This window comes from Typopeltis vanoorti, chromosome 3 (assembly GCF_054136105.1).
Source record: "Typopeltis vanoorti isolate ZY-2024b chromosome 3, IOZ_Tvanoo_1.0, whole genome shotgun sequence".
Classification (NCBI taxonomy): Eukaryota; Metazoa; Arthropoda; class Arachnida; order Uropygi; family Thelyphonidae; genus Typopeltis; species Typopeltis vanoorti.
In genome coordinates this window covers 15,621,523-15,752,390 of record NC_143551.1, presented here as the reverse complement: position 1 = coordinate 15,752,390, position 130,868 = coordinate 15,621,523, and the positions used below count along the sequence as shown (strand labels likewise).

Below are 130,868 nucleotides of genomic sequence, written 5' to 3'. Positions count from 1 at the left end.
ACCTGAGTTTCTGGGAGGAAAAACCTGCTTGCCCATGCAAGAGATCGACTAACTCGGGAACCGGTCGAAAAAAGGCTTAGAAAAATTTCCTCTAGTCGCCGACTAGACTCGAAACCAAGTCTTCCTTCGTGCGGCCAAGAGCGGTGGTATGCAAACCACATCCACTGAGCTACACAGGCGTAACATTTGAAATATCCTGATTAAAATATAAGCAAGTTAATCATGAATATTTTCATGTTCTATGGGTTCTCCATTGAGAATGCTGCTGAAGTTTTCTATCTTCCTGCTTATTTTCATAGTTTTATTCTTTTCATTGCTGATTTTCATACCTAATTCGTTACAGCTATTCAATTTATTTAGCGAATCCTGGAGATTAGCACTAGATGCATTTAGGAGTACATCATCTGCATAAAGCAAAGCTATCCTGATTTTACTTTATTTCATAGTGTGCATACTTGTCTTACACCTGACTTTATATCAAACCATCTTTCTGTATTTCCTTCAATTCTAACTGCTGACTTACATATAGACTATGTATAATGTTCCATTTATCCCATATCCTTTCTATCATGCTTAACATTGTGATCAGATTACATTATGGAAACAACGTGTTAGAGCAAAACTTTAGTTTAATATAAACCAATGAACACTCGATGTTTCGACCTTCATATCAAGATCGTCATCTGGAGCATACACATATGTACAGAGAAATAAGCTGCACTACAATCTACATGGTTTGCTAATGTTACTGACCAACCACTACAACAATTATTGGCCTGACCTCTGGTGAAAAAAAAAAAAAAAAAAAAAAAAAAAAACCTTTACTACATTAAAGGTAGAGTCCTATTATTATTATCTATTAGGTTACAAAATTAAATTGGGCTGGAGAGAAACATATATATATATATAGAGATAAATTAATTAAAAATAATAAAAAAAAAGCTGATTATACATATAAATTTTAACCAGTTGGTATGGAATAGTTTCCAATAAAAGCTGAAAATTGCTTAAACTCCTAAAGTATTTAGATACTAATTAGGCTGAATATGTGCCATCCAAATTCTTGGAATTTTTATGCCACCATTATTGTTGATATTAGGGTGGTTAATCAGAATTTCACTGGCTTTTTTTTTTTTTCATACCAGGTTTTTGTATGATGTAAAGAGCAGGTACTTTTCCAATCAATTTGGTGTAAGGTTAATTAAATATAACAATTCACCAAAATTGTTATATTTAATGTGTGTCTTTTGTGTTCTTTTTGACATATAGAGATTGTGCATCCAGTTTCATCAATATAAGGTAAGTTACAGGTGCAGTAGATGCAATAAACTCCAGGATGTGCCAATGAGAGGAGAGGATCCTTAGAGGAGTTGAATATGTTTTTTAATTTTATAGGTGGTTGAAAAGTGGCATTGAGATTATAATGATGTAGGATTCTATTGATTTTTTCTGATGCCTTAATGTATGGGATGGCTATGGTTTTACTGTAAACTATATTCTTTTTTGACGAAGTTTTATGAAGAATTTTATTAATAGTATTTTTGTTATAGCCATTATTTATAAATGTGTTGCTATTAATCTTTATCTAAAGATTATTACCAGGTTTTTGTAAATTATAAATAATGGCTATAACAAAAATACTATTAACCACCTTAACGGCCATTATGGATCAAATACGCATCCCCATATTCTTCGTATCCATCATATATTTCATTGTAATATCAGTGGTATTACAGTTTTAATATGCACTTTGCATCCATGATAACTTGGACATATATATATGTCTTGGCCGGTAGCATGGTTAATAAAGTTCTTCATAAAGATTATTAGCAACACATTTATAAATGGTGGCTATAACAAAAATACTATTAATAAAGTTCTTCATAAAACTTCATCAAAAAAGAATATAGATTACAGTAAAACCATAGCCATCCCATACATTAAAGGGTTATCAGAAAAAAATCAATAGAATCCTACATCATAATCTCAATGCCACTTTTAAACCACCTATAAAATTAAAAAACATATTCAACTCCTCTAAGGATCCTCTCCTCCCATTGGCACATCCTGGAGTTTATTGCATCTACTGCACCTGTAACTTACCTTATATTAGTGAAACTGGACATACAATCCCTATACATCAAAAAGACACATTAAATATAACAATTTTGGTGAAACAGGCCTCTCAGATCATGCTCTCAACACCTTACACCAAATTGATTGGAAAAGTACCTGCTCTTTACATCATACAAAAACCTGGTATGAAAAAAAAAAAAAAAAAAAAAGAAGCCTGTGAAATTCTGTTTAACCACCCTAATCTCAACAATAATGGTGGCATAAAAATTCCAAGAATTTGGATGGCACATATTCAGCCTACTTAGTAACCAGCAGACTTTAAGCAATTTTCAGCTTTTATTGGAAACTATTCCATACCAATTGGTTGAAATTTATATGTCTAATAATTTTTTTAAAATTATTTTTAATATTTTTTATTTATCAGGGGCGAATATTCCGGGTGTGCAGTGCTCATCCACAAAATATCAGTATCACCGATATTATATTTTTGCATTTATTCCCATTAAAGACTCCCAATTATGTGCAGACTTTGCGCAATTCCTAAAATTGAACACAATATTCTAATGCTTCATTGTCCTCTTCAGGAGGGTAATAAAGCATTAGTGCTAAATGAAGAGGGCACTTTTCGATGCGTAAACATTGCGTTACATTCGCGTTAATAGCCTGGGTGTGCTTTCAAAATGCATACACCTTTGGGCCCTTTGAAAAGATGTAAACAGGGTGGAGTGGGTCAAATTCTTAGCATTTTAGTATTTTTAGCTCACCTAGCAGCTGTGATTGGTTAGTGTGTCAACCAATTCAATTGAATGTTGTCACTTGTCATGAGTTGAGTGCTTTCTATATTACAAACAGTGTTACACATGTTTTCTGGAACTGAAAATTTGAAAGTGGGTATTAGGAAAAAAATGCTAATTGATTTTTCTTTTATGGTATAGAGAGATTTTTATTCTAGTCTTTGGAAACAGACAGTAAAAAAATATCTATTCCTGAATAAAAAATGAATATTCTGTGTATTATAAGATGTTGTTTACAACAAAATACCAGCATGTGTGAGATTGATAAGACAGAACCACTGATATTAAAAAAAAAAAAACTAATGAATGTAGAATTCCCAAAAGTGTGGATAATTCTGATAATGATTGGATGTTATGTATGCTGAGTCTCAGTAAACAAAATAAAATTATTGGAAAACGGTGCGAAATATACACAAACCAGAGACATACACATAACATATGCAATAAGTTTTAGCGAGATGATTTGCTGCTCCAAACCATGTTTATTCCTGCAATACTCTCTTCATAAAGTTTTTTTTTTTAATTATGCCATCATAAATTCACTTATTCATGTTTAGACTTGATAGGATCTACTCGCTCTACCCAGCAACTTACAGGACACACATATCACAAATGATAATTATTAATAATTCGTTTACCATTAATGAAAGTGTTTCTACTCACACCTATTCCTTCCTATTCTTACATATCTTATAAATGATGGTTCACATATTTTCATCTTTATTTCAAATATACCAACCAAATGTAGCATTCAACTTCATTGTTTTCTAATAAATCCTGAAACAAACGGATTGTTCCCCCACTCTGCAGTATTCAAAGTTATCCTGCAATTAATTACATTGGACCAATTAAGATGAGTGCTGATGCGCTATGCACTCAAAACTTTCATACATCGATAAAAATGCAATCACAAGGTCATGGGCATCCGCAGAGGGAGGGGGAGAGGGCAAACGGGCCACTTCTCCCTGGGATCGAGAAAAAAATTCCACAAATTATAATCATAAAAGTGATTGAGATATGTAATCTTACATCCTCGAACCTGTGATGCTTTGTCTTAAAATTTTATTATGGGTTGGCCTGTTTCGGTCCACGGCGGGGTAGCCATAGAACACATTTTATTGCTGCAATAAAACGTGTTCCTGTTTCTGGTTAATCTTTTTCTCTGATTTATGAAAAAAACTGTTCATTACTATTGTGAACAGAGACCAGTTTGTTTGCCCTCTGTGTCTAGTGAGTCACTGAGTGAAATGTGAATTGTAAATTTATAGTGAAACAAATTTAAATTTAAACAGAAAAATACATTTTTAAAAGGTAAGTGTATGCAATTTAATATTATTTTACTTGTTAGTTTTATATTTTTGCTTTTAAACTGAAAAAATTTATTTCAGGATTAATTAGCTGATTTTTAATAAAATATAATGGTGAATTTTTTTTTATATATGAAATTGTGCTAAAAACTGTATTAATTCTGAATACTTTTTTCCCCAAGAATTAAAGATCATTAAAATCGATGTATTGATAGTTTACATCGACAAATAATTACATCAAAAAATGCTAAGACTTATTTAAATTATTATAGACAATAATTATTGATGTAATTATTTGTCTCCAAGCTTTGCCCCCACCCGTGGAAAATTTTCTGCAGAGCACGGCAATGCATATGGTCAAATTGACGTGAAATTTTTAGCACGGGTTGCATAACCCACACCCAACCAAAATGGGCAAACGATGCCACTGATATGATATATATATATATATATATATATATTGCTCTCCAGCCCAATTTAATTTTGTAACCTAATAGATAATAAGACTAGCTTTGATGTAGTAAAGGTGTTTTTTTTTTTTTTCACCAGAGGTCAGGCCAATAATTGTTGTAACAGGGTTGGTCAGTAACTTTGGCAAACCATGTTGATTGTAGTGTAGTGATATAAAGGGCGAAACATCGAGTGTTCATTTTGGTTCGTATTAAACTAAAGTTTTCCTCTAACAGTAGTTGTCTCCATTATTTTCCATAATGTATTTTTCCCATATAATTGTAGTGTTTTGAAAAACTTTTTCCTGGGCACCATGTCATAATCCTTTTCCAGATCTGCAAAATTTAAGTACAGATCCTCATCATATTCGCATGATTTCTCAACTGTGTCATAAAGTGAAAATTTGATCCTGACAACTTCTACTTTGCTGTGAATTCAGCTTGTTCTGAAAGTTTGTCTTGTCCACAATTTTTCTCAGCTTCTTTTCCAATATGCTTGTCAAAATCTTACCAGGAAGACTCAGTAGAGAAATTCCTTTATTTTCATATACAGCTTTATTCCCATTTTTTACAGATGGGAACTATGAGAGCTCCAACTCGTCACCTGGAAACTTTCACCTCCACATTTGAGCATTTCTGTTCAAATATCATCTATACCAGCTAACTTTCCACATTTCAAGTTCTACCTCAAGTATCCATATGTATTCCTGTTTGCATTCCTCTTGAAAATTTTCTATTACTTGTTTTATTTTACAGTATTTGAAAATAATTACTCCAGACATCTAGAATATCCTTACCTTCAGTTTTCATATCTTGGATTCCCTTTAAGTACTTCCTCCGTTTCTGAGCTTTTTCAATAGACTCCAGAACATTTCTCTATTCTTTTAGGGCATCTGCCAACTTATTTGCTAGGAACTTTTGGTATGCTTTCTTCTTTTCCACTACTGCTTCCTAACTTCTTGCATTCACCATGGTGTGCTTATTTTTCTATCCTTGCACTTCACCACATGCTTCCCTTGCTGAATCAATGTCTTCTTTAGAGATTGCGCCTGAAACTTCAAGATTTGGTTCTTGTTTTCAAAATGTTGCATTTTGAAATTTTGTTTACAGTTTACCTGTAAAAGCTGCTCAGCTTTAATTATTTTTATAACTTTCTTACATACTGTTCTTATCAATGTGATATTTATTATTATTTGACACCTCTAGGGAGTCAACTCATCGAGGGAGGGCACCTACTCTACAACTCTCCGTCTCCACCACCACTCAAGCTCATCCACCAACTACATCATCTACTGTCCACCACCACTACTAGCATTTTCACATCCATGCCCATGGCAGGATTCGAAACTCGCAGCCTTTTAGATGGAGAGCAGATACGCTAACCATGCGGCCAACCAGGCCGGCAATTATTCTACTTAACACTAAGTGATGGTCACTTCCAATTTCAAATCCTCTGTACACTATTGTATCCTGAACTAGCATGAAGATATCCCTTATCCACAACAACAACATAGTCAATGAGACTTTTCTTATTTCTTGTCTTCTTCCCCCACTTGAATTTGTAGACATCTTTATGTTGAAACATGTTATTAATAATGACTAGTCTGTATCCTGAGCAGAAATCTAGCAGATACCACTGGGAAAATTAGTCTTGCCCTTTTCTCCAACTTTTCCTAAAACTTGTATATGGCTGGTGAGTATCATTTCCTACTCTGCTGTTCAGATCTCTCCATTTCCTTTGTCAGCTTTCTCTAATGACTCAAAAATTTGCTCCACTTCTTCTTTAGGAGAACCTTTTGTGGAATCACAGCACAAATAAAAACACATTTCCTAGGAAATGTGTTTTTACATTATGGAAAATACCAAGAATAGCAATCAGAACTTTTCCACCTTTGCTGCGAGTTGCCCGGTATTGTACTACGTACTAGGACTACTTGCATTAGCTCACGCTAGTAATCGGTTTTAAAACAATGTGGGATTTAATATCCTCTTAATTTAAATAATTATATGCTATTTTAAGAAAATAAAATAAGATTTACAAAAAGTAGTTCACCACACACCAATAATAAACATTTCATCTCACAGAAATAAGGTGCGTAAGGATACTAAAAATACACTGCCATTTGAGCAGTTAGTTAGGAATGACATAACATGCAATGACAAGAGCAAACAAATATCGGCATTAGATCAAAGTGCATTTGTTTCGTAATCTAAAGCGTTAATCAAACAATTCCAATTATTAACTATTCAATGTCAAAACTTAAGCTGTAACCTTTAACATGTTGTACTGCATTTATATAATGTTGTAAGTATTATTATTTATAAACACAAACAAAATTTAATTTTTTCATTTTTTCCTTGGGGGTGCTGCAGTGTCGCAGTGCTTATGTACGGGCCGCCACTGCTTGTAGAGGTCATCTTTCATACTGTAGGCACAATCTTTCTTAAATACATCATAATTTTACCTTAATTTACGAACGATTCACTTTGTGAATAGCAGGGTGGAAACCTAACCTTCATAAAATGAGGACTTCCTGTACTTAGTTAAAGACTATGATAGCAAATGATTCAATATGTAGAAGAAATGGATGTGTGGAGTGAATTTGATGGTAGAAAAGACTTGTATAAGAGTGATGGCCTGCACTTAATGGATTTGCCATCAAGAGCCTGGAAAAATGAATTGGTCAAGACCTAATGTAGAGTCAGGGAAACTAAATCATGATGGGAGGAATGGTTAGTAAGAATAAGTTCAACTTTAGTATGCAGTGTGATAATGATATATCATTGAGCATGGTTATGTATCTGGCAAAGGGAAGTTGATATGTACACTTTGGGATTGGACTTTTTGAGTGTATCTGGGGAGGGAAAAGAGAAAGTTCCACAGCTGGGCTGAGCAGACTGTAGATGTTAAGTATTCACAAATGCCAGGGTCATCAAGAACAGAGACGGAGGTCACTGCTTTGGTGAATCTGACGTAACCTAAGATTGTTGGCATTAGTAAAACCTGACTATCAGTCAGATATTGTAACTGGGATTGAATCTACAGGGTATAGTATTTTTAAGGACAGGACAGAGAAGAGGGAGAATATTACTAATATGTTATAATTGGAGTCCAGTTAGGATAGAAGTACATGAAAGTAATAGTAATAATGTCCTATATAGAAGTGAGATTGATGCTATTGGTGTGAAGTCAAGGCTAACAGGATGAAATATATGGTTTGACTACTGGGAATGATGAAATGGATTGCCAAATTACCTTGATGAAGTAAGTGATAATTATGGGTGACATAAATTATCCAAACATTCATTGAATAGAAAAATGTAATAAGAATGAAGAATTTATTGAACTCTCCTTCAATAAAAAGGAACTCAAGATCAGTGTTAGATTTGATTATAGTTTCAGAAGGGATCTCAGTTAAGAATGACTATTTTACCACCAATTGGTGACAGTGATCATGCTGGACTACAAATCTGGAAATTATGACCAACTCAGGAAATACTATCTTTGATCCCATGTTATCGGTTACCAAATGAGAAAGATTTCAGCAATGCATGAGCTTTGAAAAGGTGCTTAAATGAAGCAATAACCTGGAGTTCGAAGAACAAATATGATGGGAGTGAAATGGATGTACTATCCTTATTAGACAAGAAATCCATAAATGTGTGAAGGAATAGTGTGAGATGACATATGAAATAAAGTGCAAGCCAAAATACGTTTATGCAGAAAGCTAAATTAGAGTATAAAAAGAAACTGGCTATGGCATCATTATGCCACAATCAAAAAAAGAAATAATATGGAAGAAAAATTTTACTGAATGCAGGTTATAAGGTGAAAACCCTTGTAACATGGTGCACAGTGCTGCTACATAACCTAGATAAGAATTTGGCAAGACAATGGGAATAGCCAAATTTTCTAGGCCCTTCACTCATATAACTTGAGTCTCAGCTTGGAAAGATATTGCAAGAATGGTAAATCTATTATACTTCTGTTGTGCAAGAGTGGTGCAAAAAAGCCAGTGTGTCTAACTACTGATCTATCCAGTATCTCTGGAGTGGTGGTGAAGAAGAGAATTAATACACTATCATACTGTTGGACTTTGCTAGAATACAAGATGAAAAGCTGTTGCATAAACTGAAGAATATGGGAGTGGATCAGTCCTTGGACCATTGTTCAAATATTTGCTGATGATGCATCCTTGATTGAGTCCTTGATTTCCTGGAGGTCTCAGATAATAAAAAAAAAATTGTATTCCAAACATGCCCTAATGGAGATTAGGACTTTTAGGGATTTGGTTAACTGTGAAGTTGAGAGGATATTTGCTGATGATGCACCCTCGATTGAGTTCTTGATTTCCTGGAGGTCTCAGATAATAAAAAAAAAAATTGTATTCCAAACATGCCCTAATGGAGATTAGGACTTTTAGGGATTTGGTTAACTGTGAAGTTGAGAGGATATATAGAAGTGACTAAAATAACTCAGGATTGCCTGATTATTGAAGAACACTGACAAGCATGTTAGAAGGCTTTGATGCTGCTCCAATTGGATTACCATGCACAGATGTGGTCATCTGAGTTTCTTGAGAATGAAGAAGAGGTTAAGATCAAGGGACAAATGACCAACACAGTGACAAGCCCATGCAATGCTTCCTGTGAGGATATGTAGATTAAAGAAATTGGTTGATGCACTGAAAAAGGGAGGGTATGATAGAAACAAAGTTAAAGGATTGATGTAGAGAAAATTTTTACAGTAAATGACTAATGGAAAGAAAACTGATCTTTCCTACAAATTGAATAAGTATATGGTAGCAAGGTTGTGAGGACTAAATTTTTTGGAGTGGGATGGGTTAGCAGTCAGGTGTGAGAGCTGTGTTATGAATGAGTTGAAAGTTAAGGTATAAGTATTGTAAAATGGTGTTTAGTGGGCCTCCTGCGATGAGTATAAACTCCATGCTGTGCAATAATACTGCAGCCGCCAGGAAACATTGGGTCAGGTTAAGAGGAAGCAGGCATGAATTTAATGTGAAATCTTAGAATGTGAGGTATGTAATATTTGGTTTTAGACTTTCTCTTTATGACTCCCACCCATAAAATGTAAACCTATAGTACATTTTTATTGCAGCTAAGGATTTTTTTCCCAAGATTTTGTTAAGTTTATATATTTTTATTTTATTTTACATAAATCTTGCTCTAGAGACTAAACTTTTTTCAAGCCACTTAAGCCTCCAATAAGCTGGGCAATGGTATTCATCTTCCACCTAAAGACCAATCACAAACATCCATGCCCACTGAGATTCAAACCCTCAACTTGGAGAGAATATGAAATCACTTGGGTAGCATGCTGAGTGGTACTCTCCTGTTTTGTTTTAGTACTTGCCAGAACTTAGATACAAGCAGAAGACTGCTTGTTTATGTTCCAGTCATACTCACATAACATTGCAAAAGTTGAAACTTAGTTCATGTCAATTATGTAAATACTTATGAACTTAGCAAAGGACATAATTTTGCTATTCTAGAATGAATCCCATGAAACAAATTCCAATTTAAATTATTGAAATATCTACCATTTTTTGTTTTCTCAGTTAAGTGACCTATAGTTCACCCACAGTTTGTAGATACAATTGTTATACAAGCAACATAGTTAACTACAATGATCACAAAAGAGAAGTTAATTTTCCTGACGTGTAATAATAAACAACTCATCCCACAATACGGACTGATTACCCTATTATCGGAATGGATTCTCCTCCTGTTGACATGCACAAAAGTGTCAAAGGGTCTCGAATCTGTGGGCGTACTATACCTGTTCACAAGATTATAGTATTCCCTGTTAATTGCATCACATGCAGTGGCATAACTAGAATGCTGCCAAAGTGAAGGTGAGAAGAGAGCTCAGCTCTGCATTTTCTATAGTTGATATCACTAATTTTTGAACAATTACTTCAAGTAAAATGGTCATTCGTTGTTCTTGTCCCCCTCCCCATCTTTAGCAATTTGAAAAGCACATGCTTGATTAAATTTCAAACTGCAAACTTTATTAAATCTTGATAAATGGTAGATATAGATGCAGACAGAAATGAGGAAAATATCTTCACATATACACAGCCCTTTTGTATTTTAAGATACATCATGCTACAGGTACCAAGTTACTCAATAGTAATTTTTTTTTTGTTTAATAAACATGCTTAATTAGGAATGATTGTAAATTAGATTTCTTTATTTATATATATATGTGTGTGTGTGTGTGTGTGTTTTTTTTTTTTTTTTTTGAATAAGTTGCTTTAGTACTTTCAGATTTCTATATATGCTTTTGTAGTTATTGAGGATGCAAGCCCCACCTTATAATCTTATAAAATGAGATTACTTAAACTTGGATGACACCATTTGTGCAGCTGCACCATCTTGCATGGAACACTTACATGATCTTTTAACTTAATCCAAATAATTATTTGGATTATGTTAAATATAAAAAACTAGCAAATAATTTTTAAAATCCAGTCTTCTTTGGGCATAAATACATCATAAGATGCCTCCTCAAATGGGGGGAAATGTGGAGAATTGCAGGTTAGGCAACAAGTATGCAAATTTTAAAACCTGGGTTTTAAAGGTGGGCTGAGAATTTTTTGGGAAGAAGTTAAAATAGAAAATTTTTTGGGGAAAGGAGGACAGAATATGATGGAACAAGATTAGGGGTGGGTTTAATGGAGTGCGAGCTGTTTCAACAGTGTGTCATCTTTGGAGCTCGTGGGAAGTCTTGAAATGACTTTTCCCATGAATTTTAAAACCAGGGTTTTAAAATTTGCATACCTCTTGCCTCACCCACAATTCTCCCTGATCTCCACATTTCCAACCCCCCCCTTCCTTTCAGTCATACTTCAGCAATAGTACAAATGTATATCGCCAAACACACCGGATGCCACTGAATAAGAAGACAACCAGGAACATCCTATGTCCAAAATTATTCTTCCCATATATTCTTCATGTATCTGTATTTAAAACATTAGTAATGCCCTAAAAATTTGAGTAAAAAGTCAATGACATTATAAAACAGGGTACTCCTAAACAAAAAAATAGTCAAAAAACTAATATTTATTTAGAGGAGTAATATGGAAACTTTTCCAGAAATAATATCTATATTAATAATGTGGAACAACAATGGATTTCAAAATAACATTTAAAATTAATAAGGTTCAGACATTCCCAAATATTTTAAATAAGAAAATACTGATTTTAATTAAGATGATGTAATATAGCACTTGGAGTCTTTGAATAAGCCTCTTTGGTAGGAGAAGCGTCTTCTGGTATACCGAATGTGAAAATTCATGGATAGATGGTAGTACTAATGACAAGTTGCATCAAAATAGTTGCCTTCTAAGTAGTTGAATCCAAATAATTAGGAGTGTAATAATCAAGATTCATGTAACTGTAAGTCAGCCATAAATTCAGATTTAACAAGTACTTGCATTGTTAAATCTGAATTTATTGACAGCGATCCTGTGATATGAAAGTTAGGGAAGATTTTTGAAAAGTTAATCCCAAGAATGTCACTGAAATATGCTTACCTGGAGCTAGAATAAGCGATCTAAATAAAGTTGTGTAGGGAAAAGGACAAAATTTCTGAGGTATCTAAACCTAGATTTTTTTTTTAGAACTAGACAATACATGCATTTAGACCAGAAATGCATTCATTTCTGTAATGTAATGGATGGAATGACATTGGGCTGTTTCTATTAATGTATTGTGGTAACCTCCCTCAAAATCCTTGCACTGTGTAGAGCTACAACACATTTCCCCTTAAGTGCTTTTGATTCAGCTGAAGGTTCTTGAGTGTTTTAAGTAATTTTGGAATGGTTTTTCAATTTAAATATCCTGGATTTATGTAATTAAATTAATGCATTAAAATTACAAGAACCAAGGTGATGGGAAAAAGGCTAATTCTTATGAGGTATGTCTGTGAAGGCCTAGGACTTATCATATGACACCCTACAAAATATTCTGCCTGTTAACTGAATGATCTTTAGTTTGGCCAGTTTGTCAGTAAAAAGAAATCTTCCTGCTACTTCATCTCAATGAGACTAGCAGTATCATTAAGCTAAAAAGGTCTATGCAAGATTCTTGTATAATAGAGCTATTATTCATTTTAATTTAACTTTTATTTTTTGTGAAACATAATGGGGTACATAGTTTAAAATGCTAAAAAGGATTCTTAATAAAATATTTTATTTTGCAATAAATATGAAATGCTGAATCTGAAACATTGTACTCTTTAAAATTGTCTTAGGTTGCATAGCTTGAACCAGATCATTAAAATAAGACTAAAATTAGACCAAATTTTAGACCTAAACAATATAGCAGGTATAGAATAAAAGCCAAAAGGCTATTTTCCTGGCAATCATAATAATAATGAAGGGGATATAAATCCTTTGATGTTTATCTACCAGTAAGCAAAACTCTAAGAACTAGGACTAAGATCTATGAGTTTCATACCGAAAAACTATTGGCAAATCCAAGCGTAAGTAACCACTTGGTACTACAACACCAAGGCAACTCATATCAAAGGTGGAGCAAGCTCCCTCACTATCCTTGATATTTTCTCATAATGTAAAAACACAGCCCCTAGGGGATGTAATGTAGCCTTTTGGCTTTTATTCTATGTTATAATATATACAGGCACACCTTTATGGCATTCGTATAGTGAAGGTATGCAAGTTCTTTTCACCTAAACCTTGTTATCTTCCAGGTCTACCTACTCACTGATGAGACCTCAAAAAAGGTCGAAACCGGTCTGGGTAGCGACCTCTCCTCATAATGTAATTACAGTATTACATCCCCTAGGGGCTTTGTTTTTACATTATGAGAAAATATCAAGGATAGTAAGGGAGCTTGCTCCACCTTTGATACGAGTTGCCTTGATGTTGTACTACCAAGTGGTTACTTACGCTTGGATTTGCCGATAGTTTTTCGGTATGAAACTCATAGATCTTATTCCTAGTTCTTAGAGTTTTGCTTACTGGCAGATAAACATCAAAGGATTTGTATCCCCTTCAATAATATAGCAGGTATGTTCAACTTGTTCCATACAAGAAGGAACATGCCATTGTTGCTTCTAACCAGTACAAAAATATGGCACATGTAAGAAAAAATAAATAAAATAGAATCACACTGGAAAATCAACTACAAGAAATGAGTGCTAATAAAATTCCTATAAGTGATAGGAACTTTCTTGCTCAAAACGTCTTATTTGGACACACATTTCTACACATCATGTTATAGTGGTTAGTCATTACAAATGGCATGTACATTCAAATTCTGAAATTCGGTGTGTAATACTACCATTTTTGATATATATTAATGTTTTCACACAACCCCAGATGCAACAGTCTGAAAGAGGTGGATCTAGCTGGCCAAGGATGACCTTGACCAATAAATAGAAACCTGTCAGAAAATGCAATAGCTGCAGTGTAAAAATCTGCCCTCCTCCAAAATGTAGGGGGATTTTGTAAAAAAAATTAAAGGTTTTCTGATTAAATATATATGGTCACATTAATTGGTTTCCACATGAATTTACCAAACTGGCAGTAGAAATTCTTTTCAGCTGTTTCAATACAATGTTTTTTATGCATATCTGTTCATTCCTTTTGAGTAAACTATATCTGCATATACACTCTCCAAATGAGTCATGCAGACTACAGAGGTGAGTATATAAAAAAGGGTTGGAGGTAACATATATTGGAACAAAAATTCCTGATGCATCAGTAACAGAGAGGTACTGTACGCTCACAGATATGAGACCCTTCGACACTTCTGCACATGTCAGAGGGAGAATCCATTCAGATAATAGGATAATCAATCCATCTTGTGGGATGAGTTGTTTATTGTTACATGTCAGAAAATTAACTTTTCTTTTATGAACATTGTAGTTTTTAAAGTGGTAACTATTTTGCTTGTATAATAGTTGGAAAATTTTACGTATAAATTCAAACAGTAGTTTGTTGCTTTGGTAAATATGTCGTGACTTCAGATTGTAGGCATTAGCAGGATCTGGCTTTCAGAGGAATACTAACTGGAATCAGGTGTAAAGGATACAGCATTTATAGGAGAGAAAGGGTGTGCTACCAATGACATGAGTCCAGTTAGGGTAGAAAGCTGTGAGTGCCATATTAGTAGCAATTTTCCATATAGCAATAAGTTTGAAGCTATCAGGTGTGAAGTGGAGTTTAACAAGATTAAATATAGTGGGGTGTAATGATGGTGGATGTTGAAGGTGACAAAATGCTTTGCCAAGTCGACTGGATTACTAAATGAATATCACAGGTGAATGAATGAAGGAACTTGGATATATAAGCAGGTAGCAGAGCTGTTGCATAAGAATTTGGCAAGGTGAGACCGATGGAATAACATGGATGCTAAAAGTGTGTTCAGCTAAAATGGCTGTATAATCTGAGCAGAGGGAAGACAATGGCTTAAAATACACTGCATGGTTTAAGCCAATATAGTACTATCATAATATCCTGTATGCTACTTGAGTACATCAGGAATTTGATGACTACTGACTTAAATAAGCAGGCTGATAATGGACAGAAAATGGTACATGTTAAAGTGAATTTGTCAAGTTTAAGTTACCAGTGGAGTACCACAGGGATCAGTCCTTAGGCTATTGTTCAATCTCTACATTACTGATATTGGAAAGGACTTGTTCAACTGATTGCCATGCCTATCTTTGATAGGCATGGCAATCAGTAATGCTACTGATATACAGCACTTAGAGCAAATGAAATGAAATCTAGAAATGCAGACACTGATAAACAGAAGAGGTGGTGATAAGATAAAGGCCTATAAACTTCTGAAATGGTGTTTTAAGGATGGTGGTGAGAGGACAAGGCATATTCACAAAAGTTCTCTTGCAGAGCAGTCAGTGAGAGGAACAGTTTGCTTGCTGAAGTGGTGAGCACATCTAATGCGAGTTTAAAAGTAATGAAACAGTTGGTGTGGGTGATGTTTTGCCTTACTCAACGAGTCCTTGACTCTCTGGATGTCTGATGATTGCCATAAGCCCTAGTCCACTGTTATTCAATCATCTTTATATGAATGATACAACGAAAAATCTGACAGCAGACACAGCTGTTTGCTGATGGTGCAAAGGTAAGCAGAAAAATAAGGAATGCCAATGCACCATGCCGAATTATTTGAACAGGCTTGAACTGTTGGCATATAGTAGGGTGTAATGATGGTGGATCGTGAAAATTGCCGTGAATTCCATGTTAATAAAGTTATGCACTTTGCCATGATGAATATCTAATGGTGTATTTTAAAATATCAGGATTATGCTAGAAGAAACTAATGGTTGCCTTTGAGTTTTAGGTTAGGAAGTTGAACTTCAGGGCCACAGCAAAGATGGCAAATACAACTCAGAGGATAACTGCAATGCTGAAACATACATTGATATGTAATAAGGAAGTCATTTTGCCAAGGCCTCACTTGGACTGTTATAGGCATAGCAAATCTGGTCCACAGTTTCCAAGGTGATACAGTGAAGAGGATGCAAAGGAGTGTTAAGATGATATTGAGGCTGTGGAATATAAATTTTGAAGATGGATTGAGAATTTGTGGACTGCAGACATTAGCAAACAAGGAAAAATATCAGGTCTACAAACTTTTGAAACAGTCTTACAGGATTTCATTTTATGGAAGGCGGGGAGAAGGCATCATGGAAGATAAGAATGTATGCAATCAAGAGGGGAATAAAAGCCATTTTTTTTCCTCATAAGGCAGTGCATGATTGGAATTGCTTGCCTTTGGAGGTGATGGAGAAGAAGGAAGTGTGAATGAATTTAAGAAAAGGTCTGACAACTGATGTGGTCATATAAAGGTCAATAAATACACTCACCCATGCCAAGTAGATGCAGACCAAAAAAAAAAATCTCTAACTTAAGAAAACACAAAAGACTGTGCAGGCCCCTTGACACTTCTGCACATGGCAGAAGGCAAATTCATTCCGATAATAGGGTCAATCAATACATTTAGTAAAATGAGTGTTTATGATTATAAGTCGGAAATTAGTTTTTCCTTTATGAAAATTCTAGTTTTTAAACTATTTTCGCTTCTACACCAGCTGGAAAATTTTACCTACAAAGCACGTGATTTCTCATGTTGGTGAAGAATTCGTACATCGCTTTATCCCTTTCTCCCCTTCAACAAGAACAGACTCTTCTTGGCAATCTGCCAGCAATGGCTCTCACTTTTGTGGTCACACAGTAAAGGGCGATTCTATTTTAAAAATATGTAAGAAATTATATTTTCCAATGTTGTTTTCTTCTTATTCCATAATGATTTCTTCTTAGAATCATTTCTCATACACAGGAAATATTCTCCAAATGACAGCACAGAACAAATAATTGCTTTATGGAACTCCTATAGAGTTATTGGGATATATCATTAAAAAATGGGAAGTCTTGTGTGAGTAGATTTTTTTCGCAATAGGTAGGATCTTGCATAATTTGTCAAGAGCTGGTCATGTTACCTCCGAGTCCCAGACTCCTTGGAGGTCCAGCAAACCACTTCAATATGATGTCATCATCAAATTCCTGGTATATACCCTCTAGGCATGTATAGGATATGATAATACTACATGAAACATTTACATCATTACTAACTTCCTATCTACAATTTTCCTCCAAATCAGTTTGTTATCTGTCAAGACTTCAGTATTATCAGATCTTAAATTTCTGTCTTCTAAAGCACTTTTTACTGTATCAATCCACATATATCTTGCTCTTTTTCCTGCCAACCTGGCAGAAAACACTTGTTTTGCTAATCTTTCCTCTCCCATTCTGTTTAAGTGACCATACCACCTGAGATTAGCTCTGCTAACGCATTCCTGGATACTGACAATGTCAAGTTCTTTCCTAATATCCCCATTTTTAATGTTATTGTCACTGATGCCATCTGTTCCTGCCCCTAATCTTTCTCAGGCCTCTCATATCTGCAGTCTCTAGTCTTTGGTCAAGTGTTTTACTTCTAACCCAGCTCTCAGATCCATAAGTTAAAACTGGTTTGAACACTGTCATATATACAGTTAATTTAGTGCTTTGGCTAATTTCTCTCTTATTCTGTTGACTTCCTATCATACCAGCTTTGTTGATCCTGTTGTCTATTTCCATATTTAATTTACAGTCTTCACTAAAAATCGTGCCTAGTTAGCTGAAATGTTTTACTTGTTCTATAGGTTCTCCATTCACAATGCAGTTGACATTTTTAATGTTTCTGCCTATTTTCATTGTCTTTGTCTTTTTTGCTGACCTTCATACCATTCAATGTGATGTACTTCATGTAAATGCCCATATGTAAGCTATTTAGTCACTACTCTCCTGAATGTTTTTGGAACTTCAAGGTACAGAATTCAACAAATGTGTTCCAAGACTGCACCATAAACATGAGCAGTGGTAAGTTATAAGGTAAGGGGCTCGCCCGAGCCCTTTGTTACATTTTCCTCAAATTTGAGAGCCCCTTGTTCTTCTTGTTTACTTTATTTAAAAAAAAAAAAAAAAAAAAATTCAAATATATTAAGCGACACTTGTATGGTAACCTAACAAAGTGATTTTATTAAATAAATATTACAGTTACTACCATTTTACAAATAAGAAATCACTTTTAGTAATCGCATATAAATAAATAGGACTATAAAATAATACCCTTGATTATCACTTGAAGTATAAAAACAAAGAAATATAACGTACTTCAATATTACTGTTTAGATAATATTTATTTATTATTTATAAAAAAAATGCAGACTGTTTCATATCTGCTACTTCATATAAAAGATTTTATTCTTATTATATTTTGATAGTAAAAAAATGTTTTTCGTATGTAAGATAAATTAACACAGATGATTGTGTGCAAATATAATTATTATATTATATTTGATGTTTAGATCATGAAATATTGGTTTAAAAATGATAGCTTTTACAGGTTGTCCCTTCATACTTTTTGATTGGCATTTGTACACTAGTTGTATTAATAAAAGTTTTTGTGTGCAATACGGCTTTTTTTTTTTTTTTGCTTGACGATGCGAGCCCTTTGTTAAAATTTCCGTAGCTCACTACTGAACATGAGGATGTTATTTTGAACTCGGTGATTAACACTACCTTACTTTATCAAATGATCTGTCTGCCTGCAAACACCACTGATAATAATCTGCTTCACGCATTAGATGTATCTGTTGTGACCAAGACTTCATCTTCTTTAATAGTATTGTTTAATCTTTTTCTAGGTCTTCCTGTTCTTCACTTATTCTTTTGTTTCCAACTATAGACTTGTTTTATTATTCTATCTTCACTTCTTCTTTCCACGTGTTCAATCCATTTAATTCTTCAGGTTGCTACCCAATTGTTTATTGCTTGTATTTCACACTGTTTTCTTATATCTGTATTTTTTTTTTTTTTATCTAATCTAGTTTTATTTACTATTTTTCTTAATATATTCATTTCACCTGCATCATCTGTATAACATATAGTTCTTATCATTCTGTTTATTTTCACTCCTGCATTTTGTATTTTATTAACTTTTTGTATTATTTCATCCATTATTATATTGAATATTGTTGGACTTAAAGCATCACCTTGTCTAATGCTATTACTAATCTGTATCTCTTTACTTATTTTTCTTTGTGTTGTTATTATACCAAGACAAACCACTGATAATACTGTTGGAAAATACTGCTCGCAGTATTCAATAACAGTTTTTGTCATAATGTTACAAAAAACTTTGAAAACTAAGCAACAGCTAAGTTTAAAGGCTTAGCCAGCATATTTTCCATAAAAGCACAATTAAGCACATTCAATCCAATGAACAATACGATTGGCAAGTTTCAAGAACGGAATCAAGCAGCAGAATCAGAAATGACATCTCTTAACTTTCAGAGAATCAACCTTTTCTTTCAAAGAAAAAGATGGCTTTCTTTCAAAACCATCTTTTTCTGTTTTTTGTGAACTCCAATTCACAAATAGAAATCATACCTCGGTAATCTTTAAAAATTTTGGAATGAAAAATGAACCAACTTATCCCCTCCACACAAAGCACTGCAGAGTTTTATTTGAAAACCAATTCCATTTTTTAAAGTAGGGATAGTTTGGGATCATGATCCACTTTAAAAAAATTAGCTAATTTCTTCAATCAATTTCAACTGCTGTTACATTACCAACAGCAGATAAACAATCTGAATTAACTTTAGTGAAAGAATTCTAAATGTGGCTCTAAGATGTGCCGCGTGTAATATTTATAATTAAAAAAAAAAAAAAAAGGCCTAGGATCATTAACTTTAAAAAGATGTGTAGCATAAACAAAAATCAAAACTCTCTTGTAATAACTACAGCTTTTTTTGTAAGACACCATCTTGGAAATCAGAGGAATATTTGAAGGAACTGTTATGTTTTTTTTTAAACTTTAAAAATATTATATTTGTATTATTTAGCTTCTACACAATGCACATTTTTTTAAAAAAAATTTCCAGAACCAGAGTCTACCATTTGCACTTTGATGTTTTGCCAGTCAGAGCAAATTCGTCACTGACTGCATGTGAAGCACGGGTGAACAGTGGCTTTAAGTATATAATTCACAAACAGAACAACCTTAACTCTCAAATATTTATTTCTTTTTCAGTTAAACAGCTTCTCAAAATTAGAAGATAACAAAAGTTAATCTTCATCTTCTTCTTCATGAGCTGCACCACCTTGTGCCTTGCGCATGTTTTTCCTCTTGACACGACCAGGACGTCCACCTCCAAATGGTGAACTAAGGGAGAAATCTATGTGCTTTTCTGAATCCAGTCGAACAATGAATGATGGAATATTAACTACCTGTTTACGAACTCTATATGAAAAGCAGAAACATTAAATTTTACAACAGAAATTATTATAATGCTGTAATATTTAAAAGCATAACAGCATGAATTTAGAAATCTAAAGTAAAGTCAGCACAACCTATATATACAGGTAACCCTCGTATAACGCAGTACTTATACAATGCAGTTTTGATATAACAGTCTACAAATTGTAGTAACTACTTATATTTTCATATATTTTTTACCGCGCGACTTAAAAATCAAATTTTATGTTCATTAAATTTGTCTGCCCGTATCACGTATGTAGTTATAAGTATTGAATTTAAATTAGGGAAATACCCTTTAGCACGCATGTATTCAACTGTTTACCGTATAGCGTTTATGGTTGAAAATTGCCTTTGTTTTTTTTTACTAGGACAGCACATTAAAAATCATAAGTGTGCTAATCTCAAGTTGAGCACTTTATTTTCTGGTGAGTTATATACAATATGTAATGCTTTTTTTTTTATGTAAAAATTTATTATTATAGTAATGACCACTTAAGAGGGCTTTTGCGATATGGTTGAAAACGAAATTAGTGAATTAATTGATGGGGAAAAGATTTAAATTAGGAGGAACTAGGACAATTAATAGATGATGTTGAATCAAATGGTGGGGAAAGTTCTGCCAAAGATTCTGATTGTGATGAATCTGCTAAAGAATTCAGTTTAAAGAAATCAGCAGAAGGATGGACTTGGCAAGAAAGTTAGGAAGTTATTTTACAGATAATGATCCCTCAAATGGAGTGCTCCAGAAAATTCATGAGACAATTGGATATTTGTTTAGCTCCATATTATGAACTTATTAAAAAATTGCAGCATAGTGGTAAGCAAGGTCTTATTACTGACTTCTTGATAACTAAACCATATATTTTTGTGGGATATGTCAATGTTGTTTATATAATTATATATATATATATAAAAAAAAAACGATTTCTGAACATAACCCTACTTTTTCTATGTGACCTGAGTCTCGCATAAAGCGATTTATATAAAGCGGCATTTCTATGGAACCTAACATCCACGTTATATGAGGGTTACCTGTATAAACCTTTACATAAAACTGATCATAATTAACATGCAAGTTATAAGAACTTTCTTTAGAAATCAAAATGATATCATACAAGACTAATTTCTGACACTGCTAAATACATCTCCAACTGTAAAATAAATGACACTATTTTCCTGTCTGCAGTTTTTCATTCCAAATAGAAAGTATTATACATGAAAACTTCTGAATTTTTTTGCATGTTGCATATGTATAGAATGGTGAAGCCACTTCAATGGGAAACTCAATTTTAATGTATACTATAAAATAGGCCAAAAATGTATACATACTCAGAGAAAATTCAGAAATAAGCAATGGGGCCTAAAAAGACAATCGAATGGAATTAATTTAGCATACTAGCATATCTTAGGGACCACAGGAATAGTTTATAATAGTTGATAGTTTGCTATAATGAACTCTGGCATAGCATTATGCCTATTTGACTACCCTAAGAATGGAACCAAACTACATATATTTGGACGTAGAAAGTTCTGAGAAGGTTTTTCCAAGTCGCGAAGAATTTCATCCACACTTCTGCACACTGTGGCCTTGATGATGACCTTCAAACCCTACATAATACTATTTCAACTACCTCTGGATACACTTGGCAGAATAGTGGTAAAGCTGCAAAATCATTTTCTGGTACTTCAAAGGATGTATCAGATATTATGATAATACAAGAGAATACTTCATGACTAGTTCTCAATCAACAAATTTACTTCCTAATAGGCCTATTATGTGTAAAAGATAGGAGCTGATTTGATCAGCTCCTATCTCCTATCTTTTGATCTTTTAACCAAGCTACCAGCCAAGAACGTCTATAGACGTCATGGTTATCATGGATGCGAAGTGCATATTAAAATTGTAATACCATTGATATTACATTGAAATATATGATGGATACGAAGTGTATGAGGATGCGTATTTGATCCATAATGGCCAGTAAGGTGGTTAAAGCACTCTTACCTATATTTTAGTCTTCCTCTAAGTTTTTGCCTCTGCTGTTTCAAACACTTGTTTTGCCTTTCTCTCAAATTCTGTTTAACATCACATCATCTTGGATTAATTCTGATCACATATTATTAGCAATCCGATTTTCCTCAAAACTTCCGTATATGTGTGGTCCCCAGTATATGACCCTACCCTAGCTCCTCAATTCATCCAATTTGGAAAGTCTTGTACTGCTGGTTTGATCTTTTGGCTGTTCCATAAAAATTTATGCAACTGCCTTCCCCCATCAGCCTTACTTATTCTCTTATCCAATTCCATATTTCGCTAAAAATTGTGCCGTAATGATATCGGATGATGCTTCACAAGCAAAAAACACTAGCATTTTCTAGAAGATGCTAGAAGTTTTGGTCCACCTAAACAAGTTTTGGTGGACCAAAACTTGTTTAGGAATGGAGAAGAATTGAGCCACCTAAACAAGTTTTGGTCCACCAGAAATCACCTAAAAACACAAAATTAGCAGCATGTAACAGCTGATCACAGGGAAAATAGATCACATATACAAGAATTCTTAGTAAAATTAAAGAGCTAATAGATGGCTTCATCTTCAGCTCTTTACTATATACAGATATTATACTCCTAAATAAATCCGTGACAAGTCTGCAGGATTTAAAAAAAAAATAAAAAAATTCACATTTGACGTCTATGGTCACTCCCATACCTCACTGGTTTTGGTTGTGAAGAAATCTGCTAGAAAAAGTGATAGGATCACAGATGCCCTTTTCACAATCAATCAACGTGTAATTACATTGAGGATCCCCTTCTTTAAGCAAAAAAATAATAAAAAAGAAAAATTATTGGATATTTTAATATCAATTCCTGACACCTACCTCCAAGAGATGTCTTGTATAATTAAGTTAAAATAAAATTATACTTAATGTAAATTATAATTTACATCACAAGCATTCCATCAACAATTTTCTTTCAAAATTAATCTTTTACTCATTTGTCAGATATTCTATACTGTCTAAGGTGGTCAGCCCCACGTCCCAGTGTATCCTATGTCCATAGTGTTGAGTTCTCGAGGCCAGTTTGCCTGCTTTGCAAGATGAAAAAACCCAGGAAAAACTGGGGAAAAAACCCTACTGTCCACACCCAAGACCAGTTAACTTGGCTATGGAAGATCTTTCAGCTCCTCATGTCTCCAACAGGAATCGAACCTAGGACACTTCTTCCCCAGGCATATGGTTGCGAAGCGCACAGCCACTAGGCCTAACTGCACGGACATTACTGTCAGATCATACGTCTCAGTCTTCAGAGATATTACTAAATACTAACGTACCTAGACTTTGGTTCTTTTTCATGGCATCCTGTCATTAAACAAATACTAGCTTTGCTAACTTTTTCACCCCCATTCAGTTTAACTCAAGTCTTAAATTCTGCAATAAAGTATTCTTCAAACATCTTTCCTCATTAATGATTTTTCTACTGATGATGTCTTTCATCAAATGTTTTGTTTCTAATTAAACCTTTAAACCCAAAGTTAAAATAGGTATGAACATTCCTGTGCAGTTAGTTTGGTATTTTAGTTAAAAGTTTATGGTTTCCCACGTTATACCATTTTTGCTTATTCTATTATCAATTTCTATATATAATTGCTATGTCATCTTTATTAAACAGTGTGCCTAAACAGCTGAACTGTTTTACTAAGAGATTCTCTACAGGAAAACATCAATTGTATTCTTATGTTCCTGCCTATTCATACCAAATTTTTAACAATTATTTGCACAAGTCCTGATGACTTAGAATAGGATTTATTCAAGAGCATAGTTACAAAAAAATTACAGATGGAAGACTTAAGTGGATAAATATTTCATCATCATCAAATTCGTGACATGTACCCTCAAGGGGTGTACAGGATATGATATTGAAAGTTTATTTTTCACTTGGTCAGACTATAATAAATTTAGTTTAATCCTTTATCCAAGTGTGTGCAAACAAAGTTTGCGCCTGAAAGTATCTTCAGGACTGGGGTAAAGTAGCACAGCACCGGGCAACTCCTTGCAAAGGTGGAGCAAGCTACGAACACTCATATCTCAGTATCTCCCAAAATGAAAAACACATCTCCTTGTGGATATGTATAATGTTATGCATTAAGGGAAGGGCCACTACCCAGACTAGTTTCGAACTTTATTGAGGTCTCTTCGGTGGGAGCCAGGCCCAAGTGGAGATACCAAGGCAGAAGCATTAGCAAGGTCATCTCCTCCTATAGGAGCTACCAAACGGTGTGCCATCTTTTGAGATAGGAGTGTTGGTATCTTGCTCCACTTTGCAAGGAGTAGCCTGGTGTTGTATCACTTTACCCCAGTCCTGAAGATACTTTCAGGTGCAAACTTTGTTTGCACACACTTGGATAAAGGATTAAACTAAATTTATTATAGGATATGATAGTACTACATGAAAAATGTACATCATTACTAACTTCCAATCTACAATTTTCCTCCAAATCAGTCTGTTACTTGCCAAGACTCCAATATCATTATCAGATATTATATTTATAATGTCTAAGGCACTTTGTGCCATATCCATCCGCCTATATCTTGGTCTACCTCTGGGTCGTTTTGCTGCCAACCTGGCAGAGAACACTTGTTTTGCTAATCTTTCCTCGCCCATTCTGTTTAAGTGACCATACCACCTGAGATTAGCTCTGCTAACGCATTCCTGGATGCTGACAATGTCAAGTTCTTTCCTAATATCCTCGTTTTTAATATGATATTGCCATTGATATCATCTGTTCATGCCTCTAATCTTTCTCAGGACTCTCATATCTGCAGTTCTAGTCTTTGGTGAAGTGTTTTACTTCTGACCCAGCTCTCAGATCCATAAGTTAAAATTCGCTTGAATACGGTCTTGTATACAGCGAATTTATGATCCAACTAATTTCTCTCTTCTTCCATATGAATTTATTCAATTGACTTCCTATCATACCAGCTTTGTTGATTCTGTTGCCTATTTCCATATTTAATTTAACATCTCACTAAAAATCGTACCTAAGTAGCTGAAATGTTTTACTTGTTCCACGGGTTCCCCGTTCACAACCCAGTTGACATTTCCAACAATTCGACCTATTTTCATGTCTTTTTATTGCTGACCTTCATACCATATCTATTACAACAGTTATTCAATTTAGTAAGGGAATCTTGCAGACTTGTAGCAGATTTATTTAGAAGTATAACATCATCTGCATAAAGCAAAGAGCTGGATTAACATCTCCAATTTTGATATCAGGTTTAATACTACTCTCCTTCATAATGCGATCCATATAGATAATGAATAACAGAAGGGATAATATACACCCTTGTCTCACACCAGATTTAACATTAAACCATCTTCATGTACTTCTTTAAATTCTAACTGCTGACTTACAACTCAAATAAAGACTAAGTATTGCTTGATATAATGCCCCATTGACACCATATAACTGCAAAGTATTGAATAGCTTCTCTCTTGGCACCTTATCATATGCCTTTTCCAAATCGAGAAAGCTTAAATACAGATCTTTGTTATATTCCCATACTTTCTCAACTATTTGTTGTAAAGTGAAGATAAGATCCTGACAGCCTCTATTTGGCCTGAATCCAGCTTGTTCTTCACCAAGCTTTTCTTCCACAATTCTTCTCAACTGTTTCTCAAGTATACTTGCATAGATCTTGCTAGGAACACTCAGTAGGGAAATATCACTGTAACTCTCACATTTAGTTTTATTTCCCTTTTTATATATGGGTACTATGAGAGCTCTACTCCAATCATGGGGAATTCGTCCCTCTGTCCAGGCTTTCTGAACTATGCAGTGCAGCCACTTAAGACTTATACCACCATACTTCAGCATTTCTGGTCGAATATCATCTGCTCCTGCTGCCTTTCCACATTTCAAGCCTTTGATAGCTTTTTCTACTTCAAGTATGGATATGTATTCCTGACTTTTTACCACTATGTTCTCACTGGTTGTTTCATTTAGCAATTTTTCGAAGTAATTACTCCATACTTCAAGGATACCCTTTTCTCCTGTTTTCATGTCACCTTTATCATCTCTAACTCCTTTTACAGCACTCTTTCCTCCATTTCTAAGTTTCTTCAACAACCTCCAGAATATTTTGCCACCTTCTTGATATTTATTTTCTATGTTCTTGCCAAAGTCCTTCCATGACTTTTGTTTAGCTAGTTTTACACACTGTTTAGCTTTCTTACATTTGTCTCTGTATTCTCTAAGAGCAAAAAGTGACTTATTTGCCAGGAACTTTTGATATGCTTTCCTCTTTTCCTTCACTACCTCTTTAACTTCCTGTGTCCACCATGGAGTTCTGATTTTTATATCCTTGCAGACAACCTCACCACATGCCTCTCTGGGTGAATCAATCAGGGTTTTCTTCAAGGCTTGTCATTGAATCTCCAGAGTTTGGCTCCTGTTCTCAAACGCTTTCATTTTTTCTTCAATAATCTTTGTGTATTTTAGTCTACATTTCACATCTGAGAGCTGCTCAACTTTTATTCGCTTTAAAACTTTCTTATACGTTATTCTTATCAATATGATATTCAATTTTATCCTGCTTAATACTAAATAGTGATCGCTTCCAATTTCAAATCCTCTGTACACTCTGGTGTCCTGCACCAGGGAGAAAACATCACTATCAAAATAACATACTCATTGAGACTTTTCTTATTCCTTGCCTCTTCTCTCCATGTGAATTTGTGCACATTTTTTATGTTGGAACATGGTGTTAGTGATAACCAATCCATGTCCTGAGCAGAAATCCAACAGGTATTTGCCATTATTATTAGCTTTGCTCTTTTCTCCAAATTTTCCCAAAATATTTTTGTATGTCTGACAATCATTTCCTACTCTGCTATTTAGATCCCCAACAAGGACCAACTTTTCCTTTTTCATTGTGTCAGTTGCTTTTTCTAAAGCTTCAAAAAATTTCTCCACTTCTAACTTTGTAGAACCTTCTGGTACCATAGGCACAAATAAGTCTCATTGTTCAGTTCCCCATTCTCATATTTGCCCACATCACTCTACTTGAGACTGACTGTCATTCAAGAAGATTAGCCTCGTATTTGGTGTTGAACACTATGGCAACTCCTTCTTTTCCTTGATTGTCATTGCCTGAATATAACATTTTGTATTTATTACTCATAAAGATCTCACCAGTTTTCGTCTTTTTTGTTTCAGTCACCCTTATTATGTCGATCTGGTACTTATCTCAGCCAGCTGCATTTCTTTGCCATTGAGGCTTCTTATGTTGATAGTACCGATCTTTAACTCTGGTGATGCTGAGTTGGGGTGTGTTTTCAGATTTGTTCCAGTAGCTGACTTTTCACTGTTCGCCCTGGTGAAAACAACAGGGTCTTGTTTAACGGGCGATGCCCCTGCCGGCATGAAATCTTGTCATGTTGTACCATCATTTTTTTTATTTTGGTTTAACCAATAAGAATACAATTTAGTCGGCTAAATCCCAAATTGCCAGCCCATCCTCGTTCGTTCAGTATCCAGGTAGATACCCAACAGGGTGCACCACGAGAAGGTGAGGATTGGATATTAGGTCAGAAGCCGTGGTAAGTTTTCTGCATTCCTTTAAAGGCTATGTGGAGGTCTCCTCTCAGTTATACAGCTTTGATCCTTAAGCATCCCCTTGCTTACAATAAGTAACTCTGATTTACTTTAAGTAGCTCTGACTTACAACAGAGTTGTAAGTCAGCAGTTAGAATTGAAGGAAGTACTGGAAGATGGTTTAATGTTAAATCTGGTGTGAGACAAGAATGTACATCATTCCCCCTGTTATTCATTATCTATATGGATCACATTATGAAGGAAAGTGGTATTAAACATGATATCAGAATTGGAGATGTTAATGTCAGCTCTTTGCTTTATGCAGACGATGTTATACTTCTAAATAAATCCGCTACAAGTTTGCAAGATTCCCTGACTAAATTGAATAACTGTTGTAATAGATATGGTATGAAGGTCAGCAATCAAAAGACAATGAAAATAAGTAGAATCGATTAAAATGTCAACTGCATTATGAACGGAGATCCTGTGGAACAAGTAAAACATTTCAGCTACTTATGCACGATTTTTAGTGAAGATGGTAAATTAAATATGGAAATAGACAACAGAATCAAAAAGCTGGTATGGTACGAAGTCAACTGAATAAATTAATACAGAATAAGAGAGAAATTAGTCAGAACACTAAATTACCTGTATAGAAGACAGTGTTCAAACCAGTTTTAACTTATGGATCTGAGAGCTGGGTCAGAAGTAAAACACTTGACCAAAGACTAGAGACCACAGATATGAGTGTCCTGAGAAAGATTAGTGGCATGAACAGATGGCATCAATGGCAATATCATATTAAAAACGAGGATATTGGGAAAGAAATTGGCATTGTCAGCATCCAGGAAAGCGTTTGCAGAGCTTATATTTCTATCGTCTAAGGCACTTTGTACCGTATAAATCCACCAATATCTCTGTCTTCCTCTGGGTCGTTTTCTTGCTAACCTGGCAGAGAACACTTGTTTTGCTAATCTTTCCTCATCCATTGTTTAAGTGACCATATGAGGAAAGATTAGCAAAACAAATGTTCTCTGCCAGGTTGGCAAGAAAACGACCCAGAGGAAGACCAAGATGTTGGTGGATTTATACGGTACAAAGTGCCTCAGACGATAGAAATATAAGATCTGATAATGTAGGAGTCTTGACAAGTAACAGACTGATTTGGAGGAAAATTGTAGATAGGAAGTTAGTAATGATGTAAATTTTTCATGTAATACTATCATATCCTGTACATCCCTTGAGGGTACATGTCAAGAATTTGATGATGACTTCCCCACACATGAACCTAGTGAAGAACAAGCTCATAGTATTCCCATACCTCATCTCGAAAGCATTTCCAAATATCTTTCAAAAATTATGAGGAAATATAACTTGACTGCTACCTATAAACCAATGAAAAGATCCACAATTGGTTACTTTCTCCTAAAGACAAACTCTCACCTCTGGTTCCTGTTCACCCATGTTCCTGTAATCTGTCCATAGTAGGACAATTTAATAGGTAGATCCATTAGCAAACACATTTCGTAGCATCAAGACCATATCCGTCTTATCAAATTACTGAAATCTGGCCTTGCACAACACGGAATTGAAAACCCAAACCATAGGATCCATTGGAAAAAGACCAAACTTCTACATGGTTCTTTATATAAACATGAACATTTATATAAAGAAAGTGTTGAAGCTTACATCACAGACCCAATTTGAACTGTAATGACACTCTTACTACCCCTAAAGCTTGGGAAATTGTCATCCTAAATTGTGTAAAATAATTTTATATATGTCATCCCATTTTAATGTAATCCCACCTTTTTTTTCCTTTCAGATATATTCTAATTTAATTATATAACACGCTACTGCACGCATAGAGGGATTCCATTGTAAGCATGCACCATAACTGTGATTCCTAGTAATTCAAGTCAAAATTGTTTGAATTAACTGTACTGAAGATGTCGTATGATACTTAGGATAAAATATTTTCTTATTAAAACATCTCATACGGTGGTTACGTGTGTATATTTAATCATTACATGATTCATACAGAGGAATCATTCCATCTTTAGCAACAGCTGCTAAATCTCTGGCCCCTGGAAACAGATATAATCACAAGAGCAATACTTAGTCTAGCCATAAATATTGTTACAACTTGAACAATGCTAAACCTTTAGTCTACCAGTAAATCATTTACAACTTTTGGCACATACAAACCACATATATAATGTGCATATATGGGCGGCGGTGGGGGGGGGGGGGTTCTGATAAACACCTAGAACAAAATGATATTAAAGCATGATATAACAAGAAAGAATATATTACCTGATGTGTCGCTGTCTGATCAGTACACGAGCATGATGGATGCTTTTGGCCAAACCATGCTTAAATACTTGGGTCTGAAGTCGACGTTCCAAGAAATCCTCAACTCTCAAGCCTAGTACGTAATCTAGTTTCATCTTGCTTTCATCCAACACTCCAATACGCACAAGTCTCCTGAGTAAGGCATTACCTATAAGTTATAACTATCTTTTAGCAAAAAACAGTAAATATTTATCCATATAACTTTTTATATGGTAAATTAAATGAAGATGGAAAATTAAATATAGAAATAGACAACAGAATCAGCAAAGCTGGTATGGTGGGAAGTCAATTGAATAAATTCATATGGAATAAGAAAGAAATTAGTCGGAACACTAAATTAGCTGTATACAAGACAGTGTTCAAACCAGTTTTAACTTATGGATCTGAGAGCTGGGTCAGAAGTAAAACACTTGACCAAAGACTAGAGACCACAGATATGAGAGTCCTGAGAAAGATTAGAGGCATGAACAGATGGCATCAATGGCAATATCATATTAAAAATGAGGATATTAGGAAAGAACTTGACATTGTCAGCATCCAGGAATGCGTTAGCAGAGCTAATCTCAGGTGGTATGGTCACTTAAATAGAATGGGAGAGGAAAGATTAACAAAACAAGTGTTCTCTGCCAGGTTGGCAGGAAAACGACCCAGAGGAAGACCAAGATATAGGTGGATTGATACGGTACAAAGTGCCTTAGACGATAGAAATATAAGATCTGATAATGTTGGAGTCTTGACAAGTAACAGAGTGATTTGGAGGAAAATTGTAGATAGGAAGTTAGTAATGATGTAATTTTTTCATGTAGTACTGTCATATCCTCTACACCCCTTGAGGGTACATGGCAGGAATTTGATGATGATGATAACTTTTTATGTTAAATACACCCATAAAAGTTTTTATATTATAATATGCTGTTATTTAACCCTTGTGTATGGGGAGGGGGATAAGGATTAAATAATCTGGAGATCCTACTTTAGAGAGCAAACATGGAACTAAATTTAACATACATTCCAGCTATTTAGCCACAATTTTTAGTGGATACGGTAAATTAAATATGGAAAGAGACAACAGAATTAGTAAAGCCAGAATGGTAAGAAGTCAGCTGAATAAATTTATATGGAATAAGAAAGAAATTAGTCAAAACACTAAATTAGCTGTATATACAAAACAGTGTTCTAACCAGTTTTAAGTTATGGATCTAAGAGTTAGGCACTAGATCAAAGACTAGACCATAAGATATGAGAGTTCTGAGAAAAATTAGGAATGAACAAATGGCATAATACATTAAAAATGGAGATATTAAGAAGGAACTTGACATTGTTAGTATTCAAGAATGTGAGAAGAGGGTTAATTTAAAGTGGCATGGTCACTTAAACAGAATGGGAGAGGAAAGGTTAGCAAAGTAAGTGTTTGATGCCAAGATGGAGGGGAAAAGAGCCAGAGAAAGACCAAGATCTAGGTTGACCGATTAAGTCAGAAGTATTAGATATGATAATACTGGAGTGCTGACAAGTAACAGACTAATCTGCAGAAAAATTGTTAATAGATTAATAATAATGTAAACTTAATTATGCAGTGCTCTCATAGTTGAATACCTCTTGAAGGTACATGCCACCACTATTGCTGTATTAAAAAATATCAATTTGTTCTCAGGCTATGTTATAAAAAATAGGATATAGCTTTGATGTAATTTTTTTTTTTTTTTACTAGAGATCAGGTGGGTAGAATAATGGTTGATCAAATCATTGTCATACTGTTTGCAATGTAATGTAGCTTGTCTCTCTCTCTCTCTGTGTACACCAGATGACTACAATATAAAGGTTGAAATGTTGGGCATAACATTAAAGGATATCATATTATGCAAATAGTAATATTCAGTATCAGTATAATAATTGCTAGTTTAATGAATTATTGACTGATAATTCAAATTACACATATAACAACTCTCAAAGCAATGCTTTATTAAATTTAAAAATAGTTATAGAAAATAAGTAAAAAACTGAGCCACAGAAGTTCATTAACTAGTATCATCATCATCAAATTCCTGCCATGTACCCTCAAGGGGTGTACAGGATATGATAATACTACATGAAAAAATTACATCATTACTAACTTCCTATCTACAATTTTCCTCCAAATCAGTCTGTTACTTGTCAAGATTCCAACATTATCAGATCTTATATTTCTATCGTCTAAGGCACTTTGTACCGTATCGATCCACCTATAACTTGGTCTTCTTCTGGGTCGTTTTCCTGCCAACCTGGCAGAACACTTGTTTTGCTAATCTTTTCCCTCCCATTCTATTTAAGTGACCATACCACCTGAGATTAGCTCTGCTAACACATTCCTGGATGCTGACAATGTCAAGTTCTTTCCTAATTAACTAGAATAGCAAGTGCAGTTCTGTATTCCTAGAGATAAGGATTGGGGAACTACGGGAGGAAAACCAGGCTTCTCTGTCATATGCTAATTGACGGTTCTCTGATATGGAGAGTTGGGGAGAAAACAGGGAGAATATTGCTTATGTTTCCAACATTGATTTCGGAGTCTGCCTCTTTTTCCATCTGTAGGGGTGTAGATGACCAGGGCATCAAAAGGTACAGAGGGTGGATGTCTGAGCCATTTTATTTGGTTTCTTTGAACAGTGCTGACTAGAGGATCTTGCTGGGTTTCATCTAATATAGCAGAGTTGGTAATGTGGTCTTGCCAGGAGTAATACAGGATATTTCTTAGATAAGTAGTTCCAAAGCTATTTATAGTATTGGTTGTGGCTTATCATTAATTTCCTGATATGAACCCTTAAAGGGTGTACAGGCTACTATGACAGTCCAATCGTACATATTCTAATTTTTCTTCCACTTACTGTTTCTTATGTGTGTGTTATTACAATTTTAACATTATATTCTTTAAGATGTCTTGAAAGACCAAATATTGAAACAATTAAACCTGTTATTTAATTATTTCTCTTCATGTTGTAATTATATCATTAATGTATCCTGGGGGTATGGGGATGACCAGCTGCCTATATTTGTATATGATTAGAGGGAACTGGAGGAATAGTGGCAGCCAGTTCAGGTGAGTATCACCCATGGAAATACCTAAATGTTTCAATGATAAACATTTCATAATTACACTGCAATTGTTCATTTTAGAAATTATGGACTTTATGACTGTGTTATGAATAACTATTTTAATTTCCCGACGTTTCGATCTTCATATTAAAATAATCACCTGGAGTATATACAAATATACAAGGACAAGCTGAGTTACATTATACACAGTAAGCTAAAGGAAGAATGATTTGATCATTGGTTAATCTACTTGTTAACCTATTGGTTAATTGTCCTTGTATATTTGTATATACTCCAGATGATGATCTTAATATGAAGATCGAAACGTCGGGAAATTAAAAGTTATTTATAACACGGTTGTAAAGTCCATAACTTCTAAAAATGAATGCTGATCACCATGCAACACTAAAAGAAAGGAAAAGTCGCTGCAATTGGTTTGAACATTTTTCTGGTGTTTAACTTGATCTTCTAATTTCTCTCTTATTTCATATAAATTTATTCAATAAGCTTCCTCATACCAGCCTTCCTTATCTATTTCCTCATTTCCCACCTGTAATTATGCATAAATAGAATGAGTTAAAATGTGTAACCTGCTGCTCTACAGGTATAAGTATTAAGTCTCTGTAGCTAAGGCATGTGGCTTAGTTTTAGCTTAGCAGCCAATGATGATTCCATTAAGCATTGTTTTCAAATGCCAACGTGTTAGTCTTACAAAACTAGCAGGGTTTATTCTCCTGGAAACTCAGGTTCACTTAGCAAGAGAGACCAGCCAAAGAATATATACAAATGACAGACATGGCAAACTATGTAGACAGGATTAAATATCTCTTCACGTTAAATAGGTTTCTAAAAAAAGCAAAGTAACATGCTGATGAACCTAACACATTATGCAACAATGAAATTATACATATTACTACTGTATCTATTATTTAATTAAGGGGGTGATATTTATCTTGGAAAAATTTGGAAAAAAAAACAAATCTAATAATGGTAAGTACCAGCTTGACTTCTGCTGAGGACATGGACTAGTTATTACTAACACTACGTTCCAACATAAAAACATGCACAAATTCATATGGAGAAGATGCAAAGAATAAGAAGTTTCACTGACTATGTTACTGTCGCCAGTAGTGTTTTCTCACTGGTTCAGGACACAAGAGTATGCATAGGATTCGAATTAGGAAAACTGAATTTTATATTGAAAAGTGTGTAAGAAAGGCTTAAAAATGAATCAAAGTTGAGCAGCTTTCAGAAGTGAACTGTAGACTCACATACACACAAATTCAGACTTTGAAAACGAGAACCAAACCTTGGAGATACAGTGGCAAACCCTGAAAGAAACACTGCTTCAACCAGAGATATGTGGTGAGGTAATCTGCAAGGATATAAAAATCAGAACTCTATGGTAGACTCAGGAAGTTAAAGAGTCAGTTGAGGAAAATAAGAAAGCATACTGAAAGTTCCTGGCAAGTAAGTCAGCTTGTACTCTTAGGAAATACAGAGAAAAGTATAAGAAAGTGAAGCAGTATATAAAACTAGCCAAACAAGTCATGGGAAGACTTGGGTATGAACACAGAAAATAAATATCATGAAGGTGCAAAATATTCTAAAGGTTATTGTAAAAACTCAGAAATGGAGGAGAGAGTACTGTAGGAATCAGAGATGATAATGGTGACATGAAAATCAAAGATGAAGTTCTTCTATATGACCTGAGTAATTACTTTGAAAGATTGCTAAATGAAACAAGCATTGACAGCATGGTGGTAGAAAACACTCAACAGGAATTCCATCTAAAATATATATCAGTACTTGAAGTAGAAAAAGCTATCAAAAGCCTGAAATATGGGAAGACAGCAGAAGTTGATATTTGACCAAAAATGCTGAAGTATGGAGGTATAACAGTCTTATAGTGGCTGTCAGAAGATCGAATTCCAGATGGAGTAGAGCACTCATAGCACACATCTACAAAAAAGGGAAATAAAATTGAATGTGAGAATTACAGGTATTTCCCTGTGTGTTCCAGGTAAGAAGGCAAGGCAGCATATGACAAGCCACCATGAGGAAAGCTGTTCAAAACGCACCAGTTATATGGTAAAAATGGGACATTATATCAAGCAATACTCAGTCTATATTTGATTCGTAAACCAGCAGCTACAGGAGTTACAGGTTTGAAGTTAAATCAGGTATGAAATAAGGGTGTAAATTTTCTCCACTGTGATTCATCATCTATACGGATCACATTATGAAGTGGCATCCAATGTAATATCAAAACTGAAGATGCTAATCTCAGCTCTTTACTTTCTGCAGATGTTACTCCTAAATAAATTCAGGACAAGTCTACAGGATTCCCTGACTAAATTGAATAACTAATAAATATGGTATGAAAATCAGCATTAAAAGAAAGAAAATAGAAACCATCAACTGCATCCTGAATGAAGAACCTATAGCAAGTAAAACATTTCAGCTCTTTAGACATAATTTTTAGTGAGGATGCAAATTAAATATGGAAATCGACAGTAGAATTAGCAAAGCTGATATAATAGTAAGTCAACTGAATAAATTTATATGGAATAAGAAAGAGATTAGTCAAAACATTAAACTAGCTGTATATATACAAGACTGTTCAAATAATTTTTACTTATGGATCCGAGAGCTGGAAGACTCTCTTAGGTGACCGCAGATAAGTCCTAAGAAAGATTAAAGGACTGAACAGATAGCATCGATAGCAGTATCATATGAAAAATTATATTAGGAAAGAACTTGACATTATTTAGCATTCAGGAATGTGTTAGCAGAACTAATCTCAGGTGATACAGCCACCTGAACAGAATTAGAGAGGAAAGATCATCAAAACAAGTGTTCTTTGTCAGGAGAGGAAGACCAAGATGTAAGTGGATTGATGCAGTAAAAAGTGCCTTAGAAGACAGAAATATAAGACCCAATAATATGGGAATGTCGATGGCTAATCTAGAGGAAAATTGTTGAAAGTTAGTAATGGTGTAACTTTTTGGTGCAGTACTATCATAATGTCCTGTACACTACCCCTGAATTTGATGATGATTTATCTCTTCAGAAGTTCCACATAGTTTGTTGTCCAGAAAATTTTTTATTACAGATTTCCTCTCATGGGAATTATGTGCTATGGGGAAAAGAATTTTTCACTGAGATTTTAGTAGTTCATTATACATTATAGTGAATAATGTTCACTATAGCATATGAGCTACTGTGTGTGTGTGTATATATATATGTTAAAGATACCAAGCTATTTTAAACCTGGTTTTACTCCATATATACAGAAAAAAAAAATTTACCTTCAAAAAGTCGACGAGGTTCCTTTTCTTCTAATGTCAACAGTTCTCTGGCAGCCTTCCTGATCTTTGCTAACGTGTATTTTACACGCCATACCTCTCTTTTGTTACGCAACCCATATTCTCCAATAAGCTTCAATTCTTGATCTAGACGCTCTTTTTCAAATGGGCGTCTGGGAGTCACATAAGTTTTACTATGAACAGTAGGAATGCGTGGCATTTTTTAAAAATTACCTAATTAATAAAATACAAACATTATAATTTCTTAAATCAACTAGATATACAAATATGCAATTAATGAAAGCAAACCTAATATTCATGAAACCATGAGTATCATGATTCCATAGAATTCCTGAATAATACAATAATGGAATGAAAAATTCATGTCATAGGCATTCTTTATAAAAACACAAATGTGCTGTATTTAGTAACGCAATTTTAAATACATTTCCATATCACTTGTAAGCCTGAATCAAAATATTTGGAATCTTGTCTAGTCCTGTTACAGAGCATCCAAGAAGAACAAATACACAGACTTGTTTTTTTTTTTTGTTTTTTTTTTAATGCTACTGAGATTTGTTCCTGCATCAAGTTTGTCCTGGTGGCTCTTTTGAATTCTAGACAGCAGAAATATTATTATTATGGCAATGATAATGAAACTATCTATTTCTCCACTTTCCAGCTTATTCAAATCCTGAAGAGCATCAGCAGTATAGTTTGCCCACCATTTGTAGGTCCCTGCTTCGCGTCTTTCAAAGAATAGTCGATTCATGCTGAAGGGGAGAAAGAAATGAAGGACGTTGAAATTGGTCACCAACACGCGAAATCACATGCTTTATAGGTAAAATTTTCCAACTGTTATACAAGCAACACAGTTAACTACAATAATCATAAAAGAGAAGTTAATTTTCCGACCAATAATAATAAACAACTCATCCCACTATACGGACTGATTACCCTATTATCGGAATGGATTCTCCTTTTTCTGAGTTGCACAGAAGTGTCAAAGGATCTCTAATTGGTGGACAAACTATATTACTAATAACCTTCCATAGCTTGACATCATCTGCAAACAACTGAATGTTTCCTGCAATAAGTAATAATATTGTTACAGTGAGCATAATAAATAATGAAAAGTAAAAGCCCAGAAAACCACCATTACTATCTTGATACTGCTCACCCATACATAATTCTTTGACAAACAGCCAATTTCCAACCTAAGTTGCAACATTTGGGCACAGATATTGACTTATTATCTGACACTGTCAGATACCTTAGCAAAATTCAGAAAAATTGCAGTACATGATGTCTCATCAACTACTCGTTACTTTGTTATAAAAGACAGCCAGATTACTTAACAAATCATGCTGACCATAATATATACTGTATTACCATCACTGCCAAATTCTGTACGTGAGCTAATTTCTCCTGATCTTAAAAATCACAGAAATATAAACTAGTCCACAGTGTGATGTGTCCATTCTATTGCTGCACTATCTTTATCTCTTTAGCTTCCATTCCTTAGGCACTTTTCTAGTTGCAAGACTCATTAACAACCATGTCAAACGTACTGTCATTCATTAGCATTTCCCTTTAAAATGCATAGCAAAATCTCATCCAATCCCACAGACAATTTAGAGTATTTAGATTTACTTCCAATCCTTCATTCCACCCCATCCCCTCTAGGAATAAAATCTGCTGTACCAAGATAAAGTTCAACAGCCTTGATACTTTTGCATTGCTTATACTACCACTATTTTCATCTAGCAGTCATTTATCATATAATTATTTCTACTTACCATATAATGAGAGCTTCCGCCCTTTAGATCATCACAGTGTTGATCTCTCATATTCTAATTTTTCCTTCTTTACTAACCTAGTCCGTTGCTTAAGCTTCATATTCTGGCAGACTGCTTTCTACCTCTCACTTCATACTTTTATCCATAGCTTCTTTTTATTATCTGCAATTCTAGTTAAATCTCCTAGTTATCCATTTTTATTCCAAATTTCTATTATCCTTACCCAAGATATACAATTTGCCACTACTGCTAACATCTTTCTTAACTAGCTCCTATGTGCTACTGATCTCTTCAAATTTTTCCATCCATAGTAGCCTCAAGCTGCTTTTTTTTTGTCTTGCCTTATAACTCCGCAAATTCTCTTCTCGATATTTCTGTATGCCTATTTGCACCCAAGTCAAGACTACATGGTCATTTTCATTCACTAGCCAAAGGACAACAATGACATCTTAGTCAATGTGATTCAGCAATGTCATGAAGTGAAAAGTGATTATTCAGTTCTCTTCTTAGTTTCCTCTGTTCAATTTATACAATATTAAAATCCCCCACAATTATTCCACATGATACTCATGGTTCCACCCTTTAGTCATCACTGACAACCAAACCCAAGTCTATCAATAAATTTAGACCTTCAAGTGAGAGATTAAAGCAAACACATACTGAACCAATTTACCTAAACATTTCCCACCCATCACCTTATATTTCTTCACCTACAGCATTATCTCCCTAAATCTTATCATACACACTTCTACCTCACACCATACACTCTCTAATTAAAGCTGCCATCACCATTTCCTCAGTTCTCTACCCTGAGACATAATGCAAATCACTAACAAACCATAATTTTTGAAAGAAACCAAAGGAAATACCTCAGAACTCAGTTATACAAACTGCATTAATGTTTCCATGAACCAGGTAGGCCTAACACAGGCTGGAACCAAACAACCATCACTGTTTTAAGTTATGGATCAAATAACTCGTTTAAGAGACCTCTTGTATACAAATGACATGCTCTCACAGACTTCCAATCCGATCCATAGCTTTGCTGATGGCAGTACACTCCATTCCTCCTTTTCATTCGACAAACCTTGTGGTGCTCAAGTATTATAGAATCCTCAAGATGTACCACAACCAGCAAACTGAACTCAGATCTCCTAGCTATATATCAGTGGGGGGAAGGACAACTTTGTAAACTTCAAAGCCACCAAAACTCAGTTCTGTCTGATCTCTTGCAAGAAAGCTCACATCCTTCCCCTTTACCAATACTGAGAAATCCAAACATGACCAGCATCTCCGATCTCCCCCTAGCACAATCACAGGGTTCAACTATAGCTTCAGTAACTACCAAAAAACTGTGTACTTTTTCGCACAATACACTACTTTACACCTTTGCAGCTGCTAGCTCTATACAAAATCCAAACCTGCTCAGCCATAGAATATTGCTCCCATATTTAGGGCAGTGCACCAAAATCCTTTCTAAGATTGTTAGATTCTATCCAGAAGAGGGCTGTCCAGCTAATTAATGATCCCTCTCTCACAGCCGTTCAGTTGTTGCCTTATGCCTCTTCTACAGATACTTTCATGGACAGTGCTCTGCTGAATTGGCCACTATTATTCCTCTACTCTCCTCCAAAATCATTAAAACAAGAGCCACTACTAACTAACACCCTTTTACAGTCCATCTTGAAACTCACCAAACTCCACTGCCTCCTCTTTCATTCCATCTACTTCTGTCCTGTGGAACAGTCTCCGTTGCTCTGCCTTCTCCAAAGATTACGACCCACAGCTGATAAAAACAAAATGTGAACAGATTCCCCATTTCTTCTAATCCACTTCACACACACACACACAGCATTGATGTGCTATAGGTGTTGAAAGTTTTTTTTTCACTTGGTTATACTATAAATTAAAGATGCCAAGAAATATATATTCTTGGTTTCATCCTTTATCAAAGTGCAAGCAAAAAGTCTGTGCATGAACTTCAAGACTTATAGCACTAGCATTTTATCACTATACATGTCTGTAAGGATATGCATAATGTTGCCTTATTATTCCATAATGCAATGCATTATGGAATAATAAGGCAACTGATATAGTCATGAGCCTCTATATACAAGTAGCCCAGTCGTGAAGTAACAAAAATTCTATTATATAAAAGAATATACAAAAAAAAAAAACCACATGTGCATTAGCTATTATTACACAGTTGCATGACATTTTACTATTATTAGTTATTGCATGTTCTCCCTCAGCTTTATTATATTTCATTTATATGTGTATTTCACACACACAAAGTGATGTACAAGTAATCGTGAAGAACCTATAGCAAATGTGTTATACGAACATTTAAAAAGTAACCCAGACAACCTGTTCACTCTATCTTATTAACAAAGTTACTTAAAATATTTTCTTCACCATATGAAATTTACAATGTACTGTTTTCTCTATGCTTTTCTTCCCCATTAAAATTTCATGGATGCATATGCTGTTTTTTTTTAAGATTAAAACTACGTGTAACCACTCAATTTTTTTTAAAAAAATATATACTTGTTCAATCCGATCAGTTACTATAGGTTAATATACTAATTAAGAATTATTTGTAATGAAAATGCTATGATAAATGAGCTCATGAGAACATAAGAAAATTCTGCTTCTTGTATTCACTGGCCTGTCTCCTTATGAAATAATGTAATGGTTACAGTAATCTGATTGCTCAGTGAATCAGATGGCGATTCACTTCGTTTATACATATTTAGTATAGTTTGCATTAAATCACGTTTATCATGCACACTCACTAAAAACTGCATCATCATAACATAACCTAAAAGCAATCACAAGAATTGGGGAAAGACGTGAATATATACACGGAGTGTAGTATATATCTATGGATGCCACACAATGAACGAGGCCGAAAGACATTTGCAATCATCTGATTCACTTTAATAGGCTATAATTTACTTATACTTATCACACAAACTATATTGTTAACAATATAGCGAAATGAAAATCGGAAATATAACTTGAATGTATTCACGAAAAATAGCAGACAAAACAACCATATTTTATCGTGCGGCGGCCATTGTGATCGGGGCCACATGAAAGATAACTTAAGTCTTGGTTTTCTACTATCTCTGCGAACCATAAATATTTAAATTAACATCCACTACAGTGCTTTCGATCTGAAATTCTATATTATCGAAAATTACTATACCTGAAAATAACATACACTTAGTCAATAACTTTTCATCCTCCAACCACGTGGACAAAATACAACCCCAATTACTCCTAATCTATCCACAAAATGGAAGAAACTACTGCGCAAACTCAAAACCTTACACTCTCAAACTAATAATCCGTTATCGATATTTAGGACAGATTATCCATTTTTTTTATATATAAACAAATAAATAAATCAGCTAAAGCTTTTTATTTTATATTTTATATTTATTCATAATCACATTTAGTGTAAACCTTTTGAAAATTAGTGTGAAGAAGCTTAGCAGTTTCTGAACTCATAGATTATCAATACACCTCCACAGAAACGGGCTCTCATACTAAAAATAACTGAAATGAGAGAGAGAGAGAGAGAGAGAGAGAGAGAGGACAGGTACTAGATCATCTGCACAAAATTAATATGAATTCTGTTAGTAATAAAGTTAGTAATCACTCGTGTATAAAAATGAGTTGACAGCGACTCTACTTTGCAAGGAACAGCATGGGTTTCTAAGGAAAAATAACAATTGAGCAGCTTGAACAAATTTTACAATTATGTTACCGTTGAGTAGCTCAGGGGAATGGGTGCACCTTGATAGTATTAGTATTTGACAGATACAGAATAGAAGCATGTTGCATAAATTGGAAATATGGAACAGGACTGGATTATAAAATATAAGCATCAATAAGAGAATGATTTGCTGACAGATATAAAAAAAGTGGTATATGAAGGATGCGAGTCTGCAAGAATTAAGATGCCAGTGATGTACTATAAGAATGAATACTTGTTCCACTCTTTTTCAATCCTGATTTTAATAAACGCCTGCGTAGTTCACTGGAAGTGACGCTTGCATCTTCTAGGCAAGGCCACCGCAAGATAGACTTAATTTCAATCTATTCGACGATAGGAGCAACTTTTTTCAAGCTTTTTTTCAGCCAGTTCCTGAGATTGTCGATCTCTGGCAAGGGCAAGCGGATTTTCTCTCCCGGAAACGCAAGAAAAATCCACCGTAGAACCCACACTATTTCCTGTTTGAGTTAGGTGTCAAGAGATGGCAGCATTTGTTTTCCAGTCTCTTCTTCAGTTGCTGCTAAGACTCTGAATCTATTTAGAGCCATAGTTGCTGCTTACAATTAGTGACAGTCTTGGGCCAGCTATCTCTGATTGGCTACCGGTTGAGATAGAACTGTCCGCTCAGTTCTCAAAAGCTTCTTCTTCTTCAAGTGTCATTCCCTAGAAGAAGGTTGGCAACCTCACCCAACTTTTTTCTTTCTTTTGCTGCTCTGGAACATTTATGGTAATTAAAGCCAGTCTAGTCCTTAATGTCTTCAAAACCACATTCTCTTGGGTCTACCACTCCCTCTTTTTTCACCCAGTTTCCCTTCTAATGTTAGTTTCTGAATGGCTTCTTCTAGTTAGATGTTCAAAATATTTAAGTTTTTGTTCTTTAATTATTTTCATTAATGTTATTTTCATTTTTGCTTTCTTTAAAACATCTTCGTTTTTCATTTTCTTGTCCATGGGATTTTCAACATTCATCTGATGGTCCACATTTCGAAAGCTTCTAATTTTTTCTCTACTTCTTTACTTAGAGTCCAAGTTACGTTGTTTTGGGGAATCTAGACCAGATATAGCATTGTATTCATCTTTTCCTTGTGTCTATATTAATGTCACTAGAAGCTAAAACAGTTTTCATATCAATAAAGGCTTTTCTTGCTATCTCTATTCTTCTTTTATTTCTTTAAGGGAATTTCTTCTGCCTGTAAACATTTGTCCCAAATATATAAAAGGCTGTACCTGTTCAATTTTCTTTTTTTAAAGAGTTAAGTTTAGTTTCTTATTTATTGGTTCTTTTGATATAATCATGCACTCTATTTTCTTTAGGTTAATAATTAATCCTATGTCTAAGCTTCTGTTGTAAATTTCTGCGAGTAAGTTTTGAAGATTATCATCAGATTCAGCTATAAGACTGTGCCATCCGCATACCTGAAGTTGTTCAAGTTCCTACCCTCGAATTTTACATACTTCAGTTCTGTAATATTTTTAAAAACTTGTTCACTATATATATTATACAGCAAGGGTGATAAGACATATCCTTGTCTTACTCCTTTCTTGATTTCAAAGTTGTGAGGATATGCATTTTTATATTTTATTGAAGCCATTTGATTCCAGTATATATTTGTAATTATACGTAGATCTTTTCCTTTTAACCCGTTATTCTGTAGGATATGTATTAATTTCTTGTGATTCAAAAGCAAGATACGGTTAAAAGTCCTTGCCTGAATAAAAAAAAGGCGTTAGTTGATTTATTTTAATGACACAGGGTTGGATTTTTCAGGTGACATAGAGCAATTTGATGATGATGATGCAAACATAGGTAGGGTAATCACGAAGGACGACTGATATGCATTAATTGTAGAATGATCTGAATTAGCTGTAACTGCGGCCATGTTGAAATGGCCACAAAAGAAGAAAAAGAAAATTGATGTAGAAAAACTGAAAGACCCGAACATAAATAAAAGTGCCAAGACACAGCTTAACCTGTGGTTACAACAGATTAACATAGAAGAAAATAAAAGTGTGGAATCTCTTTGTAATAGCTTAAAGAATGCCATCGTAACAACAAGTATTGAAGAAGTAGGTTATGTGAATAATATAAAACAACCGGAATGGATGACAGATGAGACTCTTTCTCTTATTGATACAAGAAGAATGTATAAAAACAAAGACCTAGCCAGGTATACAGAAACACATAACATCATCAAGAAAAAAATCAAAGAAGCCAAGGAAAATTGGATGAAAAATTTATGTACTGAAATTGAACTGCTTCAGAAACAACATGATAATTTCAATCTGTATAAGAAAATCAACGAAATTTTCGGAAAACTGAGGAAAAAGCAAACAGTGTCTCTAAGAGACGAAAATGGAAAAATAGTTCTAGAAGAAGAGAATAAAGCACAGATTTGGATAAAATATGTAACAGAACTTTTCAATGATACTAAACAGAAGCCTATAAATATAAAAGATAACATTCAAGGACCAGCAATCATGAAATGCGAAATAGAGAATGCTATACAAACAAGTAAAACAGGAAAAGCCAGTGGACCAGATGGTGTGCAAACAGAATTTTTAAAATTAATCGAACCAGATAACATCAAACTTCTTGAAAAACTATTTAATAAAATATATGAAAGTGGTGAATTTCCATCAGATTGGCTCAAATCTACATTTATCACTATCCCAAAGAAACCCAAAGCGAATTCCTGTGGTGACTTCAGACTTATTAGTCTAATGAGCCAAACATTAAAAATATTTTTGAAAGTAATTCAGAATCGCATTTATAGAAAAAGTGAAGAAACTCTAAGTGAAACACAATTCGGCTTTCGGAATGGTTTTGGTACTAGAGAGGCCCTTTTCTGTACCCAAATATTGATAATAAAATGCATAGAAAAACAGAAATCTGTCTTTATGTGTTTCATAGATTTTGAAAAAGCATTCGACAAAGTCAGACACACCAACTTAATAGAAATCCTTCAACAAATAAGGCTAGACGAACAAGACATAAGACTAATAACAAATCTGTATTGGAATCAGTCAGCTACCGTTCAATTAGACAACATTACCACCAGTGATATTAACATCAAAAGAGGAGTGAGACAAGGATGTGTGCTCTCACCACTCCTGTTCAACATATATGCAGAGGTAATCTTTAAAAAAAACATTGGAAGAATGTCCAGAGGGAATCACAATAAATGGAAAGATTGTTAACAACCTACGATATGCAGATGACACCGTGCTAATTGCAGATAACATTATGGATCTCCAAAAACTCGTTGACAGAGTATACATAGAAAGCCAAAGAATGGGAATAAATATAAACATCAACAAGACAAAATACATGATCATCAGCAAACATCCAGCCTCATCAATGAAACTGACACTCAATGGGAAAAATATTGATCAAGTGTCAAGATATAAATATCTTGGTTGCTGGCTTAATGAACGGTGGGATCCAGAAATAGATATAAAGACAAGGATTGAAGTTGCACGGCAGTCCTTCATGAAAATGAGAACACTATTCTGCAATAAAGACCTAAAGATGGAAGCCGGATGCCGAATGCTGAAATGTTACGTGTGGTCTATTCTGCTCTATGGAGTTGAAACATGGACATTGAAGGCGACAACCATCAAGAAAATCGAAGCCTTTGAGATGTAGCTATACAGAAGAATGCTAAAGATATCATGGACAGAAAAAATTACCAATGAAGATGTCTTAAAATCCATTGGCAAAGCTAAACATCTTGTACAAATAATCAAGAAACGAAAAACATCATATCTTGGACACATCATGAGAAACAGCAAATACCAACTTCTACAAACTATTTTGGTAGGAAGAATTGATGGCAAAGGAACTAGAGGAAGAAAAAGAATATCATGGTTTGACAACATCAAGACGTGGACAGGAAAGAGCAGTGCACAACTGCTCAGATTAGCACAAGAGCGCAGTTTGTTCGTCAAGATAGTCGCTGACCTTCGATAGAAGATAGCACAATAATAAGAAGAAGTTGATTTATTTTAATGACACAGGGTTGGATTTTTCAGGTGACATAGAGCATTTTGATGATGATGATGATGCAAACATAGGTAGGGTAATCACGAAGGACGACTGATATGCATTAATTGTAGAATGATCTGAATTAGCTGTAACTGCGGCCATGTTGAAATGGCCACAGTCACATTTGAATTCAGTAAATGTAACGTTATGCACTCTAGTGTAGTGAGGTATCCAATGTTGTATTATATTTGTGAGATAATATTACAAGAAACTGATCAAGGTATTAATATTGGAGTTTTAGAAGATAAGATGTTAAAGCTCAAGCCATATAGCAAAGATTGAGCATACATACTGAAGCGAATACAGACATGTAAAGATAATGAAGTCATTTTGAATTTTTACAAGGCCTTTATAAAACTTCACTTAGACTATTGTGTGCGGTTCCTATTCATGAGCAGAATCTGATTCAAGGAAAGAGAGAGAGAGCGTGTGCAAAGGATGTGTTTTCTCAACAATGACTTTACTCTCAAGAACATAGAAAAATTTATCTCTCACCGTCGTCGACCTTCTATTAAAGATTCTTCTTCCCCAAAAGCATATATCTATTTACCATATATCAGCCCCCCCCTCTCTCTCTCTCCCAAGCTGGCAAAAATTCTTAAGAAGTTCAACATCAAAACATGTTTGACTACGTTTCTTAAACTTCGCTCCATACTTAGTAAACATAAATTAAAACATCTCTCTCTTCAGTATCCAGGAGCTTACAAGATCATTTGTGAGTGTGATAAACCATACTGCGGTCAGTCTGCTAAATCTATCCTTGTCCGTATGGAAGAACACATAAGAGACATATCCCAGAACACAATCCTAGCCAGCGCTCTCTCAATACACGTGCTATTCTCTATAAACTCTGACGAAGGCCGCCAACACTTCACAGACTGGGCTCAAACGTCCAATATACATACTTTTTTTCTATGTATATTGGACGTTTTTGATGAAACAAGTATGTCCAAGTATATTGGACATACTTGTATATGTCCAATATACAAGTATGTCCGAGAGAAAGATACCCGAATCTAAAGAAATATCCCTTGATTCAACCGCTTAGGAACAACAGCCTCAGCTACAATTTATCTGATGCGCACATTTCTGCTGTCCAGTACTGGCGCTCTCGCGATAGCTTACACACGTAGTTAACTTAAAGTGGAACTTCAGCACGTATTTCTTTTTTTAAGTCTGTCATTTTTATATAATTCTTTGTATTTAACACCTGAAGAAGTTTATTTTAACGAAACTATTAGTGATGGAAGATGTAAAAGTGACATAAAAGCAAGACTAGCGATGGGAAGAAATGCCTTTAATAGAAAATGGAATTTATTCAGAAGTAAAATGTATAGAAAGCTAAAGAAAAGACTAATAAAATGTTATGTGTAGAGTGTTACCCTCTATGCAGCTGAAACTTGGATATTGAAGAAAGAAGAAATTAAGATTTTGGAAAACTATGAGATGTAAATTTGGAGAAGGTTGGAAAAAATCAAATGGACAGATAAAATAACTAATGAAGAGGTCTTAAAAAGAGTAGAAGAAGAAAGAAGTCTGTTAACGAGGATAAAAAGAAGCAAGGGAAACTGGATCGGACATATTCTGAGAGGGAATGGAATCATCAGAGATGCCATTGGAGGAGAACTAGACGGGAAAAGACCCAGAGAAGAGTAAGGAAAACAATGGTAGATGACATGCTGAATGGAGACGGGTACACAACCTTGAAAGAGAAGGCTCAGAACAGAAAAGAGTGGAAGGAAAGTTTCTGCTACTAAAAGAAGAACATGTCAATTGCAGAATACTAAAGAAGAAGAAGAAGTAGTGTTAAACAATTATACCTTATTCTCTTTTATTCTCAGTGTTATAGTCATTCAAACTATATTAATTTTCATATATATATACCGGATGACCCAAAAGTCACAAAAAAAGTAAAAATTCAATAATTCGAAAAGTATAGACACTAGCACGATGCGGTTTTCACAGAAATGCACAGAAAGACATGAGATGTTTTTTAATAACGAAAAATTTTATTGCCAGAATAGTTATATTTGTCACGGACAGGTGGCGCCGTTGCGGTCCTGGAGCTGCTACCTGTCACTATTTAAATCGTGAGGTACGTATATTTCAGATGTAGGTGAATACTGAAGTCAAACTTTCAGCATTTAACGTTTATTACTGAAGTTAAACGTTCTGCAAAGGCGAGGCACGTTATCGTTACGAGATTAAAGCAATTTTAGTTAAGCTGTATTATCAGAACTCCGAACGTGCAAGTGTGGCTTTGCGCACCTATCGTTTGATGCGGGGTATTAGAAGTGGAAAGGGACCGATGTCTTGTTCCTCACTGATAGCCATGATGAAAAGGTTTGATTACACTGGCAGTTTGGAAGCCATGTGCAGGAAGCGGGAGACCCAAAAAGCTATTGCAGTTTTGCACGAGGTCGAACACGAGACCGCCACACAATCGGCAGCTTCCGCACATGGGGAATGCAGTGCGCGTAAAATTTCAAGCGGAACTGGCATTTCGTACAGGACTGAGTGGTGATCACTCAAGTCATCCTCAAGAGGTATCCTTACAAAATCTAACACGTACAGGAACTGAAGCCAACTGATTTCGGGAGACGTCATGAATTTGCAAATTGGGCTTTTTAACAGATGGATAACAATGCCGACTGACTGTCAAATATCCTGTGGACTGACGAGGCGCACTTTTCGCTTAATGGAAGTGTAAATGCGCACAACTGCCGCATCTGTGCGAGAGAGAATCCTCACGCGATTGTGGAAAAGCCTTTGCATCAGCCAAAGGTGACATCATGGTGTGGGTTCATGCGTCATTAATTATAGGCACTTTTCTTTGAGGAAGTCCACAGCGGTACATTTCTGTCACAGGCGAACGTTGTGGTGCTTTTAAGAGACAGCACCCAGACCGGTTTCAACCCTTATTGAGGTCTCATCAGTGAGTAGGTAGACCTGGAATATCAAGGTTTAAGTGAACCGAACTTACATATATCCCTACTAACGAATTGCCAGACCGGTGTACTCATATATTATTATTACTACGATAAATTACTACGGTCTGGCAATTCGTTGGTAGGGGTATATGTAAGTTCGGTTCACTTAAACCTTGATATTCCAGGTCTACCTACTCACCGATGAGGCCTCACTAAGGGTCGAAACCAGTCTGGGTAGTGACCGCTCTTCATAATGTAAAACAGTAATATATCTCCTAGGAGCTGCGTTTTATATTATGAGAAAATATTAAGGATAGTGACGGATCTTGCTCCACCTTTGCTCCAAGTTGCCCTAGTATTCTACTACCCAAGTGATGACTTACGCTTGGACTCGCCGGTAGTTCTTCGGCACGAAACTCTTAGATTTCGATCTCCGAGTTTCGTACCCGGTTGTAAAATAATACGGGATTTACTATCCCCCTTAACTTAATTTATGTCGCCGGAAAAATAGCCTCTTGGCTCTTTATTGTCTTTACTATCTTAAATCTTTACTGTCCATGCTGTGTTCCTCTTTATTAGCTCGTTTGGATGACAGTAGAGGGCACTTCGGAACAGATGAAAAATTTAAAATGAGTGACGTGCGTTTTCGCTACGTTGCGGTCCACAATGTGTTCTTTTATGTTGTCTGTACGTTCCATTATTAATATGTGTTAAGTATGATATGTTAAAAAATGAAGAAATATTGCCATGGTTTAAGATGTTAATACAGTCTGTATTTTCCTTATGTTTCAATATTCACTTGTGTATTAATTATAAAGGGACTTTTTCCGATGTTTGAAAAGCAGTTGAGTACTTTAGAAATATTCAATATAGCATTTTTAAATGTTTACATGCAATTTTTTTGCTTTTAAATGTTTGTTTATATGAACTGCTTATTACTAATATTTCTGTATAGGTAACCTCAAGGGACATTGATTATGTAGTACCAGGAATCATTATTATGGGATTCATATCAGAACAGTTTTCTTTCAAATTAACCAGATATTTGTCAGGTGTTCAATAATGTCAATGTCATTTTCCTCTTCTAAGGCATGATTGACTCCATGCCCCTAGATTTTGGTTGGGATATTTTTCCTGCTATTCTGACATCATATCATTCCTCTCTTCTACTGTTTAAGTACTAATACCACCTTAGATAAACTCTGATCACTGTTCCTTAATGATATCAAGTTCCTTTCTATATCTTAATTTTTTAAATAAATATAATTTTGCTGTTAATGTCATCTGCCTACTTGCAATGTTTCTGAGTTCATATCTGTGTTCCTCAGTGGCGCACTCAGGATTTAATCTTGGTGGGGGGGGGAGTAGATGATTTGAGAATGCACACTACGCATTGCATACGCCCTATGACTGAGCATCTGCAGTGATCGCCAATACGTGATACACGTGATCTCTGGCCCGGCTGGGTAAACAAAGTATCGCCCGAGCACTACTTCGTTCTCCTTGCGTTCACAACGGCCGTGATTCCCTAGAGCCAGAGGGTATTCCCACCTTATGTGACCGCTAATTCATAAGTAGTATAGAAATAGAAGACACGACACAACATAAATTAAAAAAAAAAAAAATTTTAATTAGGAGAAGATTTCAGGAAATTTTTTTCGTCTTTTCCCCCCCCTTTTTCTTTCTTTTTTTTTGGGGGGGGAAGGCTCCTTGGCCTCTCCCTGGTTGCGCCAATGGTGTTCCAAATTTAATTTTCAACTGTCCTGAAGTATCTTCAGGACTGAGGCTACTTTGCGGTAAAGGTGGACCAAGCTCTCATCGCTCCTTGTCTTAGTATCTCCCATAATGCAAAGCACATCTCCTTGTGGACTTGTATAATGCTATGCATTAAGGGAAGGGCCACATATTACTAAATATAGCAAGTGAATTTCATTAGCTTGCATGAGACAAATATTCTTATCGGGAGGCTAAAGTATCTGGGAAAAAGTTATAATAATATACTCAAGTGTAATAATATACTCTAGGTGTATAACCTTTTGTGGGATTCACATTAAGAAAGGAAACTTTCTCTTTTTATGGTAATTCCATATATTAGAGGTTGGTCAACTTACATTACCATGGATGACAGAAAGCTTAAATGTAGTCTAAAAGCCAAGCTTCTAATCGCTTTCATTATTATCATTTGAACACAAATGAGTAAAATGGAAGTCATTTGATTGTAAAGATTTATTACCATTCTTAGGAATGTTTTGAATATGGACTATCCATGCTGTAACACAAATATTATACCAGTGGAATAAGAGAGAGAATAGAGGTGACATAAAACAGGAATCATCTCTCAAGCACAAATCTTCAAGTTAGAGAAATCCACTAGTTTGGTCAAGATTCTTCTAATCTTATTCTGGCTAAATATCAAATACCATTAATGTTTGCATTTGGAATGAAGGGAAGATAAGTTCAAGGTCATTCCTAAAGAATTTGCAGAAAAGTAAGAAGCCAGGAGATTAGCTTTTTTTTTTGTTGGTAATGATGCAGTAAAACTATTAAAGTAGAAAAAATAGAACCAGGATTCTACAAAAGCTGCATTCTTTAGCTTTGGGCAAGAGACCAGAAAGCAACTGCTATTTGGATATATATTTTCTTTTTTTTAGCCATTTCAACATCATTTTCAGATGTATTGCAAGTTTGCTCTGCAGTTGTTTCTGGCATAACAACTGCATAGTATATGCAGTTGTTTTTGATATAAACAGAAAAGGAAGATGGAGATTTTGATAAATCCCAATTGTGATATGCCCAGTTCTCTTGTATGGCTTTGCATCCTTTTTAGAGATTGAAGTGTTAGATAAGAGATAAGAACTTAAAATGGGATGGGAAATAAATGTTTCTTATAATAAATGTTGTATTTATTGGGAAGTTTATATATATATATATATATATATATATATATATATATATATTTTTTTTTTTTTTTTTTTTTTTTTGTTTAGGATACCAAATATCTCATTTGGAAAGTTGGAGGTATGAATTAAATATATTTTTTTAGGTGAGGTGAAGAGTTGTAATCTTTACAACCAAATGAAAAATCAATCAGCCCTTCATATCAACTACAAAGGGTTGTAAAAATATTGCAATTAATTCAATACCAAAACATGTTTTGGTATTGAATTATTTTAGTATCATGATCATCAAATTCCTGATATGTACCCTCAAGTGGTACAGGATTTGATAGTACTACATGAAAAACTTACATCATTACTAACTTCCTATCTACAATTTTCCTCCAAATCAATCTGTTATCTGTCAATACTCCAACATTATCAGATCTTATATTTCTGTCTTCTAAGGCACTTTTTTGCTGTATCAGTCCACCTAAATCTTGGTCTTTTTCCTGCCATACCACTGTTATCTGAGATTAGCTCTGATAACACATTCCTGGATGCTAACAATGTCAATTTCTTTCCTAATATCCTCTACCCTTTGGTCAAGTGTTTTATTTCTAACCCAGCTCTCAGATCCAAAAGTTAAAATTGGTTTGAACACTGTCTTATATACAGCTAATTTGTTTTGACTAATTTCTCTTATTCCGTATAAATTTATTCTGTTGACTTCTTACCATACCAACTTTATTGATTCTGTTGCCTATTTCCATATTTAATTTACCATTTGCACTAAAAATTGTGCCCAAGTAGCTGAAATGACTTGTTCTATAGATTCTCCATTCACAATGCAGTTGATATTTTCAATGCTTCTGCATATTTTCATTGTCTTTGTCTTGTTATTGCTGACTTTCATACCGAATCTATTAGAACAGTTATTCAATTTAGTCAGAGAATCTTGCAGACTTGTACTGGATTTGTTTAGAAGTATAACATTATCTGCATAAAGTAAAGAGCTGAGATTAACATCTCCAATTTTGATATCAGGCTTAATACCACTTTCTTTCATTATGTGACCCATATCTTCTTATTGTGCTATCTTCTATAGAAGGTCAGCGACCATCTTGGTGAACAAACTGCGCTCTTGTGCTAATCTGAGCTGTTGTGCACTGTTCTTTCCTCTCCCTGTCTTGATGTTGTCAAACCATGATATTGTTTTTCTTCCTCTATAAATAACAGAGGGGATAATGTACATCCTTGTCTGACATCAGATTTAACATAAAACAATCTTTCTGTGCTTCAATTCTAACTGCTGACTTACAACTCAAATAAAGACTAAGTAATGCTTGATATAATGCCCCATGCAACTGTAGCATTTTGAATAGCATTTCTCTTGTCATATGCCTTTTCTAGATCTACAAATATCTTTGTTACATTCCCATGATTTCTTAACTATTTGTCATAAAGTGAAAATCTGATCCTGACAGCCTCTATTTGGCCTGAATCAAGCTTGTTCTTCTTCAAGCTTCTCTTACACAATCCTTCTCAACCATTTCTCAAGTATATTTGCATAAATCTTACCAGGAACACTCAGTATGGAAATACTTCTAACTCACACAGGGAGTCCAAAGACTCATCGAGAGAGAGTGTGCCAACAGCATCAAACGATTAGACCTCTTCCAACTACTAACCACGCTCAAACTTGCTTAACTTTTTGCGAGCCATTAATGGCAGAGGCTCTATCAATCAACCAACCTTTGCTGACTATTTCCATTTTTGTATATGGGTACTATGGGATCTCTACTCCAGTCATCTGGAATTTTTCTCTGTCCAGCCCTTCTGAACTAGTCAGTACAGACATTGCAAGACTTTTATACCTCCATGCTTGAGCATTATTGGTTGAATATCATCTGCTCCCACTGCCTTTCCACATTTCAGGCTTTTGATGGTTTTTTTCTATTTCCTGATTTCATGCCAGCTGAGTATTTTTTACCACTGTACTGTCACAGCTTGTTTCATTTAGCAATTTTCCATACATTAAGGATATCTTTTTTCCTCTCTCACCTTTATTATCTCTAATTCCTTTTACAGCACTCTTTCCTCTATTTCTGAGCTTTTTAAACAGCCCCTAGAATATCTTGCCACCTTCCTGGTATTTATTTTCTGTGTTCCTGCCAAAGTCTTCCCATGACTTTTATTTAGCTAGTTTTACAGTGTTTAGCTTTCTTACATTTGTCTCTATATTCTCTAAGAGCACAAGGGTAACTTATTTGCCAGGAACTTTCTGTATGCTTTCTTCTTTTTCTTTATTGCTTCTTTAACTTTCCACCATGGAGTTCTGATTTGTCTCTCCTTGCAGGCAACCTCACCACATGCCTTTCTGGCTGAATCAATTCAATGTTTTCTTCAGGGCTTGCCACTGAATCTCCAAGGTTCGGTTTCTGTTATCAAACTGATACAGTTTTTCTTGAATAATGTTTGTATTTTAGTCTACAGTTCATCTGAGAACTGCTCAACTTTTATTCACTTTAAAACTTTATATGTTCTTATTTTCAATTCAATTTTATCCTGCTTAAGACTAAATGATGATCACTTCGAATTTCAAATCCTCTGTACATTCTAGTGTCCTGCACCAGAAAGAAAACATCACTATCAACAATAACATAGTCAATGAGACCATGTTATTTCTTTATGACTTTTCTTATTCCTTTCCTCTTCTCTCCATGTGAATTTTTGCAAATTTTTATGTTGGAATGTTGTGTTAGTAATAACTGGTCCATGTCCTGAGCAGAAATCCATCAGGTATTTCCCATTATTATTATTAGCTTTCCTCTTTTCTCCATACTTTCCCAAAATATTACAGACAAATTTGCCCTTCAGAACACAAGCAATTTACAGACAAAAAATACTAGTTGTGGTGGTGGGCGGTAGATGGCATTGATGGAGATGATTGGTAGTAGAGGTTCGGTGTAGTGGTGGAGACAGTTGTATAGTGAGTGTCCTCCTGCAATGAGTCTTCAAACTCCTTGAAAGTGTCACAAATAATATTTTTGTATGTCTGACAATCATTTCCTACTCTGCTATTAGATTCCCAACAAAGACCAACTTTTTATTTTTCATTGTGTCAGTTGCTTTCTCTAAAGTCTCAAATAATTTCTCCACTTCTACCTTAGTAGAACCTTCTTGTGACCATAGGCACAAATAAGTCTCATTGTCCAGTTCCTCATTCTGATATTTGTCCACATCACCCTACCTGATATTGCTTGCCATTCAAGAAGATTAGCCTCATGTTTAGTGTTGAATACTATAGCTACACCTTCTTTTCCCTGATTGTTATTGCCTGAATATAACATTTTCTATTTATTGCTCAGAAAAATCTCACCAGATTTTTGTCCTTTTTGTTTCAGTCACCCCTATTATATCGATTTGGTACTTATCCAATTCCTCAGCTAGCTCAGTTTCTTTATTATTCAGGCTTCTTATGTTGATAGTACCGATCTTGAACTCTGATGTTGAGTTGGGGTGTGTTCCAGTAGCTGACTTTTTTTTTTGCTGTTTGCCCTGGTTCCCTGGTGGAAACAACAGGGTCCTTGTTTAATCAGGCAACTCCCCATCCTGTATGAAATTCTGTCACATTATACCATCATTTTTATATTGTGGTTTAAGCCAATAAAAATACAATTTAGTTGTCTAAATCCCAGATGGCCAGTCTGTCCTTGTTTTCAGTATCCCAGTAGATACTTAACAGGATGTGTCACGAGAAGGCGAGGATTGGACATTAGTTCAGAAACCCTGGTCGGTTTTCTGCATTCTTTAAAGCAGGGTTTCCCAAGTGTTGCGTGGAACACTAGCGTTCTGCAGAAAGTGAATAAGTGTTCCATAAAAAAAATATTAATATGAGCCTCGAATGGTTTTAAATATTGTGACTCTAATCAAGGATTTCCATTAAAATTTCAGGAATTTGTGAAATATTTCGTCATAGGAAAAATTTGGGAAACACTGCTTTAAAGGCTGTGTGGAGGTTTCCTCTCAGTGTACAGCTTTGATCCTTAAGCACCTCCCCCCCCCTTCTTAATTATTATTTATTTATTTGTAATATAAGGTAATATTTAATTTTGAATTACAGAAGCTAGTAAGTCCATACTATGTGGTTCATGTTTTGAAGGTAGTTAATGGATCTTCTCTTTTCTCTCTATAATGTGTATGTATAGTCCAAAATAAAGAAATTTGGAGATTTTAATAAATTCTGTTTTTCTATATATGTGTCAACCATAATATTGTCTAGTACACATTCCTTTAAAATAAGTAACCACTATCAGGAGATAATGTTTATAATGAAGTGGAGCTGTGACACAGATTGACAAAGAAAGCTTTCTGAAAATTGAATAATATATTGAAACTAAAATAAAGATATTCAATAACAAGGCCATATCATGGATCATAGCAGGACCTGTCCGAGAGTATCTGATGCCCCTAGGCAAAGAAAATTTAGGCGCTCATATACATAGTCTCTCTCTATATTTTTTTCATACACAAGCACACCTATACCTACACAGGTATTACTTACAGAAATACTGCTCTATGGAGAACACTATTTTGGCCACAAACGTTCTTCAGCTGCTGTAAGAATGTTAGATACACAAGTACCAAAACTATTAGCCATCGCACCCAACTGTCACCTACAAAAAAGCTTGACCGAACTAATCTGAAATCAGTAGAAGAATGCCGGAGTGGTGATGATGACAAGTAAGGGGAGCGAAGAGAAAGACCAAGCAGAGGTTTTATTTCACGAATACTACCAATCAGAATCCCTGCCACTGCAATTCTATGAAAATTCCCACGGCATTCTTATACTGATTTAGAATAAACTGAACTGAATTAACAAGTGATTCTGTGAGAAAATGAATGACATAATCCCCAACTTCTCAGACCTCAGAGATTGCAAGAACAGAGCTTAAACTAAAAATCAACAGAATTAAGTCTATAGGGAATGAGGATAAGAAGTGAGAACAGTCGGTTAGTTGCGACCACTGATTGTTAGTTTGAGCCGCTCATCTTGGGACAGATAGGAGGAAAAATCTCTGCACTTGAGGTTAAGTATACAAAGAGCAGGGGAGTGGAAGAAATAGAGAAAGGCAAAAATAATGTAGGATCATCAGCGAGCACCAGGATGGCTTGACTTATTTCAGTTTTTTTATTATTAATGAAGGTTTTACAAATTTTTTTCTGAAGGTTGTAATTTTTCCCTGAACTATGTAGCAAAATCTGGCACCCCAAAGTCTTAATGTCCCTAGGCTGAACCCTGCTGAACGATTGCCTAGGTTCACTTAATGATAAAACTGGCCCTGGATCAGACATAGAAATTGGCAAAAAGCCAGATTAAATAGTTTACAAAGTGTTTGCATAGAATATTAAAATATTTTGAACACTGATGTAAAGAAAAAAGAAAGTGCATGAATAATAACAGTAAACAAATAACTAAAGATTCCGAAAAATAAGTATCAATTCAAATAACGAGTGCCCTGCAGCACATAATTTAGGCTTTACCCTTTTTTTCCTTTCAGGATAAAAAATTCCAAAGCTACCATTGGAATTTCTTCTCTGTTAATTTCTCAGTACATGTCTAATCCATTTTCACTAGTGAAATAAAAAAACACAAGTGGAAATGGATTCAACATGTATTGAAAATTTCTAGTTCACATTACTGGTTTATGATAATCACAATGTTGGGATGATGTATTTGACCAATCAGCATATCGGGAGTCGTTGTCGTCTTGGAGAAAGTAGTAAAGAGAAAAATACAGGAATGGATAGATGAAAATGGGATACTGAATCAGGGACAGCATGGTTTGTGAAGGGCAGATCATGCCTCAGTAACTTGCTCACCTTTTATAACACAGTGATGTCTGAACTGGATAAGGATAATGGGTTTACAGTGATACTGCTGAACCTTGCTAAGGCCTTTGACAGGATATCACTGCAGCATATGGGGATGGATATAGGGTTGGTGAGATGAATAGGAGGGTGGTTGATGGAGAGATATCAGAGAGTAGTTTATTCAGGAGTAGAGTCCAAAAGACAGCCTGTGACTAGTGGTGGCCACAAGGTTCTGTTCTTGGACCACTACTATTTAATTTTTTCATTAATGATATAGGAAAGGATCTGAGAGGAACTGTTCATTTGTTTGCTGATGATGCAAAGTTGAATAGAGCAATAGTGAATGCACATGATGTCAAAATTTTGCAGGATGATTTGGATAGATTGGAGGACTGGGCTAAGGAGAATGGATGTCAATTTAATGTGGCAAAATGTAAGGTTATGCATTTTGGGGTGAAAAGATTAGCAGCAGTATACCACATTGGTGGAACTGTACTCCAGGAGATTGACGAGGCAGGGATTTGGGAGTGTTGGTGGACAGGAAGTTGAAGTTTAGGGGACACATTGCAAAAGTGGTTAAATCTGCTCATCAAATCACTTGGTTACTGAAGAATACTTTGCCAAGCAGAGACAAGCAAGTTATTGTTCCTCTGTATTGAGCCTTGATAAGACCCCATCTTGGCTACTGTGCCCAGATTTGGGCACCAGGGTTTCTTCTTGATGGGGAGGAGGTGGAGAGGATCCAGAGACGACTGACCATGATGATAGCAGGTCTATGGAATGAACCTTATGAGAACAGATTGAAGATTTGTGGGTTGCAGAAATTGGTTGGTAGGTAGAAAAGGGGTGATATGATTGAGATATTCAAATTACTGAAGGGTTTCTATAAGATTAATCCAGAAGATATTTTTGAGAATAGGACTGGTGATGGGAGGACTAGGCCCATACATGGAAGCTGGGCAAGAATGTGGTTAACAAGGGTGTTAGAGCTAGATTTTTTACTTGGAGAGTGGTAAATGAGTGGAATAAGCTGCCAGAGTCTGTTGTGGGTGCCATGACTATGAATGAGATCAAGGCAAAGTATGATAGATACTGTGTGAATGTTGAATAGTTGTTCTTGATATGATGTTTAGGGCCTCACTCGATGAGCCTAAGGACTCCTTGGAGTTGCCTGTAATAATAATGTATATTTATAGTATTATAGTATGGGTTCATTAGCAACAATGGAGGAGTAAGGCGGCAACTCTTTTGACACCAAGTAGATGTTTTGTATTACCATATGATATACACCAAGGATTTCCTAACTAAGAAATATAAAGCCACCATTATGATAGATAATAACAGTACATCATATCAAATAAGATATGGTTTGATCAAATAAGATATATATACGGTGGCGTAGCTACGGGAGGTGCAGAGGGAGCGGTCTGCCCCAGGCAGCACTTTGAACCTTTTTGAACTTTTGCAGTTAATTCTAAAATACAATCTAGAGAACTCGGTTCCAAATATTGTAATACTACTGCGCATTTCCTCACAATTGCTGCAAGTGTTGCTAGTTGTGAGAGGAGTTTTTCTAAATAAAATTTGATTAAGAATTACCTACATTACTATGAAATAGACTTCTCCAATATCGATTTTGCTAACAGAAAATCAAGTAAAATAACATTTTAGAATGTTCAAAATTAAAGTTTTACTTCAAAACTAAACATAGTGTTTTAATTTATTTCCCTATGTGTCGTTTTGACTTTTTGTAGTATTTTTGGTGTGTATTGAGAAGGGCAGCAAACTCGGGGACTGCCCTGGGCAGCAACAGCTCTAGCTATGCCACTGAACACACACACACACACACACACACACACACACACACACACACACACACACACAGGTATCCCTTGCTTAACGTGGGATTTGATTAATGTGGCAAAATTAATTGTGGCAATCCCTTGATATACGCGGCAAGAGTTTTGATTAACGCGCCTTTAGCCCTGCGGAGCTCACAGCCGATCTGACAGATACATGCAAAATGTTTAATATAAATATTCTTACACAATTCAGTGTATAGCTTGGAAGTCATGAGTAGCTGTGCATTCATATGTTACGAGTGATATTCCACACTGTTTTTTGCTGTCAGTTTGGTTTAACACATGTTATGAAAAGGTTTGTGATATTTGACAGTAAATTGTATCTGAGAGATATAGCCCAACCTCCGATGTCAGTATAGTATTTTTTTTTTAATTCTTTGTTCAATAATTTCTAGATTGTGACTGAAAATAAATAAACCATCATCTATTATTGAAATAGAGAGCCAAAGGCTTATTTATAATACATTTCCTCTAGGAAATGTGCTTTACATTATGGAAAATACAAAGGAAAGTGATCTGGAGTAAGCTCCAGATCACTTTCCTTTGTATTTTTATGTATCAATGTATCTTTGTATCACTTTCCTTTGTATGCACGAGTTGCCCATAAGGTTGCTTTTGCTTGCATCCGTCGAAACTTTTAGTTTCTATATATCCGGCACAAAACTCTTATAGTTTCTATATTCAGCAATGAAATAATGTTGGATTCAATATCCACTTAATTTATACCATCATGTATTATATTTGCAGTGTTTTTTTTTATGTTTTATTGCTTTTTGCCAAGGTCTGGAGAGACATTTTGCTTGTTATCATAGAATTATACCGATAAGAAAAAAACTAAAACTGTTCAAACGACTGTTGATAACTTCTTTTGATAAAAAAAAAAAAAAAAAAATGCAGTAAATAATGTAGGTACAAACATTTATTAAACATTTACTTTGCATTCATTTTTTATTTTTCCTAAAAGAGTACCATTTAAAACTAATTATTAATACAGTAATCGATCATGGACAAATTGTAATTTTTACCATTGATTATTAGAATTGATTAATGCGAATTTGATATATGCGGTAACATTGAGGGATTAATTAACCTCATTAATCGAGGGATACCTGTATATACACACACACACACATATATGTGTGTGTGTGTGTGTGTGTGTGTGTGTGTGTGTGTGTGTGTGTGTGTATATATATACAGGTATCCCTCGATTAATGAGGTTAATCGAGGGATATTAATTAATTCCTCCCACAATAGTCCAGGACCTCATTACATGCCTACTGAAGAATGGTTCAAAATTCCCATTGATCACTATCATATGTTTGCAGAAAGTATGCTCCATAGGATTGCTGCTGTCATTCAGCAAAAGGAGCTCCTACATCTTATTAAGGTGTGCACTATGGCTGTTTGTTCTTTACACTATAGTGTCTGTTGACTTCTTTTTAAGCTGTGTGTGCTATGCCTATATGCATAGCACACACACACACACTCACGTGCATGCATATATGCTTCAGATTATGATCTTAATATGAAAATGGGAACAATAAAGTTATTGTTCCTAACACATTCTTTTTCTGGTTCCCATCTGCCATACAGCCGGGGGAGGGTAGCTATATGCTACCATTCTAGGGAGAGATGATTGTGAGCAAGGTGGTTTCCCATTGCCTTCCTTGCCGTAAGTATTTATGACTGTAACCTGTGTGTTCACGGGGCCGGTTTGCCTGCTTGCGGGATGAAAAACCCCAGATAAACTGGCGGAAAAAACCCTGCTGCCCATGCCCAAGACCGGCTAACTTGGCTGAGGAAGATCCTTAAGCCCCCTCACGTCATGGACGGGAATCGAACCTAGGACACTCCTTCCCCAGGCATATGGTTACGAAGCGCAAAGCCACTAGGCTAACCGCGTGGACCCTAACACATTAGTATCTGTGATTTTATCACAATGAATTTGTGATTAGTAGTGTAGTGCTGAAGTCCTCTTTTGGGATCACTAAATCCATCAGTCTTATAAAAACTTTACTAAAATATTAAAGTATAATTGCAGTTATGTATCATTTGCTTGGTATCTGCAGTTAAGTATAAGCAGTTGCATATGTATGTATATATTTTATTATATATATTTTTGTAAGAATGAACTAAGCATAATTTTTCTTTTCATATAGCTTGTAAAGTCTGGTCTTCTGTGTCACTGGCATTACATCCCTATTACATGTGAAATGACTGCCTATTTGTACTAGTGAAAATAAAATAAATTTATTTATTCTTAAGAGGTTTGTGAACTTTTCAGAAGTATGCTTGGGGTTAAAATATATCAGAATTCTGATGAACACATTGAATTTTCTTCCAAAAGATCTTCAAAAAAGAAAAATTCTAGCTTAATGGTGGAGTGTGAGGAAGGGAATCAAAAAAGGAGAAAAAATAATTTGACATTAGCAGAAGAGAAACTACAAAGTAAAGTTACAGTTGAGGTTCATAATTTGAGACCATCAAATGATAGTCCACAAAAGAAAGTTAGAATTAATGAAGAAAACTGTCAAAAGAAGAGGAAAGTCAAATTGTTATCCACAGAAGATATTCCAGCATCTGAAAGTGATCAAGAAGTATGTGAAATAAAGAGAAAGAATGGTTGTATCACAGGAAATAGTCTAGAAAGTAAGGATTTACAGAGAGTTACTAAGATTTGTTCACAACAAGATGATGTTAATGAGTCAAATTTTTGCTCAGATAGTGACCATATAAAAAACAATAATGATTCTGCCCATTCAATGCATAATTATAACTATGATCACCACCAACATTTTATGCATTCATCTTCAAAGTCTCATAAATGCCCACAACAAAATTTTAGATATGGTAATTTTCCTGCATATTATGGCTATAGGAATGCAGATGGATATGATATCCGTTTGAAATATATGAATAAGGACTGGTTTAAAGGCAAGGATGTATTGGATATTGGCTGCAATGTTGGCCACTTTACTCTTAGCATTGCCAAAGATTTTTGCCCTAGGACAATTATTGGCATAGATATCGATGGATATTTAGTAAAAGCTGCCCAAAGCAATGTCCGTCACTATCTGACTCCTGATATAATAGAGAAAATGGAATTCCCAGTTTCATTACTGCTGAATTATGGTCCTGTTTTGTTGGCATCACAGATAGGGAAAAATTCTAAGTCAGCAAAATTTCCCTTCAATATATTTTTTGTTGAGGTAAGATTTTTGCTGAAATGCAGTATTTTCTTTTTTCTATCAGTAGTACAACTGAGTTATTAAAAATGACAGTATTTTATGTAGAAATATTTTTGCAATGTGCAGAAATTAAACTTATTTCAATTTTCAAACTGATTATACTTGAAATTATAATATAACTTTAAACGATTCAGCTATAGTTAGTAAAATATTTAAAGTGAGGGAATAACAAACTCTTGTCTTTTTAGGAAGAAGTTTTAGTCTTTTTTTTTTTTTTTTTAACGGGATATATACATTTGATAATCTTTTGACTGGTTCTTTCATTAAGGATACCATTTGATTGCACCATTTTTCAAGCATTTTATGCATAGCATAACACACAGTAGGTGCATAAAGGACATGCTGTTTTATTATTGTATGAGTATCTCCATGGAGTTTGAGTGTTGTGGGAGGTATTACAATATCCGCATGATACCTGTCATTGTTGTCATTGCCCACAGGTCCAGTGCCTTTTGGAGTATGATGCGCTCGTTTCATTCTTTGTCATTTTTCTCTGTCTGTTGATAGGTGATTCGATTCCTGCAAATGTTTTCCCATCGTGCATTAGCTTACACTTGGAGCATGTGTTATAAACCGGCAGCAATTTACCTTGCTCATATTGCCAATCTGTTTTAAGTCATCTTGCAGGATCTCTACATCATCTTCATTACTATCATTTCCCATTTTTGCATAATCAGTAAACAACTGAATCTTTCTCATCAGATCACTTCCTATATCATTGACATACACACAGAGGACCAATCAAGTCCTTTGTTGTTTAAGTAAGCTATTTGAGACCAGAAGAAATACTAGACTTCTTTCACTGTGGTATGTAAAAAGAATGACTTTGGAAAGTGAATGTCAGCTTTCCAAAGTCATTCTTCTTTTTATTTACCATAGTGAAAGTAGTAGTATTCTTCTGGCCTCAAATAGCTTCCCCTCATAACTAGATAACTAGTCTTCCTTGCCATACAGGTCATCCTTCTTGCCCATGCCTTGTAGTGCTCATGGGCAAGCTGATCAAATTTTTTTTTCATATTCCTTCCATGATTTCTTCTACAACTCTTGCTTAACATGTTTGTGCTGGGCAGTGTCTGCATGTGTGTAAACTGCTGGCAGGAACTAACTTTAGCATATGTATGCAATTTCTGCATTGAGTGTTTGCATTTTCACTAAGTGTATACAGCATGTTAGTTTCACCTCTTTCTGTAGAATTTTATTTGTAAAATGAGCATGTATGAAGTGTGGATGATATTGAAAATCTCAAATGTAATTCAAACTGATTTCAAGTTATATATACATTCTCATATTGATCTTTTTGCTTTACATAAATTGTGTGCTTTTTGTATCCAATGACTGCATTATAAACAGCTGTTATACATATTTTCTGAAAAGCTGAAAGAGGACTTAAGTATAAAGAGCTAATAAGCTTCATTTCGGCAATGAAAACATTACTTAAATCAAGGGGATATTAAATCCCACATAGTTTTAAAACCGAATAACGCTGTTTTCTTTGGTATTAGGTCTAGCTGCTCACTGATGAAGCCTCAAAAAAGGCTGAAACCGGTCTGGGCAGTGACCTCCCTCCATAATGTAATAACAGCATATATTTCCTAGGAAATGTGTTTTTACATTATGGAAAATACCTAAGAATAGCGATCTGAACTTCTTCCTCCACCTTTGCAACGAGTTGCCCAGTATTGTACCACGTACTAGGATCACTTGCATTGGCTAGCGCTAGTGTCCGCCGATACTTTATAGTTTACTATATTCGGCAAGAAACTCTCTGATTCCAATCTTTGAGTTTCTTATTCGGTTTTAAAACTATGTGGGATTTAATATCCCCTTGATTTAAGCTGAAAGAGGATGTTAGGACAAATGCATTTAGTTAGCTGTTAACTTTAGTGCTACAATAAATCTGTTTAGCTTATTTGCATGCATTATAGTGTGTGGGAGGAGAGTGTTTTTCCATTATGAGTGTCATTCCAGTTGTCTCTAATTACACTAATTGTTGCTAAATGTACAGTCATCCCTCAACTTACATCCAGGTTCCGTTCCATCCAGGAGGATGTAAGTCGATATATTAAATCATCAGTTATAGGGATTAGGGACTTACCCGTAACAAGTATACTATCATTTTAATTTTTAAACCTTATTTTAAAACTGTACTGTGAGTTTTCTGCCACTATAAAACAGGAGAATCACTCATATCTTCCTCCACAATCACATCTTCATTACCTTCTCTGTGTGAACGATCAGGCTGTGGCTCTTCTGGTGTAACCAGAAGAGCCACATTGGACATTTTCATCAAAAAAAACTTTGTTTTTTTTGATGAAAATGTCCAATGTGCTTTGCTTATTCCTCTTCTTCTTTTCACCATAAATTTGTTCATAGCAAGCAAATGCATCATGTACTTTCTTTTCTATTAAGTAGCGTTCAACATTGGGTTCAACTTCAGCCATTTTGAGGACATCACTAATTGCAGAGAACACTTCTGCAAGATCCTTCACTGCAAATTGTTTAACTACCTCTTCCTATTTCTTTTTTTCCTCTTCCTTTTCTCATTCTTCCTCTTCTGCAACACGTTCCTCTAGTTCGACCAATTCTTCATTGGTCAACTCTTCAGGGGCACTTCCTATGAGTTGAACTACATCATCATCATCATTCATTTTGGCATTCAGATTGTTTGCTAGGCTCACTATTACAAACTTCCAAAATCGATACGATTATCTGTGCACATGGCTCTCATAAAGAGGAATACGAAGATGGTATCCAGGTCGCCATATTTGTCTGAAAATCTTAACTTAAAAGACTTGATTCAGTGTACCGTTTGCGAAATGTATGCATTGAGGAGAGTGGTTGGAGTCTGGTTAAACAACAATAGTGGAGTGAATGTGTGCGAAAAGTGTATTACGCGGAGCGATACATAGAGTAAATCAGCAGCTGGAGCATTGGCAAAAATCTTTAACAAATGTACCGACTAATAATTGGCAAAAGTATAGAAAAAATAAGGGTATGAAAGTGAGTGTAAACAAAATGAAAGAGCGTGTGTTGTATGGGGATTCCTTAGTAAGAGGTGTGTTAGTTGAGAGTTTAACAAAATCGTACCAACCCGGTGCAAACATAAAGAATGTAAGCGAGTCAATTAGAATGCAAAAACAGCGGGTGAAGGAATTGATAGTGATAGCAGGTGCAAATGATTTGAAAGGAAACAAAAAGGCTGTGAGTGAGGTTGTGAAGGAATTGCTTGAGGTAGCAAAAGAAAAGAGTAAGAGAGTTAGGATGATGAGTCTGTTGCCACGGTATGACAGTGAAGAGTATAGAAGGAGGGCCATAATTGCTAACAACTTTATGCGTGAATTATGTTTGAGTGGTATGGAATAAGTTCGATGGGCGAAAGGATTTATATAAAATGGATGGTTTACATTTGAATGGATTTGGTGTACGGAGACTTGAAAAGGTATTGTTGAATGTAATGGAAGTGAATGGAAAGAACCAGGGAAACTAGAGTTATTAAGGGGGGGAATATGCATATTTTAGGAAGACAGTTGAGTGTGTGAATGTGTGTAATATGCCCAAGCGAGTAGGAAAAACCACGAATCAGAATGGGATAGTTAGTATAAGGTATCAAAATAGGGATGGGACAAATCGGCTTCTGCAATTCATGTATACAAATGCCAGAAGTATTAGGAACAAGAGGGAAGAATTTTTGGCCTTGGTTGGCAATTCCAGACCATAGGTTATTGGCATTAGTGAAACATGGCTGACAGAAGAGATGACACAACTAGTGGGATTGAATGTGAGGGGTATGGTGTGTTCAGGAGAGACAGGGAGAATAAAATGGGGGGAAGGTGTTTGATTAATGATAGCGGATGAGCTACAGCCAAGGAGAATAGAAGTGGAACTGCAGGATAGAGAAAAGAGCACATTTGAGGCTATTTGGTGTGAGATTGAAACTAGCAGAACAAAATACACAGTTGGGTGCTGCTATAGACCAGGTGATGGAATAGATGGTGGAGATAGTATGCATAAGCAAATAGAAGAAATGAGTGGAAGGAGGGTAATTATTATGGGAGATTTCAACTATGGTAACATTGATTGGACGGAAGAGACACATGGGAGGAAGGAATTGGATTTTATGTGGTTATTAAGGGATAACTATCTGCAACAGCATGTAATGGAAAATACTAGGGGTCAGAGAGTGCTTGACCTAGTAATTGCATCTGAGAATCTGGCTGTAACAAATATGACCACATTGCCACCAATTGCTGAGAGTGATCATAGGGTCTTGACTTGGGAGGTGGCTAAAGGTGTGGAATTTACAATTAAGACAGGGTACATGTGGAATTATCGGGCTGGTAAGTATGACAAGCTTAGGAGATTGATTGGTTCAGTGCCATGGCATGTACAACTGCAAGGACTAGAAGTTGACAGTGCATGAAGCACTGGCTGACTGTATACCTAGAGTCCGAAAAATAAATAAAGTAGGAGTTAAATGGATGAATAACACCATTAAGCTTGAGCTGCCAAAAAAGAAACAACTATGGAGGGAATTCAAGGAGAAAGGTGACCGTCAGGCACATGAACAGTATAAAGCCTAGACCAGAAGGGTAACTAGTGTGGTAACAAAAGCAAAAAAGGATTACGAAAGAACATTGGCCATGCAGGCTAAAGAGAATTCTAAACAGTTTTTTCGATATGTTGCAAGTAAAAGAAAAAATGTATATGGCAGAATGATTTTAAAGAATTCCGATGGTAGGGAGGTAACCGAATCAGTTGATATAGTTGAATTACTGAGCGAGCACTTTGGAAGAGTTTATCATCCAGGTGGTGACATTGCAGAAATGAATGAACCAATAGATTATATGGGAATTGTGGTGAATGAGGGGTGGAGGTGAGTAGTCTATTGCAAAACCTCAATGTCAATACATCTGTAGAATTGGATGGTATACCACCTCGTGTCGTACGTGAAGCATCTAAAGAATTGTCAGTACCCTTGACCATTTTGTTTAATCTGAGTCTCGGGTCTGGGTTAGTCCCGAGGGTGTGGAAAGAGGGGAAAATTGTTCCACTGCATAAAGGTGGTTCCAAGACTACTGTTGTAAATTTCCAACCGATTGGCATATCAGGAATTGTTGTCAAGGTCTTGAAGAAACTAGTCAAGAGAAGAATACAGGATTGGATAGATGAAAATGGGATACTGTATGGGGGACAACATGGTTTTGTGAAGGGTAGATCATGCCTCAGTAACTTGCTCACCTTTTATAACACAGTGATGGCTAAACTGGATAAGGGTAATGGGTTTACAGTGATTCTACTGGACCTTGCCAAGCCTTTGACAGGATACCACATGGAACTCTAATCAGTGAACTGGAGCAGATGGGGATGGATATAGGGTTTGTGAGATGGATAGGAGGGTGGTTGATGGATAGATACCAGAGAGTGGTTTACTCAGGAGTGGAGTCCAAAAGATGGCCTGTGACTAGTGGTGTGCCGCAGGGTTCTGTTCTTGGACCACTACTTTCCTATATCGTTAATGAACAAATTGAAAAGGATCTGAGAGTGTTCACTTGTTTGCTGATGATGCAAAGTTGGGTAGAGCAATTGCGAGTGTACAGGATGTCAAAATTTTGCAGGATGATTTGGATAGTTTGGAGGACTGGGTTAGGGAAAATGGATGTCAATTTAATGTGGCAAAGTGTTATGCATTTTGGAGTGAAAAGATTAGCAGCAGTATATCACATTGGGGGGTGCTTATGGGTCAAAGCTGTATAACTGAGAGGAGACCTCCACATTGCCTTTAAAGGAATGCGAAGAACCGACCAGGGCTTCTGACCTGATGTCCAATCCTAACCTTCTCGTGGTGCACACTGTTGGGTATCTACTTTGATACTGAACAAACGAAGATGGGCTGGCAATTTGGGATTTAGCCGACTAAATTGTATTCTTATTGGTTAAACCAAAATAAAAAAAATGATGGTACAAAATGACAAAATTTCATGCCAGCTGGGGCGTCGCCCGGTTAAACAAGGCCCCCGTTGTTTTCACCAGGGAACCAGGGTGAACAGCGAAAAGTCATCTACTGGAACAAATCTGAAAACAAACCCCAACTCAACATCACCAGAGTTAAAGATCGGTACTATCAACGTAAGAAGCCTGAATGGCAAAGAAATGGAGCTAGCTGAGGAATTAGATAAGTACCAGATTGACATAATAGGGGTGACTGAAACAAAAAAGACCAAGCTGGTGAGATATTTCTGAGCAATAAATACAAAATGTTATATTCAGGCAATGACAATCAAGGAAAAGGAGTAGCCATAGTATTCAACACAAAATAAGAGGCTAATCTTCTTGAATGGCAGTCAGTCTCAAGTAGAGTAATGTGGGCAAAAATGAGATTGGGGAACTGGACAATGAGACTTATTTGTCCCTATGGTGGTCCCACAGAAGGTTCTACTAAGGTAGAAGTGGAGGAATTTTTTGAGGCTTTAGAAAAAGCAACTGACACAACGAAAAAGGAAAAGTTGGTCCTTGTTGGGGATCTAAACAGCAGAGTAGGAAATGATTGTCAGACATACAAAAATATTTTGGGAAAATTTGGAGAAAAGAGCAAAGCTAATAATAATAGCATATACCTGTTGGATTTCTGCTCAGGACATGGATTGGTCATTACTAACACCATGTTCCAACATAAATATGTGCACAAATTCACATGGAGAGAAGAGACTAGGAATAAGAAAAGTCTCATTGACTATGTTATTGTTGATAGTGATGTTTTCTCCCTAGTGCAGGACACCAGAGTGTACAGAGGATTTGAAATTGGAAGTGACCACTATTTAGTCTTGAGCTGGATAAAATTGAATTTCATATTGAAAGTTTTAAAGCGAATAAAAGTTGAGCAGCTCTCAGATATGAACTGTAGACTAAAATACAGAAAGATTATTGAATAGAAAATGAAAGAGTTTGAGAACAGGAATCAAACTTTGGAGATTCACTGGCAAACTCCGAAAAAAACATTGATTGATTCTGCCAGAGAGGCATGTGGTGAGGTTGTGTGCAAGGATAAAAAAATCAGAACTCCCTGGTGGACACAGGAAGTTAAAGAGACAGTGAAGGAAAAGAAAGCATATCAAAAGTTCCTGGCAAATAAGTCAGCTTTTACTCTTACAGAATACATAGACAAATGTAAGAAAGCTAAACGGTGTGTAAAACTAGCTAAATAAAAGTCATGGAAGGACTTTGGCAAGAACATAGAAAATAAATATCAAGAAGGTGGCAAAATATTCTGGAGGTTGTTGAAGAAACTTAGAAATGGAGGAAAGAGTGCTGTAAAAGGAGTTAGAGATGATAAAGGTGACATGAAAACAGGAAAAAAAGATATCCTTGAAGTATGGTGTAATTACTTTGAAAAACTGCTAAATGAAACAAACAGTGATGACAGCACAGTGATAAAAAAATACTGACCAGGCATGCAGTCAGGAATACATATCCATACTTGAAGTAGAAAAAGCCATCAAAGGCTTGAAATGTGGAAAGGCAGCAGGAGTAGATGATATTTGACCAGAAATGCTGAAGTATGGTGGTATAAAAGTCTTACAGTGGCTGCACTGCATAGTTCAGAAACCCTGGACAGAGGGACGAATTCCCCATGATTGGAGTAGAGCTCTCATAGTACCCATATATAAAAAGGGAAATAAAACTGAATGCGAGAATTACAGAGGTATTTCCATACTGAGTGTTCCTGGCAAGATCTATGCAAGTAAACTTGAGAAACGGTTCAGAAGAATTGTGGAAGAAAAGCTTGGTGAAGAATAAGCTGGATTCAGGCCAAACAGAGGCTGTCAGGATCAGATCTTCACTTTACGACAAATAGTCGAGAAAGCATGGGAATATAACAAAGATCTGTATTTAAGCTTTGTCGATTTGGAAAAGGCATATGATAAGGTGCCAAGAGAGAAGCTATTCAATACGCTGCAGTTATATGGTGTCAATGGGGCATTATATCAAGCAATACTTAGTCTTTATTTGAGTTGTAAGTCAGCAGTTAGAATTGAAGGAAGTACAGGAAGATGGTTTAATGTTAAATCTGGTGTAAGACAAGGATGTACATTATCCCCTCTGTTATTCATTATCTGTATGGATCACATTATGAAGGAAAGTGGTATTAAACCTGATATCAAAATTGGAGATGTTAATGTCAGCTCTTTGCTTTATGCGGATGATGTTATACTTCTAAATAAATCCGCTACAAGTTTCTCTGACTAAATTGAATAGCTGTTGTAATAGATATGGTATGAAGGTCAGGAATAAAAAGACAAAGACAATGAAAATAGGCAGAATCATTGAAAATGTCAAGTGTGTTGTGAATGGAGATCCTGTGGAACAAGTAAAACATTTCAGCTACTTAGGCACGATTTTTACTGAAGATGATAAATTAAATATAGAAATAGACAACAGAATCAGCAAAGCTGGTATGGTGGGAAGTCAATTGAATAAATTCATATGGAATAAGAGAGAAATTAGTCGGAACACTAAATTAGCTGTATACAAGACTGTGTTCAAACCACTTTTAACTTATGGATCTGAGAGCTGGGTCAGAAGTAAAACACTTGACCAAAGACTAGAGACCGCAGATATGAGAGTCCTAAGAAAAATTATAGGCGTGAACAGATGGCATCAATGGCAATATCATATTAAAAATGAGGATATTAGGAAAGAACTTGACATTGTCAGCATCCAGGAATGCATTAGCAGAGCTAATCTCAGGTGTTATGGTCACCTAAACAGAATGAGCGAGGAAAGATTAGCAAAACAAGTGTTCTCTGCCAGGTTGGCAGGAAAACGACCCAGAGGAAGACCAAGATATAGGTGGATTGATACGGTACAAAGTACCTTAGACGATAGAAATATAAGATCTGATAATGTTGGAGTCTTGACAAGTAACAGAATGATTTGGAGGAAAATTGTAGATAGGAAGTTAGTAATGATGTAATTTTTTCATGTGGTACTGTCATATCCTGTACACCCCTTGAGGGTACATGGCAGGAATTTGATTATGATGATATCACATTGGTGGAACCGTACTCCAGGAGATTGAGGCCAGTGATTTGGAAGTGTTGGTGGATAGGGAGTTGAAGTTTAGGGGGCATATTGCAAAAATGGTAAATCAGCTCATCAAATCACTTGGTTAATGAAAAATACTTTAACAAGCAGAGACAAACAAGTTATTGTTCCTCTATATCAAGCCCTGATAAGACCCCGTCTGGACTACTGTGCCCAGATATGGGTGCCAGGATTTCTTCTTGATGGGAAGGAGGTGGAGAGAATCCAGAGACGAGTGACCAAGATGGTGGCAGGTCTGTGGAATGAACCTTATGAGAACAGATTGAAGATTTGTGGATTGCAAAAATTGGTTGATAGGTGGAAAAGGGGTGATATGATTGAGACATTCAAATTACTGAAGGGTTTCTTTAAGATTAATCCAGAAGATATTTTTGAGAATAGGACTGGTGGTGGGAGGACTAGGGGCCATACATGGAAGCTGGCAAGAATGTGGTTAACAAGGGTGTTAGAGCTAGGTTTTTACTTGGAGAGTGGTAAATGAGTTGAATAAGCTGCCAGAGTCTGTTGTGGGTGCTATGACCGTGAATGAGTTCAAAGTGAGGTATGATAGATACTGTATGAATGTCGAATAGTTGACATGATGTTAGGGCCTCCCTCGATGAGTCTAAGGACTCCTTGGAGCATGAGTCTAGTCATTTCCTTCAGGAGCAGAAATGGCTTGTGAAAAAGTTCTATAGTTAATAAGCACTAAACACTGCATAAACTCCCTTATCCATCAATTGGATCAATGAAGTAGTGTTTGGAGGGAGAAACATGACCTTGAACTTGGTGAAGATTACCGCTGTAAGACACATGACCTGGAGCATTATCTAGAATTAATAAAATTTTAAATTGTACATTTTCTTTCACACAATTGCTTTTTATTTCACTCGCATAATTGATTAAGGCATCCTCAAACAATTTTTGAGTCATCCACAACTTCTTATTGCTTTGATAATAAACTGGGAGTATGCTTCCTAATGTTTTTGATGATTCGTGGATTCTTACTATGCCATATCACAAATGGTTTCAGTTTATATCCAGCCACATTACCTGTAACAGAATTGTAATAAGGACATTAATAGCTTTGAAACTAGGTATAAATTTTAGCTTTTTATGGATGAATGTCCGCTCAGACATTTTTTTCCGAAACAAGGATCGTCTCATCCATATTAAATATTTGCTGTAGCAAATAACTTTCCTCGGTAATAATTTTATCTAATTTTCCCACAAACTCCTTGGCAACCTTCTCAGCACATGTAAATTCCCATACATTTTCACATTATGCAGTGCAAAGTGCTGCTTGAATCTCATGAACAACCGGAAGAAGCATTCAATAGTAATAATTGGGTTTTGCTTTCTCCTTCAACATGTTGAAGAGACTTAATGCCTTAGCGGTTATGGTCACAATGCTGGGGGGTATGCACTTTTGGTTCAGGTCCTTATAACTTGCAACTTTGTTTCAAGATCAATTGTTCTCCTCTTTTTCTGTGATTCTTCACTATGTTTTCTGATTGTGTATGTAGGGGCCATGGTGCACAAAACAAATATTTAATGATAAATACACAAATAACCCATTTCTCAAACACAAAATCAACAGAGGTTGAAGACACGTGCTGACTGCTGAGGGAAGTTGCCGCTGAAAGTGCTGTTGCCACTGTACATGCTTTATGTTACGCTCGCTTGTGTCTTATTCGAAAGTATACCCGAAAATTTTATTTATTCCCTTATGGGATCACAGAAGTATCTTTGAAAGGACGCAAGTCAAGGGATGAGCTGCAAATGTCTCTGTATTGTATTTAGTAATAAACAGAACTACTTGTTTTTCTTGCTTCTGCAGTTTGAGGTTGGAATGTTTTTCATAGTATAGGAACATTTTTTCCTGTCTTTGGAAACAACAGATGTAATAAAAATTTAGCTATTCCTGAATAAAGATGAATACTTTCATGTACTATAAGAAGTGGTTGATCTACAACAAAATACTAGCATATGTGAGTTATCTATTATTGATAAGATAGAAGAGCCACTGAAAAAAAAAAAAAAATAAAATGAAAGCATATTGAATGTAGGATTCACGAAAGAGTGGATAATTCTGATAATGATCGGATATTGTGTAGCCTGTTATTGTGTAAAATATATACCAATCCTCAGTAAACAAAAGAAAATTCTTAGAAAATGAAACACAATATAAATAAAACAGAAATAAATACACATAACAAGCATAACAAAAAATAAGATGACTTACTGCTCCATTAATCCATGTACTCCTGCCATGCCTAAATGAATCACCTGATCAACATTATTAATTCATTGGGTATTCCCACAAAGTCATTCCCACAAAGTGCAGACAATGACCGAAACGGTCCACACCCCTTAAACCCTTGCCCCACTTTCCACATAAGGATACCCTTCCCCTTCTTTCCCCCCCTCTCCCCACAACAAAATAATATATATATATATATATATATATATTATTAATAGTAACCCGGGTTCCCAAACTTATTTCTCGTGTCTCAAATACACCCCATGTTCTTCCCCCCCCCATTTCAACAATAGCTTGGATTTAGAAGGCATCTTTAAACCAAAATCAAGGTATGTACATAATTTTTCCACATTTTTTATTCTGCCATAATTGCCTTCTACACTCGCCCATAATGCCCTAAAATATACCCCTTTTGAGTTATGTTAGCCAATGTATTAAATATAAGGGACACTCCTAAACAAAAACAGGCTAAAATAGCCGTTAATTATATTAATTAATTCATTGGATTAGTCTCTCTTATAGTTATTCACTGAACAACCAAAATATACCACAGCCATTTGTTAATGGGTAGTTATTTATACTTTGCGAACAAAATCTCCTTCTCTCTCTTCATATGTAATTTTTATTTTTTATATTTATTTTTCTAATTTATTATTATGTCATTTATAGAATGACATGCTATTTGCTCCACCCAGTAACTTGCAGAATAGACGTATAATATAACAAATGCTAATTATAATTTATTTGCCAGTAATGAAAGTATTTTTACTCACACTTGTTCTTTCTTTACATTTCCCATTCTCACATGGTGGTAAATATGTGAACCATCATTAATGATGGTTCACATATTTACACCTTTAAGTAAATTCAAATATAGCATTCTCCTTCATTATTTTTTTGTCTTAAACAAATTGTCTCCCCACCCTATGCAGATTTGGTTACAATTAAAGAACCGTCATGATACATAACATGTCTGCTGAAATTCACGCATGAAATTTCTGCTGTGCATAGCGTTATCTCTTACCTTGTCAGATAAGTTAGGGTGATGGCAAGAGAGATAATCACCTTGACATTAACATGCTAATGATTCTATTTATCTGTCTAACTCTTACCTGATTTATCCTCCTGAGTTTGTGTATACTCTCTGCTGCTTTCTTTAACCACTTCCCATGCACTGCTAACATGTTTCTCTTCCACTGATGGTATAAGAATTATGGCACGGCATAGCACTGATGAAAGCTGACGTCTCAGATTTTCATAATCACCTGGTTTGTAATTTCATGCATATATCCCCTCTTAATAGAAAATTTTATTATCTACGATCTCCCATTTTAGAACTACATGATCATTTTCCCAAACTAGAGGCAGCATGGAAAGATTGGTTACTGTAAAGTTCTCTGATGCTATAACCAGATCCAACACTTGAATCTCATGTCCCTTCCATTACATGCCATCTCAGGTAATTATTTCTTAGTAGCTGTATAAATCCATTTTGTTCCCTCTCTGTGACCATTTTCTCCCAATCTATGTCCCAATAGTTAAAATCTCCCATGATAATTACTCAACCTGTACTCATCAGTCTAATCTGCTAGTGCAGGGGTGGCCAACCTTTTATAGTTCGTGCGTAAAATTTTTCATTTTTAAGTTGATGCGCCATACAGACTCATACCACTTTTCAGCCCTTTTAAAATATGGTAATATGGATATATTTAACAATTATGCATAAAATCATTTATTATATATATATATATATATATATATATATATATATATAGTAATATTCACACTTTTAACAGTTTTAAATAAAAGGATTTCATATAAAGATAAACATTTTAATTATTTTATTGAGACTTTTGAAATTGCTTTGCTTTTGCTAAGCTTGTAGTGTTTGGAGTTAAATCAGTTACAGAAAGCATCAAACAGTTTTTCAAATTTGAATCAGTCAGTCGTGACCATAGTTTGTTCTTAATCATTTTCATTGAAAATGCTTGTTTGCATCTGTATGTATTTCCAAAACGACAGATATAACTCTGAACAAATTTTCTCAGGTCTGGAAAATGTTCACATGTCAACGATCGCCAGAAATTAATTATATCAGAAACATCTGGGAGTGATGGAAGTTCATTGAATTTCATTTTCAATAAAGAATTGGTTTTGAGATCAATAAGTTCCATTTGTATGTTACTAGGCATCGTCAAGGGATATGTTCATATGTAAAGAAAATGAAAGACATTTTTTGAAAAAAGAAAAGCTTTATTAAATAAAAAGTCAATATTACACACCTAACAAAGATAAAATCGTGTCATTTTAAAATATGAATCTAAAGTTGATTGTTTATGCTTTTTTACTCTTTCATTTAACAATTGCCTATATGGATTTATTGCATTTAACACTGATCGCTTAACATTAACACGTCTTCGTAAATCAGGATCATTTTCACTGAAAAAATTGAAATAATTTTCAATGTCATTCAAGCACCTCTTTAAATCTTTGGTTGCTAACTTTTCCAGTAGGAACTTCATTAATTTTGTCATCATTTTCTTTGGCTTTGTTGCTAAAAAGTTTTTCTAAATCTTCCACTGAAAAACCATCATCTTTTGCATTTAATAAATTTCTTACGTCCTCTTCATCGACATTTTCGAAACCTATTGATTGAACCATCTGGATAACTTCATTTCTAATCTCTTGAATGTTATTTTCTTCTTCTTCTAGTATAATTTCTGATCGCCAGAAATTAATTATATCAGAAGCATCTGGGAGTGATGGAAGTTCATTAAATTTCATTTTCAATGAAGAATTGGTTTTGAGATCAATAAGTTTCATTTGTATGTTACTAGGCATCGTCAAGATGTATAGTTCAGTAAGTGAAAAGGAATTTATAAATGCAAGTATGCAGTCTTTTTCTTCGGCATATTTGCTAAAACGACTGTTAACGAACTCTTGCAATAATCTGAGTTTCTCAGTACTGTAAAGTTGCCATTATCTTCAACAGATTCACTATGTTATTTTAAATGTGGAAATTGACTTAAATCCCCATTTTCTAACTGGAAGATGAATAGTTTTAATTTCATTTTGAATGCACTGATGTCATTTACTAAGCTAGGAAACAATTTGTTCTTGCCCTGCACTTTCAAATTTAGATCATAGAGGTGGTTGGTAACATCAACTAAAAATGTTAAATCAAATAGCCATTTCTTATCACACAACAGGGCTTTTTCCTCATGCAGCTCATCCTTCTCTTCCAGAAAATTATGAACACTTTCTTTCAGCTTCCAAAATCTACTGAGAACTTGTCCTTTAGAAAGCCAGTGCACCTCACAATGAAGGATGAGATCACCATATTCCATATCTAGCAGTTTAAAATATTCTCTGAATTCTCTTCTGTTTAACCCTCTTGCTCTAATTTTATTCACACACTTTACAACTGGTATCATAACATGCTTCAAATTTGGATTTTTCCACACAGAGATTCTTCATGTATAATACAGTGATACTTTAGTAGAGAACGACCTAAAAACCTTTCAAGTAAAGTTACGTCCCAGAAACTCTGCCTACCATTGATGGTGCTCCATCAGTGCAAACACTGATGAGCTTACTAGAATCTGGTTGTTGATTTCTAGACATGACTTTACTTTGTCAAATATGTCTGACCCTCTAGTTTTTCCATGAAGTGACTCAAGACCGATAAATTCTTCAAAGATGTTAAAATTACCATCAATTCCTCTTATAAAAATGCTTAATTGGGCTACATCACATATGTCAGTGGATTTGTCCAAAGCTAAAGAAAAGAAAGAACAAGCATGAACATGGTCTTTCAATTGCTCATTAACATCATGGGAAAGTTCTTCGATGCATCTTGTAATTGTTTGCTTGGACAGAGCAATTTGGTTTACTTTTCTTTCAACATTCTCATCACCAAGACATTTTGCAAAATTTTCGAGACAGGGCTTAACAACTTCCTCTCCATATGAGAAAGGCTTGTGTATTTTAGCCAACACAAAGGCAATTTCATAAGACACCTCCAGCATTGCCACACTTTCACAACTTCGTTTCACAAATGTATTTTCTCTTTTTTTATTTCTTCCTTTTTCTTAACCACATATTCTTTCTGCAACTCAGACCCAGGAACAAACTTCAGTTTTTCTTCTAATTCAGCTTGATGTTTTCTATGGTGTCTGTTAAGATCATGTCTTCTATTATCTGATAGAGTGCTTTCACAAACAATGCACAACGGTTTTCCTGAAGGACCCGCAATAAATAAGAACTCATTTTCCCACAGTTCATTAAACTGGTGCTTGCTATCTCTTCTGCTCATTTTCTTTTGCAAAGTAAGGGGTAACTGACTGTAAAAAAAATTATCCCAAAAAAAGTAAAGCTTATCATTAAATAATTTATTTAAATTATTTTATCGTTTTTAACATTATGAACATTCAAAAACAGTTCTACAAGTTTAAGATAAAATTCCTGTTTTCATGAAGGCCTAATACAGTTCCATAAGTTTAAAAATCACACACACACACATATATATATTTTTTTTTCATAGAGAGTTTTCATCTCTCTCTCTCTCTCTCGTAATATATTATGTCCAATGAAATAAGAGATAGATTCCTGCCATAAAACAGTCGATTAGCTGGCAATCACACACACACAACCCAAACATCCTCATTACAAAAGCTTTGCTAATGATCAATTAAATTTTAGGAATAAACCTACTATATGTAAATAAAAAGGAAAGATATTGTATAAAAAAAACAAAAACACACACAAATACACCTGAATAATTGCAGGTTTCAGTAATCAGCAAATTAGGGGAACGGGAAAGAATTTGACATACGCGTACAAAATGAAAAAATTTATTTTTAAATTTACAGAACTATATTAAGCCTTCATGAAAACAGAAATCTTATCTTAAACTTAAAGAACTGTTAATAAAAACATAACTTGAAAACACTGGATTGTTCAGTCACATCGAATCAGAAGTTCATCAAACGTTATGACACGAGAGTCAGCTGTAAGTAACTGGTGACTTACAGCTGACTGAGGTGAGTAACTGGTGACGTATATCAGCATTCGCCGGTGCCTGTTGCTTCAAGATCAAACAAGTATAAGTGCGCACTCTAGAATTCAGTGGTAGGTTAATTGTGTGTTTATATATATATATATATATATATATATATAAATCGTATAGAAAATTTTTTAAATTTTTTCTCTGTGGTTCAGTGTGCCACTTTTGGTGCATGCGCCATAGGTTGGTTACCCCTGTGCTGGTGTATGCTATCTACATACACTTGCAGATTATTGTATGCCATCTACATAGTTTATATCCCCTGGTTTGGGGATATAAAGGACAATCCTTCCATGGTGTCTTTAATTTGTAATGGAAAGATTGTTTACATATAGAACATATTTCAACCCAATATGATGGCCTCTTAGCCTATGTACTTTGCTCTGAGTATTTCTTGTGGCAAAATAATTTCTACCTGCAAAAAAGAAGGTATGGCCAATGGCTCACCACTCTTCCCCCCCCCCCCCCCCCCATAACAAACCTACATGGAATTCTAGTAGCAAGGCTTATACATTGGTCATACATGACTGGTAATTAGCTTACAGAATTAACAACGCATATAAAAGATATTAATTAAAGGAAACTTTAATGAACAACTTCAATATTTCGGCAACGTTACGTTGCCATCTTCAGGAACATAAAACTATGGTATGTGCACGCAGGCACTAACAGAAGCAAATGAAGAAGGAGAAACTAATATTGTTCCTAAAGTCTTAATGGTACCCTCTGGCAGGCTAAGTTTTCTACATGGAAGACTTGAGATATGGTAATGATATATTTGCCATTTGGCCCATGCCCACAAAATGTTAAATACATTCCTAAGTCAACTCAACAAACAACACAAATATATTCAATTTCGAATCAAGATTGAAAACAATAACTCTCTTCCTTTTCCAGACACACTTGTCACACATCTTCCCTTAGGCTGCCTTTCCTTCATGCTCTACCACAAACCTACACACATGCAGGCTAATACATACACAAAAATTCATACTGAAGAATTTGGAATTATTAGACAAATGCTCATAAAAAATGGCTAGGAAAAAAAAAGTTCAGAACATCCTCCACAACAATACCAGGAAAAGCAAAAAAAGATTACAATGATGCCATTAAGATACTATAAATTAGGGTAATATAGAAACAGTAGATAGACCACTACATAAATACAACATTAAGGCAACTCTCAAACCTCCTGCAAAATTAGAAAGTATACTCAATTTATCTACAAAAATAAGATTCATCTTACTTTTGTATAGTGTAGTGTATGCAGCTTGTATCCTATACATATGTACGAGGTTGGCCTGAAAAGTTAAGTTCTGGCCTAACAATAAAGAAAACGAATTTATAATTCCAAAATTATTTTTATTTTTCAACATAATCTCCCTTAAGACTAATACATTTATTCCAGCAATGCTCCAGCACCATCATCCCGTCCCTGTAGTGGTTCTCAGTAAGATCTGCAAAATACCCCTCTATAGCTGCAATCACTTCTTGATTCGAAGAAAAACGCTGACCAGTGAGGAAGAGTTTTAATTTTGGGAAGAGATAGAAGTCAGAGGGAGCCACATCTAGGGAATTGGGTGGATGTTCTAACAATTCATAGTACAGATCCCTTAATTTTCCCATTGCCAAAACTCTTTTGTGGGCATATGCATTGTCCTGATGAAAGATGATTTTTTTGCTTCTGCAAACTGGGTCTTTTCTCACGAATTTTTTTCGTCTAGTCTGGTTAAAAGATCGGAATAATATTCTCCCATTATTGTTTTACCCTTTTCAAGATAATTAATAAACAAAATGCCTTTAGCATCCCAAAACATCGATGCCATGACCTTTCCTGCTGATGGAACCTACTTTCTCTTCTTTGGTGCTGAACAACTGGCTTCTGTCCACTGTTTTGACTGCTGTTTGGATTCTGGTGTGTAATAGTAAACAAGCACTGTTCAGAGATTTTCATGTGAATGCGTTTTTGATCTGCTGTGAGCAAGTGTGGCACCCATCGTCTGCAAAGCTTTTTCATTTGCAATTCTTCATGCAAAATATATCCTACATGTTCTTTTGAAATGGCTGTAGTGTCAGCAATTTCACGTACTTTGACTCGCTGGTCATCCAATACCATATCATACACTTGATCAATGTTTTCTAGTGTTGTTACACTTTTTGGACATCCTTCATGTTAACCATCTTCAAGGCTGGTACGGCCATGTTTAAACTTGGCAACCAATTTCTTAATTGTCGAAAACAAAGAAGAAGAGTGCCCATAAACTTTTATGAACTTTGAATGAATTTCTTTTGGCATTAAACCTTCTTTTACAAAGAATTTTATAACCGCACAATATTCAATTTTATCCATTTCAAGGGATACAGACAACACTTTTGCTTCAGACAGCTGTATAAAACAAACTACTTGATAGACTGAGTAGTTTGTTTTATGATAAGTAAGTAATTATTCTAACACGTGTGTTGTCTCCATAAATTCTTCAATATGAATGCTGACCACCGTGTAATTTTAAAAGAAAGAAAGGAAGGAAATTCCAAAGAGTTATGTGACAAGTAGGAGATTAATGAGGGCAGATGCCGGAGAGGTAACAGAGGCAGATGAAATTGGTGAGCTACTGAGTGATCATTTTGCAAGGGTATATCATCCAAGTGAAGATATTGTTATGACAGGTGACAGGGATTGATGTGAGAACAGAGGTTGAAGAATTGGAGGTACTAAGTAGATTGCAGAATCTGAATGCAAATACAACTGTGGAATTGGATCTGCTCCTGTTTTACAAAAATGTGCAGGGGAACTGGTGATGCATTTAGCTTACAGGATTACTTTTTTTTTATTGCAGAACGCACTGACCAGCTGAGATAAAGGAGTCCTCTTTTTGTGGTGAGGATCCAGAGGCGAGTGACCAACATAGTGAGTGGTCTGTGGAATGCGCTCTGAGGATGGATTGAGGGTTTGGGGATTGCAAAAGCTGGATGATAGGTGAAGAAGGTTGGGATATTATTAAAACAAGTTATTTAAAGGCTTTTATAGGATTAATACAAGGGAAATTGAGTGTTTTGTTTGTTAATGGTTTCAAGGAGAGATATGATAGATATTTGGTTGATAGTTTGGGTCTTCCATAATAAGTCTTAGGACTCCATGGAGGTGTCCTGAAATAATAATAAAAAATAACTTTTTTAAGAGTTCAGTTATTTAACAACTGTTTAAACACGTGGCAAAGGCTTTGCTTACTAAAATCTCATAATGCTCGCATATTGTGGAGAGTGGTGTAAAATTTTTAAGATTGTGTGTGTGCTATCTAGAGTGAGAAATTTGTAACTAATAAACAAAAAATGGTGAAAGAGCATTGGAAATGTTACTTGAATGTTGAAACTGTGCATGTCAAAAGGGAGATGATGGTAAATGGTACAAAAATCCAAGTGTTCAAAGAGAATGCAGAGAGGAGTACAGAAACATGTGATGTAATAAGTAGGAATGTGCTGAAGAGGGATTTGGCCAAAGCATACTAAATTAAATTTTATAAATGTTCTCAAAAAAAAAAAAAATCATACCTGTAGTCTGTTGGATTGAGAGTAGCATATACTATCCACTTTGCCAACCAGACCAGCAATAAACTTAGAATTTTTCTAAAATAAAAAATTATATTGGGGGGGGGGGGGATTGACTCTTTATAATACACTACAGGTTTACTATTTATTGTTAATATTTCATTGATCCATATATGTTCAGTCTTCTAAAATTTATTATTTTTATAAGGGACCTATCAAACATGTTCTACCATATTTGCAAATTACGTACAGTATAATAATCTGAGAAAGCATTTGGTAAATGTCTCTATACACAGAAAACATTTCTCCTTAATTTTATATCCTCAAATACCGTTTATTTTGTTAATTAGTCTGTTCATATTTTTCATTAATTATGATTATTCTGTTTTGATGTTCATTTTTCTATTAACTATTTTGTAATACAACCATAATAAATAACTTTTTCAAATTTATAACACCACTTGCTCACAGATGGTGTTATAAATAAATAAACGCTGAATAGAAAATGTTGTCACAGTTTCTGTTCAGTGTTTCACTCTGAGGCCTTAAGAATGAAAGCATTAAAGGGAACTTAAAGCTGTTCTGTATAAAGGCCCATCTTAAGCTCGAGAGCTTAAGATGGATCTTTATTGAAACTTGAAAATAGTGAAACTGAAAGCTTTATTAAAATAGTGTTGGTATTGCAGGTGTGATTAACTGAATAATAGTTAAATCAAATGGAAAAGCCCTGTTTAATAAAAGTGGCATGTGTTCTTCTTGTGTACATAATATCAGCTGATGGTCAAGATATACTATTAGAACTTGCAGCAGACATGTAATTGCATTGTAACCCTTCTAATATGTTAGATGATAATAAAATTCTGTCATCTAACTACTTTTATATAATAGCATTTTTCTAGTTGAATAACTTCCAACTTTTACTGAAATTGCTTTCCTTAAAACATTGTTTCCCCAAGTGTAGTATGCATGTTAATAGGGATATGCTAAAGGTCTTTAGGAGATGCAAGTTTTTTTAATTTTGATTACCTTATTTTTTTACTTTTATATTTTTGTTACCATATTGTTACAGATAAGTGCAGGTCTGTTGTATAATTAATTTTAAATGACTAAAAAATCTGAAGGAAGATTTAAACAAAATGTTTCTTGGCATTATGTTGAATTTTTTCTTGACAATTATTCATAAGACTATTACACGCTTTTTTTATATACTCTTTGTCAAGTAGCTTTACATATATAGCTATACATAGAAGATAACTACCATTCAAGAACCTTTAAAGAAGCAGCTACAGTCGCCTGTAAAACTGAAAACCTAAACAAGAATCAAGGTCTAATTTTACCAGAAATTTGGAAAACTTTTATCAGATCATTAAACATCAAAGAAATGAACTTTCATAACAATTACGTCATGAGCCATAACGAATAAATCACGTTAACGAGACACGCATATTGTCACGCACAATACCAATTTTTTGAATATGAATTAGAACCATCAGTTATAACCTAGTCTGTAACCTTCATTTTAGCTTACTAGTTTGTATTCCCTGAGGATGCCAATAGAAAAAGATTGGCGAAACATGTAGGAGAATAAAATAAAGCTACTTGACAAAGAGTATATAAAAAAAGTGTAATAGTCTTATGTTTCTTGGCATGCATTGACTAACTTCTATTAGGGCCATGTGTAGTTGACAGCATGATCTTATTTCAAGCAATAGGTACAAGCTGTGTGCATTAAAAGTTTAAACTCAAATAGTTTTAACCATGCTGTCAGAACTCTGCTGAATTTCATTTGTTTCTTTGAAATTTTTTATTATGAAAATTTAATTTCATAATTTTTGATTCTACTCTACGTATATTGGATTCATTTAACTAAAAATATATTTAATGATTAAAAAAAAAATTGATTTGCATGTTGTATTTCGCATCACAAACATAGAGGTGTGAAGTGTTGCTGTGATATTTTATTTCCAGAATATAATCTTTGGTTTCTGTTCTCCTCTGGCATGCATTGCATTTGTTGAGTCCATGCTTGTATCAATCAGGCACTCCCCGTGTGGGAATCATGTGTGCAACTCCTTCACTTTTGCTCCTTCTCTGTAAAGTTTATGGAATTTGATAACACATGTTAAAAAAAAACACATTTATAATTACAATAATATCCACTGTGATATTATTGTGATACTTGGTATCATCTTTTGGAAGTCTTTCCACTTGGTTATACTATAAATTAAAGATGCCAAGAAATTATATTCTTGGTTTAATCGTTTATCCATGTGTAAGCAAACAAAGTTTGCACCAGAAGTATTTTCAGAACTGGGCAACTTATATATAGAAGCTAATGACTTCACATCACTTGCCTTAGTATCCCATAATGCAAAGCACGTATCCTTAGGACATATATAATGCCATGCATTATTGGAACAGTCACTACCCAGACTGGTTTTGACCTTTATTGGGGGTCTCATCAGTGGGAGCCAGAACCATAGGTGATATACCAAGGTTGAAGTAATGCAGGAGTCATATTTTCATATACAAGTAGCCAAAAGATGTCACACCTTATTAAAATACTCTGGATTAGAGATAGCTGTTGGAAGTTTTTCCACTTGGTTATACTATAAATTAAAGATGCCTAATCCTGAAAATACTTCAGGCACAAACTTTGTTTTCTTACACTTGGATAAAAGATTAAACCAAGAATATAATTTCTCGGCATCTTTAATTTATAGTATAACCAGGTATTATAACTTATTTTTAATAATGTGTGACACCTTTTGGCTACTTGTATATGAAAAATGACTTCTGCATTACTTCACCCTTGGTATCACCTCTGGGTCTGGCTCCCACTGATGAGACTTCAAAGGTCAAAACTAGTCTGGGTAGTGACCCTTCGCATAATGCATAGTATTTTACATGTGCGTAAGGATATGTGCTTTGCATTATGGGATACCAAGACAAGTGATGTGAAGTCATTAGTTAATGTGTATACGAGTTGCCCAGTCCTGAAAATACTTCAGGTGCAAACTTTGTTTGCTTACACTTGGATAAAGGATTAAACCAAGAATATCATTTCTTGGTATCTTTAATTTACATTTATAATTATTCATGTTTAAATGAAATATCATAGCTTCTTTCTTAAAACAATACTTAGTGTAAAGTTTATTTTACAGATGGCCTGTTTATTATTAAAAAAAAAGAGCAGTGAGCATAATGCAACAGCATTTTTTGATTCTTCATGTTTTGCAAAATTGCAAAAAAAGTGGATGTGTGTGTATATATAACATACTAATTATTTTATGGTTTTAATGATGTTTGTAGGGAAATTATGTTTCAGAGTCTGCTGAATTATTAGAATTCCAAAAACCAGAATTTGATACTATATTGTGCTTGAGCCTGACAAAATGGATCCATTTAAACTGGGGTGATGAAGGAGTAAAACGAATGTTTCACCGTATTTATAAACAGTTGCGACCATCAGGCCATTTAATCCTTGAAATTCAGCCGTGGCCAACCTATTCTCGCAAGAGAAAATTAACAGTAAGTTTGTAAACATTGAAAATTAACATTCAATTCAAATGGAAATTAAAATTGGTTTTATTTCTGTATTTTTTTAATTCTAAATATTAATTACATTTAAAATTAGTTCAATTTTATCTGTTTTTTTGCTTTAAATATGAATGAGTTTCTTTTTTTTTTTTTTTTTTTATTCACCTAAATCAAAAAACACATCTGGGCCATTAATGAACTGGTGATTTGCCTGTTTAGCCTTTCCTAGTGATATGGCCTGCTTCCACAAACTAGGTTCTGGCATTGCAAGTATTGCCACCTTATAAGGCATGTCTTCCTAGTTGTAATAAATGGCAAATTGAGCTCTAGGTGGTAGGGGATTTTGTATTACCTCGTGAATCACCATTCCTCTGTTTATACGATGTGTGAAGTCAGGGCTGGCTTTACCGATGGTGCAAGACATGCATTTGCATGGGGCGGCAAAGTTGGCATAAACTATATGAAAAATAAGGGAGAAGGGGCAGCAAAATATGGTACCGCATGGGGTGACCCTGTGTGAAGTGCTGCTACCATTTCTCATTGCAGAGCACTGAGGCCATGCTTGGATCAGCCTGAGCACTCCCTGTGTGGGAGTTCAAGAATATATCCTCCCCCTCCAAAAAAAAGCCATCAAATTAAAAGCACTTCCACATCCATTTCACCAACATTCAGAGCATCAATAGAAACATAATGAAGACCACTGCTGCCACCTGGGCATCAAATCCTAATCTGTTGTTCATTACAGAACCCTAACATCCTCTACACCAATGTTTCTCAAACTTCAGATATCTGTGTACCCTTCTAAAATTTTCATTATTATCAAGTATCCCCTTATCAAAATAATAATACATTATAAATAAAGTATATTTCCTTGTAAATGTCTGTTTTATTTGAATTTAGATGTACATGTAAACAAAAAATATGATTTATTTTTAATAGAACAAAATTTATAAAGATACTATAAATTTTTACTTAATTTAAATAATTCCTCATCAATGAGAGGAGTGAAATTGCTTTTGGTGGGATAAAATTTCAGTAAAATTTGGCTCTACAGTTGTTCATTTCAATCTCAGATTCGGTTCGACATCTATAATGTGGTTCCTCTTCTTCGTCTTAATATCCACAAGAGCCAAAAATCCAACTTTGCACATATATGAACCTGGAAATGGAAAAATGAACCTTAGAGCTTTATCTGTTAATTCAGGAAATTCATTCTGCATTTGTTGCCAAAATGATGATAACGTATTCTAGTTGTATTTAATTTTTAGGAAACCATCAGAAGCTTGTTTTAAAAGTTGTTCTGCTTCAGTTGGTGACAGACCCTTTGGCATAGATTTGTTAATATTGAAAGGATATCTTATCCACTCAATATTAATGTCCAATTCAGGGAAATACTTTCCTAGATTAATTTGTAAGCTTTGTAAATGTTGCATGATAGTAATTTTCACATCATCATCATCAATTTGCTCGTTCAAACTTGTGAGCAATTCATGAAGAGATGGAAACATGTCAAATTCTCCATTACCAACCCGCTTTTGCCATAACTTCATTTTTGCCAACGTGGCTTTCGCTTTATCTTGGACATGAAATATAGAAATTTCCTCGCCTTGTAAAGACAAATTAACATTATTTAATGCAGTACATATCTGCCAGGTATGATAATTGACTGAGCCATCAATTAGGTAAATGTTTTTTTCAGTTCAAAATTTTCACCAAGAAAAACTTGTAGTTCATTCCAAAGTTCAAATAAACAGTTGAGAGAAATATCTTACATTTAGAGGGTGGCCTTTAATATAATTTATGGTTTTTACAGCTTCATCCAGAACTTTTCTTAGGTATGTGGACATCATATGTGTAGCCAAAGCCTCTCTGTGTATGCAGCAGTGTGTCATCTTTATATTTTCAGCTATTTCAATGAATCCTTGAAACAAGCCCTTTTTAAGATCTGACCATGGATTTCGCTCTGTTTTGCATATTTGATATATTTATATTGTTGAATATTTCTTCGCCTGTTGTATTGTTCTGGCAAGGGTTGGCAAAATAAAAAGTCGTCATGAAGTTTTGGATTTTTTCCATACCTAACAAATACCAGAATATTTCCAAAATTTGTAATGTTGGTGGATTCATTGACCTGCAACGCATAATAATGACTCTTGCGTATATCAGATAACAATGTTTGTTTTATATTTTCAGCTATTTCAATGATTCTTTGATGAACAGTACTATTTGAAAGGCAAATCCAATCAAAAGACCTTTTTGCATTATCTCTGATCATAATTTCTGCTATTTTTGCTGCAGGCATTCCATCCAGTTTGCAAACTTAATACATTCCTTATCTCACCAAAAGACAAAGATTCTATCTTATCCTGGAGTTTATAGAATATCCTGCTCTTGTGGCTTATGTTATTATGGATAAACTGATCTATCTGCACAAATTTATCAGTGTTGTGTCAACTTCCTTCTAATATATATATCTTTTTGTCTATCATACAAATACTCGTAAGACTCTTTCTCAGGTATCATGTGGTACCTCTGAATAACAATGAAATTGCCTCATGGTCGAGCCAATACCAGAGTATCTGAGATCAACCTCTCCTAAAGCACTAAAAAATTTATTTTTATTTGCTGGTGCCACTTAGGGCCTTTAGATTAAATAAACTATATCAATCAAGAGGCAATCTCTAGATTGTACTTAAGTGATACCTTGACCTTGCAGACATGGCCAAAATCTCTTCTTTCTAATTTCCTGGCTAGGTTCATATTAAATTTTATAAGAGGTGCATCGGATTCCAAATTACAGATAGTCTTAATTGGATTCAAAAGCAAGGTTTATTGAACACTATTATAATTACACACACACACACACACACACACACACACACACACACACACACACACACACACACACACACACAGTACATCTTAGTTTAGTTCTCATTCTAAGAGAGTTCCTGACAATTAGGTTAACATTAAAACACTCTAACAACATATAGATACTCAAACTGATTATTTTTATATTAGCAATATAAACCTTATTAACAAACAAACACTCTAACTAGGTATGATATTCACAGCAATAATTTTTCCAATCCAGTCACAACCAAGTCACTCTAGATAGCATCACTGTCTTTTACAATTTGTTATTAATATCACTTTTTTCTCTGAACTTTATCATAACACTCTTTAAACACATAACATAATTTGATTCCATAAGGAGACAGTAAATTTACAGTATTTATCTCAAGATCACTACAGTTCAGTTCTTTATAATACTATTAATGTTCTTTCTTCTGAATCACAACGTGGCACAATTCATCCATAGCTAACAAATTTAATAAAGTCTACTTATCTATCTTGAACGTTCATCACATTGATTGATCTTCAGGAATCTGTTTCTCCTTGACTGAAATTTCCACAGGTTCCTCTCTGGCTTTCTGTGGATGTCTGGGCCTATACTCGCTCCACAGGACTACAGACTTAAAGTTTCTGCCGATGCCTTGATCAAAACCTGCAGAGTGGAGGCGCTGCCACCCTTCTCCAGTTCATGACACCGAGAGACCAACAACAGGAGATCAGGAACCAAAAAGCCTTGTGCGTGTGGGGGATTCTTGACCCTTTTATTTCACCTTGGTTCCCAGCGAGTCTCGCACTCCGTGATGTCCACCTAGTGCTTTTACGTGGGTCAACGTAAGAGCATCCACCTTTCTCCGCTACCCTTCTCGTGCGCTGTTGGTATGTGATTGCCCGGGGCAAACCGCTCCCTTCGAATTACTGCTTCGTGACCTTTGGATTTTCATCCCCTTCTAGAAATATGTGCAAGTCATTCAACAACTCCTAATACTTATGGCTTTAACGAATAATAAATATTTACATTTCCACTGTTATTTACACAAACTAGTGAGTGGTCTTTTGTTGAAATACTTTATAACTACTCTTTTTCCTTAATTTTGAAACATTTAACATATTTACAAAGTTGTAATATAATACCTAGAGACAAACACATGTATTTAATTTTCTTTTGATTGGGTTATGCATGTTAAACTGTGATAAGATTGGAGTTCCTAAAATCACAATTTAACATCTGGAAAAACATCAGAAATAAATTTCTCTTAATGAACCCAAGAAATCTGTTTTAGCAAACCATGCTTGATCTACAAAACCCAGAATTCAGTAGAACAAAACCAAAGTGTTACACATTAAATCTACAAAATATAGTTACAAAATATTTCTAGATATCTGGTTATTTCTAGCTTTGCTGTTTAGATATTCAAGGAACTTTTCCTTGAAGCTTTTTTTTTCCCCTATCTTCGTTGTTTAATGGTTCCAAAATATTGCTGTACTACTTCTTTAGTAGAATCTTCTCTGAGATCATAGGCACAATTAAGTTTTGTTGTCCAGTTCCCTCCCCCCCCCCTTTTTTTTTTTCTATTTTTGCTCACACACCACTTTATTTTAAATTGTCTGCAATCTTTACTATTTAGTGTTGAATACTATAGCCGCAACTTTTTTTCCCTGATTGTTATTTTGTCTGAATGCAATGCCTTGTAGTTATTATTTAAAATAATCTCTTGGCTGTTTGTGGTATTTCTCTGCTTCTTTTCTTAGCTCTAGTTCTTTACATCTGATATTGTTGGATTCTGAATAAGGAGAATTGGAAATTATTAATACTTCATTCAGAGTCCAACATAATCAGCCATTCCCTAAGCCAGATTTTCTCATCAGACTAATAATCTCTTATTAATATTATGCTATTCATATGATTTCTTTCAAGTTATATTTATTAATATTTGTTCATTTATTGTTTTGAGATGAAGTGCAGTTGTGAAAACTGTGTATTAAATATCACTTATTATTATGCAATTAATATTACTAAAACAGAGATAAAAACTGTGAAATATGTAATTTTTTTGTTATTAGTAAAATGCAATGTATCCAAGTAATTCAAAATAAGACTTGATTGGTTGTTGTGAGAAATTGTTATTTTTAGCCACCTCGTGCCTTATCATGAGTTTCTGTACAGTGTGCAAGAAGCCAGTTTGGTATCAACAAAACCAGTTAGAACCTGATTTTGGCAGGAAGGGAGAGTAGGATGTCATGACTAAGACATAAAAAAGGACACAAGAGTAAAAAGGGGAGAAATAACCTGGGCTGAATGGAGTAGGAAGGACTGGGAACCACTCTGTATTTTGACTCATCTTTCTCAGAGCTTTTATTCTTTTATAAATTCCTATCGCCTTGCAGAAGGATAGTGTTGGACGAAAGGATAATAAGAATGAGTAAGAAATAATGAAAGTTAGGCAATTACGAGCAAGAAGATAAATTCTCCGGAGTTAACTAATCAGTTAATGAAACCCAGGATTCTTTAATATTTGTGTGTTCTCAAAGTGAAAGTATTCAAGAACCAAGGAGAGTTTCTGGGATTCTCCATAATGAGGAAGCTATGCTGTCTCTACCAGTAAGGATATCTTTTCTATGAAGTAGCAAAGCTTGTTTCTGGAGAACATGATATAGTTCATATTGCTGAAATTAACAGTTCAAGATTGAATGTGTCACACAGTGAAACATTTCCTCGTAAATGAGATATATGAAGTATCTCTGGATTAATAGTTCAAGATTGAATGTGTGATATAAAGAAGCCTGTAATGAAAGAACACAATGTAAATTTGAGACTGAATTTTCTGAGAACTATTGTGTTAGATTGATAAACTTAAAGGTTGCTGAATGAATGTCTGATGATTTGTGCTTTATGATTGTTCTGAATAGTTAAACTGAATCAATATTTGAAGTACATTGAACGATAGCTTTGTTTAGAGTGAAATTGTGTTTGGAATCTTGGATAATAAGAGTAGAATTTATATGCATAAAATCGTAAATGATATACTCAGCTGAGTAAATTACTAATGTTTTAATGAGAACTTATTCATTCTCAAATTGTATTATCCCTACTAGAAATTCTTGTTTTAATGTAAATTTATGTGTTAACACATTAAATAATTTTCTTGAGTTGAATCTTGTGTTTGCCTGATTTCTTTCATTACACTGCTCATCAAAATAGTTCGAATCTTAGCAGAGGAGAATTTCGGCCTGAATTAAGTTGATAACAGTATTGTGCTAGCTGATTGTTGATTTCACAAAGTTGCTTATGAAAATTAAAACATAGTGGCACAGTCAAAAAAATAAATTTTCTCCGTGTTTGAATGTGGAGTCAGTCAACAGCTAAGAATATACATCTGAGTAGAACGTAGGATCCAACAATATGTATGCTGATGGTGTCTGTCTTGAATTCTGCTAATGTTTAGTTGGGATTTGGAAACCTTTTTTAGATAATGTGCTTGTATCATTGTCTTTATGTTTTTATTGCTGATTTTCTATCAAATTTATTACATTTCCTTTATTCTGTAATTCTTTCTGTGCACTAATACTGAAAATAGGGGAATCTTGCAGTTTGTGTGGCTAAAAATTTTATATAATATTTAAGGAATAGCAACTTTTTAAATATTTGTTATATAAGTGTAAGAAGGGATGAAATGATTACAGTGTTAATTTCAATATAAATACAACCTGAGTTTGAATTTTAAGATGTGAAGAATCCTCTTTAATTGCTTTTCATTTAGAGGCGGGTTTAGCTGGTATGAAAGTATCAGGGTTTTTCATCCTGTAATAACTGGAGAAACTACCCAGAAGAATGCACATAATTAAACAGACATAATATTCTATAATAAAATTAGTTTAATCCTTTATCCAAGTGTGAGCAAACAAAGTTTGCACCTGAAAGTATCTTCAAGACTGGGGTAAGTTGGTGCAACTCGTTGCAAAGGTGGAGCAAGATACCAACACTCCTATCTCAATATCTCCCATAATGCAAAACACATCTCCTTGCAGATATGTCTAATGTTATGCATTAAGGGAAGGGCCACTACCCAGACTAGTTTCGACCTTTATTGAGGTCTCTTCAGTGGGAGCCAGGCCCAAGTTGAGATACCAGGCAGAACATTAACAGGTCATCTCTACCTATAGGAATTGCCAAATGGTGTGCCACCCTTTTTTAATAAATTACTCTGGATTTAGAGAAAGATGTTGAAAGTTTATTTTTCACTTGGTGGAACTTTGTTTGCTCACACTTGGATAAAGGATTAAACTAATTTTATTATACTCTAACCAAGTGAAAAATAAACTTTCGACATAATATTCTGTTCTGTTAGTCTGGGTTGCCTTAGTTGCTATAGCTATAATTCCACTCAATCCTACTTAGTCTTTCTTCCATAAAAATGCAAGTAGCTGTTACTCAACGTATACCATCCAGTTGACTGTTCTTCCTTTTCTCTTTCATCCCATCTATTTCCATTCTGTGAAATAGCCCATCTCATGTAATGCTTCAACCTCTATTTATTCAAATATGGTAGCTTCCTCTTCTCTCATATGAGTGAAAAATTAATGTTGTGATGCTGTGCTATTGACTCTTTCTGTTGAGTTAGTTAAAAACATCTCTAAGGTTCTAGCATTCTGCTTAATGAGATTCCAAAGAAAGATGAAACATAGCTAAGAAATGGCTACCTTCATGAAGAGCAGCATATTTTCCATAGAGTTGAAAGTTGGACAAACTAGTCGTTTGTTTATATAAAAAAAAATTGCAACCATAATATTACCTCATGTGCATTTCCTGTGATCAAATATAGACAGCAATATAATTTCTTGTCAAGTATAATATATTGATTACATCTTTGTGTTTAAATAAATTGTAATTTTTTCTATCTCATGTACAAAAGTTTTTTGTAAGCCCATAGTATATATTCATACTATGGGTGGGCTAAGGATTGTTTTTCCATTTTTTCATTTTTCATATATTTTTCTGTATCTTTATTTTTTACATAGTCCAAAAACCCTGCTCTAGATACCAAACATCAAACTTTTTCAAGCCATTTCAGGCCTCTAATAAATGAGATGGTGATCTCATACCAGACAGTGTACTTCACCTCACATGTAACAACAATCACAAAGATCAATGCCCACAGTGGGATTCAAACCTGTAGCCTGTTTGTTGGTTTGAGAGCGATACACTACTCTTCTTGGCCAACCAGACTAGCAATCAAATTTTTCACAAGGCAAAAGCTAGAAAAACTGTTTCTTTTATTATCCTGGAATAATAGATTGCTTGTTATGAGATGTTTATCAGTTACTATATATTTACATTTCTATATATATTTTGAAGAATGGATCATGTGTGTTTTAGACACATATAATAATAGCAAATAATAAGTTTCATTATTTACTTTCATTAAAAAATTTATGCCTGTTCTTTATTTATTTATTATTTTTTTTTTTTTTGAAGAAAGAAACACAAAGAAATTATGACTCCATCAAATTTTTCCCAGAACATTTTAATGAATATCTGTTAGAAGTTGTTGGTTTCAAGAATTTTGAGGTGATTGATGTTCCACATAAATCTAAAGGTTAGTATTACTGAATTTTAAGGTTTATTTAGTTAAAATATAAATATTATAGTGCAGTTAATATTTAAAAAAAAATTAATATTTTGAGTTTTCAGATTTATAATTCTTCATATATGCACACTTAATGCTTATAATTCTGCATAAAAAATTTCTTTTATAATTGATATGGCAAGTAATTATAAAAATTGTTAACCATAAGCAGTAGTGCATTTCTATAAAAATAATACCAGAATGTTTATACTTTGTGCAGTTTATGTACACTCAGCATACTGTTTGCTCTTAAGCTTTCTGGCTTGTGCATGTACATAACAATTATTATTCTTGATTCTACATAGTACTTTTTTGCACATATATCAAGTTCAATGATGTTTGATAATGGATGCATATTTAAAATAGTATGAAACATTAATTTAAAGACTACTTTTTATTTAAAAAAAAAAAATTTCAAAAGCAATTGCTGCAAACATCTAAAATATCCTTAGCTTCAGATTTTATGCCACCTGTATCATTTGTCATTCCTTTTACAGTACTCCTGTCTTTATTTTTAAGCTTTTTTTTTTAAATAGTCTTCGAAATGTTTTGCCACCATGTTTGTGATATTTATCTTCTTACTAAAGTTTATTTGTTTATTTACATTTTTCCTTGTGTTCTCTCTGGATACCTGATTATTTATTTGTCATGAGTTTTCAATTATGATTTAATCTTTTTTTGGATCACTTCTTCAGCTTTTAAAGTCGATTTAGTGTTTTTTTGAGGACATCACTACATTCTTCCCTTGCTGAATCAGTTTTCTTCAGTCTTCTTCTTTTGAAACTACTTAGAAAAGTTTCAAAAGGGAAGAAAGAGTATCACAAAAGGAATCAAAAGTCATAAAGGTGATTAAAAACTCAAGAGAAGGATATTCCAAATGTCCTGAGTAATTATTTGGAAAAAATATTAGAAATTTTTTATGGCAAATATCTGTTGGATTTCTGCTCAGGACATGGACTGGTTATTACTAACACCATGTTCCAACATAAAAATGTGCACAAATTCACATGGAGAGAAGAGGCTAGGAATAAGAAAAGTCTCATTGACTATGTTATTGTTGATAGTGATGTTTTCTCCCTGGTGCAGGACACCAGAGTGTACAGAGGATTTGAAATTGGAAGTGATCACTATTTAGTCTTGAGCAGGATAAAATTGAATTTCATATTGAAAAGAATAACATGTAAGAAAGTTTTAAAGCGAATAAAAGTTGAGCAGCTCTCAGATGTGAACTGTAGACTAAAATACAGAAATATTATTGAAAAGAAAATGAAAGAGTTTGAGAACAGGAATCAAACCTTGGAGATTCAGTGGCAAACTCTGAAGGAAACATTGATTGATTCTGCCAGAGAGGCATGTGGTGAGGTTGTGTGCAAGGATAAAAAAAAATCAGAACTCCCTGGTGGACACAGGAAGTTAAAGAGGCAGTGAAGGAAAAGAAGAAAGCATATCAAAAGTTCCTGGCAAATAAGTCAGCTTTTACTCTTACAGAATACAGAGACAAATGTAAGAAAGCTAAACAGTGTGTAAAACTAGCTAAACAAAAGTCATGGGAGGACTTTGGCAAGAATATAGAAAATAAATATCAAGAAGGTGGCAAAATATTCTGGAGGTTGTTGAAGAAGCTTAGGAATGGAGGAAAGAGTGCTGTAAAAGGAATTAGAGATGATAAAGGTGAAATGAAAACAGGAGAAAAAGGTATCCTTGAAGTATGGAGTAATTACTTTGAAAAATGCTAAATGAAACAAGCAGTGATGACAGCACAGTGATAAAAAACACTGACCATGCATGCAGTCAGGAATACATATCCATACTTGAAGTAGAAAAAGCCATCAAAGGCTTGAAATGTGGAAAGGCAGCAGGAGTAGATGATATTCGACCAGAAATGCTGAAGTATGGTGGTATAAGAGTCTTACAGTGGCTGCACTGCATAGTTCAGAAAGCCTGGACAGAGGGACGAATTCCCGATGATTGGAGTAGAGCTCTCATAGTACCCATATATAAAAAGGGAAATAAAACTGAATGCGAGAATTACAGAGGTATTTCCCTACTGAGTGTTCCTGGCAAGATCTATGCAAGTATACTTGAGAAACGGTTGAGAAGAATTGTGGAAGAAAAGCTTGGTGAAGAACAAGCTGGATTCAGGCCAAATAGAGGCTGTCAGGATCAGATCTTCACTTTACGACAAATAGTCGAGAAAGCATGGGAATATAACAAAGATCTGTATTTAAGTTTTGTCGATTTGGAAAAGGCATATGACAAGGTGCCAAGAGAGAAGCTATTCAATATGCTGCAGTTATATGGTGTCAATGGGGCATTATATCAAGCAATACTTAGTCTTTATTTGAGTGAGTCAGCAGTTAGAATTGAAGGAAGTACAGGAAGATGGTTTAATGTTAAATCTGGTGTGAGACAAGGATGTACATTATCCCCTCTGTTATTCATTATCTATATGGATCACATTATGAAGGAATGTGGTATTAAACCTGATATCAAAATTGGAGATGTTAATGTCAGCTCTTTGCTTTATGCGGATGATGTTATACTTCTAAATAAATCCGCTATAAGTCTGCAAGATTCTCTGACTAAATTGAATAGCTGTTGTAATAGATATGGTATGAAGGTCAGCAATAAAAAGACAAAGACAATGAAAATAGGCAGAATAATTGAAAATGTCAACTGTGTTGTGAATGGAGAACCTGTGGAACAATTAAAACATTTCAGCTATTTAGCCACAATTTTTACTGAAGATGGTAAACTAAATATAGAAATAGACAACAGAATCAGCAAAGCTGGTATCGTGGGAAGTCAATTGAATGAATTCATATGGAATAAGAAAGAAATTAGTCGGAATACTAAATTAGCTGTATACAAGACTGTGTTCAAACCAATTTTAACTTATGGATCTGAGAGCTGGGTCAGAAATAAAACACTTGACCAAAGACTAGAGACCGCAGATATGAGAGTCCTGAGAAAGATTAGAGGCGTGAACAGATGGCATCAATGGCAATATCATATTAAAAATGAGGATATTAGGAAAGAACTTGACATTGTCAGCATCCAGGAATGCATTAGCAGAGCTAATCTCAGGTGTTATGGTCACCTAAACAGAATGGGCGAGGAAAGATTAACAAAACAAGTGTTCTCTGCCAGGTTGGCAGGAAAACGACCTAGAGGAAGACTAAGATATAGGTGGATTGATACGGTACAAAGTGCCTTAGACAATAGAAATATAAGATCTGATAATGTTGGAGTCTTGACAAGTAACAGACTGATTTGGAGGAAAATTGTAGATAGGAAATTAATAATGATGTAATTTTTTTCATGTAGTACTATGATATCCTGTACACCCCTTGAGGGTACATGGCAGGAATTTGATGATGATGATGATGATTTTTTACTTGGAAAAAAATATTAGAAATTAACAAATCATAGAAAATATCCAAAAAAAATGTAGTCAGGAATAAATATAGAAAACTGAAATGTGGAAAGATAGATGATAGAAATAATATTTAATATTTGAGCTACTAAAGGACTAGCAATGCACAAGATGTATATCCTTTCCTTGCCAAGCTGAACCTGCCTTCTTACACTAGATACACATAAGTAAATCTGACAAGTATTGGAGCTACACACATATCTTTCTGAAATAGAGAAAATGCCAAGTAGATTTTCTAGGTAATAGATGAATTTCATTGCTTGTGAAACCATCACCTAGTTTATTGATGGCCTGAGTGGTTTGCTGATATGATTGGTCTTTAGTAAGTTTTTTCTTCACTTATCTCCATCCCATATGCAGTTCAGGTAGGGAAAAAGGAAACATGCCAAATACGCTCTAGGGAACCAGACCTTCCCTTATTTGAGTGTACACCAGTAAACTTGTTCTATAGACTGGCTGATAAATAAATACTTGGAATCATTTAAGAACCCATTGTCTTGGTTCTTAAATGATTCTGCAAAACCATTCTGCAAAAAAACACTTGTTTTACCTTTTCCTCTTCCTTTCTTGTTAAGTGACCATAACTCCTTTTAGCTCTACTCATACATTTATGTACATTTATTCAATTGCCTTTCTATCATATCTGCTTTGTTAATTCTATTGTCTATTTTCATATTTAATTTGCCATCTTCACTAAAAAACTGTGCCTAAATAGCTGAAATGTTTTACTTGTTCAATAGGTTCTCCATTTAGCATGATGCAGTTGTTGTTTTCAATGTTTCTGCCAATTTTCATTGTCTTTGTGTTTTTATTGCTGATTTTCATATCAGATTTATTGCATTTCCCTTATTCTGTAATTCTTTCTGTGCACTAATACTGAAAAACCACATAATCAAATAGTTTTCTCTGAACAAGAAAATCTTCCATAAATAATGACTACAAAAAAAAGTACACGTAACTAATGTTTATGATCTTACTAGCAATGTAAATGATGTACTCTACCAATTACTATCATCCAGACTGGTGCATTATTCCTAAATGGACTTCGCTGGTGACCTAAGCTGTTCAAATTATGCCTTTACACAGTTCCTTCTCCAAAAAGACCTCAGTTTGATTCTTGTCATAAGAGATCTTTATGTCAGTCTTTTCATTTGAAGATGAGTTACAGAGTTTCCCCCCAAGAATTTGTGTGTTAAATGCATGTGTTGTGTGGTGTAGGTGCAATAAGTAATTGGAGGTGTCAGATAATATGGGTGGCACACATACATTCATTAGGTCTTTCATGCCATGTCTGAGAATGCCAGACTTTGAATCTCCTAGTTTGATCTGCATTAGTTCAAATCCTTGATATTTCTTTGCAAGCCTTAAATAAATAAAAATTCTGACTGACCTATTTGATCACCTATCTTTAAAGCTTACTGTTATGCAGTCCAAATACCCAAACAGTAAGGTCAGTTTCTTTTTGGGACTTCAACATTTGCAACTCAAATGGGCTTTCTTTCTAATATATCCATGCATCAAGCTGGTAGAGATGCTGAAGTATTTGCTGCTAATGGTGATCCAATACAAATAGTCCATCTGTCCACCAGAATACCAGATTATCCTTGCCATACTGCTAACACCCCTGACCACTCCTTAACAGCTCTCCTTCCAAATGCACTGTAAATGTCAGTACTCATCTTGGTAACTCAAGGTAAAATCTTATCCAAGTTTCCTTTACCATTGAACACTCCCTCCTTCCTTTTCACTTACCATTCTCTGTATTATTATATCTTTTGGAATTACATTGATGGCAGATGGAATGACTTCTATTCCTTTCCATGACCCAAATACTGCTTCTGTCCTGATCTAAATCTAGTGACGAAAGTATGTTTTCCAGGTGCAAAGATAAAGGATGTTAGTGATGCTGTAAGTATGCAGAAGAATGGAGCAAACAAGTTGATTGTATTGGCTGGCACAAATGATTTGAAAGGTAAGAAATATGCAATGAGAGAAGACATGAAAGAGTAGTTAATGGAAACAGAAATGAAGAGTCTGCATCGGTATGATAGGACAGAACTGAGAAGAGCCATTGAGTCAATGAGAAGAATGTGCAGGAGAAATGGTGTATAGTTTATTGATGTATGGAGTGAGTTTGATGACGAAAGGACTTGTACCTGACGGACTGCATTTGAATGGTTTTGGAGAAAGTGTTGTTTAGTGAGAGTGTGATAGTGCAAAACCAGGAAAACTAGAGATATTAGGGAGGATGAAATCTAGCATGTGTCTGGCCACCCTGTGATAAATGAGCATGGGTATAGTGATGATTATGCAGTGCTGAATGGAATTTCACTGGTCTCCAGTTTAAATGGGTTGGTAATGACATTACACAATGGTAACTATGGATACAAAGGGACATTGAAATGCATGTAAACAAAGCAAGAAGTATGAGGAATAAGGGTGAGGAGTTTTTAGCATTGTTAGCTTAACTTGGCCGAAAATTATAGGCATCACTGAAATCTGATTGACTGAAAATGATGTAGTTGCAGGGATAGAATGTAAAGGGTGTTATATTTTCAGGGAGGATAGAAGAAACAGGATAGTAGGTGGGGTATTGCTGATGATAGCAGCAGAATTACAACCAACAAAATTAAAAGTTAAAGAGGATATTTGGTCTGAGGGAGATGGTTCATTTGAGGCTGTCTAGTGTGAAATAGAGGCCATGTATCGGCAAATCAGCATAATGAGTAAGCTGAACAATTATTAAGGGGAACATTGATTGGAGGGAGGAAAGGGGGACATAGCAAGATGAAAATGGGATTTATACCGTTGCTAAGGGATAAGTACATGAAATAACATCTTATAGAGGAGACAAGGGGTTTGAGGGTGTTGGATCTGATAATAGCATCAGAAGATGTATCCATAACCAAGGTTAGAACTCTGCCTCCAATTGGGTAGAGTGACCATGATTTCTTCTTCTGGGAAGTTTCCAAACACGTGGCGTTCTCTGTCAAGAAGGGGGTTTATGTTTAACTACAAGGCTGGTGATTGGATGTTCCATGCCATGGCACTGTTCCAAGATGGATCAGGAGTCATCTTGGAACAGTGCCATGGCATGAGAAGCTACAAGGAAAGAATGTCAATAGTGTGTGGCAAGTGGTCAGAGATTGCTTGAGAGCAGCAGTATCAGACAGCACACCCAATGTCAGGAGGATAAACTAAGTTGGAATTAAGTGGATGACTAGGGATATAAAGCAAGAGCTGCAAAAAAAAAAAAAAGAAAATATTGTGGAGGGAATATAAAGAAAAAAGCGACCAGCATACACATGAACAGTACAGAGTGTAAGCAAGAAGGGTGATTAGTATGGTAAGGAAGGCCAAATCAGACTATGAGAGAGAATTGACCAAACACGTCAAAGTAAAGCCAAAAGAGTTTTTTATTGTTATTTAGCAAGTAAGAGGAAAGATGACTATGATAGAATGACTTTATACAATGCTCATAGTAGGAAGATGACAACCAAAAGAAATAATTGAGTTGCTGAGTGATCATTTTGCAAAGGTGTATCATCCAGGTCGAGATTTTACAGAGATGATATCAACATGGAGGTAGGTGAACAGGAGGTATTCAGCATATTAAAACATATGAATGCGAATGCAGCAGTGGGACTGGATGGCATATCAGCCTATGTACTACATGAATGTGCAAGAGAATTAGCATTGCCTCTGATAAAGTTGTTTAATCTAAGTCTCATCTCTGGCAGGGTTCCAAGGGAGTGGAAAGAGAGTATGATAATACCACTGCCTAAAGGTAGCTCCAAGACAGGTAGCAAACTACAGACCAATTAATATATCAGGAGTAGTTTTTAAAGTATTGTAAAAATTCGTGAAAGGTAAAATACAACAGTGGGTGGATGCAATACTCTATAGTGGGCGGCATGGCTTTGTAAAGGGTAGACGGTCCTGTCTTAATAACTTATTCACATTTTATAATAGTGACAGCAGAATTGGATAAAGGTAATGGCTACACCATGATACTGCTCAACTTTGCCAAGGTATTTGACAGAATACCATATGGAAAACTATTACAAAAACTGGAGAGGATTGGAATGGGTATGATGTTAGTACCATGGATAGGGGATGGCTGATGGACAAACACCAGAAAGTAGTATATGGTGGAGTGGAGTCTAGGAGATGGTGATTAGTGAAGCACCTCATGCTTCAGTACTAGGGGCCACTACTCTGATTTATATATCAGTGACATAGGGAAAGATTTAAGAGGGGGGGGGATATTTAGTTGTTTGCTGATGATGCAAAACTGGGGAGAGCAGTAGTTGATTAAGATGATGTAGATATCCTGCAGGATGATTTAAATAAATTGGCATTGTGCGCAAAGGATAATGATTGTCAATTTCTTCTTCTTCTTCTCTTCCATCTAAGACGGTTTGAGTCTTCTCTTGAGCAGGATCTTCCAGTCTTCTCTATTCCTTGCTGTTCAGAAAAGTTCCTTATATGTTCTGCATCCCGAGATGTTCTTTATTAATTTCAGCCAGGTAATTCTTGGTCTTCCGGGTTTTCTTTTTTCAGTTGGAAAAGTATTGATTAGGATGTTAGGAAGTCTGTGTCCATGTGTACAGTGTGTCCAAACCATCTCAGTTGTTTTCTATTTTTTTCTATTATTGTCTTTTTATACAATAGTTCTTGTCTGACTGTGATGTTTGTTTTCTTTTCTATCCAACTTGTTCTATTTATTTTTCTTAAGCATTTCATTTCAAATGCCAGCAGTTTTTTCTCCTCTCTTTTTTTTAACTGTCCACGCTTCTGCTCCATAGATGACTGTTGGTATAATTATTGCTTCATATAATTTGATTTTGGCTTGCTTAGATATCTTGTTTTCCAGATTTTCTGTAATTTTCCCATGGTGGTCCATCCTATCGCTATTCTGTGTTTGATTGTTTTGAGTTCATCAATTGTTTGTTAGTTTTGATCCAAGGTATATGAAGTTGTCTACTTGTTCTATTTGTTCTCCGTTTAGGGTAGCTGAGATGGTAGTTCTGTTCCTCCCTATTTTCATCACTTTTGTCTTTTGTATATTTATTGTCATGTCATATGTTTTACAGGTTTCGTTTAACTTGTTGATCAACTTTTGTAGTTTATTTGGGATTCTTGCAAGAAGGACGAGATCATCTGCATATTTTATATTATTTATGCTTAAACCATTGACATTGATTCCAGGCTCATTGTCTATTGTCTTCTTTACAGCTTCTTCTAGATATATGTTGAATAGGCATAGGGATAATGGGCAACCTTGCATTACTCCTTTTTGGATCTCTATGGGTTCTGTTGTGAGTGTGTCCTTTTTAATTATTGCATTTGTCTTAGAGTAATATCAGAAACTGTATTATGTATTTGTCTATTGCTTTTTCTAGTCGAATTTTAAGAAGGATTTCTCTGTTGATGGTCTTTATGGTCTTCCCAGCTGAGCTCTGCTAGTTGGTGCAATGTGAAAATTTGGTCTATTGTTGAATAGTTTCCTCGGAAACCAGCTTGTTCTATGCCTATCATTTCTTCATAGGTGTTTTTTAATCTGTTTTGTATAATTCTCATGAATATTTTATAGGTATGAGGGAGTAAATTGATTGGTCTGTAATTTCTGCAGTCTTTGTCTTTTTTCTTGTATATTGAGATGATCTTTCTAGTTCTCCAGTCATCTGGGATCTCTCCTGTTTGTAGTATTTTATTGAATAGGGTTGTTAAATATTCTATTGATATGATGCCTCTATATGACCACAGTTCAGTAGGGATAGTATCAATGCCTGGTGCGTTAAATTTTTGGTGATCATTATTTTCTTCTATTGTTGGCATTGTAGTTTTGTTTCCTTGGTGGAAGATAGTCTTAAAATGGTTTGACCAGATTTTTCTTCTATATTCAATATTCCTGGTTTCAGTCATCTTGTTATTTATCATTGTTACTGCTTTTGCTGAGAATTCCTTGGTAATTTCTCTTACAGTATCATGGAAGACTTTTAGGTTGTTTTGTTGGTATGCTTCTTGGCATTTCTTAACTTTTTCTTCTAACCATTTTTCTTTGTCAATTGCATGTTGCAACATGTAAGGTTTTGCATTTTGGGTTGAAAAGGTTGCATATGGTGTATCATATTAATGCTATTTGCAGGAAATTTGCAAATATTTGATGAGCCTAGAGACTTGGGGATAATGGTGGACTGAGTTAAAGCAGAGGGCATATTGCAAAAGTTGGTAAAAATAGCTCAAAGAAATACTTGGATGTTGAAAAACATGCTGACAAGTAAAGATAAGGAAGTTATTATCCCTCTTTATAAGGCTATGATTCAGCCACATCTTGACTGCTTTGCATCGATTTGGTTGCCTGGGTTTCTTGGGGGCCAGGAGGTGGTCAAAAAGATTCAGAGACGGTTGACTAAGACGGTGAAAGGTCTGTGGAATACTCTGAGGATAGGTTGAAGGTTTGTGGGTTACAAAGTTTAGTTGATAGGAAAAGAGAGGACATGATAGAAACTTTTAAGATGTTAAAGGGGTTTTATAAAATTGATGCAAGTGAAATTTTGCAGTATATGACAAATCAGAGAACTAGGGCCATCCATGGAAGTTGTGTAAGAGTGTGGTTAGTAAGGGTGTGCGGACTAGATTTTTTGCATGGAGTTGTTGCGAGTTCTCTGACGGTGAATGGATTCAAGGAGAGTTATGATAGGAATGATGGTTGATTTGAGTCACCCGTGATGAGTCTCTAGACTCCATGGAGATGCCGTAAATGATGATGATAATAAATACTTTCTCTTGCTAAACAACAGAAAAGAATTCCAGCTCAAATGAAGGACGTATCCTCCATTCCACCCAAAATCCATGATTCTGTCCAAAGTTTGTTTTTCCAATAAGTTTATTAAATGCTGTCTAAGAAGAAAAAGTTCAGCATATAGGCAGCTTGCAACAGGTATAGAAAAGCTCAACAAACCTAAAACTCTTGCTCATCCTGATGGTATGATTGCAGTATCACCTAAAGATCAGACTTTGATATTTTCTTTTCCAACTCTTATATTGGCAACTGGTAAAATTATCTCCCATTACCAAGAAAGTCAGAAAGAAAGAAAAAACCAGAATTTGGATACCAATAAGTGAACTAGTTCCAATAGTTTCCCTCCTCTTGTGTTAAAAATCTATGCCCTAGAACAGTGATTATCAACCTTTTAAGATGAGGAAACAGTACTTGAGGCCCCCCCCCCCCATACACTGCCATCTTTCTTAAAGCATCAATCAATATAAATTTATGTCGTGGATAAATAAACAAAAGGATCATTGTAATTTTGTCTGTATTGGAAAAGAACAAAAATGCTTTAAACAAATTAAATAAATTGTAAAGAAAAATGAATTTTAATGGGATCCTTGGAGTTGCATATCATTGACAAGTCCTTTGTATTTGAGAATATAAGATGATGTTGCAGCTCGCAAACAATCATCGAGATGTTTATCTTTTAGTTGCAATTTGTATTTAGATTTTATGATATTCCTAGTGGAAAAAAATGACTCGCACAAATATGTTAATTCAAAAAAAAAAAATGTTATCTTGTATGCACAACTTTTTAAAACAGGAAATCTTTGTCTATCCACCAACCTTCAAAAGTTTTTATCACCTTTATATCATTCCTGAGATCTAAAATTTCCAGTTCTACTTCTGTTGTTGCATTGTTAAAGTTTGTAATGAGTTCAGCAATTTCAATCACACTTAAGTCTGTAAAAAGGTTTAAAAAAACCGATATCATTGTCTCAATGGTGTCGAACTACTGAAACCTCTTGTCAAACTCTTCCTGAAACGTTTTAAGCAAATGATTCAGACAAACTCTGCTGTTCAATTATTTTCTTCAGATTTGGGAAATGATAGAGAGATTTCTGCTCCAAATGATATATCCACAAAGTCAGCTTCTCTTTGAATGATCTGATTGAACTTATCATTATTGCAGTGTGTTTATCCTTTCCTTGTAGTTCTAAGTTTAGAGAATTAAATTTTTCTATGATATTTGTAAGGAAACCCAAATCCATTAACCAAAAGGATCACTTAACACGTTCACTGCCACGCTACTTTGGTATGGTCTGTTCCCCTACGCCGAGTAGTTTTACTTCTTCAAGGTCAGTACGATAATCTCGTTACCGGAGGTAAACGTCCTACGAGTATACTCGCAGTTGGCTTGTACAGATCATATACGGTCTATGAGAATACACAGTTTTGATGCTAGCCCCACAAGCCAAGGATTTTCACTTCTTCAAGGTCACTACAATAATCTCGTTCCCGGCGGTAAGCTTCATACGAGTATACTCGTAGCTGGCTTGTGAAGCAAGTTTACCCACTACGAGTATACTCGTAGTTGGCAGCGAACGTGTTAACTGCTCATAGTTCTGTCCTTTGGAACTGAGAAATTCTTTTATCTCTTCAGTTGAACTCACAAATGTCGAAAGTACAAGGTGTGACAATTTAATTCCCAGAATGGCTACCTAGTGTTGCCTGTGTGGTGATTTGATTGTAGTCACGTGAGTAATCGTGTTTGTACATCTTTTAACTAATGCGTGCATAAACCTTAAGCCGATAGAGCCATTTGCTAGTTGGCCATTGCAAAAACAATAGAGATTTGTGTGTTAACATCAAATTTTGTGTGAAAATCAGCAAAACTGTTACTAAAATGTTGAAAGTGGTATATGGTGTGGATGCTCTGAAAAAGTCAAGTGTCTTTAAGTGGCATATGAGATTCAGTGGTGGGCGAGAAGATATGAATGACGACCCCAGAAGTGGGCAGCCAAAAACAAAAATGATGGACACAAATGTAAACAGTGTGAGATTTGGTATGGTCTGACAGATGATTAAGTGTGCGATTAATGGCTGATGAATTGAGAAAAGTCAAAGTAATTTTAAATGAAGTATTGGGAGGATATTAGGAAAGATCTTGACATTGTCAGCATCCAGGAATGCATTAGCAGAGCTAATCTCAGGTGGTATGGTCACTTAAACAGAATGGGAGAGGAAAGATTAGCAAAACAAGTGTTCTCTTCCAAGTTGGCAGGGAAAATACCAGAGGAAGACCAAGATATAGGTGGATTGATACAGTAAAACGTGCCTTAGAAGATAGAAATATAAACTGATAATATTGGAGTCTTGACAGGTAACAGACTGAATTGTAGGAAAATTGTAGATAGTAAGTTAGTCGTGATGTAAATTTTTCATGTAGTACTATCATATCCTGTACACCCCTTGAGGGTACATGGCAGGATGATGAATTGGGTATGTGAAAGATTTCTGCGAAGTTTGTGCTTCTAATCTTAATGGACGAACAGAAGCAGCAGCAGGTTCAAGTTATGACTGATCTTTCTGCAGATAAGCACATGTTTCCGAGAGTAATTACGGGTGATGAAACCTGGCTACCAGTACAATCCCGAAACAAAACACCAGAGCATGCGTTGGAAAATCCCGAGTTTGCCACATCCGAAAAAAGCACGCGTGTCACATTCGCAGTTCAAGACCATATTGGTCTTTGATCACAAGGGGATAATCCATTATGAATTCATTGAACAGAGACAAACGGTCAACAAACAATGATATTTAGAGGTGCTGAAAAGATTAAGAGATTCTGTTCGGAGAAAAAAGACCTGAATTATAGCCTGACAAGTGGATCATCTATCACGACAATGCTCCAAGCTATAGTGCACTTATCGTGAGAGAGTTTCTGTCCAAAAAATCGATTACCGAATTAGGTCATCCTTATTCACCCAACTTAGCTCTTGTGATTTTTGGCTGTTTCCAAAATTAAAGGCTGTGCTAAAAGGACAATTTTCTGATATTGCTGATATCTAGCATAATGTGAAGGACCTCAAAAGTATTCTTGAAAAAGAATTCCAGGCCTGTTTCCAAAAATGGGAACAGCATATAAATACACAAGGGGCTACTTCAAAGGTGACAATAGCCACTAATGTATAGTTCAGAATGTAGATTTTTTTTCAGGTGCATTCTGGAAATTAAATTGTCACGCCTCGTACTTCTTCTTTGCTCAGCCTGCGAACTTTGGAATGAAGAATAAGAGCTTTTTTAGTTACATTGTCAGTACTCTCATTGAAAGACTTAAAGAGGCAGTGCTGTAGAGCAGTGTTTCCCAAACTTATGGATGTAAAGGCCCCTTTGGAAAAATTAAATACTTCATGATCCCATAAAAAAAACATCATAATACAGACATTATTATAATATTTATTGTATTTATATTCAATATAAAACATACACAGCGAATATTGTAAATATTACCTTTTTTACATCTTGCATACACATTTGACATGGCACACTTTGTCTTAAAACATTTTAAATTTGTTTTCATTATTTCACAGCCCCCAAGGGGGCCACAGCTCACAGTTTGGGAAGCGCTGCTGTAGAAGAGAGGCTCTAATGGAGTTTATTATTTTTAGAACTGTTTTCATAATGTGACCGAAGGAGAGAACTTACCACACAGTGCTTCTTGATGAATAATGCAATGATATGACATAGATCAGAAATGATTTGTCCTCTCTGAAAAGAGCAATAAATCCTTTGGAAGTACCCACTATTGCTGGGGGTTCCATCAGTGGTGATTGCTACCAACTTGCTTAGAGGGGAAATCTGTTATTTGATGTATTTTTTAAATGTATGGTAAATTTCCATTCCTGTTGTTTGACCGTGGGCAATAATTTTAATAGCTTCTACTTAACAAAAGTCCTCAAATACCATTCTTACTGAAACAGCCAATTCTGCTGTAGCTGATACATTCATTGACTCATCAAATTTCAGGGATAAGTATTCACATTTTCCTAAATGGTTTTTCAGTTGGGCTTGCATGTCAAGGGAAAATTAGTTAAATTACCTTGTGATCGTTTTATTTGAAAACTGTAGGTCTGATATTGCTGCCATTACAATTTCTTGTTTTTTTTTAAAGCCCTCAAATAAAGAATCTGCTCCTGCAAGAAATGCCTCTTTTATCAATTCACCATCCTGATATGGTTTTTTTTTCCTTTTTACTGTTAAGTGAGTAATTTTATAAGAAGCAATGGTGGCTTTTTTTATGCTTTACTATTGGTATAATAGAAACTAACTGTTGAGATATAAGTTTTGACACTTTAGTTCACTTACTTTTTTCTTTCTCAGTTCAGAATTAACAAGATAGTTGTGGTCAAACAAGGAGTGATTAGTCTTGAAATGTCACTCCACATTATGTTTCTTCATAACTGCAACAGAATTGCTACGTACCAAATACACATGTTTGTCTTTTATTTTAACAAAGCAGTAGGCTTTTTTCCATTCAGATTGATAATTACATTTTTTTTTTACTATTCAGGAAAATATACCCGAGGAATGGAGGGAGAGTACTCTTGTCCCCCATCTAAAAGGGTAAAGGGGATGCACAAGACTGTAAAAATTACAGCGGAATAAAGTTGATGTCCCATACAATGAAAATCCTAGAAAGGGTTCTTGATGGTAGATTGAGGAAGGAGGTGGAGATTGCAAAGGAACAATTTGCTTCATGCCTGGTAGATCAACAACAGATGCTATCTTTGGGTTACGGGAAATGTACATAAATGTGAAGACAAGTGTTCGGACCTGTCTGGGACAGACAGAAAGTTTTCAAGTAACAGTTGGCTTGCATCAAGGGTCAGCATTAATTCCGTTTCTGTTTAATATTGTGATGAAGGTGGTAACAGAGGAGGTGAGAGAAGATGTGCCTTGGACAATGTTGTATGCAGATGACATCTTGCTGTGTGCAGATTCAAGAGAAGTGGGAACTAAACTCGAAAGATGGAGAAAAGTACTGGAAGAGAGGGGTATGAGATCGAGCAGAAGTAAGACAGAGTATATGTGTTGCACAGTGGGTGGCAGACAGGAGACAGATCTGGAGCTGGAAGGAAATATCAACAGGAAGGTGAGAGACTTTAGATACTTAGGTTCAACAGTGGAAGAAGATCGAGGAGCTGAGAAGGAAGTGGGATGCAGGATACAAGCGGGCTGGAGAAACTGGAGGGAGATGGCTGGAGTGTTATGCGATAAGAGGTGCCGATCAATCTGAAAGGCAAAATCCATAGGACAGTAGTGAGGCCAGCTATGACATATGCTATAGAAACTGTGGCTCTGAGGAAAAATAACATCAGCAGGATGGAAGTAGCAGAGATGAGAATGCTTAGGTGGATGTGTGGTGTGACCATAAAGGATCGTCTGAGAAATAACTGTCAGGGGAACAGTGAAAGTTGCGAACTTAGGAGCGAAAATACAGGAGGCAAGGTTGAGATGGTTTGGTCATGTGATGAGGAGGGAGGATGAATATGTGGGAAGAAGGGTCATGCAGATGGATGTGCAAGGAAGGCGGAAGCGTGGGCAGCCAAAGAAGAGAGGGAGGGAGCTGGTAGAAGAGGACTTAAGGATGAAGAACTTGGATGTGGTGACAGCCCAAGACAGGAAGGTGTGGAGGAGACTCATTATCAACAGTGACCCCCACTGAAGTGGGAGAAGCTGCAGAAGAAGAAGATTCACATTAATTTTAAGGGAAGGACGATAACTTGTTTAAAATCCAAGAACTGCTCACAAAGATGTATTCAAACTCACTGATACTGACTTTTAGATAAAGAGTAAAATTTCAAGAGAAAGACTAACTGCTGTTAACATACTAAAAGCAGGCAACTTTTTATGCAGGAGCTTGATAAGACCCATCTAGACTACTGTGCCCAGATTTGGGCACCAAGGTTTCTTCTTGATGGGGAGGAGGTGGAGAGGATCCAGAGACGAGTGACCAAGATAATGAACCTTATGAGAACAGGTTGAAGATTTGTGGGTTGCAGAAATTGGTTGATTGGTGGAAAATGGGTGATATGATTGAGACATTCAAATTACTGAAGGGTTTCTATAAGATTAATTCAGAAGATATTTTTGAGAATAGGACTGGTGGTGGGAGGACTAGGGGCCATACATGGAAGCCGGGCAAGAGTGTGGTTAGCAAGGGTGTTAGAGCTAGAGAGTGGTGAATGAGCGGAATAAGCTGCCAGAGTCTGTTGTGGGTGCCATCATTGTGATTGAGTTCAAGGCAAGGTATGATAGTCGAATAGTTGTTCTTGACATGATGTTAGGGTCTCCCTCGATGAGTCTAAGGACTCCTTGGAGTTGCCCATAATAATAATCTTCCTGTGTTGATTTCCTGCCAATAGATTTCCCACCAGTAGATTTCCTGCTAATAAAATCAGTAGAATAATAGAGGATTCTGTATGGCTGAGTGGGCGCCTCTGGATAAGTTGGCCGGTGCCAAGGAACCTGTGGTCATAGGGTTGGTAACCCTTGCCTTAGAATATCCTATTTTGCAGTTTGAAAACACATCTAGGTTGAATTCCTTCTAAAAAGGAGGGGTGGGACTATAAAAGTCAGCTAACAAACTATCTTCCAGTTACTTTCACTTAAGTTTTCTGATAAATTTCCTGGAGACTTGTACTTAGATGCATATAGGAGTACATCCTCGAGGGGTGTTCAGGTTATTATGACAGCACTACACGATTAAGTTTACATTATTATTAATCTCTTATCTACAATTTTCCTTCAAATTAGTCTATTAATTCCAGCACTCCAATATTGTATCTAACATTTTGTGCTTCTAAGACATTTCTGACTGAATCAATCCATATAGACTTTGGTATTCCTTTGGGTCTCTTTCCTGCCATATTGGCAACAAACAGTGTTTCGCTAACTTTTTATCACCCATTCTATTTAAGTGGCCATATCACCTGAGATTACCCTCTTCTTACACATCCTTGAATGCTAATAATGTCAGGTTCCTTTCTAATATCTTCATTTTTAATATTATTCTGTCATTGATGCCATTGGTTCACTCTCCTAATTTCTCTCAGAATCCTCATCTATGGTGTCTAGTCTTTGATCAAATGCTTTATTTCTAATCCAACTCCCAGATTCATAACTTAACTAGTTTGAACACTGTCTTGTATACTACTAGTTTGGTGTTTTGGCTAATATCTCTCTTATTCCATATAAATTTATTCAGCTGGCTACCCACCATGCCAGCTCAACTTATTCAGTTATCTATTTCCAGATTTACTACATTAAAAACTGTGTCTAAACAACTGAAATAATTTACTCGTTCTATTAGCTCTCCATTCAGATTGCAGTTGGTGTATTTAGTGTTTCTGCCTATTTTCATAGGTTTGGTCTTTTTATTACTGATTTTCATTCCACATTTACTATAGCTGTTATTCAATTTAGTTAGAAGAATCCTGGAGACCTGCACTAGATGTGTTTAGGAGTACATCAATTGCATAAAGCAAAGAGCTAAGTTTGACATCTCCAATTCTAATATCAGACTTAATGCCATTTTTCTTCATAATGTGATCCATATAGAGGATGATTAAGAGTGAAGATAATGTGCATCCTTGTCTTATCCCTGATTTTACGTCAAACCATCTTTGTGTATTTCCTTCAATTCTAATGACTCACAACTTTATACAGAACAATACATAGTATATATTTAACTCACATAATTTGTAGTGTTTTGATAAGCTTTTCTCTGAGCTCCTTGTCATGCCTTTTTCCAGATCTACAAAAAAAAAAAAAAAAAAAAAAAAAAGTATTAAGTACAGATCTTTGTCCTATTCCCATGATTTCTGAACTATTTGTTGTAAAATAAAATCTGATCTTGACAACCTCTATTTGATCTCAACTCAGCTTGTTCTGCAAGTTTCTCTTTCACAGTCTTTCTCAACCTCTTTTCAAGTATGCTTGCATAAATCTTACCTGGAACACGTAGAGAAATCTCGCATCCGGCTTTATTCTCTCTTTTATAGTTGGGTACTATTAAAGCTCTCCAATCATCTGGAATAAGACTTTTTGTCACTCTCCTCTGAATTATGCAGTGTAACCTCTGCAAAACTTTTATACCTCCATACTTGAGCATTTCTGGTCGAATATCATCTACTGCAACTGCCTTTCCATATTTCAAGTTTTTGACAGCTTTTTCTACCTCAAGTATTGATATATACTTCTCTTTGCATTCCTCTTGAAAATGTTCTAGTATGGTTCTGTTACTGCTTGTTTTATTTAATAATCTTTCAAATTAATTACTCCAGACATCTGGAATATCCTTATGTTCAGTTTTCATGTTACCTTTATCATCTTTGATTCCTTTTACAGTACTCTTTTCTCCATTTCTGAACTTTTTCAGTAACTTCCAGAATATTTTGTCTCTTTCCTAATACTTATTTTCTATATTCTTACCAAAGTCTTCCCATGACTTTTGTTTAGCTACTTTTACACATAGCTTATAGTTCTCTTACATTTTTCTCTGTATTCTTTTAATTCATCTGCAGACTTATTTGCTAGGAACTTTTATTATGCTTTCTTTGTTTCCAAAACAAAACTGCTTTAACTTCTGTCCACCATGGGATTCTTATTTTGCTATCCTTGCAGACAACTTTACTCCACGCCTCCTTAACAATCAATGTATTTTTTCCAGTTTTTCTGCAAGTTTGATTTCCTTTCCATTAATACTCTTTATATTGATGATATCTGACTTCATTTCTTCTGACAGGTTTATTCTTCTTCTAGATGATGAGCTGGGGCTTGTTTGTTCCAGTATCTGCCTTTTTCACTGTTCACCATGGTTTCCTGACAAAAACAGTGGGAGCCTAGTTTAACCAGGCAACATCCCAGCTGGCATGAAATCTTGTTATGCACCATCATATGCATTTGCGGCTTTAGCCAATAGTGAATACAATTTGGTCGGCTAAGTCCCAAAATTCCAGCCCATCTTCATTTATTTGTTCAGTACCCAGTAGATACCTATTAATGGGATGCACCACTTGAAGGTGAGGATTGGACATTATCTCAGAAGTCACAGTTGGTTCTCTTCATTCCTGAAAGGCGATGTCAAGAACGCCTTCCACTTATTTGGCTTTTACCCTTAAGCAATCCTTAAAGGACTGCCCTTATTTCAGTCCTTTCAAAAATCATGAAGATCATTCATAGTTAATCTCTTCCAAGGAGAAGAATATTGTGGGTGTTCAAAATCCCATTATGGCATGGATGTCACAAATCCCCATGCCTTAATGGGATTTGAACCCCCACAGCTTGATGATTTAAGAGATATATATATATCATTGTGAGTGCTTGTGCTGACACACTTTTGTTATTCAGTTATCTTAAGTTTGTTTCTGTCTCACTTTTTTCTGCTTTGTGCAGAAATATATTTTATTTATTGACAACTAACACTTGTCATACCTTTTTAAACATAATCTATCCTATTAAATTTATTCAGAATATGTTAAAATGTGTTCAGTTCCAATACTGTTTATACATTTTGCATCATTCTAACTAAATTTTTGTATTGTTTATAGGTTTTTGTCGGCCAATGTATTTGTTTACAAAGGAACAAGATTTTGGTAATGAAATTGAGAAATACAGTTAAAAATACATAGTTAGAAATGCGTTTGTGTTCTTGCAGATTGTACATATTTTTGTAAAATATGCAATAAATATTTTTTAACTAGTTTCATGTTAAATTTAGTTTTTCTCTTGCTGTCAAATAACAGTTTAGCTAAAAATGTGTAAAAATGTTTTGTGAGTTAATATATAGCAAGATGCTGACCAAATCCAAACCACCTAAAAGCTTTTTAATACCATAAAAAGAAATATACCTTGCATAAAGTTATACAAGAATAAAGAAATTGTAATAAAGTTAAATCTGATTTCTCGTGGAAAGGCTTAGACATTGGTTATGCATTTTTACTAAATAGCTTAAGGAAATTACAACGTATACTAGGATATACTTAAAATAAATTTTAATACACTTCCAATATTTCGGCAATGTCACGTTACCATTTTCACAGGAACTTAAAAGCAAGACACGTGCACACAAGCACAACAAACAGTAAATGAGAACGAAGCAGGAAGCTATTCTTTCTCCTCAAAGTTCTGATGGTGTCCCTAGCGGGCAGTGTTGGTATTCTTGGGCAATTGGGCTGAAGGTCTTCTGATGTAGGTTTCCCAAATTTGGGGCAGTCTCATGCACCCAAATTTTGTTGAGGTTTGGATTGTTTCTTAGGGCTGAGGCTGATTCCATGAAGTGCATTAAAATTTATTTTAACGTATATCCTAGTATACGTTGTAATTTCCTTAAGCTATTTAGTAAAATTAAATCTGATATCAAAATTAGCAATGTTAATCCTGGCTCTTTATGTTATGCAGATTCATTCATTTCGTATGGTGATTCAACGGCCATGAGCCCCTTTTACAGGGAGGTACGGCACCACCTCAATCCCCCTTATTTTTATCCTGGCTCAAGACTGCCATAGCTGACAATTCAGACCTATGGTTGGAGGGATTGTCTTAAGTATTCCTGACTGAATCCATGTGTGTTCACGGGGCTGGTTTGTCATTATGCAGATGATGTTATACTTCTGAAGCAATTCAGCACAAGTCTGCAAAATTCTCTGACTAAATTGAATAACTGTTGTAATAAATTTGTATGAAAATCAGCAATATAAAGACAATGAAAATATGCAGAAACATTTAAAACATCAACTGTATCCTGAATGGCAAACCTATAGAACAAGTAAAACAATTCAGCTATTTAAGCACAAATTTTTTATTGAAAATGGCAAATTAACCAAGGAAATAGACAACAGAATTAGCAAAGCTGGTAGTATGGTAGGAGGGCAACTGAATAAATTTATATGGAATAAGAGAGAAATTAGTCAAAACCCTAAATTGTCTGTATACAAGACAGTGTTAAAACAAATTTTAACTTATGGATCTGAGAGCTGGGTTAGAAATAAAACACTTGACCAAAGACTAGAGTTTGCGGTCCTGAGAAAGATATGGGGTGTGAACAGGCAGAATCAATGGCAATATCATATTAAAAACGAGGATATTAGTCATTGACATTATCAGCATCCATGAATGCGTTAACAGAGCTAATCTCAGGTGGTATGGTCACTTAAACGAAATGGGATAGGAAAGATTAACAAAACAAGTGTTCTCTGACAGGTTGGCAGGAAAAATACCTAGAGGAAGACCAAGATATAGGTGGATTGATACAGTAAAAAGTGCCTTAGAAGATAGAAATATAAGATCTGATAATGTTTGAGTCTTGACCGATAAAGATTCATTTGGAGGAAAATTGTTGATTAGAAGGTAGTAATGGTGTAACTTTTTCATGTAGTACCAGCATAATTATCCTATACACCACCTGTGAGGGTACATATCAGGAATTTGACAGTAGGTAAAGTTGCTAAACATAATGTGACTGTTATTACACATCCAGAGGAATTTAGAAAAAAAAAGTAGGATATTCTTGATCATACCAATTTAGAGATGAAGATCTCACTCTCTCAAAAGAATAAAAAAAAAGGTTCAATAAGGTTTTGAAAAAAAAAAAAAAAAAAAAGATACTTCTTTTTAAAATGAAATCATTAACAAATTAAAGCTATATGTTTAAACCATATGGGATCCTAAAAATTCATAAACCCAACTTCCTCCCCAAAACTGTTGTATAGACTCCTGCTATCTTGCACCCTGATAAGTAACCCCCTCTACTTAAAAAAAAAATCACATCCTTAAAAATGTTGCCATTTTTAGTTTTGATAGCTAATCTTTATTTACTAATATATCGCTAAACAATCTCTTGATTTTATAAAAGGCGATCTCTGCCCATAACATTTTTCAGTTATTCAAATTGACTATGTATGTTGGTTACTTTACTTGTCAAGGAAAAAATCTTTGGTATTTAAATGATTTCTAAAGGAAAAATTAATGGTACCGCAGTGAGTCTCCCCCCCCCCCCCCGTTACTTCCCCTATCTCTTCTCCTTCTCCTCTGGCTTTTAATTTAATGAGTATTTAGAGAGCAAAAGTTATGACTACTTTCGAAATTTCAATCTAGCTGTGTGGATATGTTTGCAATTTAGCTCTAGTTATAAGATAATTTAGAATCTTTTGTATTCTTAACATGGATTTTAAGCCAGGTGGCCTGTTCTGGTCTCATGCCATCTCTTTCTTGGGTCTTCAGATTCTTCTTTTTCCACTTATTTTATATCTGTAATATTTTTGGTAGTCTGCTGTTATCCATTCAATTTAAATGTTCTATCCATTTTTGTTTATAAAAATTTCCTATATAATTGATTAGCTTTATATTCAGGGATTGTAAAATTTCTTCATTTGTTCTATGGTCCCACTTGGTATATCCAACAGTATTTCTGAGAAATTTTATTTCTGCTGTTTGAATTAGTTTTTCATCTTTCCTTGTTATGGTCCATGTTTTATTATTATTATTACGGGTATCTCCATGGAGTCAGTAGACTCATCGCAGGAGACCCAAACTAGCAAAACAATATCTGTCATATCTCTTCTTGAATTCATTTACAGACAAAGAGCTCACAACTAAGTTAGGCAATGAATTCCACTCATTCACCACCCTCCAGGCAAAAAACCTTGTTCTGACACCCTTGTCAACTACACTCTTCCTTAATTTCCAGGGATGACCTCTTGTTCTTCCATCACTATCACACAGCTGAAACATTTCCCCTGCACCAATCCTATAAAAACCTTTCAGTAATTTAAATGTTTCTATCATATCTCCTCTTCTCCACCTATCAACCAACCTCTGCAATCCACAAGCTCTCAATCTATCAATGTAGGGAGCATTTTTTACATCACTTACCAACTTAGTCACTCCTCTCTGACCCCTCTCCACAGCCTCATCTCCAAGGAATCCAGGTGACCAGACCTGAGCACAGTAATCCAAATGTGGAAGTACCAACACTCTATAAAGGGGAATAATAACCTCTTTATCTCTGGATGTCAGTGTGTTCCTCAACAACCAAGTAATCCTATGTGCAATCTTGGACACCTTAGTAATGTGTTCTCTGAACTTCATCTCCCTATCTACCAACACCCCTAAGTCCCTAGCCTTATCAATCTCTTGGAGTACTGTTCCATCAATATAGTACACAGCTGGTAATCTTTTAATCCCAAACTGCATGACTTTACACTTTTCCACATTGAACTGACATCCATTACCTTTTGCCCATTCTACCAGCTTATTTAAATCATCCTGCAAACTTTCAACATCAGCTTGATTTTTTATTGCTCTACCCAACTTTGCATCATCAGCAAACAACTGAATATCTCCCTGTAAGCCATTTCCTTATATCATTTATATACAAATTAAACAACAATGGCCCAAGCACAGAGCCCTGAGGCACACCACTGGTCACCTGCATCATCCTGGACTCTGCTCCTCCATACACCACCTTCTGGTATCTCTCACTGAGCCATTCTCCTATCCATATCACCAATTTAGTATCCATTCCCATCTGCTCCAGTTTGCGTAACAGTGTTCCATGGGGTATCCTGTCAAAAGCCTTAGCAAAATCCAGTTGTACCACTGTGTAGTCAGCTCCTTTGTCCAACTCAGATGTCATTCTATTATGAAAAGTTAATAGATTGCTAAGGCAGCAGGATCTACCTTTAACAAAACCATGTTGGCCTCTATAGAGTATCATATCCTGATCCACCCATTCTTGAATTTTGTCTTTAACCAACTTTTCCAATACTTTTACCACTACTCCTGAGATGGTGATTGGTCTGTAATTAACTACCACAGTTTTAGAGCCACCCTTATGTAAAGGAACCCTTTGCCTAACTTCCACTCCCTAGGGACCATACCAGAGTTCAAACTTAAATTAAATATCCAAGTAAGAGGGGTTGACAATTCATTTGCACATTCACGCAACACCCGAGCTGATATTCCATCTAAGCCTACAGCAGTGTTTGCATTTAAATTTTGCAATATATTAAATACCTCTGATTTCTTAGCTTCAATTCTCACATTGCTACAGGTACAGATATCCTCACTTGGGTGATAGACTTTTGAAAAGTGATCACTCAGTAACTCGACTATTACATCTGATTTTGTCACCTCAATACCATCAGCACCCACTAAAGTTATCCTTCCGAAGTCATTCTTCCTTTTACTTGCCACATAGTGGAAGAACTCTTTGGTATTACCCTTGATCTCTTTGGCTAAGGTCTTCTCATAATCTGATTTAGCTTTTCTTACTATGCTGATAACCTTCCTAGCTTGAGCCTTGTACTGTTCATGGTTGTACTGATCGCCTTTCTCCTTGTAAATTCTCCATAACATTTTCTTTTTTTGCAGTTCAAGCTTGATACTACTGCTCATCCATCTAACGCCTGCCTTGTTTGACTTCCTGACCATTGGGACACAATCTGATATTGCTTCCCTCGGATACCCGCTGATTTTATCCCATGCACTGCTAACATCTTTCCCCTGCAATATGTTCTGCCATGGGATGGCTGCAAGCTCACTCCAAAGCTTGTTATAATTGCCTAACCTGTAGTTCTGTATATACCCCTTCTTAACAGAAAAATCCACAGATTTTGCAACCTCCTAAGTCAATACCACATGATCCCTTTCATCAATTGGATGTAATGAGGACACCTTACTTATGCATATATCCTTTGAACCAATTTTGCTTCCATATAGTAGAGTTGGTTTTGACAAGACATTATATAGTCTGATTCTAGTGTGTTTTTGTACTAGGGATGGCTTAAATATATTATTTAATTATGCCATTTGCTTTGACAAAGTTGGATATTTTGGTCTCTTTTTCGTATGATAAATCACATGCCAAGTATCTGAAAGTATTTATTTCTATTATTTTATTATGTATCACTATTTTACTTCTTATTGAGTTTCTCCTTTGAATGCCATTAGTTTTGTTTTTTCTTTAGATATTGTCATATTATATTGTTTTGAATTATCATTTAATGATTTTAATGATCTTTTGTAAATCATCTTCTGATGTAGCTAGTACTATTTGATCATCTGCAAATAGATAGTGTATCTATCTTCATTTGTGGGGTTATTTGTATACCAAATGGGTTATACTGTTTCCAGATTGTTATAATTTTATATATATATTGAAAAGCAGAGGTGAGAGGGTACATCCTTGTCGTACTCCTCTTCATATATCTTTTCATTCTGAGACGTGTTCTAATTTAACTGCTATTTTGTTTCCTGTATATATATTTCTTGAATGGATTGTAAAAGTTGGTTTGGTATATTTAAATCGGTTAATATTTTAAACAATTTTTGTCTACTGATTTTGTCAAAGGCTTTTTCATAAAGGCCACATGTGTTTCTTTTTGAAATTCTCTTCTCTTTTCTATTAATAATTTTAAAGTAAAAAGAATCGTTTGTAACCTATCTAAATAGCCAGCATTCCAAAATATACTACAAGAAAGGATGAATGTGTAAGAATAATTTTACTGAATGTAGATGGTATGCTTGTCTGAAACAGATGAAATTATTCAGATGAGTGCTCACTTTGCTAAGATGTATCAATCTGGGACATACATGTCACATAATCTATCACTATGTTGGAGGAAGAGATACATGTGTATGCTGAATGAAGTAATGTTCACCTTAACTGGTTATTCCATTGACATGGTTGCAGTGGCAGCCAGTGAAATTTTAAGTGGGGGTGCTGCCTATATGAAATAAAAAAATTTTTTTTTTCTAATTAGTAACCAATTTATTAATAAATAAATCAAAAACTAGTTTCTAACTACCAACCAATCAGTATCTCTGGAGCAATGTTAGTACCTTTCAGTATCTCAAAAATCTTCACCATTTTTAGACAGATTGGCAAGAGCTTCATACAGAAATACATTGATAGACAAGCTATACTTTGCCAGGAATAGCATGGATTACATGAAAGTCTGCATAAATTAAATGATATAGGTTTGGAATATAAACTAACTTGGATAAGTGGGCAGTTGACAGGTATAAAAGAGCTAACTATAGCAAACACTGCTATAACAAACGTGCACATATCTGATAAGTTCCTACCCATCTCCACCCCTTTCATGGGTATAATAATAAGCTAATGCCTTTTATTCCCTTTAAACCCTATCTGCTTTTGGAGACTGAGTGGGCAGTTCAATTTCCACCAGTAGCCAGAGATACTGGCCCATGTTTATCACTAATTATAGGCAGCCACCGATAAAGAGACCGGCAAAAAAAGTGCCTGCTATCTCTTGGTACCTAACCCTAACAGGATATATTACTGTCTGAAATAATGTGGGTTCTACAGTCTATTTTCTTGAGTTGAAGGGATGAAAAACATGAGTTTTCAGGAGGAAAAAAACCTGCTTGTCCATTCCAGAGATAGACTAACTTGGGAACCGGTGGAAGAAAGGCTTACAAAATGTTCCTCCAAAGTTGGGCGACTAGATTTGAACTATAAGTATCTGCATGTGTCCTAGTGCAGAGGATGCAAGCACCACTTCCACTGAGCTACACAGCCATAGGGATCAATCTTAGAACCATTATTGTTTAACATGTACATTAATGATATTGGAGAGAATCTGCAAATGTTCAATTGTTTGCTGACAATTCATGTCAGGGCAGTCAAGGATGCTATTGATTGATATGCAACATTTTGAATGACTTGAATGGCTGGAAAACGGTTGCTTGTTAATTCTATGTAAGCGTAAAGTTGGGCACTTTGGCACTGATGAGATTTCATGTGGAATATTATGTAATAAGTTTTAAAAAACTGATGATGATGCTAGGAATTTTGGAGTTATGGCAGGAGTTTAAAGTTCTAAGGTCACATTGCAACAGTTGGAAGTACAATTTGGAGAATAATTGCAATGCTGAAACAAATCTTTGCATGTATAGATAGGAAGTCATTTTACCTCTATGCAAGGTCTTGGAACTATTACACTTAGGCTACTGTGCAGCTTTGATAGAGTTAGGGAGAATGAAGCCTGGGAGAGGGTGCAAAGAAGTTGCAAAGATATCAGGATTATGAAATGTAGATTATGAGGATAGCTTGAGAGTGTGTGTGTGTGTAATGCAGACAGTGGTAAACAGAAGAATGAGGGGGTGATATGTTACAAGCCGCACTCTTCTGAAAGAGTGCTGATGATGGAATTTTCCATTATATGGAATGTGTGGTGAGGGCAACAGAATATCTATGGAAATTAAGTTTGTATATAGTTAAGAGAGAGAGAGGTCAGAGATTTTTCTCTCATAGAGCAGTTAGCTTGTTGAAGTAGTAAATGCATCTAGTATGAATGAGTTGAAGAGAAGGTATGACAGCTAGTGTTGGTGATGTGTGGTCTCTTTCAATGTGTCCTGGAGATCTCTGATAATAAAAACAGCTGTTTCATGCCAGGAACAAAGATCGAGGTGGATTGATTCAGTTCAAAGTGCTTAGAAGACTGAAATAAAAGATTCGACAATGCTGTAGTCCTGACAGATAACAGATTAATTTGAGTAAAAATTCTTGATAGAAAATAATATCAACTTTTCATGTAGTAGTGTCATACTATCCTGTACACCTTGAGGGTACCTATCGGGAATATGACGAATTATTTCATGTAGATATAATTTCTTAAGATGTGTGCTTCTCTCAGTCACCATTAATCTTGTTGACAACTTTACAGATGATAGTACTCTCCATCCTACTAGGTGGATTTACCACCAGTACCTTAAACATTGATCAGCATACCATTCTTCAATGTGGGAGGACAACTCTTGTAACTGCAAAACAGACTTGCCTTTTCTCTTAAAAGAGATCTCAAATCACCTGCCTTTAACCTTAGTAATACACAAATTGCTAGACTGGATCAGATCTCTGCTTTAACTTAGATTGACTTCCAGCCTCTTCTGTAAGACATGCAAGTAGCTTCCTCACCATCCAAAGAAAATTGGCATTTTCTTGCACTAAACTTAAGATGGTACTTTACATCCACCAAACTATTAACTCAATACAAATCTGAAATTTCCCATCCTTAGAATAACACTTGCATGTGAAGAGTGGTGCACCTGAATCCTCCCTAAAAATCCTTTAGATTGTCCAGAGGAGAGCAGTTTGGCTCATAGAGAATCCATCTCATACAAACTCACTTCACCCATTATCTCACAGATGTACATGTCATGACTAGGTCTGACGTGTGCATTCCCAAACTACAATTTGCAACTCTTCAAAAAATAAATAAAATAAGGCTTGTGTAGCTCACTGGAAGTGGTGTTTGCATTCTCTGCACTAGGACTCCTGCAGATAGATTAGTTCAAGTTTATCTTCAAGTTTATCTTATCAATCTCTGTCATGGGCAAGTGGGTTTTTTCGTCCCTCAAACTGAAGAAAATCAACCATAGAACCCACACTATTTAAGACAATGACATTCCTGTTAGCGTTAAATACCACGATATGACAGTACTTGTTTGCAAGTCTCTTCATCTGTTACTGCTTACAATTAGTGATAGTCTAGGGCCAGCTATCTGTAATTGGTTACTGGTGGAGATTTAACTGCCCACTCAGTCTCAGAAAGTTAGATAGGGTTAAAACGGCCTTGCCTATTCCCTATAAAGGAATACAAGAGAACTGATTCTTTAAATAAACTCAAACTGAAAATTAAAAATTAAAAGTTGACATCTTTCCAAGTCCTCACCTGCACTTCAACCACAGCATTGATGTGCTTATAAGCCCTCTGGCCTCACGTGTATTGAATTAATTAAAAAAACCTTTGATATTTTAAGGATACTTGTGACAAAGATTGAATAATATAAGCATGTAAACACAAGAAAGATATTTAATTAGCCAAATATTTCGGTCTGAAAATTGCAGACCATCTTCATACGAGAACAGTTTTTTAAAAAATACAAGGTGGATACTCACAAGAGATCATTTACAAATAGAACAAGCCATGTGATGTTATATCACTAAGTATTAAAGGAAATATTATTAAGCAGAGACATGATTGAAATAAAGATATTAATTAATAATATTAAATAAAAAAAATAATATGAATTAATGAGTTATCCTGATAAGACTCCCAGATTTTTGATACAGATATACAGTCATTCCGATTCAGGTTAGGACGATGGAGTAATGCCTCTATGCTTTCTTTGAATAAACGTTCAAATTTATAACGGGATCTATGTAAGAGGCGAGTTTTTGACCAAAGGATGTTGTGGTTAGTTTCAATTCCGTGCTGAGTCAATCCAGATTTTTCAGGTTTGTTGTGATGAATGGAGGATTGATGTTCTTGGATTCTTTTTTCAAGAGACCGTCCAGTTTGTCCAAAATAGGAGAGATCACAGTTGCAGGGAATTTGATAAACTCCAGGAAGAGACAGTTGAGCGTTTGTCTTTAGGAGAAGAAAAATGGGAAGATAATTTGTTAATAGGTGAATACGTAGCTGTTAACTCATATTTCTTCAGAATTCTTGAGATAGGTTCTGAAATCCCGGAGATGTATGGAATATTCAATACTCGACGTATTGAATCTTTGTTGTTTAGTGGTGGATTATATAAGATTCGAGAAGATGCTGTGTACTCTTTTCGGAAAAGCAACTATCCAACAACTCAAAGAACTTTCTACTATCCAACAACACATGAAACACTGAGTTTCATGTGTTGTTGGATAGTAGAAAGTTCTTTCTATAGAAAATTTGAAGTAGAACGATTAGTTTTGGCTCTTCTGATTTAGACATTTTATGATTCCTGTTTTTTGACAAAGATGATGGGCGGATTCTTTAAGAATATACCGCCCTGTGAACGTAAACTGTATACTTGTAAGAGTATTTGATTTGAAGGTGACTGGATGAGGAGAACGTCTAAAAATGATAACTGGTTGTTTTTTTTTTTCATTTCCATAGTAAACTTTATACGATGATCGATGATGTAAGGAATTGATACTGTTTAAAAAAGAAGGTAAGAAGTCTTTGTTGTGAGGCCATATAGTAAAGAAGTCATATTTATATCTTACCCAAAAGGAAGGTTGAGGGAAAATAGATGAGAAGAGGACTTTTCTAGATGTTTAAATAAAAGTTGGCTAAAGCAGGAGAGAGGACTTCCCATGGCTGTTCCTTCTACTTGGCTGTAAAATTTGTTTTGACATAAGAAATATCCAGAGTGTATTACGAAATCGAATAGTTTTATAATGTCTTCTGGAAAGATGTCAGCCAGTAATTTTAAAGTCTCCTTGAGAGGTACATTTGTATATAAAGATTCTATATCAAAGCTTACCATAAGATCTGTAGGTTGCAATGAGATATGTTTCAATTTTTCTAAGAAATCTAAGGAGTTTTTAAGAAAGGAACTAGAGTTGCCTATGTGAGATTTCAATAATTTAGCTAGATGTATGGTTATACAGTAAGTAGGAGAATCAATACAATCTACTATTGGACGAAGAGGAAAGTCAATCTTATGAATTTTTGGGAGACCATAAAATCCTGGAGGTCTTGCAAAATGAGTTTTAAGTCTTTCAATTGTGTCTCTATCTAAACTGATGACTTCATCTAGGAGAGAATTTAATTTCTTTAGTTGTCTGTTGGTTGGATCATAATCAATTTCTTGATATGTGGAGCGATCTCGAAGTAAAAGAGAAATTTTCTTCTGTAATTTGCAGAGTCCATAACTACTGTTGCTTTCCCCTTGTCGGCTTTGGTGATAATGAGGTGATTGTTTTTTTCTCAAGGATTGTAAAGATATCATTTCAGAAAGAGATATGTTGGAAGGAGGAAGTTTGGCCTTAAGTAGAGAAGTTACTTCTAGGCGAAGAGCATTAGCTTTAACACTAGTTAGATGATTGGGATTCCGTTCATTGTTAACTAGGAAATCTAGATATGGTATCTTATTAGGAACAATAGAAAAATAATGTCCTTTTGACAGGAAGGGTTTCGCTATCAGTTTCCGGATATATTGACAATCCAATTATCTGGAGTTTTGAAGGGCTTGAATTGTTTAGAAGAAAGAGCTTCATATTTGCGATTTAGATGTTGATTTAGTTTATTATATGCTCGTTGAGTAGAACGTTTAACCACATTTAGAACTATGTGTGAAAGATGTGGATCCAAGTTTGTGGAAATATAGGTGCGAAGATCAGAAATATGATGACTGTTAATAGCAAGATCACGTTTAGCAGCTTTAAGTAGGTCGCGGATTAAAGATAAGCTGGTGTTCAGGTAAATATTATGAGCTCCAGGAGATTTTATAGTTTCTTTAATCCTAGCGAAATTGGGAATAATCATGTTGTCACGGCATTTTTTAAAAAAATTGATCTTAGCCCGTAACCTACCTTGTATAACTGAAAGTTTTCCTAATTTACCGGTTATTTTGGTGGCATTTTCCCCGTGCACGATTAAAATTTGATATTTTAAGGATGCTTGTGACATAAAGATTGAATAATATAAGCATGTAAACACAAGAAAGATATTTAATTAGCCAAATATTTCGGTCTGAAAATTGCAGACCATCTTCATACAAGAACAGTTTTAAAAAATACAAGGTGGAATACTAACAAGAGATCATTTAAAAATAGAACAAGCCGCGTGATGTTATATCACCAAGTATTAAAGGGAATATTATTAAGCAGAGACATCATTGAAATAAAGATATTAATTAATATTTATTAAATAACATAAAAATAATATGAATTAATGAGTTATCCTGATTAGACTTTCCCAGATTTTTGATACAGATATACAGTCATTCCGATTCAGGTTAGGACGATGGAGTAATGCCTCTACCCTTTCTTTGAATAAACGTTCACTTATTAACAAATTATCTTCCCATTTTCCTTCTCCTAAAGACAAACGCTCAACTATGTCTCTTCCTGGAGTTTATCGAATTCCCTGCAACTGTGATCTCTCCTATTTTGGACAAACTGGACGCTCTCTTGAAAAAAGAATCCAAGAACATCAATCCTCCATTCATCACAACAAACCCGAAAAATCTGGTTTGGCTCAGCACTGGATCGAAACTAACCACGACATCCTTTGGTCAAAAACTCGCCTCTTACATAGATCCTGCTATAAATTTGAACGTTTATTCAAAGAAGGCATAGAGGTATTACTCCATCCTAATGTGAATCAGAATGACTGTATATCTGTATCGAAAATCTGTGAAAGTCTAATCAGGATAACTCATTAATTCATATTATTTTTATGTTACTTAATATTATTAATTAATATCTTTATTTCAATCATGTCTCTGCTTAATATATATTCCCTTTAATACTTAGTGATATAACATCACGCGGCTTGTTCTATTTTTAAATGATCTATTGTTAGTATTCCACCTTGTATTTTTAAAAACTGTTCTTGTAGTGCCACTGAAAATGGTCTGCAATTTTCAGACCGAAATATTTGGCTAATTAAATATCTTTCTTGTGTTTACGTGCTTATATTATTCATCTAAAAAAAAAACCTTGTTACATCTAGCAACGAAATGCATGTACCATTTAATGACAAACCGCTGTACCGCTGTGAGATTCAAATACAAGTTATTGGATACAGACAGAAGGACAGTGTCATTGCAGACAACTGGGCATTTAGCTACCTCAATCGAGGTAATATTCCATTCTCCCATTCATGGTATTTCTAGCTGTTTTCTGAAACTTATAATAGTCTACCTTGTAATTCCACATAAACTCATTTCTTAAGACCATTTCTCCTAATTTTGCTTTAAAGAGGGGCGGGTGCATTCTTGTGTGCTTCTCCATGAAGGACTACAGGATAACTCTTGTAAACTGTAATGATAACATGACAGTCACAATCGAGTCTCCTCTAATGACGAAATCCAAAAGGTAACCTTGTATTTCCTCCACATGCTGCTTATGACATATGTCCTTCATGAATTCCAGCAACTGGGTTCTGTTATAACCATTTGCTTTTTTTAATTTAACCAAAAGCCTAACCAATTCCTGCTCATCACCTACTTCGTTCGCCTATAAACATTATCCAACTAACACATCATGCTAACTATTATAATTAACAGTCTATCACTTTAAATTAAGGGGATAAAAATCCCTTATTATTTTACAGCCAGTATGGCTGTAAAATAATAAGGGATTTTTATTCCCTTAATTTAATTTAATTAACTTCGCCAAAAAAATATAGCAGTTTGGCTTTCCATCTTAGTCTATCACTTTATTTTTCTCTATCCTGTCGAAATATGCTTTTGTCCACTACGTGTCGCTGATACCAATAATTTTCGGATAGATTCGACCAGTAATGCACACTCTTGATTTTTGATATTCCAATCATTTCTACACAGAAAAGCTCTAGACAGTGTTCTGAGACATATTCTTAGATAAAATACGTAAAATCTGTTTACAGATCAGCAGAGCCGGGGCTAGGGTCTTTGCCGCCCTCATGCAATGTCTATCTAAGTGCCCCCTGTAACGATCCGGGCGTGTGTGGTTCTTTTACGATAATAAAAATTTAAATTATTTGAAATTTCTTAAATAAATTTTGACAGAACAACCACACGTTGGTTCGCTAAATGTAACGAACCGGGGGTGTTGACTAGGCAGGATAATCATTAAAACCCGAATATTCAAAAAATTCTCAAAAGTTAAAGCAAATTTTGATAAAGCCACTTCACTTTAATCGTTGAATATAATGATACAGGGATTATAGCCTTCTCACCGACCTGAATTGCTAACAAGATTAAAATGAATTTTAATTAAAGTTAAAATTTATTTGAACTAAAGTTTAAAAAATTCTTGCATTTTACAAGTTACTAAATTCTTAGTAAGTAACTTGTAAAAATTTTTTAATAATTTTTATTTTCCTCTTTTAGGAAAATAAAAGAAACTCAAGATAGATGAGAAAATAAGAAAAGAATTCAGAAATAATTTGAACATTTAATATAAGTATTCAAAAAATAACATCTTTACAGAATAACAGAAAATAAATTAAATTACATAAATATACTTAAAATTTTTTTATTAAAATTTTAGGGTTTTTGAATTCATATTCATAAAATTAGAAATAATGGTCTCAACATCTAATTCCGCACATATAATTTTCAATAGCTATTAATAGCCTTTTTTGTGACCTACTTGTTATTAAGTAGGTTTTAGATTAAAACCTACTTTTAATCAATTTCAACATGGAAATGGAACGTTCACTGCTCGCTACACTAACAGGTAAGGTTAATAGTATTCGTAAAGCAATTGAAAAGTTATGGAAAGATAAATTATTGGACACAATAAAATTAAGAATATTGAAAGGGTTTTGAATATTTAAATTATCCTTCCGAAAAATATCCCGAAAAGCACATAACTCGTCATATAGTTCTATTGCATTTACGTCTTCATTGTCGCCGTCCATCAAGAGAATCTCTAAATCATCACATTTTTTTCGTAAATCTTCGTTATTAATTTGTAGTAATCTATACAAGAAATTGAAATTATCATAATATGTTTTTTTTTAGTTGTTCAAAACGTTCTATTAACGAACGCATTGCAACGTCTATAAGTGTATAAAACACATTCACTCTAAATTTATCTTCTGGCGTTTCGTAATGATGCTCGTAGTCAAATTGTCGTGTCTTCTTTCGTCGTCGGACTTCCGTACCAGTTTTAAATTCTTGTTCTCCATCCACCTCTTCGCTCAGTTCTTTTGCCGTTTTCAGAACTTCTTTAAAATTTGTATCTGATCGATACTCTTGTAAGAATATTTTAAAGTTTTCGATAGATTCTAAAGCAAGTGTAATGTTCATATTTTTGTCTTGAAGCATTTTACTCACAGGGTTTATTCTGTTAAGTAAATCATGCCCAGTTATAAGAGAGCAAATAAATTTGTAGTCCTTTATTTTAGCACATAATGTTTGTGCTTCATGCTGAGTTTCTTTATTAAAATTTTCATTATTTAAAATTTCAAAAAGTGCATCATAAATTTCTCGTAACTGATATCGTAGAGGGCGGATTGCATTAATTTTACTTTCCCATCGCGTATCTGATGGCTGTTTCAATGTTAATTTTTTTACAAACTTTAAAAGGATTGCCCAACCTTTGTAAGAGAATGAAAAGAAATTGTATATTTCTTGAATAATTACGAAGAAACTAATTGTATCTGCATTCACTTTGGCTGCATTAATGATTAAATTTAGAGTATGAGCAGCACATAGCACGTAAAACGCTCGAGGATTTATGTTCAAAAGCAAATTTTGGAGCCCATATTTTTTCCCTTTCATATTTTCCCCATTGTCATACCCTTGACCTCGCATGTCTTGAATGGGAATGTTCTATTTTTCCAGTTGTTCCATTATTGTTGCACATAAACCACGTCCTGTGGAATCTGATATATCTGCAAAA

At 35.0% G+C, this 130,868-nt stretch overlaps 2 protein-coding genes across 5 annotated transcripts; one reads left to right on the top strand and one right to left on the bottom strand.

The window, feature by feature from the left end:
• Positions 1–20,250: 20,250 nt before the first annotated feature.
• Positions 20,251–41,971, bottom strand: RpS9 (ribosomal protein S9). 2 transcript variants are annotated; one of them, XM_090415474.1, is made up of 4 exons: positions 41,849–41,971; positions 36,842–37,072; positions 30,420–30,606; positions 20,251–20,490 (listed from the first exon to the last, which is right to left on the bottom strand). In XM_090415474.1, exons 2-4 carry the CDS (start codon positions 37,056–37,058, stop codon positions 20,316–20,318), a joined length of 579 nt encoding a protein of 192 aa, XP_090271600.1. In that variant the 5' UTR covers positions 37,059–37,072; positions 41,849–41,971; the 3' UTR covers positions 20,251–20,315. The 2 variants fall into 2 exon arrangements, with proteins under 2 accessions (XP_090271600.1, XP_090271601.1); XM_090415475.1 differs by having other exon boundaries at positions 41,864–41,932.
• An 8,056-nt stretch (positions 41,972–50,027) lies between these two features.
• LOC150107942 (putative RNA methyltransferase Y17G7B.18) lies at positions 50,028–115,227 on the top strand. 3 transcript variants are annotated; one of them, XM_090415472.1, is made up of 5 exons: positions 50,028–50,083; positions 62,171–63,220; positions 86,527–86,745; positions 95,084–95,204; positions 115,063–115,227. In XM_090415472.1, the coding sequence occupies exons 2-5, from the start codon at positions 62,300–62,302 to the stop codon at positions 115,131–115,133; spliced, it is 1,332 nt and encodes a 443-aa protein (XP_090271598.1). In that variant the 5' UTR covers positions 50,028–50,083; positions 62,171–62,299; the 3' UTR covers positions 115,134–115,227. The 3 variants fall into 3 exon arrangements, with proteins under 3 accessions (XP_090271598.1, XP_090271597.1, XP_090271599.1); XM_090415471.1 differs by having other exon boundaries at positions 50,043–50,240; XM_090415473.1 differs by lacking the exon at positions 86,527–86,745 and having other exon boundaries at positions 50,043–50,240.
• Positions 115,228–130,868: the final 15,641 nt, after the last annotated feature.

Excerpts from the sequence above, each read along its gene's own strand:
- LOC150107942 (XM_090415472.1), top strand. The coding sequence starts at position 62,300 with ATGCTTGGGGTTAAAATATATCAGAATTCTGATGAACACATTGAATTT. Across the intron at positions 86,746-95,083 it reads CTCGCAAGAGAAAATTAACA|AAAGAAACACAAAGAAATTA; the intron begins GTAAGTTTGTAA and ends TTTTTTTTGAAG. Across the intron at positions 95,205-115,062 it reads TGTTCCACATAAATCTAAAG|GTTTTTGTCGGCCAATGTAT; the intron begins GTTAGTATTACT and ends TATTGTTTATAG.
- RpS9 (XM_090415474.1), bottom strand. The coding sequence starts at position 37,058 with ATGCCACGCATTCCTACTGTTCATAGTAAAACTTATGTGACTCCCAGA. Across the intron at positions 30,607-36,841 it reads ACCTCGTCGACTTTTTGAAG|GTAATGCCTTACTCAGGAGA; the intron begins GTAAATTTTTTT and ends TATAACTTATAG. Across the intron at positions 20,491-30,419 it reads ATCAGACAGCGACACATCAG|AGTTCGTAAACAGGTAGTTA; the intron begins GTAATATATTCT and ends CTTTTCATATAG.